The sequence below is a fragment of the Drosophila takahashii genome, chromosome 3R (assembly GCF_030179915.1).
Source record: "Drosophila takahashii strain IR98-3 E-12201 chromosome 3R, DtakHiC1v2, whole genome shotgun sequence".
In the NCBI taxonomy this organism is placed as follows: Eukaryota; Metazoa; Arthropoda; class Insecta; order Diptera; family Drosophilidae; genus Drosophila; species Drosophila takahashii.
The window spans coordinates 11,841,720-11,957,956 of NC_091681.1; the positions used below are offsets into that span (position 1 = coordinate 11,841,720).

Here is a 116,237-nt window from a genome sequence, read left to right on the forward strand (position 1 = left end):
TAAAAATATTTTTCTGAAATATATTTTTTAAGATGTTCCACAAAGTTGCGTACCAAATATTTAAATATCTGAAATAAACGTTAAGAGTTACCAAAGAAACCGATCCTTATATTTTAATCCTCTATCGAAAAAAAAAGTTTTGGTTGATTTTATAGTTGGGTGGGTGTCCAACTATCTAATACCCTGTTTTAAAATTTTAATACAAATAATTTGTGTACTTATGTTTGCCAGCACACAACAAAAGATTAAAAAAATAATAAAAAAGATAAATAAAGGTAACGCCAAACAATAACGATCATCCTATTATCACTGTGACGAATCGCATCTATAAAATAGATTTATTAAGCCAAATTTATATAATATTAATATTTTTCTAGGTGCCTTTTTTTGTGGATAAAATCCAACAAGAATAAAGCTAAAACTAATAAACTAATCGGCTTGCCACTGAACCCGTGCATTTGCTCACCCTTAGCCATTTAAAAGTCGGCATGGAAATTAATAAATATCTGATGCTGCAATCAGCATTAGACTTAAAAGGCTCAAACGTTACGAGGCGTTGGGTTGGATGCGAGTATCGACGGGGCCGCAGCAACAGGGGCATTAGCAATAAGCGGGAATGGCGAATATCTGGCGTATCCCGCTCCCGCACACACACACGAGCGCGCGTACCGCTTGGCTGCATGCAATCTAGAAACGATTCTAAACAAAAGGAATCCGCTTTCATAATTTCCCAATGGAACGCGCATTCTTTTTATTGCCACTAAGCGACCGAACAAACGACCGACCGACCCACCGATGTAGAAATAACAATGCAAACAGACTCGGCCCACGCACACATACAGATGCCCGGCCACACACAGATACACACCCACACACAGACAGTGATTCGAGGAGTCTCGGCTCAATTACAATTGCAATTGTTTGCCTGAATGCGTTTTGGATTCGCGCTGTGCCCCCCTCACCACACTTTGCCCACCCACCACCCACAAAATGCCGAGCCATTTTTATAAATGATGTTCGCAGCGGCTTTTCCGACTCTTTCACCACTGCCCCGCTTTCCACCACCCGGCATTTTCCAACCCCATCTTTATTATACGCCATTTTCACTCACTGCTCTGGCTGCGCTTTTAAGTACAATTGCATTCTTGTGCCACTTTACCTTGGTTGCGACTTTAATCAACGCTCGCAAGGCTGAGGCCTTGGCTGCTCGGAATAATGGCCATTTTGACTCTAATTGGGGAATAACTTTTACCGCGCTGAGTAGCTTAATTGAAGGGCGGGAAATATTAATAATGATATTCGAAATCTGTTGGGTTAGACGAAGTAAGCTTTGTTTATAGGTCAGAAAAGAAAATGTTGTTTTAAAGCAGACATATTTAATAAGAGATCGACTTTTATCGAATTAGTAGTATAGCTTATGTAAGCATGAGAAGGGCATTATCAGAACAATAATTTTCAAATTAATAAAAAAAATAAATAAATAAATAATAATAAATAATATTTGAATAAAAGTAAGAGTGTAGTTAATAAGCACATATTTTAAGCTTTAGCCAAGCTAAGCAAAAATTCAAAACACCAATTGCTGTAATATACATACACATCGTTGTCAATCGGCATGTAATTTATGCTAATGCAAAAAACCAGGCCAAAAACAGTCCGCTATCGCCCTGTCATTCACATTCGGCTATGCAAACATTGCGACCTAATAAATCAATAATGCGAAATTATGACAACCAGGCGTATGCGTAATGTGAGTGCTGATTAGAGGCAAGTGGAAAGGGTTGAGGATGAGTAGCCGCGGAATACCACACTCAAAAAAAAATTTTAGAAAATCGCCTATGGATTTGCTTTACTGGCGATTTTTTTCTATATTTCTGGAATATTTCTTGAATTTAATGAATTTTGATTAATTGGAAGAAAATTTTCTTTACCAGTAGAAAATTTTTTTATTTTAAAGAAAAAAATCGCCAGTGAAGCAAATCCATAGGCGATTTTCTAAAATTCAGGGCGATTCATTTTCTGAGTGCACTGATTATTGCAATACCAGACGAGAGAGAGAGGTTCAACGGCCCCTATCCGGAAAATGGGTAATGGGATATGGGATATGGGTGGTATAACCCAGATCTCGAGTATGTTGAGTCTAATAACTGTTCTGCCTCCACCGCAGTTATTAATAAGCAGAAGATGCAGCAGCATCAGCAGGAGGTTGCTAAGTCTTAGGCCTGGGCGTTTTTAATTTTCCACAACGCTGCGCAAAGAAATAGTTTCGGTTTCCTACGCCACGTTGTTATTCTTGTTCTTGTAGTCACTCAAGTGTCTCCCCGGGGAGCCATAAGTTTTTCCTTCTGCTTTTTTGGGTTATGCCGGCTATGGCGCGTTTATGAAGCGTTTGATGTTTGGACGGAATGGAAACCTCAGGCCCCAGCTCTGCATAGTTTTTTCCGCACTGGTTGTATATCGATGCTCAATCAAATTTATCTCTTTGTTGTTGTGCTTATCGATGCGGCAATTTAATATTAACTGGCTCGCTGATGCATTCAATTTTGGTTTGGTTTTCCCCATTTTTGTTTTCACTCCCGACCATTAATAAATATTAAATGGCGAACATGTGACAGGACCTCGGCAACCTTTGAATGCTCACTAAACCCAATTGGCTTGTTGTGTCCCATGTGCAAAGAGTGCATTAACCCCTTTTGCGGTTTCTTCTGATGTAGTAATCCCTTGCGGTCTGTGCGGTTTTCTATCCACATACTTCATCACAAAGACCCCAAAAGAGTCAATGGGGTTCGATGAATGTTTTCGCACACTCGGCGAAAAGAAAACTTCAGGTTTTCGCCTTGAAATCGAAGAGAAAGTTCATGTAGTAAAAACAGAAGATCAATGTTGTATTTCGTAAACCTTTTACATTAATTTATTGTTTATTCGATTCATTTTTGGTGATCTGTATGATATAGGTAGTTAAATGAAAGTCATGTTTGTTAGCACTAAAACTATATAGTAAAAATAAAAATACAAATTTAAAATCAGACTAATAATTTTTTGTGACTCACTTCGAATAATATTATTAAAATAATAAGATAAATAAGCGATACTTTTAAACCGTGACTATAATCAAATAGATTAAAATTGTACAATAATTTTATTAATAAAATATAACTTCAGGGATTCCGGACTCTCGCTCAGTGCAGTCGTATCAGATAATCTGCACTTCATCTTCAATTATTTTCGTAGCAATCTGCATAAAATGGTTTGCTTTCAAAGTTAACCACTGCGTAATGCAATTGTTGACCACTCACAAGTCCGTACATAATTGCTGTTCGATTCATTGAAATCCATTCAATGTCCTGGCGGGATGTCAGTGCGGTTTATCCGTTTATTCATAGGAATATTCCGGCAAATCGCTGCAGACCGTTGTGCTATCCCCGTGACAGGCAGACAGAAATGCCGCTGACATGGCCGGCCATTGTCTGGCCAGTGTCTAAAGGTCTAAGCAAACAGTGGCCGGAGTTTCGCCTTCTTTTTGCCGGCTGTCGCCTCTGTTGACATATTTTGTATACCCAACTGTCTGGCCGCGTCGGGGTTTCCGAGGGTTCCAGAGGAGTGATTAAAAAAGCCAAGCTATGGCGCTGAAAATAATACAAATGGGGGGCTGCTGGCGGAGAGGTTAAGCAACTCGCAGCTGGCTGACAGCTACCTGATCCTGCGTTCTCGCCCAAAAACACAGGTGTGCATTTCGTGTCGAGACAGCAATTTATTGAGTCCTGATAAGAGCTGTGTGTGTTGTGCCATCGGATGAAGGAAAAATAATTGGAAACAGTTTAAGCATAGAGCGGAGCATGTTGCTGTTGCGTTATTCCATTTGTTATCCCTTGAAAAAATAAGTTTGATGAGATACAGGGATTGATCCAAAATGAAACGATTTATTTGAGATGTGATGAATGTCAAAAGCATTTTAAATTAAAACTTGCACTAAAGGGAAAACGTAGTTATTTGTTTTTATACCCTTGCAGAGGGTATTATGATTTCAGTCAGAAGTTTGCAACGCAGTGAAGGAGACGTTTCCGACCCCATAAAGTATATATATTCTTGATCAGCATCACAAGACGTGTTGATCTAGCCATGTCCGTCTGTCCGTCTGTCCGTCTGTCTGTTTCTACGCAAACTAGTCTCTCAGTTTTTGAGCTATCGGGACGAAACTTTCGCAAAAGTCTTCTTTCTATTGCAGGTAGTATATATGTCGGAACCGACCGGATCGGACAACTATATCTTATAGCTCCCATAGGAAGGATCGGAAAAAAAACTTTAAAAAATTCTAGCTTCGGAGTTTTTTGAAATATTACCTTCTACTTTTGGGGATGTTATTTTTTAAATATTTCTGAATTTCGAATGAATTATTTAAAAAATCGCCATAGGAACGATCGGAAAATTAATGGAAAAGTAATAGGAAATAAATTCTAGCTTATTTGGTTTTTATTGTATTATCTTCTACTCTAGGATATGACTCTTTTTAAATATTTCCGAATTTCAATTTTAATTTGATCAAAATCGGACGACTATATCATATAGCTGCCATAGGAACGATCGGAAAATTAATGAGAAATATTAGAAAATTGAACATATTTGCGATTTGTTAATTAATAGGAATGATCTGCAAGGGTATATAAGCTTCGGTTGGCCGAAGCTAGCTTCCTTTCTTGTTTATATTCAGAGAATATACAATAAGAAATATAAATACTTTATAAATATTTATTATAATACTTGCAATTATGTTATATACAAGACTGTAAAAATAGCCAATTTAATAAATTTTTCTCACTTTTACCACTAAGTAAAATATTTATTCACCTATTTTGTTTAATACTATCTTATTTATCTACATTTAAACTTGCGACCCAGCAATAAAAAACGCTCTCAGCGAGATAAAGTGATAAATGCAAAATAAATGTTTTCCAGGGGAATTATTTATGGACACTTTTCGGAACTTCACCCGAATTGTCCCCTATTTGTTGGCTTGGCCGCACATCAGCCCTCCTTGCCAATTCCGTGTTGTTAACAACTTGGCAAGAAACAATTAAAGTACTTAAACGGTCCTGTAGCAAGGAGCGTCTAAATATTCAAAGAGCAACTTGTCATGCCAAAACCCCCGAAACCCCTTCCACAAATCCAATGCCCCATGCCCCCGACATCCTGTTTGTTTGCGGTGCACATGTGTTTTCTGTGCGTCTGCCTGTCTGCTTGTCACTTACTTTTGATTTCCTCCCCTTTGGTTGTTTTTCTTATTTTTCGCTGCTCATGTTTTCCCAAGCCAAAATTGTCTAGCTTTGATTTATGCCACACACATGCACTGCATACGCTTTTTGGGGGGCTCGGCTGTCAGGCGTCTCTTGATTTTTCTTCTGCCTCGCCAAAATAAAGGAGAATTCTTTTTTGACTCCCAGATCTGGCCGTTTTTTGTTGCGTAATCTGTTCTGTTCCGTTCTGTGTTAGAAATTAGATTTGCCATTGCCTTTGCCGTGCTTGCCTGTCTCTGAAAGACAAACAAATATCAACAGGAGTCGGGCCACTGCTGTCAGGGGAATTAAAAACGTGCGGAGAAAAAGGCTATAGGAAATTGTCGCTCCATGGGCGCAATAATTTCAAAACCTCCTGCAAATAGCTGTCATTTATTAAATAACGCGCATACGCAGCGATTTAGGCTTTAAATAATTAAAATCCTGGTCTGCACAACGAAAATCATTATAAAAAACATTAACAAGCCGGGCTGCGTTGCCCATTTAGGATGTGTTTGCTTTGGGCAAACAAATCATCGGTGCACAACAAAAACAATTTAAAGTTTGCGGCAAACAATTTGCGTGGCTATCAAGATTATGATGAAACAGGTGCAAAAAGAAATTGTTTGTTCATAACAGCCGGTTCACTTAGTAATTTGGTGAGTAATGGATTTCCATTTTCCACTAAAGCCGCTTTTACAGAGAAAAATCAGATACTACAAGCTTAGTAAGAATTCAAAGATGGAAAATATACAAAATGTTAAAAACCAATAATGTTAATTGAAAACATAAAACAATTTGGTACTTTAACTCTATCTCATGAAAAGCATGTAAATATCTAATTTAAATGAATTGATCTTATAAAAGCTTAAGGGATTCGTATGTTTTCTCTTCGTGCAGATACTTCGAAATATTATGCCAAATTTGAACTGAGAAACAACAATTAAAACATAACCGAAAGGATGACAGGCTGGGGGAACTTGAACAGCAATTAAATTACAAAAACAGCAGTTAGAACTGAACATAGGTTGGAGCATACACAACAAGTGTTAACTGCAGCAAATGTGCAGTACCTATTTTGCGAAATAAAAACAAAAACTAGAGCCCAGCATTGTTTTCAGAGCCCCCAGTGCAGCGATTTCGAAATGCTGCTCGACTTCATTACAATGGCAACGCATTAGGGCAAAATGGATGGCAAAAGAGGGGGCTGTTTTGGAGAAGGGCTTCGAGGGGAGCTTTAATGGTAAGAGGCTGCAAGCGTTTCGAGCAATTAGCGTGTGCCACAATCTCGGCAGAGGGCTAAAAGCAAGAGGTAAAAGCCAGCTAGATACAGACAATTTTAACAAAACGAATTGCCCCTCAGCCGGGTAATGGCTCTATGTACATTGGGGAAAGCTTATTCTTATGTATACGATTGAGGGTTCAAAATCGAGAGGAAAAAAATATTTGTATTGCAAGCAGAACAACAAGCTTCATTTAATAAGGAAAAGTTCGTACAGAGAAATTCTACCTTGAACTGGTCAAAATAGGTGCGAGTTTTATCTACCAAAAAATATAAATTCGATGAATTTTGAAGATGTTTGAGCAAACCAGTTACCAAATATTTCAAGACTCCAATTTAGCCTGGGTAAACCAAGTAATTTCGTGGCTCTTGCCAAACCGCACTTCCTTGTGGTTGCAACTTGCCGGGGGAAGTGAGAACTTGGCATTAACTTTTTCGGTTTATTAATTGCCAACATTTGAACTTTTATTCAATTTACGAGCTTGTACGCGGCAATTGCCTCTGTTTCAGCTGCATTGCCCCACACAATCAGCTAATACAAATGTAGAGTTGAGAGAATGTGCACAGAGGAAAAATTTAAGAAAGCTTGCCATTAATTTAGTATTAACTTAAACTAAAACTATTAAATTTTAGGAAAAGAAAAATTAAGGCAAATTAGACTTATTTTTGTAGCTGTACTATTGTTATTAATTCTGAAGCTTCTTCAAGGTTCAAGTTAAAAAAGTACAGGTGAATGCACTTTACAAGGAGAAACTACATACTGAAATTAATGAAAACTCCAATTAAATGTTAGTTTAAAGTTTTGTTAAAGTCTGAACAAAATAAAGACATTTGATGACATTTTGATTGAAGAAACAAAATGTTAGGATGTAAATCGAGGATGTTACGGATCTGCGAAAAATATTCTGTAGAATCTAGCTCTGATCGCTATACATTTTTTCTCTCTGTGTGCTGAAGGATGCAAGGCCAGCTCCAACTTGACTTGCACTCAAAGTAGGTGAGTGTGTGTGAGTGCGCTGCGCGAGTGTGTGTGGGTAAGCGCACAGGCACACATAAAACAATGGCGGGGCAGAAACTGAGCATCAGCCAACATGGCGTATTAGCAATGTGGCCCGAGTGAGGTCGTTGGCGCGCTATAAATACGTGTCATGTCTGCCTTCCTTTGGACTCCGTTCGCTGGCAACCCTTCTTCGACTGGGGAGGAAGATTTATGTAGAGCCACATACGCGGGTTATGCCGGGCTCATGATTTTAATTTCGCCGAGCCGAGGTTAATTGCCATTAAACTTAAAATGTTTTGCGGAAAGCAGCCCCGACCCGCAGGGCAGGCCTAACTACGTTTTATGATGAATTTGGGAATTGCTAAGATTTTATGCGCAGTTCGGGTCCCATAAAATTTTTTGGCTAGGCCAGCCCGATCAAACATTTACTCAAGCTGTTGGCTGAAAACCCTTTTACCCCTTCACTTCCTAGCACTCGAAAGTTACGGAATCGCAACACTGTTTTTGGCCCTGTACATTATTTTTGCATATTTGCTGCCATTTATTTGCAACAAGAGCAAGAACAAGAAGTGGGGCGCAAATAATAAAATAAAATGGTTAAATTATGCATAAATAGCGCGAAATGTTAAACAAAGTGGGGGCGTGGCGTGGCTACAACAGCTGACTTCTGCCGGCGGCAGTAAGCATCCTGCCACTCCCACTTGGCCACCCGTCGCCCCCATTTAACCCTCCCTGTGCCATAATTCTTGCGAGTCTGCGCCAACTGAATGCGTAATTAAAATGTTGCACAAAGCAAATGTTGCACTGCCAGGGTAACAAAAAAATGGCAAAAGGGGCCAAGGACAGTAATATAAGGAAATTATGACTTGGCATTACACAAACGCAATGCAGAACGTGTCCGAAATATGCAAAACACCGAAAAGGAATGTTTCGGAGCTCAGTGACAGAATGGAAGTTCTTAAACGAGAACCAGGACACTTTGAACATAAAAAAGAACCAGCTAAATTACCAATGCAATGTATTTATCCATACTTAAAATACACCTTATTTACTCATTATCTTAACTTTAACTTGAATTATTTGCTTATCTTATCCAAAGACTTGCTAATTCCCCTATCTCTAACATTGGGAAATGTATTAAATGTGTCGCTAGAAAAATAAATACATGCAAATTCGACGACACATTTTTTACCTAGCAATAAAAGAAAATAAGTCATTATTTTAAATTTATTGCTGTATTTAATGGTAATCCTTGCACTTTTTTATAATACATAATTTATTTTAGATTCGCTTGTGGTTGCGAGTCACATTAAATTGTATTAATTTGCACACCTGTCATCATTGGTTTCTATTGGATGACCCCTTTTTTTATAAATTATATTTTTATTCATGCATCGTGGCTTTTAAAAAGCGTATAGGGTGTATGTCAAACTTACCAAACAAAAGTGAACCAAATAATTCGCCACTAATTTGATTTTAAATGTTGAATGCACTAATACGAATTAAAAGAGACAAAGTGTCAGTTTTCATTTCGCAAAAGCCATAGCTAATCTAGCAGAATTTGGCTAGTTTATTTGTATTTTTTAAGCGCCATCAACAACCATTTTACTGGACTAAGGCACGCGGCATTTAACCGAATGCAGATAATTAATTTCATTGCACATTGAGCTGGTGCTAATTTAATAAAATAGTACAAAACGCGTTGGTGACTTTTTCCATTGACACATTAATTAATTTGATTGCCAATATAGTGCGGAAAATGCCAACAATTGAAATTCCGTTCATTATTAGAAACTAACTAAAAATTTGTGCAGGCTTATTGAACTGAAAAAAAAGAAAATTAGTTTTTCATTCACTGATTTTAAACAATCGAATATAATTAAAAAAGTTATAAATGGAATTGCCATTTTAGACCTTCATTTGATAACATTTTTACACATAAAGAAAATGAATCTGCAAAAATTTGGTTAAAAAATTAGTCAAGAAGGGTTTACCTTAAATGAGGACCAAATGTCGTTAGATATCCATATCAAATAAAAACACCTCTTAACGAGGTAAAAAACTAGTGACGACCGCACCTTCAACATACAAAAGTTCTGATATCAACATTTGTGACGAAAAATTATTACACTCGTCATTAAATAGACTTTCTAATATTTTCTCATTCGGCCCGCCCTAGCAAACTATTCCAGCATTTTTCCCTTCACAGGCATTTTCTATTGCAGCGTGCCGAATGAGAAAATATTAGAAAGTCTATTTAATGACGAGTGTAATAATTTTTCGTCACAAATGTTGATATCAGAACTTTTGTATGTTGAAGGTGCGGTCGTCACTAGTTTTTTACCTCGTTAAGAGGTGTTTTTATTTGATATCAGAAGTTTTTGTTTGTTTACATTTGCTCTCATAGGAGCTAATATATACATTTAAATTTAAATTGGTCAATCATAATTTTTAAACTATTGTATTTTAACAAATTAAGTTAAAAAGGCGTTGAAGTATTTTAAAATACCTTTTAAACGAGGTATAGCACATGTCTGTACCTTTAGTAGTGTAGAACTTACAAACTAAAGAAATTTAGCTATTTTTAGCTTTTTCCCGCTAAAGTAGCGGCTTTTTCCAAAAGTCGTAGAACAAAAGATTCCTATATGGAACTCTTAAGTGCAAATTTACTGATTCCATGACCCTAAAATACAGTTCGGATACCCTCCCACAAAATTCAATACTCAGGGAGCGTTAATTGTTCGAGCTGGCAAAAGTGGCTATTTTCGTATAAAAATAACTTTTAAACGTGACTTTTTACAGTAATGTGTTATATACCAAAATTTAAGGAATCTCAAGGGCTATACAGTTTAAAGTTGTAAGGAAAATCGTTAGAGCCGTTTTTGAGAAAATTAAAAAAAAGCTAAAAAAAAAGTTTAAACAAATTTTATTTTGTTCATATCTTTTTAACTATTACATTTACTCAAATTGCATATAGAAGGCGTTTATAGCATTTAAAAATACCTTTCAAACGAGATGCAGCACAAGTCTGTAGCTTTAGTAGTATAGAAGTTACGGCTTTCCGAATTTTAGCTATTTATAGCTGTTTTCCCGCTAAACTAGCTAGTTTTTCCAAAAGTGGTAGAACAAAAGTTTTTTATATCGATGTGATGAACGTCATATCAAATTTTCAGAACTTAAAAAACATATTTTGGACAAGTGGACAAACAGAATTAAATTTTCATTTTGGGAAGAAGAAGAAAATCTTATTTTGGCTATAACTTTTGAACGGAGCGTCGGATTTTGACAAATGACCCCTCATTCGACGGGTATTTTCAAAAGGAATACAACTAAAACATTGCGAGGGGGCATTTATCCCCACCGGCCCCAACAGCTCCAAATTTCGAAATTTTAACTTTTTCACTTTCCCCGCTCTCTCTCCCAAGCCAATTGATTTTCCTAAAGTCTTGGTATGCAATCCTTTAAGTTTTTGCAATACCTTTCGATAGGTGTATCATTCATTATGATCGGACCATCACAGTAGATTTTCATTTCGTGTATATATAGTAGTCGCCTTCGCACACTCTCCTGGTGCGCTTCGTCACTACATGGACTGCCGTCCATAGTGATATGTATATACCTGCAGTATTTTACTTAGACAAACGTTGTCTGACCAAGGATCATTTTGAAGAACTTAAAAAAAAATAAGTTTAATTTAAAGACAATAAATAAAGAATATTATTCTTTAATTTTTATAGTTATTTTTCCCACACTGTTCCGTTATCTAAAAATGTCCTAAAACACAACCCTTTATTGCTTGTACTTGGTTAAGCAACCCCTTAACACGCCCACAACAGACTATCCCAAATATAGTTTTCTATACCCGTAAACTTTATCTAGGGAAATGGAAAATAGCGAAAAGAAGAGAACGTTATGAAAATTAAAGGAATTACAAATACCCTTTTATATATGTTATAATAAATAAATGTACCCATTTAAATACATAATTTAACAATTTTCCTGTTCTGGTTATTATTTTATTCTTCATGAGTAAGAGCCAAACATGTTTTCATGTTTTGAGTATTTTCATAAAAATTCTAATATTTATATTGATTTTTTAGACAAAAAAATTATTTTCATGAAATTCAAAATGTTTTAAGTTTCCAAACAAATAAAATGTAAACTTGATACGCTGTATAATTTTATTTACTGAAAGCATGGCTTGGTTAAATTATTCCAATTCTAATTTTGGAAGCAGAACTCGGAAATCTGGGAGAAGCAAGCCTCAGGGAAAATTGAAGCATAAGCGAGAACAGGTGTGTTGTTATGTTACCCTTTGAAAGGGTATCGAAGGTGGGAAAAATGTTTACCATGGCACCTAAACAAACAGTGCATACTTTTGGACTCCCACTGTTGACACATGCAAGGCGTGCAATAATGCGAGCCACCGGGCGTGTTGTGGCCGTGTCAAAAGTATTTTGACTTGGAAAATTTAAATTTACCCCTATCCCTTAGCCAAAAACAAACTGACTTCGGCAGAAACAAAGTAAGAAAGCCATGAAAAGGGTTGTTATGCGGGGAAGCTGAGAAAGGTAAACACTGTTTGCCTGGCAACAAGTTTTTTATTGCTTACCAAATGAGCAAAAAGGGCGGCCTCCAAATATGGTAAACATCGCCGTGTTAAGTTTGCCAATTGGAACTTTTTATACGCCATACAAAGGCGGTCGGCAATAAAAATGCATTTTTTATTTGGCTTAGAGATTTATTCTTCCGAAAAAAGGGAGGGAGCACAAAACGCGAATTTCTATTTCTTTGCACTACGTGATTTGCAATTTTCCAATTTCCCAAGAGCCGAAAAATAAAGTTGCACCCCGTCCCTATCTCACCGACTCTGTTTCAGTTTGTGGTATATCAGGGCAAACACACACGCGGTTGTCCACACGGCAAATGTCGGCTGCCATTTGATTTTTCCTCAGCAATTTTATTTGCCAGTCGCGATGCGTATTTTATACATGACTACAGCGTATATTCACTAAGGAATAACGCTGGGGGAATTGTTTCGATCTTTAGCGATAGCAGAAAGATATTACATTTATTTTTAGAAGATGTAGCTTGAATTGATAATATCACGTATTTTTAAACTTAAGACAATGGTTACTTACAGCCGATATTGGTTATTTTCTGACGATAAATGGTTATGTGTAACACTTTTTGAGTTTAGTAATAACTATTACTATTTTTGTTTTAAGATACAATTTGTAACATTCAAATATATTTAAAATTTATATTTTATTTAATTATGTATATATTTTTAAGCCCTATTAAATATTTTTGTTTATTTTAAATTTTACGATAATATTTAATTTTTCCTATCCGCAAGCATTCCACAATCTATTTGGTAATATATTTTAGTCGAATTTCACTGTTGCTGCTGTCAGTGATTTGGTAGCATTTTGGCTTCGGTTTGTTTGCACTCCTGCATTTGTATTGCGTTTTATTTACGATTTCTAGCTGTCCCGGTTGTTGCTGGTGTTCGCGCATATCCCTGACGCGATATGCACTTCCTGGTCTGATACCTCAACTTTGTATTTCCGCCATTTCTTTCGGCTCTTCTCCAGGAGAAGGAGCTGAGGCCAAAGCCGTGGCCATATCTGCAGCTGGAGCACTGCGATTTCTATTTTAACGCTGCCAAGGCTGCGCTCGAGGCCAATAAATATTTTTTGGCGCACGCGATTTTTTGTCCTGCTTTTCTTGTTCCTTTTTATACCCGGTACTCGTAGCGGACAAAGGTATATTAAATCCGCTCAGATATATTTAACGAGCGGGAAAAATCAATTCGAAATATTTAGGTTATTAATATAATAGTATCTTGCCTTTATGAACTTTTGTACTTTCAAGACTTTCATGCAATTCTGAATTTACTCTATTTGCTTTGGGTAATAGCAAATATTTATTAACTCTTGGCTTTTACAAATTTTAATATAAAAATGGACTAACGTTAATGACTCAATACTTCTTACACTATGGACATTGCCGAAATAATCTTAATAAAAATTAATCCCAGAGTAACTCACGGTCCAAACTCTTAGAGGTTCCAAGTTTACTTTGCTTTTATTTTCCTTGCCTCGAGATGTTTCTGTTTCGGTTTTGGGTCTGGGCTTCGTCCTTCGTGTCCTGCTGCCATTGTCTGCCACACCATTTAATGTGTTTACTAGATAATCGAAATCATGGCAGTTTGCTGGTTTTATTTGTTGCATTAACACATTGCAATTGCAGACATGTGGGATGCCAAAGAAATTCGCTTTATTTGTCCTTAAGTTTGCCTTCTAATTAGAAGAGCAAATGCTCTCTATTACTCTTGAGCTTCCTCTATTTTTCCATTTTTGAGTGAGTCACACGAAAGTTGTGAAAATTATTAGCAAAGTTAATTTAAAGTCAAGAATAGAGCCTCCTTTAATTAATCTCGCTGCTCGTTACTGGCGGATGGAAGATAAAACCAGAAAACTTTCACAATTCGCACACGCACATAGCAGCTGATGTGATGTCAGGCGATAAACTTTCCAGGGCGGAGTTCAACTATTAATTACGTAACGGAAATGCAAATATTTCAGCCAATTTGTGCCCGCAACAAAACACAGTTACGTGCAACACTTGCCGGCTGATAATTAGCAAAAAGTTGCCACTAAAATAAAGTTAGAGCCAACTGTCTGATGACACCCTTTTCCCAGTGCAAACGTACCTGCGTCCTTGGATGGAAGGGGGCTTCCAAGGATCCTGCTCCTGCTGACAGGTGTTGCCAGCATTTTGCATATGTCTTCCTTCCAGTTCTGGCATCTGAGCTCCGGAAATTGCTGTCGGCACAACTTTCCTTTTTTCTTCACCCCGAAAGTGGCTGCTGCTGGGAGGAAAAACGATTTATAATTTAGCTAATTTGATACAAGATATTCGTCGGTGAGCGACTTTTTTCTGGATACCCATTTTAGCATGGCACTTTCCTCGATCCAAGGACGCCTTAACTTTTATCATACGGCAAATATTTGGCTTGCACTTTTATTGTTTGCCAAAGTTGGCCAAAGTACAAATGAATGGGGTAGACAAACTATTGAGCATTGTTTTACTTTTGTTCGAAAAAATGTTTGCTTGTTGCATTCGGAAAAGGGGAAGAATTTTTGTGTTGTTTACTTTTTGTAGCAACGATTTCGTAATGAGAAAAGTTTTTGGCATGGCAAAAATGTTGCCGTCTGGCGGGAGGGTTTTTGGGTTTTTTGGATTGCGATTTTACATTAAAATGGTTTATGGTATTTAAGACATATTCTGTTAGTATGCATACAAAATTGGTCAATACTTCAAATATAAACAAGAGAGAACGATATAGTCGGGTTGGTGTCCCGACTATTCAATACCCGTCACTCAGCTAAAGCGAGTGCGAACGCTGCACTCGGTTTGGTGTCCCGACTATCTCAGCTAAAGGAAATGCGAGGGAGATAGATATATAAACAATTTTGATTGCGTATCACTTTTTAAGTCTTCTACATTTCGATAGGTATAAATATACACAACAAAATTAAATTTCTACTTCTTGGAAATCTTTAAAGATGTGGGCGCAGGACACATTTTAAAATCGTAAGTGGGCGATTATGGGCGTTAGAAGAATATGTGGGGAAAATATTAACCTTCTAGCTTTTGTAGTTTCCGAGATCTCAGCGTTCATACGGACAGACAGACTTTTACTCTACGAGTAAAGGGTGTAAAAAAAAAACAAGAAAGGAAGCTCGCTTCGGCTAGCCGAAGCTTACATACCCTTGCAGATTTTTCCTATTAACTTACAAATCGAAAAATTTTAATTTTTCCTTCCATATGGCAGCTATATAATATAGTCGTGTATAGTAGGGTGTAAAAAAAACAAGAAAGGAAGCTCGCTTCGGCTAGCCGAAGCTTACATACCCTTGCAGATTTTTCCTATTAACTTACAAATCGAAAAATTTTAATTTTTCCTTCCATATGGCAGCTATATAATATAGTCGTCCGATTTTTGATTTTAATTCGAAATTCGAAAATATAAAAAAAAATCATATCCTACAGTAGAAGGAAATACAATAAAAACCAACGGAGTTATACATAGTTTCCATTTAATTTTAATTAAATATTTAATTCGAAATTCAGAAATATTTAAAATATAATATCCCCAAGAGTAGAAGGTAATATTTCAAAAACACCGAAGCTATAATTCGTTTTAACGTTTTTTTTCCGATTCATCCTATGGGAGCTATAAGATATAGTTGTCCGACTTGGTCGGTTCCGACTTATATACTACTTGCAATAGAAAGAAGACTTTTGGAAAAGTTTTAAGCCGATAGCTTCAAAACTGAGAGACTAGTTTGCGTAGAAACGGACAGACAGACGGACATGGCTAGATCGACTCGTCTAGGGTCTTAAAGAAAACAAATCGGTTTAATGAATGAAAAAGTGATGGAAAATACAAAAATATATATATATAATATATTATATTAGGTTAATTGAATTCTCATCGATGTCATATCGCGTTAAGTTCTTAAAAAAATAACCATTTTGGTTTAATAAACCAAAACGCACAATTGGGGTTCCAATATTAATACTAGTCTTCGTAATATTTTCTAATTTCGTTGTTTTTTTGTTCAAAACTTAAACTATTGAAAGCTTTGTCATTTTTTGTTCATTCCCTAAACAGAAATTAAAGTCAACATATATCAGTAGATGGCAATTCAACATAAGCTCCAAAATGGGACCACTTGGGAGCGACAAAAACGGCTCCTTTATCACGACTTGCTCAACTCCCATCTAGCTTTACTTTTCACAGACTCTCTGACATGTTGAATGCTGTTGCAACATGAACATGCTGGGTACGGCCATAAAACTCTTGTACCAATCCCAAAAGCCCACTCTCGAACAACCCCAAATATGTCATTACGCATACGCACTGTGGGCGGAAACTGGGCCGAGTTAAACAAATGCGAAAAAGTCGAGAGCCCGGGACTGAGATCGCCCAAAAAGCACACTGCGGCAATGCAAAAATTAATTTTCAGCCAACGGCCATGCAGCCAAAAATTTTCGACAGAAGCCGGCAACGCCTAATGTTAAGCAGGGCGTTGGGTTTTTTTCGGGGTTTTCGGAGTGGCGGGCCCAGGGTTTTTGGGCTTGGGTTTTCGGATGGTAATGTCGGTTCTCCCGACAGTTACAAGTGCTGGCTGCGACTTGCCAAAACAGCCATGGCCAGCGAGCCAAACAAGCCGCATTAATTAGTGGCCAAGGACATGGACATGGACATGGACACGGACGGAATCCTGGCTTCGTGCTCGCAGCTCCCTCATTTTACATTAACAATATTTTTTTCCGTCGGACTCTATCCCGCTGGCTCATGACAAATTGGACGTGCTCTCCCGAGTGTCCAAAGTGGCGAAGTTATTGCTACTCCAGTCGCCGGAGACCCCGCTTCCTTATCCTTTCGCATCCAACGCGGTGCATTTGTTTAGCGATATTGCCAGCCGGCAATGTCCCGCTGCAGATATGCATTGAGTGCATTAGTTGCATGTGTGTACACCCGGAAAAAAAGGATTGGTGGCAATAACTATTCTATTTTAGTTTAAACAAACCCAATTTAGAAAGCAAAATCTGTTTTGACCTTTTAACACTTGTTCAAGATTTGCTTTGCTTTTATATATAAACTTATATTGAATTTTAGCAATTCATAAAATTTTTTTAGAAGTAGTCCTTTTTTTGTAGTTTGCCAAAGGTTTTCTTTTAAATATATATTATGCGAATCTTAACCAAGTGTCATAAGGTCATAATCAAGTAGCATAAAATCAGTTTTATAAACGTGTCATAAATACCCTTTACTATATTTTATTCGGATGTGCTTAAATACACTATACAAATTTTATTTTTTCCAAAAAGATTTGTTTAATATTTTTAGTTTACCAAACAATATGGATCTTTTCTCGCAGTGCCTGATGAAGTGTTCACATCCAGATAGTTTGTGTGTGTGCGAACGCTCTGTATTTTGCGGCGACACTAAAAGCTATTTGTAAATTTCGCGGCTGCAATTATGTTTGCTGTGTCGTGTTGCCAACGCCGCCTCCCCTCCGCCGCCACCCACTTCGTCCACTTTGGGCGCACTTAGCACATATCTCTGGCCATCTCCCTCTGGCTCCACTTCCGGTTCCCTCGCACTTTTTTCTGGCCATGTGGCTTTGCTGGTTATTATTAGTTTGCTGTGGTTTTTTGGATGCGGCCGCTTCTGTCTTGCTGACCACATCGTGTATATATGCATGTAAACATGTAAATATTTACACCATCGTCCATAGCACTTTGCTCTCTGCAAGTGTTAGTGGGTCCCGACATTTTTAAAGCTTCGCCTGGAAATGGTCTGGCTTCATTTTTTTGGCACACTTTTCGAGTCACATTTACTTTTTTTCTTCTTATTATTGGCACGTTCACAGCTCAGATTTTTGTTGTTTCACATATTTCCATATTTCCATACTTTGATTAGTTTTGCGCATTATAAACAATCAAAGTGCGCCATTTTATATGCTTGAATTCATATTTGAATAAGCATTTATTTCGCTGAATAAATTACAATTCGTATGTCAGTTGTGCCTATCGGCTAGTGCTGAAAGTTATTTCCAAAATAGTTAACCAGAATTGCAGATATAACGAACAGCCATTGGTGAAATTATATTATGAAAATATTTCAATGTTGTTTCTGATGTGAAAACGTAATTTTAATGTGAATAGATGTCCTAAAATTACAGTAACAGTAAATTATACCTCATCTTTTTTTGAAACATACTGAAACCAGACGACTCACGTAAAAATAATGATTAAACTAACACCGCGCAAGAGAACACGACTACAGCTAAAATTTAAGGGAAACGTTAAATAATTTACCATTGTCTGTGTTAGCAGCTGCTGGGAGAACTTTACCTATAGGTTTACCTGAAATGTGCTAACAAATTATGTTCACACTTTAACGAAGGCCGAACTTCGACGCCTGGCCATATCGGCAGTCACTCGCCCACTATATCCCTCGCCTGGTTAGTGGGCCCCACAAATCATTCAGTGGCATGAATTATTGCTGGGGAGCTTAGAACGTGCTCACAGCGTTAAAGTGTCATTACTGGGCTTAATGAGTCAGCGGACTGCACAAAAAACGAGACAGAAACACATACACACAACGCTGGAATAAGATGCAAAAAATATGTGCAGAGAAGCCCGCAAAAAGAATAAAGAAGCCAAGGGCAACAGGATAGTAACAAATATGTAGCATGCAAACAGGGGCAAACTACATTGCTCTTTGTCTGCGTCTAATTTATGTTGCTAACGCTAATAAATAATACTTTTTCCTCCGACACTGTCGGTTTGCAATGAAGTAAGGAAAATGCTTCAGGATATCCTAATTATTAAGCTTTCTGAACATTATAAACTACAATTTCAATATTCCGCACATATTTTACAATTTATTTTCAGGTTAAAACACTAATATCATTAAAATAATATTTTTACTGTATTTGTCAAAATATATCCATATTATGAAAAAATTTTAATTTATATGTAATTCTGTAATTTTATTATAATTAAGACAATTTTTAATTAATTTACGAGAAGACCAAAAAACGGAATAATATTTTTATAACCACAGTATGCAAGAAACATTTTACTTATAACCCATTTTGTTTAAATTAAACAGGTTATTTTTTAAGTGACCACAATTTCAGCTGCTGATTAGCCACATCTTCATGTGTACGAGCGAACCTATTAACACTGATACGTCACGCTGCCTGTGGCTAAGTGCAGTATCAAGCATCTTGAGGCTGTGGAGCCAGGGGCACTATCGCCACATAAATTGCGGCACCCAAAATGCATAAACCAAGCATGTCGCGCAATCATTTTCAGCTGCCACGTGCCCCGGCATACATTTCGGGCACTTTATGGGGGCAGAGTGGAGTTTTGGCCTCATGCTACTTTGGCCAAAAGGGAACAAACAAATGGCCAGCGGCGGATGGGATGGGAGTGGCTGGAAAAATTTTAAAGCTGATTACTCAATAACTTTACTTGGGAGTGCATAAAATGCGGAGCATATCCTTCGAGTGCATAACTCCTTCGGCACTCCGTTCGCTGGAGAGCAGGAGCAGAGCTTTCAGCTGCCTGCAAGTCGCTTTATGTGCACTTAAATTGTGTTTGTTATTAAAGCCGGCGAGGATGCAGCTCCTCCGGAATCTGCTGCTGTTGTTTTCACTTGGACCAAATGAAATTTATGCTCAAATTGAGTTGCGTCCGTGTGCGTCGAAGTGTTTTGCAGGTAAAACGCAGTCAACGGCTCCCCCTTGGCAACCTTTTTCACGTAATTTGTGACACTTAAGTGAATAATTTATGCTTGCAACATAATTGAGTTGCACCTGCCTCCGTTTTCTGTCTTGACTACAACAGCAACCTTTCTTAGTGCCAAGCACTTAGAGGTCAGATGTGTACAAGAATGTATGAAAGACATTTGCGAGCGTGTACAAGTTGTGGACAACTTTCTATAAATATTTAAAATATTCGTATATCTACTTAGATAAATACTTTCTTATAAATGCTTTTAAAACTTTGAAAGTTAAATTTAAATTTTCTGACCGTATTTCAAATATGGAATTTTTAGTTTTGAAAAAATTTGCACTGTTTCTTGTGTTATAATGCATTGTAAATATCTTTCAAAATAGTTTTCAATAATTTAAAGTTAATATATCGTAAAAATTTAGAGCTATGAAATTTTTCAACACCCATTGTTTGATAGGAAAAATATACATAAACAGAGGGCATACTCAAAAATGCAAACTTCAGACTTACAAAAAGTACTCGCTATCAATCAACGTTAAACAAACGAAGTTTATAAATATTTACATACAATTTGATGTTATTTATTTATTTCATTTTCGGCTCAATTTCCATTGAAATTTAACACAATTTATTTTTCATCAGCATGAGTTATTCAATTTGGAAATTAGGAATAAACTTTTTGCGCCATGAGCTTCAAAGTCACTCCAACGAGCTCAAAATAGCAGATATAAAAATATTCATACAAAAAACCGTTGAGTTTGTGGAGATCCCCACCTAATGGCCAGAGATTCAAACAATGAAATCCCGCGTCCGCACATAAACCAGAATCTTTTATTACGTTCTTATTTTATTATTTAAATGTACAGTAAATTCAATTAGGCCGCAGTTAAAAACAACGGACGCGAAAAAAGGTGGAATACATGCACATAGCTGAAATTCAATTACAACCGCTAATGCCACTTGTATTGCCTGAAGCCCCGACCACAGACTGTTCAGCTCTAAATACCTGTAATCCGGCAAATTTAATTTGATAAAAGTTGAACTTCAATAAGCGCCAAAGTTGCCATGGTCGTCGCCCATTATAATTGTGGTCGTTGTGTGTGTGCTGACCACTTTTTGTTAAGCGGCCGCCGCAGTTCAGACCGCAAACAAATATGATCAGACATCCGACGAGTGACTGCGATAAGCAACAAGCAAAGGGGGAGAAAAACCCCTGCGACAAGTGGCAACACGGCGGATGAATATAGCTTATGCAGGCAAACACAGCCAGGAACGCACCTACACACTGACACAAGGGAATATTAAGCTAAAAAAACATTTATATGCGCTGCATACTTTTCTGCGGTGGCGGAAAAAATTCCTCGTCATTTGAACTGTTAACAAAAAACAAACGCCAAACTTTTAGTGCGAAAATATGTAGCGTCCGAAACAAATTAAATTAAGTGTCTACTTGGTGAAAATGCAGTTAAAAGCCTTGGTCAGGATAAGCATACTTTTTTCTATCACTTACACCATTATACCAGACTTTAAAAAATAAATTAAACATTCGGTGTCCAAAACTGAAAAAAGTTGAGGAATTGAAACCAAATAAACATACCATTTGTATTTTTTTATATTATATGCCAACAAGTATTAAAAATGTCGTTGCTATAAAATGCATTTTTATGTTGGTTTGCAAAACATACTGTCATTTTCAGTTTAGCAATTTGAACAAGCAATTTACAAACTGATTGAAAAACTGGCATTTAAGAAGTTTCAATATGATGAATTTTGTTTTAACTAATTGAAGAAATGCAACCCAATAGTCCAAGTGTCAGCATGTGTATTTTTGTTGCTTATTTTTAGAAAGTTCGCTTGAATTGGCTAAAGTAGGTTTTATTCAATCCCTTCGCTAAAAATGAAAACCTGACTTTATGCACAAATTCATTAAAATCAAATTGAAAAAATATTTAATCAAACGCCAGCGCCAGGAATAGAAAGAGGAATGTGTAAAACGAGAAATCGCATTCTCAAACAATTTTGTGCAACGGAAAAAATTCTAATTTATTGAGTTAACGCCCATTTTTACACCCTGTGCACATAAACGGGATCCAGGCGCTAACCCCTCCCGGAAAATCCCCCTTCAGGAACCCCCCATCCGTTGGTCACGCCCGGCCGCATGCCACAGCCATGACCATAACACAGTCTAATTCTGAACAAAAAAAATTTATATATAGGAAAAATTTAACGAAAAATTGCCCAACTCTCTGCGACTACCCCGCCGGTCAGCGAAATGAAATTTTCACGTTGCTGATGGGAACACGCATCCCGAACACACGGCGAACGAACCCCTTTTGCATTTACCACACAAACATTTTGGCCGTGATCCGGCAAAGCCCTACTGCCTAAAAAAAACGAATTAAAAACTTGCAAAAATTTTAATGGAATTTTTTTTTCATTCTTTCTACACTCCCACGCTCCCGGGTGTCATCCTGCCCCTCGTTGTTGGCGGTGGCATTGCGGAAATTGTTGTCCCCTTTGATTGTCAAGCGTCGGCTTACACACATAAATGTCACATCAGCACATAGCCTTCCAAGTGGGTGGAAGGGTTGGCCGTAGCTGCATGCTGATGGCTCTGCCCGGTGTTAGCCGTATAGATGAACGAAAAAATAAACGTTTATAAAACCGACAGGTTTGGTAAATCGCCGTCTCCAACTGACACTAAATTAAAGCTTTAAGCGGATCTTCGACACGAAAGTGCACATATTTTAAAATACATCTGAAATTAGGAAAGGCTGAGACGTATAATGAAAAAATTACAATGATCTACATTACATGTTGTTCTATGACGACGAAAAAATGTTGTCTTGCCATTTAAACTAACATTTATAAAATAATATTTGTACAATACATTTAATATCAATTGTTTTATTTATTTATAGACCCTGTAAGATCGAACCAATGATAACCCTAGAAACAGCATATTTCAAATTAAACAAATAACATCTCACACTTAAAATAACCATATCATATGTACAGAGTATTTACAAAAAATTAAGATCATCCAAATCTATGGAATTGAGACAGTTAAAGCTATAAAACCCTATTATTGATGCACTGCATCTACAGTTCATTCGGCGCGTAGAAACTGTTCCAAACTGATTCGATTTTCTTCAGTTCTGGAAGAGCTTTCACTTCGAACGGCTCCGTAATATTAAGGCACTTGAAATCCGTTTCGTTTTCGAGGGGAGCGAATTTAAGAGTCCTTATACTTTCGCAATTGGGATCACTGTTGGCGGCGAAACTCGTCCAAACGTCGACCATTCCTGTGATAACCTTATATTCCGGGGAGTCTGGCGCGGATTGGTGTGACAACATGCTGTGGAATATATAGCCTAGATCGTCGCCATGGCAGACACCTCGCATTTGATGGCCACAGAGGACAATCCTAATGGGATTGCACAATTTGGAATCGTGATCGAAGCGATATAGATAGGTGGGAGCACTGGACTGGCGGACTCGAGTCAGAGCCGCCCTATAAATAGGGTGCCAGAATTCGCGGTATGAGCACAGTTCCAGGAACTTCATCATGTTGGCCTGGTTGCAGGGTTCATCGCCGAAATACGCCTTCTTCAACTGCAGCCCGTAGTTTTCGCGCAGTTTGGGATCCAAGTTGGGGCTAAGATCGCTCGGCAGCATATTCTTGCAGTTCCCCACCTCATCTAGGGTGGCTGAACGCCTGGAAACCTCTGGAAAAAGATAGTTAATTATGCTGACTTGTGTCATATAGGGATTCACGCACCTGGATAGAAAAGCAGCCCCTCGAAGCTCGTGCCTCCGAACATCATGGGTATCCTGTGGCTCCAGCTGTTTTTCATCAGTTCATGGGGTTGTTTATCAATCACCGTGTGATCGGTGGTGTAGGGTTCGATAACGGGTCCAAAGGCAAACATAATGCGATGATGCTTCTCGTCATTGCTGAGGACCGGGCCGGAGGCCTTCACAATTTCCCCGCCATTCACCGACTTCAGAAACTCAAAGATGGCCTTCTCCTTGTTGTCACCCGTGTAACCCAGTTTCTGGGCCAGTCGGTAGGCCCAATCTTTCCTCGGCGGCCTCGTCCAGGGACACAGAACACTGCCCGACATGACGATCGCTTTGTGGATAAGTCCCTCGGTTTGTGGGCTTAGGGTAAGGAAGTGAGTGGAAGCTCCTCCGGCACTTTCGCCAAAGAGTGTGACATTGCTGGGATCACCGCCGAAGGCTTCGATATTTTGCTGCACCCATCGAAGGGCCAATAACTGATCCTTGAGACCGGCGTTTCCGGGCACATCTAGCTGAGGATCATCCAAGCTCAGGAAGCCCAAGGCTCCCAGTCGATAGGCCACAGTGACTATGACCACATCCTTCGACATAAAGAAGTCGGGACTGTACATATCGCGGGAGGCCTCTCCAACTTGGAACCCTCCTCCATAGATCCAAACCATCACGGGACGAAGTTTGTTCGGTTGCAACTTAAAGGAAAAAGTTAGTACTCAAAACTGATAAGCAACAATGGAATAATTCAAAACTTACATCTTTAACGTACACATTCAAGTAGAGACAGTCCTCTGAGCCCGCGTACTTTCGAAAAAAGGGGTGTGTTTGCAGGGGCTTCTCTGCCGCAGAAGTGCAGTCCAATTCCCGGTCCCATGGTTCCACTGGCTCGGGGGCCTTGAAACGGAGATCTCCCAACGGGGGCTTCGCGAAGGGTATCTTCTCGAAACTGAAGTAGCTCCCTCCCCAGATGGTGTTCCGCTTCACTCCGCGCACTGGTCCAAGCTTCGTCTTTATCACAGAATATATAGTGGTGGCCAACTTGCGCTGTTCATACTTGAAACTGAGCACCCTGTAAAGAAAATTATGGATTAATATTAAAGTTTAAAGATTTCATTGAGATATAATATTATAATTTAATAAAATGAAATGATAAATATAAAACCCTTGCAGAGGGTATTAAAATTTCAGTACGAAGTTTGCACCGCATTGAAGGAGACGTTTTTGACTCTATAAAGTATATATGTTCTTGATCAGCATCACTGGACGAGTCGATCTAGCCATGTCTGTCTGTCCGTCCTTCTGTTCGTCCGTCCGTCGGTCTTTCCGTCCGTCGGTCTGTCCGTTTGTCTGTCCTTCCGTCCGTTTCTACGTAGTTTTAAAGCTATCAGGCTGAAACTTTTTAAATACTTCCTAATTTCGAATTTAATTTTATCAAAATTACACGACTTTATACTATAGCTATACTATCGGAAAATGAATGGTTTTTATTGTACTTTCTTCTACTCTGGGAAAAGCCTTTTATTATATTTCAGAATTCCTAATTAAATTTTAAAACAATCGGTTTGGCTGCACCATACCTCATTCTAATAGGTAAAAAAAGTTGCTGATTAATAATGAAATAATTACTGGTTTTATGGGATCGTAAAAACCATATGAAGTGGCTTGCAAACTTCTTGGAAGTGTTATAATACCCACTGGCCTGTTTAAAGTGAGCCACTCTTCAAAATATTTATATAATAATGTCTGCGAATCTAATCCGGTCAGCGGCAGTCACGCATTGGGGACATGACCACAGTAAACACTCAACGGCGAGCACCAATAGCAAACTGCCGGCGAACCACTTTCAATGTCGTTGGAGGTCTTTGCTGCTTTGAAAGTCTGGCGAACTGTCAACGGCTTTTGACCAACCTCAACGCTTCACGTTTTGCATGCACGACCAGTCCGCTATTTTCTATAACTCTCCTTTGTTTTGTGCCTGAGATTGTTTGTTTCTCATTTTTATGGCTAATTTGTGGGTGGGCGTGAGGCGGTTTATTGCAGTTAATGGCCTATTTTTATCTGTTCACACTGCGCACCTTCGATTGAGGCCCAAGTCGTATATTTAACTGGCATTCTGCAAATGCACTGACATAGTTTGAATCAACATCATTGCACACGAATGCATACAAATCGGTAATTACCGCTGGAATCGAGAGAAAGGCGAGATCAGATTGTTCAGCAGATTGGATGGTACGTGACTGCTGTGGGTCTGTGAAAGCCACCATCCAATATTACGCCTTTCAACATTTCGATTATTAAAACATTTCTTGCCAGTGTATTTTGCCTCAGATGGCCTAACACCTGAAATACCCAGTAGCAGACTTAGCCGAGCGTAACAAATGAAGGTAATAAATTAAGACTAATTCGCTCACTTAACCTAAAGTTTAACACTCTTTTATGTGGAAAACTCATTCAAATTGCTGAACTTTTCATTCATCAAAAATAAACCTAATCTTATCAGCATTCGACAACCAATCAATACAGTAAGAAAAGGCGAACAAACATATGCACAAAAGTGCGACAAAGTTGTAGTACACTTTAAGTATTTAAAAGTCATGGGCCTAGGCAACAAAATATAAACGAATGGTATGACTAACAAAATAAACGAGACAGCTTTTAAATCAGTCAATGGAAAAACTGTAAATGTTTATGTACACTCATAAAAAAAATCGCCATTGATTCAAGAAATTCGCCATTGATTCAAGAAAATCGCCTATGATTTTCAGCCAACGGCGATTCGCCATTAATAATGGGAAATAATTTTCTTGAATTTACGGTTTCGCCTTTCTAAAAATCATTACCAATTTTTCTGAATTTTACGGCAAAAAACCCTAAAATTAAGAAAAATTTGCTTAAAAATAGAAAAATAAAAGTATATTTGTTTATAACTTTTTTTTTAATTTTGTCCGACTGATTTTTTATCACTTTTGCATTTAGGTTTGTTAACTAAGATGAAACCTTTCATGTTTTAATGACAATCATATCGTGACAATAGGGTACATTTTTATTTATTTATTTATTTAATTTAAATTCAAATTTATTATAAATGTTTATTAATTACAATGCATTTTAAGTACAGAAAAAACTTTTTGTAAACATATAAAAGACTTAAGGAAAAATTCTTACCTCGACCTGAACTCGGACTCGCGACCGCTCACACCATAGACAGACATCTTAACCACTCGGCCACGCGTGCTTCTTGCAATGCAATGGCTTAAGATGCCTAAAGTGTTAACGGTCGTATTATTGGTATACCAATTACAATTACTTTAATTAAATCTTGTTAACAACAGTTTTAACAATTTAAGGAATGGAAAACCAAAACAAAAGATTTTTTATACGAAAAAAAAAAACAATAACTATTAAAAAAAAAAATCAGACTCGTCCCTGCGTGAAGTCGAACCGCGGTTTCCGCGGCGACTTTTGTACACTTGTTTAGTGTCCGAACGCCTCTAACAGATAGGCCACCATACTAGAACACTAAAAAATTACACAACGTTCCTAAAAAATAGGTATTTATTCTCTAGAATCAAAGGCGATTTCGCCATTAACTCAAGAAAAAAGTCCGGAAAATATTGCCATTAATCCAAGAAAATATCGCCATTAATCCAAGAAAAAAATCAACTATTCTTCTTCTTATTCATTTTATAAAAAATTTTATGGCAAATTTCCATAAACTTAAGAAAATTTTTCTATAATCTAGAAAAATTTTCTTAATTCAATGGCAATTTGAAATCACGGGCGATTTTCTAAAATTAAGGGCGATTTTTTTTCTGAGTGTATTTATTCAGAAATTTATCTACCGGGCTCAGAAATGCCCAGCTATACGAAATCGGGGTTAAAGCTGTCGTGTCATGCTCATAGAGCAGAAATCATGGTATCACCTGAAAGTGAAATGAACCCTGTACCCGGGGAACTTATCAGTATAATTCCGCATGCGATTATATTGGCAAACAAACAATTAACTTGTCTCAGTGCTATAATATAGCGAACGTGTATCCATTAATATATGGGTTTAACTAGCAGGGAATATTAAAGCTGTTAACGAGTGCAAAAATAAACGATTACGAAGGTATAAGTAGCTTTATCTGTCATTTAAATTAAAACCAGAGTTATGAGTCGTAATAAAATTTAACTTAAGAACAATACGGCGAAGACTTCAAAGATGTATTTATATCTTTATATTCGTTTATCCTATTTTAATTTAGTGTTTATGTACAAGTGTAGGAGTCAGCCTAAAAAACTCCTAACTGACCTAACCCACTTCTTTGATTTCCTCAATTGAAAAGCCACATAGACAAATAGTGATAAATAAATATAGATACACGCAATTAACACGATTGTGTGTGGCTGTGCAATAATTTATGTTAAAAATACTAACTACCCGCAAAACTGCTAATAAACCTGTGAAAACGTGCAAAAAATAGTAAACACAAATCAAAATAACAAAAAAGACTAACGAATGCCGCAACAGTGGAAGCATCGCTGAATCATGGGCGAAAAACAAAAGGGGAAAACAAAAGCGAAGAAAACAAAACGGACAGAAATGAGCCAGAGAAGAAGCAGCATCATTAAGTTTATGCAAAACAACAGAAAACAAGCAACATTCAAACAAAAAAACCAACCCGCAGCAAAGTTTGCGCAACAATTTCACCAACGCAAGACACATAAATTGATGTGTGTACAGAGTACACAGTGAAAAAATCATTAATTAAAAGAAATGAAATCACTAGCCAATTCAAATATGTAAAAAGTCTTAAAATAAGTTTTAATATTGTTATTCATTTTACTACGGTAAAAGTATCTCTCGGTATCAAGACTTAATGTTTCAATTTGACATTCAGAAAATGTAACATAATTAAAAACTTTAATTTATTTTGGAAATAAATATTTACTTTAAATATATATAATTTTATTTTTTCGGACCATATTGATAAAATCGTATAGAAAATGTATGCTCTAAATTTTAAAATTAAAAAGTTATTAAAAATATTGTTTCAAATAAAATGTGATTTTTTTACATTTATTTTTATAATTTTCTTATTATTAACATGATATTATTACGGATTAATACGATGCCTTCTTTAAATATGGACTTATTTATGATAAACATTTTAAATTGAAATAAGCTGTTCTAAATAAAAATTTTAAAAATATCAAAAGCTTGCAGGGAAAACAAATTTCGAAAGGGAAAACGGCAACCAATTTCCCCAGTGCATATGTGTGCATTTGTATGCATGCTAGGCAGAAGTTATTGCAAAACCAAGACGCGAGACCTCAAAACACAGAAAACCGTTTAACGCTCCACGAGAAACTGAGACTGGGAAAACTCACTTAAAGGTCAGCTTCAGTATATCCATAAAGCGGGTTGCCATTTCGTATGACTTTTGGCGCACAACTTTTCATGAACACCCAAAACACACTGGTTACTTATGTTTAGCTATATACGCTTCGATAACGAGCGCCGATTCGGGGAAAGTGTCACAATAAACTCGAAGCTATCGAAGTTAATACGACCGGCTAGAAAAAAACGATCGGTGATCGGTGAACGGAACAAATAAAGCGCTCTTCAAGAGCGTGCTGCACCAACTGACCGATGCCTCGCGATTGGGGTCTTACCATGACGATGATAATCCCACTCACCGAACTCTCTCCCTCTCAATGTTTTCCAACTGCGGAAGCGTTTCTCACCTGAATCAGCTGTTTCGTGCATAGCTCTCTGCTCTTAAAAAATACCGGTTATATGGTTCCCCTTCCGATTTTTCTTTACTGTTATGATTCCGCTTTGTATACAAGTTACTTTACCGTATTACACTTTTATTGTCTCGCATAAAACTATGTAATAGAGAGAAGAAAGCGTTTCCGACCGCAAAGATACATAATTATAAGATTATTGATCAGAACTTTTATTTACCAATCGCAATCACCATCGTGCAATATGCAAGTGTAAAATAAGTTATTAAAATAGTTCTTGCATCTCATATCAAAACATTAGAATTTTTAGAAAGATTTTTCAAAATTATTAAATTTAGTACAGGGTATCTTATGCTTGAGCACATTTATTAAATAGATATCTCTCGTTGCTGGCAATACTGAAGCTGAGTTGAAGCTTTTATTTGAAAAGCTCTTCGTGCTAATACGAAATGCTGAATGTTGTGACACTATCCCACAAGTAATGATGATCAAGCTCTTAAATTCAATATTAAAGCCAAAAAACCAACGCCCCAAGCACACTTGGCTAAACCTTGAAAACGAACTTGGCTAATTTACCATTCCTAACTATTATTTAAGCTTTCTGAGCCCTCCTAATGAGATTGATGTAGAACTTCATTGCGAAAAACAATGATATTTCCCTTCTTACAAACTGATCTTAAACACAAGAAGTCGCATTAATCATAGGGGCAATGAAACGAACATTTCTCTAAAAAGTTAATCAAACTTATTATGGAGATTTTCATTTCGTAGGCTTTTCAATTGAAGTGAATAGTACGCTTAACCATACAAAATTATTCTCCTTTATTTTATTTATTTATTTGTTGCCATATAAATCCTTCCTTATTGCAATATTTTTTCATTTAAAAGTACATCAAATGAACATATGATATATGAAGAATTCAACCAACTGATAAAGGAATACTTTGCAAATACCTAAGAAATATTCTTCTAGAGATAAGAAAATGTGTGACAGTAGAATCATACTGATTATAAATACACCGTTAAGCCTTATAAAAAGGTAACCAAGCATTTTCCCAAAATAAGTTAAAAGCGAATAAAGTTCGAACTATTCACCGTTTTGCGCTGTGCAATCACAAACGAAGCTTAACTGTAATAGTGAGTGTGACAGTGAACTTGACTTTTTGGAACTAAACAAAGCCAGTGACATTTGTCAATAAAAAACTGTCCACGGTGCTGAAAGATAATTTATTTATTTACAAATGATTGGGCTTTATTGGGCTGTGTGTGTATGGGTTAAAAGTCGAAGTCATCTGATGCGGTGTAGTGCTCTTCACTTTCAGTTACAACTGTGTCGGCTTCGGCGGATGGTACATCATCACACAATGTATAGTGTATATTTGCAGCAATTAAATAAAAGCTGAAAGCAATTTTATCCATTTTATATAAGTGTTTAGTGTATGAAAAGACCTACCTGAGCAACAAGATAATTTTTAGTATGGCATCCATTTCGACCAGACGAGCAGAGAGTCCCAAATATAACTGATATTCAGATGCATGATCAGAAATAGGAAAACCATGTCAGCCAAGCGGGTTGGATTACACTAACTATTAGCACTTAGCAGCTGATTCACAGCTGTAGGCACAATCGCCGGCACTAAGTCGACCAGATCAAACAAATTTTGATTACTCTGCTTTGACATTCACTTTGAACAATATTATACAATTATTAGAGCTAATCACCGCAACAACCAAATGCGAGGAATAAAGGTTCCAATTAGCGAGATATTAGTCACGCTGTATTTGATCTCGCGATTTGTATTAGGTATTAAATTTTCGCATCAACGCATATGCGATAATTTATAGTAATTTTGTTGGTCTGATAACTCACATGAGGACCAGACTGAAATTTGTGACGCAGACCTAGACCTATGTTTCCGATGGGAAGTTTTATGGACGTGATAATGAAAATGCAGCCCCATGTTGAGTTTGCAGATTTCACTAGGGTTCAGCTGTCATACTTACTGTTGTATATAATCCCAGTTGGTAAAGACTCGCGGAACAGTTTTATTCGGGATGAGGCTAAAGTTTCTCAGACTTGTCAGAAATATCCAGTACCTTCTCATTTCGGTTGTGTGAATACAATGGCAAAGCACTTTCGTTATATTTTATTTCTTTGTTTCAAAATACAAAGGAATTTATTTTTTATTTTTTCATAAAATATGGATTTTTACATTTTCAAATTTCATAGTTAATTTGCATCACATGACTTTGAAGCTTTTCGACAATAAATTTGTGTTTCCAACAGACTCGGATACATAGAGAATTCGTAGGCAAACTAATTTAAACCAGCCGACTTAAATCGTTATCTTCTTGTAGACACTCATAAACGACTCCATATAAATAGTTTTTGTTTGGTTTCTTTTTCATATTCTAAAAATGATGTAAAACTTGGACAGGTTTTCTGCTTGTTCAAATATAACATTTTACCAAAAACAACCTATGCATACAAAAGGCTAAATATCTAAAAAGACTTAGGCTAAGAATATAAATAAATTGGTTACGGTTAACTAGTTGTCTCAGTTAAATATATAGTTGTTGAAACACAAATGGAAATTTCCTTGTTGTAAATGTGTGCGTACGTTAGGTAATGGAAGAAAAAAGAATGGAACTCTTAACTCAAGTTTGTGCTGAGGACTTATAACGATCTCGAATAAAGTGAATTGTATAAAATACGGTTGATATTAGTTGGCTTTTCAAAGATATCAGCGAGACTTAAAGGAACGTTAAATATAAGTTCTTAGCTCAGATTCCTTGGCTGTCTTGTTTAGTTTGGTTTAGTTGGTTTGGTAGTTTCTCATAGAAGGTACTTTAGTTGCGACTTGTTTCACACTCATAGGCTATGAGTCATTACTACATACAAACAGCCTTCTTAGACTACAGATTCGATCCGATAAGATATAGATAGAAACGGATGAACTTTAACACACATAGAATTCATCTCGACGACAAACTTAACAACAGTAAACTCTCTTGATCTCAGGTCTAAAGCTACGCTTTGCATTGTTTCAAACAGAGGCTTCAACGTAAAGCTTTCATAATCATAACTGGTAAGGGTGGGTTCACTTTATGGGGATGCCAAAAGCATTGAAACATTGTCACATAAGACAGTGGTTTTTATCGGGGATAAAATCCCTTAATCATAGAAAAACTAAGATTTGCTTGTAGAAAATATCTTAGAAGCAAAATATAAGACTCTTCTTTTCTTTGGGAATTACATACCAAGTAAAATTGTCCCCATAATAAATTCAACTCCCATACTACTTGGTCTCCAAATATGACCCACCCTTGTACAAGTAAAGCTACAGATCTAGTCTAGATGGATTTCTGTACATCCCTACAGCAGTTCGTCGCGTCGGAAGAAACTCTCCCAGACCATCAACTTCTTAAGATCGGGCACGTCGATCACCTTCAGCTCGTCGGAAATGTTAAGGCACTTCAACTGGTGTTTCTCGACGGCCGCCAGATCGACGGGCTGCCAGAGGTCCTGCTGCTCCGGATCGAAGTTGGGGTTTCCGCAGGCGGCGAAGTGCGTCCACAGTCCCACCAGCCGCTCGATGCACTTGTACTCGCGCGTGTGGTTCTTCAGCTTCCTCGCCAGCGAGTTGTAAAACAAGTAGGACAGGTCGTCGCCGTGGCAGGTGCCGCGCACCTTCTTGCCGCAGCTCAGGATGCGCAGGTGGTTGAAGTGCTTCGAGTCGAAGTCGAAGCGGTACAGGTACGTCGGCGCACTGCGGGCGTACTGCAGGCGGGACAATACTGTGCGGTAGATGGGGAACCAGAAGTACTCGTGGGAGACCATCTGAAAATTATGAAAAAAATGCAAGTTTTAGAAAAATATTTTATATTTACTAGACGCTTAACCTTACAGCAACATTAAAAAGTTTAATGTATGTATGTATTTGATTTCTAGTGATACGCATATAATTTATCATGTTGCATAAATAAACTCTTCTTTGCTACAATTTACGAAATTTATTTGTAAGCTAAATCTGTTCATGACTAATGAACAAATAACCGTAAGAACAAAATAAAAGAATAAATATTTCAGAAATGTTCACTCAAAGTACCCACACATATCATGCTTATCTTTAAAGTTGTAGTATGAATAACTTTATATACTCAGTGCACTACAAATTCCAGCTTTCTTTTGCAAAAGTCAGAGCATTAGTGTATGATTACGATGCCAAAGTATTTAGTTGAGACATCAGCAGTTAAAAATCTACATTAAATCGGTGCTTATCAGTAAAGAAATATTTTAATTGTATAAGTGCACTTATTTACATACAAAAAAATAATTATGACGCAAAATGGTACTGCCCATTAGTCAGCGACAAGATCACAAATCCTTGAACAGTTAAAAAAAAGTAATACTTGATGCTTGTCTTACTTTACTGATCAAATACATTTCCTAAATATTACCAAGGTGAACTCACCTGAAGGTATTCGTGCAGGGTGTCCAGACTCGGCGTCTTATCGCCGTAGTAGCACTGCTTCAGCTGATCGCCGTACTCCCGGCAGAGGGCGCTCTCCCTGTCCATGTTCAATTCGATGGGCACCACGAATCGACAGTCATCCAACTCGTTGAGACACTTGGGATTACACTTGGTCTCGGAGTACAACAGTAGGCCCTCGTTGGAAACGCCTCCGAGGATCAGTGGGATGTTGTTGCTCCAGGCGGTTCGCATCATTTCGATGGGTTTCGTGGGCACCACACAGTGGCTGGTCACATAGGGTTCGATCACGGGTCCAAATGAGAAGCCAATGCGCTCCTTCTTCTCCTCATCGATGCACAGTTCCCCGTTGGCTTTGATGATATCGGATCCCTTGGCATTGTTCAGGAACTCCCACACATCGCGCGTGTTATTTTCACCCGTATAGCCCGCCTGAACGGCCAATCGATATGGCCAATTTCTCTGGGGAGTCACGGCCCAGGGAGAAAGCGTGTTTCCCGACATACAGATGGCCTTGTGGAAGAGTCCGCGCGTCTGCTCCGTGATCATCATGTAGTGGACCGAGGCACTTCCCGCACTGTCTCCGAAAATGGTTATATTCGCGGAATCTCCTCCGAAACGGGAGCAATTGGCCTTGACCCATCGGAGGGCCAGCACTTGATCCTTGAGACCCGCATTGCCGGGAACATCGAGCTCGGGATCGTCCAGGCAGAGGAATCCTAAGATGATTTAAGTATACGTAAGTAAATTTTCGGTTTTTAAGTTTAAACCCAGTCTTACCTAGAGGTCCCAATCTGTAGTTGATAGAAATGACTACCACATCCTCACGCAGCAGATAATCTGGACTGTAACATTCGCGCGAGGCCTCGCCAAACTGAAAGCCTCCGCCATAGATCCAGACCATCACAGGCATTGGTTTGGTGGGATATAACTGCGGAATAATTACAGCAAATCATTATTAGGTATATCTAAATAAAAAGTTTAAACCATCAACTTTATATTTAAAAATCTATTGAAATAAAATATAGATTCCAATTTTAAGCTGGCCTTTACTCACATTCTTTGTGTAGACATTGAGGTAAAGACAGTCTTCGGAGCCATCGGTCATCTCGAACACGAAGTGCTTCTGGAGGGGCTTCGGTCCCTGGGAGGTGCAGCTCTTGACCTCCGTCCAGACCTCTGGGGGCTGTGGGGCCTTGTAGCGCAGCTCTCCCACCGGCGGCTTAGCGAACGGAATCCGCTCGAAACTGAAGTACGACTGGCCGTAGATGGACTTCCTCTTCACACCCTTGATGGGTCCGTAGGTGGTGCTGACGACAGTCTTTTCGCTGGTCCTGTAGCGACGTTGTTGGACCTTAAAGTCAACCATTCTGCAAGGAAAGAGAGAGAGAGAGAGACACCGGAATGAGCTTAAGGGATTTCACAAGATATGTTCCAATTTTCACCAATCGATCTGTGCCTAATCAGCGAAAAAGGGAATTTGCGGCCATTAATCAGGGACAATAAACGACGTCAGCTCCGCTGATATTGATGGGAGCGTCTTTTCCGTTTAGTGTTCTGCTGATAAGGTTAATTTTTTATCAGCTCGCGGCTGACGGGCCAGGTGTGCGCCATTTATCAGGCCCGCGACTTTCCACGATTCATATTAAATCTGTTTGCGATATTTTGCTATTCTCTCTGCCTTTGATTTTTTGTTTTCGGCTTATTTATTTTGAGTAGCGTTCAAACAAATTCTGACGCGCCCTGGTATCAAGAGATAAACAAACGCTAGCCAAACAAATTTTCGGGTAATTTTTCGAGTTGTGTAAGTCATTCAACTTGAGTGGCGGAATTCAAGGGTAAAGGCCATTGAAATTCAAAAGGGTACTAAGCTTATAGCCAGCCATCACAACTGGGTTATGTGCTTATAGATTCTGTACATTTTGTACTTAAAAGTGAAGCAGTTTTATTTCTGGGAACTATTAACCTAAAAAGCCTGAGGGGCCGTGATTTAACAAATAGGAATTATTTCGTGTTGCGTACAGGAATTCAAGGCAAAGGCCATTGAAATCCGAAAGTGTATTAAACCTTTGGCAAGGCATTCCACACTTTGGCAATTGTTTACAGATTTTGTATTTCAAAAATAGGATGAGGTGCTCTGTTTTTGAGGAAACTAATAACCTGAGTAGTCGAGGTGCAATTTTTAATTGTCTAAATATAGACATCAAGGTTGCCTGATAAGGTGTTCAAGACATTCATAGATTTAGTGCCCGAATAATAATTTCATCAGTGCGCAATTATGAAAATGTCTTCCCGCAGAGACCACCAATTACACTGTGCAGCATTTTTAGTGCTTTTTAAATTTACCTCGATGGATGCTATATTTTTGGATTCGTTACGAATTCCCAAGTTAAACTGCGTTTTCCAAAAAGTTCCCCGACGCAAGGATTCTTAGCAAAAGGACCTCAAAGTTCGAAAAATGCTGAAATTGGCCAACTTTGCGGAGCTCTCAGAGGCAAATGGATGCATGGTTTGATTCGATGTTAAAGTTTTTTAAAAGATACAGCCTTTATCTTTTAAACCCCATACTTAAAAAATTTTTAAGATTTTTTTTAGGGCAGAAACAAATTCTAGAAAACATAGTCAAAAAACATAAAAGTATACAGCTGCGGTCAAAATGGTAGTAGTGTTGCCGCCCTGTGTATTTAAAAGTTTGTTGTTGTAATTGATCTTTTCCTGGTAATATTGTATTGATTATAATTTTACTATTAGACTAATTGGATAAGAAAAAATTACAACATCAAACTTTTAAAAACACAAGGCGGCAACACTGCTACTATTTTGACCGCAGCTGTATGTTTTTCAGTTTTTTGACTATATTTTTTTAAATTTATTTCTGCCTTAAAAAAAATCCTTAAATTATTTTATGTATGGGGTTTGAAAGATAAAGGGTGTATCTTTTAAAAAACTTTAACTTCGAACCAAGCCATGCATCCATTTGCCTCTGAGAGCTCCGCAAAGTTGGTCAATTTCAGCATTTTTCGAACTTTGAGGTCCTTTTGCTAAGAATCCTTGCGTCGGGGAACTCTTTGGAAAACGCAGTTTAACTTGGGAATTCGTAACGAATCCAAAAATATAGCATTCATCGAGGTTCATTTTTGATGCTGCATAGTGTTATAGATCACCGTGAGGCGGCTTTTGTTTATCGGTTGCCATAAGGTTCAAGTCATGTACGCAAAATAAAACCGTTTCTGTCTTTATTTCCAATTTTCGATTGAATGATGCAAGGCAGAATAGTTTGTGAGCTCACCCGGCGCAAGGAACGTGTTTCAACTTTTAATTAATGCCTACGTAGGTCCGTATTTGTCATAAACAGAAAAAGCGTAGCTATATCTAAGAGATCTGTCCCACTCTTTGTTTTGTTTGCGCTGCCGTTGTTTGCAAATGTCATCAGCAGCTGAAGAAACCCCAAGGGCGGCGAAAATATATCAAAATTTATGTTTATTAATAGCCGGAACGAGCTGGTGCCCATTTTTCGGACGAGATGGAAGCCAAAGCACCAACGCATGATGTGAATAATACATCCGGAGCAATTTGGCTGTGACTATCTCAAAAGGCGTCCTTGAACTTAGCCATGGAAATTGTTATGGCGAAGGAGCGCTTAAGCTAATGGTCGGCACCTATAAAAAAGGAGGAAAGTCAATATAAATAATGTTTATGACGGGTCTGCCCTGGCTATAAAAACGGTGTCCTAATGCCGGTCTTGCGTGTAGAAAGGTCATTTCTCAATTGGAGGACCTCAAACGCACCCAAACGGGGCGGACTGACCACAGAGCCATTTGTAAAAAGCTGAAAGCTCATGGAGCCTACATATTTTACTTTGTTTGCAACAAAAAACAAACAAATAGCCAAGAATGCAGATACTAAAATTGGATGTTAATCCATTTAGTGATGCTTAAAATTTGATGTTCTGTTTCTGTTCCGTTGCTTCCGCTAAGAATGTATCTGCTAAACGATCTTGTGTGTCACATCTGATTTATGTGTTATTTTTGGCCACTGCAGCGATAAATTTAAAGCAAAATAAACAAGAAAATTTTGCTTACACTAAGATGGGAAATATTCAGCTGCTTATTAGCAACAAGTGACGACAGCAGACCCAAAAAAGCCACAAAGAAATTCCTCCAAATGAAAGACAAATAAACTTCACACAGTTCAACAAAATAAATTAAAAAATTGTATTAAATTGGTTCTTACAAATATTAAAGGTGCATACTTTTCAAAAAGTTTTTAAAATAAAAAAAAAATTTATTATTTTTTAAAATAAAAACAGACATAAATTTACCGAGGAAAACAAATACTAGACAAAATGTTTAAAATATATGCGAATAAAACAGGTGGAGCAACGAGTACTGGCAAACCTAGAATTTAGATCGTCTTATCAATAGAGTTCTAGGAATATTTTGAATACAGCTCCGAGTTTGTGTTGTGTTTTTATGCACCCAGGGGAGAGATAAGCCCGACTTATGTCACATATGATTCAATTATTTTTCCCATGCACACTCCGCAATCTTCCCGGCTGTGCGTTATCAGCTAGACGTAGGACAAATCCGGCACGCGATAGATGGAAATGTGAGACCACATAATCTAAGGCTACATCAAATATTGTCTCACCAACGGACTGACAGACAGTCATGGTCACGTTAATTTCTTGAAAAAGATGACAACACACGAAAATGATGATTAGTGTTCACATTAAAGTGGATACATTAAACAGCAAGAAATTAATTTCCGCCTGACAGTGGCCATAAAAAGTTGGCTTCTATTTCTAGACACTTTACATTGGACTTTCGATGACCTTGGCAAGGCTGCAAAAGCCCGATTTGCGGGCTGCAGAATGAAAGCTTCGGCGCCATGAATGAATCGGTTGGGAAGAAGGCCAAAAGCCTGCAGTAGGACAGAGCTTTTGGGGAAAGGGATGGTCTAGCTACAGGTCAAGGAGTCATCTGAAGGATGTGTGGGCTGGCAATTAAATGTAAACAAAATTTAAAAATGTCCAAGGATTCATGTTCATTTACTTAAAACTAAGGGGAATTAATTAGGTAAATTGATAACAAAAAATGAAAATATATAGCATATTTGGGGCAATCTGACAACTCAGCACTAATTTAATAAGTTTTTATTATAATATAATCAACATGTGTTGACTTTATTAACCCTAATAGAGTAAACATATTAAATGCACAGCTCAAAACGGTTTGCGTGTCTTAATTTAATGAAAAATGAGCTAAAATTTGAACTCATTCATCGAAAAATCCTTATAATACATATCACCGTATACATTTATCAGAATGCTTGCTCTTGTCGCGGCAATTCTTTCATTCTTTATTCATTTAAAAAAAACTGAGTTCGCCGTACAAAAGCTTTCAGTAAAATAAAAAATAATAGAGCAAAAGAAAATGCGGCAAAATTAAATGAAATTGACAACTCGACAAGTGTGTTGGTGTGTGTGGGCGGTAGATAGAAGGCGAGCACGAACGGCCAGCTACAGAATTTCACATACTACACAGGCGAATTTTTATGCCGCGGTTATACACGACGTATGCGCAATGTCAGAAGTAAAGCATACAGAACAAAAGAATGCTGAAAATTGCAGAAATCTTAAAACAATAAATGTCTCAAGACGGAAAGAGCAGTTGACCAAAGAGTACTCTTTGGGTTTTTCGTAATCACTACAGTCGTTAAAGGGAAGCAAAGTTTGGGAATTTCTATTTTAGTTCAAAATGTAATAATTCAGGGAATTTATTCTTTCCTATTTTTTTATTTCTTGAAAACCATTGAATGACCAAATTTTTTGTAGTGATGGCAAAAGTTTCTCAAAATACTAATCCAAAGAAAATTATATTACTATCTATATAATAGATATTTATAACTCATTTTGGTATATTTTGGTACCTTATTAAGTGTGTTATTATTTGTTTCCAAAATCTCTGACCAAGGAGCCAAGTATTTTCATTACTTTCGCTTTTGGTCTCCCGCCAAAATAATTGCGATGCGGATAAAGATGTTCAGGGCATCCATGTAAATGGCCAGGGCGTGATTAATGGGATCGTACAGCGAGCTACTGTACTGAGGATGCATTTCGGCCGACTTTACGATCCTTTGGGTGTCGTACAGTAGGAACCCGCTGAAAAGGATCAGTCCGCCGTACAGGGACATGCTGGCTAGCCCCGCGCCAACCGCAGTTGTGGGCGGCAGCCACATGGAGGCCAGCGAGGAGGCGAATACCACGCCCAGTCCGATGGCCAGGGGTCCGCCCATGTTCAGGAACTTCTCACTCGGTGCGCAAGCGGCCACCGTGGACAGGGCACCCACAATGCCGCCGGTGTAGAGAAGGGCCTTGGTCAGGATGGGTCCGCCCAGCAGGCACATGGGCGCCAGGACGGCCCCCAAAACGGCACAGTGGGCCAGCCAGGCCACCTGCTTGGCACCGAAGCCCGGCTGATAGTCCATGCCCTGGGCAACGGCCCCGCTGAGCATCACCAGTCCCAGGGTAACCAACGAGGCAATCCATCCGGAACGCATCATCAGCGACATCATGGCGTCCGACTGGAAAATGGCAACGGACGACGCTGCTGTTACGCCGCAGGAGGCTCCAAAATAGGCGTAGGTGGCATGGATGCGATCCCTCACATACTGGGGCCAGACCACCGAGTGATCGTAGATACTGGGCTGCTTCGAAAGACCCAGTCCGTAGTAACACAGACCGACGAGGCCCATCAGGGCCGCTCCCGCCGCAGCTCCCTTTCCCATGGAGTAGGCATTCTCGCTGGGAGGCCCCATCATGCGGTCCTTGAGAGAGGGTCCTCTGGTTCGACTCTCCAAGTGGGATCGGTCGCGGTCCCTCGACTCCCTGGAGTACTTCCTCATCCCAAGCTCCTGCATATCCCGCTTGGGCATCACTGATTTACCTTGAGCTAGAGTAGGCATCCTCCTAGGATTACCCGTGATCTGGGACTGAGCGGAGCTCCAAAGACGAGGACCTCCTGTCTGGCCCAAAAGGCGCAGCGATCGCCCTGGCAACACATGGGTTAAACGGGCCAAAAGCATTTCGAAAATCGATTTGGTTTATCTATGGTTTTTGTTTTTTTAATTGTTAACAGAAAGTCCGGTATAACATCAGTGAGATATGGACGATGAAGCCCTATGGGTTGTGTGTTTCAGATTGAACGGTTCTAATTGAACAATTTAGCAAAACAAATTTTGAGACAAGACTGGCCAAAGATTTATTTTGGAAAGGCAACTGGGTTGGAAGCTATAAGTTTTTACAACATTATTCACTATAAAGTTGTGTTTATTGGTTTTCGTATTTATTATTTTATTACCAGTTGTCAACTGACAATAAATATTATGACGAGGAAATAAGCAAAGCTCTTTACCGCTTATAACGAGATCAATCTCGCCAAAGCAAGATGGGAACATGAGAATTTCCAAAAGATATTTGTATACCTCAAAAATACATTTTTGCACGTGCCCAGACGCGCTAAGAATTCCCAGATTGTCTGTAATTGAAGGTTAATTGGCTGGCTAGCGATGAATTTGCTGTGCCAATTGATCAAACCAATGACTAAAATTGATTTCGAGCAATAAATAACCAATTGAAATTGACCAAATTTAAATTTCAAATACTTAAAGGCAAGCAGTTTATTGAATGCAAGTCGAAAATACATTGTTTGTAAATTGACAATTTATATGCGCCAAATTGATTGAATGTGCGCTGTGTGAATTTATTTCCACAAAAAACAGCGATTTAAATATGCAAATGAATGCGAAATTAAAACGAACAAAAAATGGTTTGTGATATGACGTCATTATACTTCAAAAATATACAAGAAATATCAATGGAAACAGTCAAATAAATGCAATTTACGTTTGGAAGAACGAAAAACAAGCAACAGTATCGCCCACCAAAATAAAGTGTGCAAACTTTTTGAATAATGGTCGAGCAATATCGGAGAGAAATTAAAAACCATATCAGGCCTGACATCCCATTCGTTACAATTCATCTTTGTGGCGATTGAAATTCAATGAAATCATCATGTGAAGGGGCCCGAAATGAAACCAGTTAGCCACCGAACCGAGCTGATCTCATTCAACACCATTCCTATTCTTTGCAAAACGTCAAACCGTTTTTTTTGCACACCAGCCCAAAATGTGAGTCAGCCCCTGATGGGTTTACTATGGTTTACACAATACTATAATTTACATACATCCCGCAGACATCTGGGAGCGGGCTTGCGGAGGAATTCTAGTTTGCTACCTAATTATTTGCGCAGTTTAAGTGTCGGCAAAAAGGCCCACAGACAAAAGAGAGAGCCAAAGACCCCAACCAAGCACAATCGACTCATATAATGACGGCTGCCCTGTGTCGGTATCTGTGTGCGCCAGTGCTAGAGTGTTTGTGGGTATCTATGTTTGCTCATATAAAGACAAACTACAATTTCATAGAATCAATAGAAGGGGAGTGGGTGAAACAGGGGAAAAGGAGCCATAAGGACTACCAAGAACTAGCTGCGTTATAGAATGTAGCTATATGTTGTACCTAGACCCATAGTCAGGTACATTATTAAGCTTTCAATTATATCCCTAGGCTAGCAGTAGGAATCTAATAGAATGAATTCACTTAATGATTTCATTGGAATAATAAAGTATAAATAAATTAAAATTTAAAGAAATCTAAACAAATATTTTAAATTAGATCTCTCAATTTATTTAATAAGTAATTAATTTTATTAATAACTATAACTCGTTATAGTATATTTATTACTTTAATACTTAATACCTGTATCAAATGATTTAAATAAAAATCTATTTGGCTCTTTCATTTATATAAATAATTCCTTTATAAAAAAAGAAGGTAAATAATTTACCATCTCTGCCCACCTATCTTCTGTTTTTTGTTGTTCGCTCGTACATAATTAAATGTGTATGCGTGTTTTCCACAAGGATAGGAAATCCCTGGGGTAGGACATTGTAAACAGCTGCTCAGCAATACCGAAGCAATTTCATTGCTCCCAGCTGCGTAAAATTCGTAATACAAAAAACAACTCATAAAAAATGGTGTTTACTGAGCATAAATATTCTGTCACAGGGATTGACGTAAAACCTTTTTGGCGTTCCAAGAAAATTTTGTTTGGATATGCGAAATGTCTTTATCGGTGATAGAGTTATTCGGAACTTACAGCTGACTTTAGTGTGTTTTTCTGTACATCAAGGCATAAATCATAAGTATGTCAGTTAAGATTTACACAAGGCTTTTATATAGCCCGTGGGTTTTGGAGGTGTGCAGTTTAATTATATAGTTTGCTTCAGTTGGGATGACACAATGCGCTGATGTCATGTGCCTTGTATAATTGGAATGATTTTCATTCGACTCTTAACAAGGCAAATTAAATGTTTTAAAAGGCTTTATAAACTAAATTGTATTGCCTAACCAAGTAAGGAACCCTCTACTAAAAGGTGCTTGTTGATTAATTGCAGGGGTTTTTATTGCTTTATCAAGTACTTGATTGTGTCCACTTACTTGAGTCCAATTTTGAACTGATCAAATGCAGCCATGGAAGACATGTTGTTATCTTTTCGCTGTGTCTTTTCGGCTGGAGTTCAATTAACAAATTAACAGCCGCCCTTTAAAAGCAGCCAAAATGTATATTTTTTGGGTCTTTGTAAATTATAAAAATCGTTCTTGGGTTTTGGTTTGTTTGCTTGAGTAAATATTTAAAAAATGTTTTTATAAAAATTGTTTTGTTTTTATGCCTAGTGCGAGTTGAGGAACTGCCAGCTGTTCGATGGCCTTGCAAGGACTGCGTATATCAACAAAACACGGAGCTTTTATGTCCTGCGCACAAACACACGCACACGCGTCGAAAACCACGCTGGAAAATGAAAACGCAGGATGCGAAAAGTTCCGGAATTAACGCTAAATCACATAACTTTTGCCCGAGTCGCGGAATTGAGTTTTGTAGATCGGATCGCTCACTATTGTTGCCCGGTGTCTATCTTGTATATAGTTTGTGGCTTTTGTGGGCGATGGATGGTATTTTATGGCTATGTATAGTCTGGCATTTGTTGCCGTTACGCGTCCGCTTGGCGTGAAGGCAGCTCGTCAACTGCCCGCCAAAGCACAAAAAGTTCTAAGCGTGTCGAAAAGCTTTCGAACGCATGCGAAACATAAAAGCGTTTCTACGTAGGCGATACGATACCGCGAGCCCTTATCAAATAATTCAGTAGTGCTATGCCGCATTACTCGGACTGGGGCGCACTTCTATGGCCCTGACTCACTGCCAATTACATGGCACAAAATATCTCGACTTTGTCCTGCCGCCAAATATCCACTTTATCACTGTCCCAGAGATAGCAGTGGTAATCGTATTTATTCGCACCGGGTAACAAGTTGTGATTTTGCTGATTCGACAATATTTTTTCGATTGGTTCTTTTTTGTTTGATGGGGGTGTCATGCGGTGGTAATCTTTATGGCCCACTCATGCTTTGATAAGAAAGCGTGGAATCAATTTCACGAATGAGTCATTTTTATTGTAGGGAACTTCTAGGAAGCTGTAATCGGGAAAGAATCAATCGGGGCTTTTATGGCTTATCAGGAATTGTTTGGAACCGTACTTCGGTTCGTAAGAAGCACCAAAATGTTGTCAAAGAATTAAAGGAAGTACGTCATAATTTGATTTCTTAAAATTATTAATCCGGCCTTTTATGGGTTATTTCAAAAAATTAGTTGATAAGAAACACGGAAGAGTTTCATAAGATTGGGAATACGTCATATTTGCTTTTCCTAAAATTAATAGTTCTTGAGGCTTATCAATGTTTAGTTCAGAGGAAAATACGAAATTTTGGTTTATCGTTTGGGAGAAACCACACAGTGCATTTTCAACATAAGTGAACCATCCAATATGTTTGTGCTTAGTTAATATCAGTAGAATTTTGTTAGTCATACATTTAATCATATTTTTAGAAACCTTGGGCGATTACTTCATCCTAATGGTCGCCCTTCCTCAAATTAAAATGTTCGCCAGGGAGCTCACATTTCCTCGAATAAAGTCATTCATTAGAAGCAAGTCACCCTCTTATTGTTTTTCTTGTTTTCACTAGAGGAAAAGTAAACAAAGCCGAGTAGCAAAAACAAAATAAAAGATGGCAGGATAAACACAGCTGACTGAAGGAACTTACTCCTGTTGCTGCAAAAAGCTGTTTTCCAGGTTAAAGTTAGCCCAGTTAGTTGGACAGCTTTTCGGTGGAAAGCTTTTAACTGATGAACTGATTTTGATTCGCATTATTGTGTTATTCGATTTGGTCTGGTCTGCCTCAAGTAATTGCCTCTAGTTATGGTCAGTTCTAGTTTTCAGTTTAGCTGGACACGCAACCGCCGCAGACTGGAATCAGCGAAGATTACACCTAATCAAATTATGGAATGGATTAAACGAGCATTTGTGTATTTGTTCACGGAGAAAAATATCTGATAGAGTTGCTAAATATATTTTTTGAACTTTTAAAAGGATGATAGTTTTTTAAATTAATGTGAAACTATTATTATAAAATATAACCAGACCAAAAGATTTTATTATTTTTAAAAGGAAAACCTTAACCTTTAATTTGTTGACTCAAAACAAATTCCAAAATACATTGTTGGATAAAATCCAAAGTAGTCCCGTGAAAAATGTACCCAGGTTTCCGGTAAAATAGGCTGTGGAATTCCTGTCCGCGAACAGAACATCCGTTTTTTGCACAGAGCGGAAGACTCTAATCTTTCCAGACATTTCTAAATCGAAATATTTGAGAAAATCAACATTATTGCAAACTGTAGAGTTAAGAATGATTGTACAAATGCCAGCATAAAATCTTTTAAAAGAGTAGTATTTTATTGTTTTCAGATTGGCATATGCGTACTTTTAAAAAAAGATAAAATATTTTTAACAGCTCTAAAAAATCAAGAACAGTTTTTTTAAATTAAAACTGATCCGGAACTATATAATTTTTGCCAGTGCATGCTTATATGAGCAGCCGACAGATTTGTTTATATTTATGATATGATAAATAAATAACCTTGGCCGGGGGGTAATATAAACTCTCGTGACTTTTGGCGCTTATGTTGCCATGCGCTTTCGCTAGTTGAGCTTTTCGAACAGAACACAACCAGCTTCTATATAGCTAGCTCGCTATATGGATTAAAATGCTCTCTCGTAAACCGAGAGATACATCTCTCTGGGAACGATCGCGTGCTCTGGGGTCGGCACGTTTTTTCGCTATATGTACGAATGGTTCTCTAATTCATTTAAATCAATTTAAATAAAGTTGTCGTTTTTTGTGCAACTCGGCAACGACTATTTCTGGCATTGTCAGGCCGTCACATTGTCGCACATTGTTAGATTTTAAATGATTTTAATTAAACCAAACTGATTTCAATCAGCAGCAACTAAAAAGTATTAATAATGAAAAAAGTTTGCAATTCCGAAAATTGTTTTCGGGGGTTTTCGGTGGCCATATGTTGCTTTCAGGTTTTCCTCCATCTATCTTGTTTATATTGTTTTGGCAAAGACACGGGAAAAAATTATCAAAAATCCAATCTGATATTTTTATTTTATCATTTAAAATGTTATATAGATTTAAAATACTTACACTTTTTTTAAATAATGAACTTCTCAAAAAACGTTTTTAATAATAAATAAACAAATAATTATATTTATAAAATATATTTTAATGCTATTAAAATATTTTTAATGTGAGGAAAGAATCTTAATTGAACACGTAATTTTATATAAACATTTTTTTTACAAAAAAATAACTATTAAAAGAAATAATTTGTTTCTGTGTGTTCTTAGAAATCATGTTTTATGGCTCACTGTTTTGAACAGGAATTTAGAGCAGTGAGTAAATGTTTTTTCCAAAAGTGCAAATTCCGATGAATAAAAATTAAATTTGTGGAAACCTCCTCACTGTCGCTTTCGTGTTTTCCCGCCACAAACTCGGCTAAGAAAATGTAAATGGAATATCAAATGTCCAGGAGCTGACTCGAAACAACGTGCCAGCTCAGCGGTTCAAGTCGCACATGATAATCATGAGCATTTCGCGCGGCGGCAACAATTGCCTCATGAATTTTTCAAAGGCGAATCAAATCAAAGTGGACCCTCTGCCACGCCCCCTCATCAGAGTCGCCCTTTCCGCCCCGGCGAAGTCATAATTTTCCGGCAGTTCGCGTGACTTTTCCATGCCATTTCGTGACTTGATTACAGCGCACGGTTAACATGCGCCCTTGTTTTTGTTTTCGTTGGGCAAGGATAATTGGGGAAGGTCCTACTCCGGGGTTTGAACATTTCCCCGAGCCATCAAAGCACCATTCCCGTTCTTCGGTTCTGCACGTGACACAAAACTATTGTCTGTGATTTTTAAAATTCGAACGAAAACTTCTGACACACTTAAGGGCAAAAGCAGCTCACACGTCTGGTTTGAATTGAGGGGACTGAATGAAATGGGATAGCCCTTTAAAAGGAATCGCCTTTAATGGGTATTGATACTGGCGGTTTCAAAGTGCTTTGTGACGACGTAAATAGAGAAATTTATTTTAATTTGCTAGGACTCAGATAGTAGAGAAGTTTATGTAATGTGGTTATATTTCAATCGTTTTAATCAAAATTGGAAATGTAGATTTTAATAGAAATTCAGCAATATTTAATGAAATTTCTTGTAAAAATCTAAAACATATTTAAGACAAATGGCTTTTCATTTGATTTCCATTACTTTCTGTAACAAACGCTTACATGATTAGTAAATTACTTATTGTAAATGTGTGCCCATTAAGACCAAAATAATCCCTTAAATCTTTACCAGCAAAATTTGGCCAACCAAAAACATTGCATACTTCGCGGCAGCCGCAAAAATTTCATCTCAACATTTTGGCATCCCCAAAAAGACGGCCCGACAAGCAAGTAAAACAAAAAGTAGCACCAAATTTGCTAAGCACTTGTAAATAATAATTACAATATTACAGCATAAATAACGAAAAATCCTGTTGTTGGGCAAAGGTCAGCGGAAGTCAACGAAACCGAGCTCAGTAAATTTGAAGCACGTGTAAGTTTTTAATTACAATTAATGGTTGGGTGGTTTGGGTGCCATGTGGAAGGATCAGAGGCTAACGTTTTCGCTGTGTACGTGTGTGCATTGTGTTTTTAGCGGCCTTTGAAGTTGCCATAGACACAAACACATAAGCACAACATGGCTTGATATAATTTTGAAATGGGTGGGGGCGAACAATGTACATACAGGTTTAAATATACATATACATATACTTGCGGACAGGTGTGCGGGCTTTTGGGTTTGTCACTTGACAGCTATCATCTGTATGCGTGTTTCGCTCGTTTGTGTGCAGGTGTTAATATTGTCATGTTTGAGCGTTTAAGCATTTTTAATATCATAACATGTTGCATACTTTATGGGCGGCTTTTGCATGGACTTAACCCATACAAACACACGCGTGATTCACTCACACACATATAAAACTTTTTTAAATAAAGTTCATTTGGATTGTTTTTTTAATTAAGGTCTTAATTAAAAAAATCTTACAACTTTAATACAGAAAAATTGAAAATAAAAATTCATTTTTCACTGGTTTTTACAATTTTATTTATTTTTACTTTTCCACGTTGTGTGTTCAATGTACAATAGTCAAATTAGAATTTATATAAAAAAAATAAATGTAATTTAATTTCTAATCTACAAATTTCTTTTAAAACAGATTAAAGGTGTCACTAAGAAGTTTCAAGATACAAAAAGACCAACTTGCTATGCTACAGAAATGTATTAATATTTACAGGAAATCAGTTTACGAATCTTTCGCTTGCCTAAAAAGCCCCTTAACATTTGAAACCAAAAGGCAGAAATAATCCCCCTTGGCCTTTGAAGCTTGTTGGCCAATTTTCAAGCTAACAAAATATTTACCCACTAGTGCTTGTGTTTATATTTTTTTGTATTTACCCTTACAGCTAAGCTTTAAAAAATCGCTATTTACATGTGTACATTAGATGTGCTTTTAGGGCCACTCCAGGGCCAGCTTAGGGGCTATATCTAAGGCTACGTATATATTGCTATGGATAAATGATATTGCGATGGGGAGTGCTGGACGCAGGCAGGTGGGTGGGTCTCTCAGAACAGGAGTTCCCTATCATAGATGCTGTCCCAAAGTCGCAGCTTCTCGGCCTCGGGCAACTCAATCACTTGCACATCGTGCGATATGTTCAGGCACTTGAACACCTTATCGTCCCGCGAAATGGGCAGCCACGCCCCCTGTGGCTCTTCCTTCTCATCCTGGGCGATCATCGGTATATTGGGATCCCCAGAAATGGCAAACTGAACGATCATGGAGACCAGGCGCTTTATCGTTTTGAACTCTGCCGTTCGGCGCTTCAGCTTCTTGGCCGCCGCATTGTAGAACAAGTACGACAGATCATCCGCGTGGCAAGTGCCGCGCACCTTGCGGCCACAGGTGATGATTCGCATGATGTTGAAGTGCTTCGAGTCGAAGTCGAATCGGTACAGGAACGTGGGGGCCAATGGAGCGTGATGAGCACGCGAGAGCAAAGTCCTCTGTATGCCGTGCCAGAAATATTTGTACGAGAAGAGCTATAAAGTGGAATATTGATTTAGCTTATCTTTTTCGTATTCATCATATTTTGCTAAACTTACATCACTGTACTCCAATATGGTCTTCCTCCCAGGAGTCCTATCGCCAAAGTACAGCTCCCGAACTTTCTTTCCAAAGGCTCTCCTTTGCTCCTCGTTTACGTGGGCGTCCAAGGGCGCCAGGTTCTCGCAGTCACCCAGTTGGCAAAGCAGCTCCGGCCACTTGTTCACCTCGGGAAACATCAGGAGGCCTTCGAAGGAATTGCCGCCGATTACCATGGGAATGCTGTTGCCCCAACAATCGCGCATCATCTCCAGCGGAGACTTGGGAATCACACAGTGTGGGGTCGCATAGGGTTCGATGGTGGGGCCAAAGCTGAACATCGTAAGACGCTGGTGTCTCTCCTCCATGGTTATAATTTCCTCGGCCATCTTTAGCATACTGCTGGCCTTGCATTTCTTCAGATGAGCAAATATCTCCCGATCTTTTGGCTCACCTGTGTATCCCGTGGCCTGAGCCAACCGATAGGGCCAATTTACATGGGTCGGGGTCTGAGCCCAGGGAGCCAAGGCCGCTCCCGACATAATAACAGTCTTGTGAAAAAGTCCTTTTGTCTGATCCGTCAGCATCATGTAATGGGTGGAGGCCCCCCCGGCGCTCTCACCAAAAACGGTTATATTCTCAGGATCGCCACCAAAGAACTGGCAATTCTTTTTCACCCACCGCAAAGCCATCACCTGATCCTTGAGTCCGGCATTCCCGGGAACGTCCAGCTCTTCGTCTCCGAGACTAAGAAATCCCAGGGCTCCGAGGCGATATGAAATAACCACCAGAACCACATGTTCCATCATAATGTAATCCGGACTGTAAAGATCCCGCGAGGCTTCACCCATTTGAAAACCTCCTCCATAAATCCATACCAGAACTGGCAAAGGTCGGTGGGGATGCAACTGAGGGGAAAACAATTAATAAAAATAAATTCCAAGAACACCAAACAATAACTTTAAAATTAGTGTAATAGTTCCTTATCGTTAGGCGCTTACATTCTTATCTATTGGTCGTAAATTTATAAAAACTTGGTTAATCAAAATGATAACAGGATTATATTTCATCATTTGGACTTTTGGTTTGCATCACATTGGTTATTGTATTTGGCAGAAAACTGAAAAATATCTGCCAACATCGTATGAGAAGACTGCACATCAGGTCTCATGCAGTTTAGTTATTCTATATTTTATTACTTTATTGCGAAAATATAAAATTTGTATTTAAACTTACAAATTGACAGTTTAAACATGTTTTTTAACTATTATCAAAGTTAATCCCATCTATCAAGCTTATTAATTTTTGGTATTTCTATTCTACATATTTGGTATTTGGTATTTATATTCGACTCACCTCCCTGGTGTAGACATTCAGGTACAGGCAGTCCTCGCTACCTTGCACCTGCTTCAGCACGATGTTCACCTGGCAGGGCTTGGAGCGGACCCGGGTGCACCGCTTGACCTCTGACCAGTGGTCCGGCTCCACGGGCGCCTTGAAGCGGAGATCGCCCACCGGCGGCTTCGCGAACGGGATGCCCTCGAAGCTGTAGTAGTTGTTGCCGTAGATCGACTGCCACTTCACCCCCTTCACCTTTCCGTAGACCGTGTCGGCGATGACCTTGTCATTGCTGCGCAGGCGCTGCTGGTTCGTCTTGAACTTGACGTAGCTGCAAGGAAAATGTACAAGAAAATTTAATTTAATAAAATAAAAGGCGGCAGAGTCAGAAACACTTTGCTGGCAAAGACACCTCTCGGAGTGTTTGGCTGTTCGCTTTGGATTTTGTTTGTAAACAAACGCTTGACGGCGAGATTCTAGTATTTTTTTGCGAATTTTCAATTAGCGCGTAAACAAAATGGAATATAAATAGCCAATAGTGAAAATAGAATAGGTGTGCGAAGTGATAAAGTGTTTGATGCCCTGTAGGTCAAATCAGCTATCTAAATTACATTGGTCATTGTAAAATTCAATTTTTCAACACATTTTAAAGATTAAAAAAAAAAAATAGATTGGATAAAATTAATTATAACATTTAATTTTTCATTTTTTATCACATCATATAATAATGTTATGCACAAGCAATCCATAATCAGAAAAAAATATTTAATGTTTTGTTACGCAAAAAATACACTTTTTGATATATATTTATTTGCCTAAAAATTAATCCTCAAAAATAGTTAAATTCCGAAAGAAGTGCAATTTTAAAAATGTTTTCCTGTTTTCAATATGGGTAATCAAAAGTATTAGTTAGCAAGAAGCATGTCCAGCAAATCGAAGCTCCCATTTTAAATTCTAATGGGTATCGATGGGGGCGCGGCCCATTTAAATTTCAAGTGCGTTTCCATTTGGGAACGTGCGCTCTAAACGACGCGTGAGCCGATCCACAACAGACCGCACTACGACGCGGCGGCAATAGCAGAACTCATAAATGTCTATGCCGTATAGTTAAATAAAATAAAGAAGACGAAATGCCCGGCCCAGACGAAAGTCAAGTACGATGATCACAAATCATGAGAGCAAACGGCTCTACGAGTAGTAAACAGAGGCACCGATTAATTAACAGCTGCCCAGCGTCTACTTCTGGCGATTTTGCAGCCGCAGCCTTCAGGAAATTCCAGTAGAGATCTTTTTCCGAGATGCAATCAGTGTGATCTATTAGAGATCAAGTGCTAATTACCAGTTGGCAGTCGAGGTCGGGCCCTAAGATCCAGTTGTTGAATAACACCTAATTCTAGCATGAGAACTTGTTTCGAGTTTGTCCTTAGGTTGAGACAAATATAACATAGTTTTACCTCAACATATGGCGAATTAAATAATTTGGTCTTGCATGAATTGCAAAATTTCAGAGAAGAAATAGTCTCTGAGTCAAAACGAACAGATTAAGGAAATCCAAATTCAATTCCATTTCAAACATAATTGCATATGTGTGTTTGTATTTTCTGTATTTTTTACAAAAATAAACTGTGCAACTGGCAACTCAAAATATTTACAAATTAAAATACGTATGAGAGGATGTGAAATGGAAATGAAAATGGAAAATTCCGGAAAATCAATCAATATTGCCATGCATCAAAGCTTTGCATGCAGGTCAATGGCATTTTGCTTGAGTGCATTCAGTATTCAATATTATTTTCTCCCAAAAAGAAAAATAAAGAAAGTATAATATTCCATATTCCCATCTATCAAATTCATGCATTCGTGTGTAAAGCGATGCAGAAAGTTATAAATGGCCGTTGATTTTTGATCAAACTCGTTTTATTTACCTTTTTCTTTAAATTTCTTTCCAAAAACAATTTAAGCTATTTGACAAAAAGGCGATGAAAAATATTTGCAGAAGTTTCTAGTTGAGTACTCATAATCGTCGGGATTGCTGACGTATGAAAAAAATTTGGGAATAAATATAAATACACAACTGCAATTCCTTGTCTAATTAAGTTCAAATTGATTTCAATTCTGAACACAATTTAATAGTGTAAAACGATATGGACATTCAGAGCACAAATTAAATTTGAAGTGTGGGAAGGAAATTTAGCCATTTAAGGCAAGCAATTACTGTAAACGAAATAAGCAAAAGTTTAAGTTTGTTGTTTAAAAGTCGAATAATTTGCATTCGTCCATTGAACTTCTTTGCTTCTTGTTTACCTTGCTTGACTTCTTCGTTTAACTTTTTAACTGCGATTTTTTCTCCGGCTTCTTTGCTTTTAGCAAAGTTTTTACGCTCAAGCTAAAACTTTTGTGCTGAATCTGCAACTTAGTGTAATTGCCTTGACATTTGCAAACGTGATTCTTGTTAAATTATTTTTCTAACTGTCACCAAAAAAGGTAATTATGTATGTGACCAAACAATAAGGTACCTTCGTTGATAGTTCAGCCCGCAAATGATTTATATCAGAGGATCGCAAAAAGTTGAGTAATCTTCCCACTGACGCACCATGTTAAGCCAGGGTAGTTTAAAATCTTATCAGTCTATATGCCGATACCGATAATTGATAATTGGCTCAAACAGAAGCAGCAACAATAACTTGGTCGTTATCAATTGTGTGTGGCTTGCTTCGACATAGTTCTCGTGAACTTTTTCGCACTCAAGAGCTCTGATTCTGATTTCCAAAACTGATGTGTAATGCCGAGGAGGTACAAGGTTCACACCAGATGTCTGCTGATCGCTTGGCGAATTTTATTAACAGACTTTAGGCGAGACTTCGTTTTGATGACGCTTTGATTTCGCTAACGCCAGTGCCGATGATGCGGATGCAGAAACGAGACCTTATCTCAACGACTCTATGACTATTAATAAGACCCAAATGGTGAACCGGATTCGGGTCTCTGCCACAGCAGCCTGTAATCTCCTGATAATAAATGAAGCTTGGCGGGCCGGACTTTTCTTATCAGGGCTTCTCAACTTGAACACCGTATGGTCACGGCAACGGGGCTGCTATGTGCAGTGCGAAAAAGTGTGAAACCCGCCAATTGACCTTATTGATTGACGGATTAACTAGACTCAACGCCGGCGGAATGTTTGTTGCCGAAATGCACCGAAAAAAGTTTGTTTGAATGTGTTAAAATATATTTGCAAAAGCGCAAATCAGATGTACATAACCAGTAACAAAATAAAAATACTTTAAATAGCTTATCATCTCGATCTTTTTAGCAAATAACACACCACATGTTTAATATGAACATGCCTTTTTGAGAACAATGAGTTATTTCATAAACTTTAATTAGCGCTCTAATGTAAAAACAAACACGTCATTTCAAAAAGTTTTAACACTCAATGTTTTCAGAAAAGTTTTTATCTTTAAGTTTCCTGTTTCCTGTTTTGAAATGTTAGAAATACTGATGACTATTAGCAAAAAAATATCTAGTGAAATAAATATTAAGCGTGACTTAAAGTGAATTGTGAGACTTACTTCAGTGCAATGCGCATCTGATCGGCCACGGCTATATCGAATGACATCTTGCTGTGGTCTCACACCGTCGGCCACAATCAATTCCCTTCCGGATATATTTGTCTATATATGCGAAACTATTAAATACACAAAACACAATTGGCAAGCTGTTCGAAATCCCAGTGAAAATAAACGCGAACGGCACACACGGAAAATCTATAAAATCGCGGCCGGACAACGGGGCGAATGCGTAACGGGAGTCGGTGTCAGCTGCCGGCCCTTAAACTTTTGCTTTGTAAATTTTGCGCTCCTGTTGGAATTATTTTAGATTCACTACACCCAATGTCACATCACTTGTTGCCGACACAGTAACTGCTCTGATTTAGCAGATGCGGAGTAATTGAAAAAAGGCACCGAATGGCGGGACGGGACGTTGCTGATTTCCAGCCTGAGAATCTAAGGCTGCCGTTGCGCTTTACTCAGGGTCCGCTCGGCAACTGAGCATTTAAAGTAAGCGCCGGCTAAGTTTAGTGCCCGCCGACGGTCGACTCGCACACACAAACGCAAACACAAGCGCTGGCAGCTTGTCGATGATGATTTTTCCACTCGTTTGCCCATTCCGCACTGGCCACGGGGTCGTATGAGTGATATTCTAGCTCTGGCTGTGCACTCAAATGCCTTGGGGCATTCGGTCTGCTCGAGTGGGTCCGCTTGCTGGTCGTTCTGGGCGCCGTTGTTTTGTTTAGGCGTTATCGTTTTTGTTGCTGCCGCTTTGTTTATTGTTTATAGCATGCGCTGCTATTCGGCTATCAGCCCCCCGCAATTGTTATTAATGTTATTGCTCTCGGTGCGCGGAGTTTGGGCATTCTTTGCCTGGTAATGTAAAAGGGATTACATCAAGTGTGGCTGAAATTACAAATCAATAAAAAGAACGCTAGTCAACAATTCCCATAAATAAATAAATATTTTCAAATACTTAATCTTTTTTTAAATTTTGGAAAGTTTACATAAAATACTATATTATTTTAAGGATTTTTAATTCTCATATTTGAAGCGATGTCATTTTTCAACTGTCTCTTTGTAAAGTATCATGTCAATCATGCCTATTTGCCATCAATTCCAAATTATAACTTAAAAACTGTAGGAAAAGTATACATTTTGAAATTAAGTACTTTAAGTGTTTTACTTATGCGTACGATTTATCCAAATTTGAGTATAAGTGAATTATTTTTTTAACAAAAGAAATAAATCAAATATTATTGATCTTACAAAAAGAACAATAAATGTATATTAAAAAGGTTACCTTACACTACCAAGTGTATTTATTTTCATTAACTTATACATTTATTTTGCCTTAGTGAATAATAAACCAGTTTTCCGCATTACTAAATAATTCCGGTAATTTTATTAAGTGCTGTTGAGCGCAATAATACTGCCCTTAGACATGACCATGATAAATGTATATTATGCAATTACCAAAGTAAATGGGAATATCATCGATGGCTCAAATGGTAGAACAAAGGTATTACACGAAATCGATATAGGAACATTGCTGACCATCAAAAATACTCCCAGCTAATTGAGATAGTTTCCCCCGAGAGGAAACACCCGTAACATATTGTTCGCGTAATTATAGAATATTATATCGCCTTACCGCGCAATTTCCCCCACTAAGCCACGCCAACTGACGTGCTTGAATCAAGTTTATTTCCATGTGATAAGTAAACTGATGACTTTTTTACTATGCATGGTAGAAACCGTATTTCATTTTTATATGACAAATTTCATTCACGACTTAATTGGTCAATTAAAGTCAGCGAGAGTAATTCCCTACAGTTGACGCCGCTTTGAACTTGTTTAGCGGCTAATTTACTCAGATCACCTCATCTCAACCATACCCATTAGGGCGGGTCGATTTGTATGGGGCCGAAAAAAGTGATGAATCGTATAGGGGGAACGTAATCTTTAAAGGATTCTAAGCCATATTGGCGAACATACTTATGGCTTAAAATGATGTTTGACCCCCCCCAAACGCGAATGAAAAATACAGCTTTTTTTGAGGAAAATATCATAGTAGTCAGCTCAGATGTATTATTAAATTTAAAATAAAAATTTGAAATTGATATTCAGTACTATAAATGTGCTGACTACTATGATATTTTTCTCAAAAAAACAGTATTTTTCATTCGCGTTTGGGGGGGGTCAAACATCATTTTAGACCATAAGTATGTTCGCCAAAATGGCTTAGAATCCTTTAAAGATTACGTTCCCCCTATACGATTTTTGGGGTCCCAAATCGACATGGGTATTACCCATGTTTCAATAAATTGCCTATTTTATATTCAGCTGCCAAAAGGATTGGTCGCTTGAGTAACCGACATTCAAGTATTATTCCCATAAGGCTTGGACACACTGCTTTGCTAACCTGTCCCTTCTTCCAGCTTTGGCCATAAATTAGGCAATAAGCAACTATTTCCGAGAAGTGCAAGGTAAAGATAAACAACTAGTTAGCCCTAAAAAAAACACTTCCGATAGAGCGTATATACCATGGCGACTCCTGGCCCTTTTCCGATAAGGAATGCCATAAGTATACCAGCTTTTAAGTAAAATGTAAGTTCCTATTTTTCTATATTTCATTAATTATAAAATATTTAAAGCATCTTAAATTTTATAGTTAAAAAAGGGGTTAAAGACCAGTTGAATTAAAGATAGAATAATTGAATTCTCGATCTCTTTTAAGATACAAGTAAGAATATTATTATACTTTATTACAAGTTACACATTGCAAGTTATTATACCACACATTTTCCCAGCTGATATCATTCAAGAAAAGGACAATGTCTGTGTGACAGGTGGGGATTCATGGCCTAAACTATATTTAATTTTGATCTACAAATAAAGTGAACTGCTGGCTGACCTTACTCCGGTCGCTTCTCCGCGTTCTTCTTGGTGAACTCCTCGGCGGTCTTCATGAACTTCTTGTGCTCCTTTACGAACTCCTCCGCCAGGTCAGAGCGGAGCGGATGCTCCGGTTCCGGGTCGTGGACGATGGCTATAAGGGCCTGGAGGACCTGCTCCGTGCGCGTTGTCGGCTTCCAGTTGTCGGTACTGATGATCGGCAGGCACACCTCTCCCTTCTCGTCCACATTCGGGTGGTAGATTTTCGTCTTGAAAAGGATCTTCGGGGGCATGAAGGGATACTGCGGCGGAAAGTTGATTTCGATGCGGAAGGCGCCCTTGTTGTATGGCGCCTTTTCCGGGACCAAAAGACCCGTCCACATCAGCAGGGACTCGTCGCTGCTCTCGATGTCCCGCAGAGTGCTCATCTTGGCCTCAATCAGATCGGAGAGCTCCCGGGTCAGACGACGAGTGGCAGCCATTCTATCAAGGGGATCGGAGATACTTTCCTTTGTTTTCCCTGCGTATCGAAAAAAAACGAAATAATTTATAAAAGTCTAAATAAAATAATTTCCCTATAGTTTAATTGCAAAATTGACAGCAATGTCGAAAGTTTCTGTCGGACTCTGTTTTACACAATGTGTAATACACATGAGTTATTCCATACACCACTTATATAAGGTTTTTAATATTACAAAAATATCCCTTTGATAAGATACAGATATGCCGACGCTTTATTTTTAACTTTAAATATAATCCAAACTTGAAGCAAAAATTTAATTTAAATTTGAATACAAATTTGGAGATATGCCAGCAGCAAAACTGCTTGCACGCCTGCCACCTAGAGACCTTGCCCAATTTATCACAGTCATCTTTCGTATTAATACAACGAAAACAACTTATCCAATTACGTATTGAAAGTAAAATTGTTGAACAAGCACATTATGGAATATATTTAATAAATCATTTGGTCGTATATACAATTTCTAGATAATTATTTAGCTGTACACTTGTTTGCCTTAGAACAATAAATCCTTGGTGTCATCATATAGGCTCTCCCAAACCTTTACTTTGGACCACTCGGGCAAATCGATGAACTTCAGGTCATCACTAATGTTGAGGCACTTGATGACCTCGTCGGACTTTCGAACAGGCTCAATGGTCAAAGTGTCCATTCCGTTGATCTTCTCGTTATAGGGACTTCCAGTGGCTGCAAACTGGGTCCAGATGCCCACAGTTCGCTCGATGTTCCGGTACTCGCGACTCTCTTTGGGCAATCGACGGGCCAGCAGACTTGTGAATTGATATGTTAAATCGTCTGCATGGCTCACTCCCTTGACACCACGTCCCATTCGCATAATGCGGTAAGGGAAGATGAGCTCTTCGGAGTCGAAATCAAATCGGTAGAAATATACAGGGGCTCCGGCGGCATGGGTGTGTCGGGAATGGACCACCCTCAGGGCCGGAAACACGAAGTAGTAAATCGAACAGAGCTGGAAAAGTATGAAATCTTTAAATTAAAGATCTTATCTTAAAAATGTTATATCCTTACATCCATGTAATTATCTGGGGTGCTTTCTGCCCCAGTGCGATGAGCATCGCGAATCTTAGCACTCCAAGAGTCCAGCTTTTCTTTGCTAGGTTGCGTGGCCAGCAATTCCCTGGGAATAAACGGAGTACCAGCATCCACCTCCTTCACAACCTGTGGCAACATCTTGATCTCTGCGAATTATAATTAATATTTTATTATATTTCTTTTAAAGCTTTAACTTATTAACCACTCACCCGGCATCCACAGCAGTCCCTCGTAGGAAGTGTTTCCTATCATCATGGAGATGGAGTTGCTCCAGGCGGTCTTCATCAGCTCCTTGGGCGGCTTGGGTATCACGCACTCGGGCGTCGAGAATGGTTCCAGAGAAGGCCCAAAGGCAAACATAATCTTGTTCATGCGATCCTCCAGGGTCAGCACATTCTCCTCGACCCGTATGAGATCTTTAGCCTTCACGTTCTGCAGGAACTCCAACACATCCTTGTCGTTGTCCTCGCCCTTGTAGCCGACCAGCTTGGCTATCCTGTAGGGGTTATGGGTAATATCGCCGTTGTAGGCCCAAGGACAAATGGCACTGCCCGACTGCAAAATACCGCGATGAAATAGTCCCTGGGTCTGCTCGGTTATCATCATGTAATGAGTCGATGCTCCTCCTGCACTTTCTCCGAAAACGGTGATGCAGTTGGGATCTCCCCCGAAACTGGCGCAGTTATTCTTGATCCACTTGAGAGCCAACACCTGATCTTTGAGGCCAGCGTTTCCGGGTACATTTAGCTCTGGGGACTTTAGACTCATAAAACCTATATTGAAACGGAAACAGTTAGTAATAATATGTGTTATAAGGACATGAACCTTACCCAAAGCACCAAGACGATATTGTATAGTGACGAGAACCACATCTTCCTTCACGAAGTAGTCCGGACCATACCATTCCCGATTGGCCTCGCCAATAATAAAGCCACCTCCATGGATCCAAACCATAACCGGTCGGGGTTTATCGGGCTTGACCTTAAATGGTAGAATAGTACATAAATTTTAGCAGTTATATTAGAAAATATTTGAGAAATTATTGCTTAAGTTCTCTTAATAAAAGAATTAAGGGATTACAAAAGCTTTTAGAGCTTTCAAACTAGCTTTCCTAAATTTTGATCTTTATCTTTAAACTTTGTTCCATAATCGTATCTTTAGAGATTAGATATAACTTTAGATATACCTAAAAATATCATAATTTTGTATGTTTCTTTCTATCTTTCTTTTTATCTTGCTTTCAGTTGATCTTGATCGACCCAAAACTTTATTTTCTTTTTATCCCTTTGTAAACCTTTAAGGCCAATTCGACCCCTTATTTCATATTAGGTTTGAAAATTATATTTATGCTTTTGTCATACTCACATTGTTGGTGTAAACATTCAAATAAAGACAGTCCTCGGAGCCCTCGACCTTATCGAAGACGAATTGCACCTGCACGGCCTTATCCTTGGGCTGGCTGCAGTCTCTTACTCCCTCCCAGGGGGTGGGCCTCTGTGGAGCCTTGAATCGCAACTCCCCCACCGGCGGCTGGGCGTAGGGGATTCCCTCGAAGCTGAAGTAGGGCACATCGTAAAGCGACAGTCGCTTGACTCCCCGCACTTTTCCATACTCCGTCTCGGCAACAACTGTTTCGTTGGTGGACTGACGATACTGCTGGACTTTATGCTCGATGGTTCTGCAATTGCACGATGGTACATATAATTAGCATAACAATATTGGCCTCAACTAGCACCCGGATAATTTGATATTTTTGTCACAAAGTCAATTATTTTAATTCATTCTCAAAGCCACATGCCAGAGGGCAGACTGCATTCATTGCATTAAATTTAAATTGTTTTGCTGCTGTTCATCACATCGCATCCACCAGCCCATCCCAACACTTCACAATCCATTTCTCAGCTGCATGGAAACACTTGGAAAAATTAGGGTTTTGAAAAATATATTTTCACGGTCAGTCATGCATTATTTTTGTAAGTGCTTATGCGCCTAGGAATTTTAAAATTTACAGTCCTTGAAGAAAAATGTTTAGTAATTTTTTTAATTATTTTAAAAAATCAAAGTTTTACTGCAATTTGATTATTTTATAAATTGATTCCTGACAAATTTAAGGACAGATAAGTTGCTTTTGCTTAGTGTACACGTAGCCATAGTGGCCCGCTCAGCCTGGACACCAGGTTTAGGTGGTTCAGTCGACTGTGTGGTCCACCTGCTAACCAGGCACGTCTGTCAGTGATAAATTAACACAGTCCAGTGACCAGTGGAGCAGTACTCAAAAATTAAAGCCCAGGACTGCCCTTAAATCATTTGTAGTTTAAGCTTTAAACACAGGCTACCCCTTGCACTGCTGTAGATGAACATCAAAATGTAGTCATAATCTTGTGAATATACAGTAAGCATGGTCAATTGTTCTGTCTTATCACCAGTTGTCAGTTTCTTATCACAGACCAAGCTCTTAAGTATAATTAATTATTTTATTTCACTTTAAAAATAAATGCCTTTAATCAGAAAGGTCCAGAGCATCGTACATACTCATACCCTATTGACGTTTGAAAATACACTTAAATATAATATTACTAGCTGGGCATTAATTGAGTTGTATGTATTTATTCTATAAAATATTAATCACGAAGATAATGTGAAAAATTGCTGATAATTATTCTGAGCCCTACACAGACTTTTAATTGCATTACAGTGAGGCAACAAAATGAAATCACACCTATTTAGCTGTCATCGTGATAAAATTTTAATTTGCCAATTATAGGCAATACATTTAAAGCGAAATGCCGTGAAACGAGCTGAAACTGAAACTATTTTTACCAATCGGCTTCATTATCAAGGTTAATGCGTGATAAGAACCGGACCAGAGTTTAAATGACTTTGAAAATAAAATAATTATCATTGGATCCACAACAAGCCGAAATCAATATTTAATTATTGTTATCATCTATTGACATGCTACTCGTTTTTAAAATTTAAAGGTGCAGCAATCATTATAGAATTTACAGATGTTTACATCACAAGACAAATAAACCCCTTGTTAAACTTAAAAGGTGCACCAATCATTATAGATCTTAGAGATTTTACCATCTTGAAAATATGCGGTCAGTTACCGAACAAAACAAAGTATCTCAATTAATTGCTTACATCAAATGGTTTTGATATATCGATTAAATGGCAAGTCATAAAGTTTCGGGTATATGGGATAATAGATATAAAATATCTCTTACGTTATACTGATTAGGCTATAAAAACGAATTTATGAATGAAATCGATTAATTAACATTAAGTGACAGTTTTATTACCTCAACCAAAAACTTTTTCGTAAGTAGTACGTAAAAACTTTTACAGTTATTGGTTTTGATTGGCCAAAATGAACAAGTCTTTGTAAATAATAAAAGGTAATCCCATTGTAATTTCGCAATATGGTTTAATAAAATACAATTTTAGCTGCTTTCATCAATGATATTTGATGACCATACCCTACCTATAATCATCACGATTGCGTAATTCCTTAAAATCTAATCTCTCGGCTGCAAAGCTGCCTCAATTAGAACGCTAAAAATTAATAATTCCTACCATCCACAAAATTAGTCATGCCTGACAGTGAAGAACAGAAATTACTACAAAAAAGGCAAAAAAGAGCTGAACAAACAAAAAACCCGAAACACGAACCGCTACAATTGACAGAGCTTACCAACCACAACAAAGGCACCCACAACAACAATAATCGAAAGTATAGAAAGAACACTCTCCGACATTAATAAGCGATAATTTAATAAATAATTCCCGGCATTAAGGTCAACGGCGAAACTTACTTGAGGCGCCAGCGCAGGCGCTCCACAAAGCCGAGGTTCTTGTTCATATCGAATAGACTAGTTCGCCAGGCACCGCGATCCGATCGATTCACTTTGTGTATTATACACAGATATGGCCACGAGCTGCGTACTGTATCGCGCCAGCGCCAAACCGAAACTGAAATTAAAAACACACTTTTTCACATCGAATTCCAGCGGCGGAGCGTCCAGCAAAAAGCGCGCAAAATAGGCGAAAACAAGGCAAAAAAAAAGTTATAGAAAAAATATACTACATTAACACAAATATCAGAATACAAATTACTCAAAAAAGAAGAGTGTCGAGAGCGGTAGAGAGAGAATAAAATATACGAAATGAATACAACAAATTGAATTTCAAGTGCGGAGCCGAGATAAACAGAATAACTGATATAGCAACAACCGATCATCGGGCGTGGGCTGTCGGGTGGAAACTTGGGCGGGGGGCGTGGCAACACCTCCTAGCGAATGCATAATTAATCAACACTGCAAAAAACGAATCTCTTTATAGCCCGATTTAACAAAACTTGACCAATTATTTAAATCTCTTGGTTGGGTATCTTCGAGATAGAAAAGTATCTTATGGTGTCTTAGAGTATTTACCTTTGCCCAACCAAGCACACCACTCACTAGCCGATCTATCTTAAGTATCTGAAACTATTAGCTATCTTAAATCTACTTGTCACTAAATCAAGGGGAAAAAGGGGTGGGCCGCCCACTGAGTGGGTCAACAACATTTTGATCGCGCCGGCAAAACTACTGTAAACAAACAAACTGATGCGTTTTGTTTTTGTTTACACGGTCACCAAGCTTTCGAATGGAGTGGGGCGTTGGCACAAAGCTTTCGATCTGCTTTAACGCAGAAAAGCTAGACAGTGGGCCAAATTGCCGTTTAGTCCTTCAAATTATTTTACTTTAAATATTAAGTAATAAATTAAATTAAATAAATTAGCACATTTTACTCGTTACTTCAGACCAGCAATGGTAGTTACTGTTGTGATATTTATAAATAACTTTCTTGTTATAATAAAGAAAATATTAAAATTTAAAAGTTGAATACCAATTTATTGAAGGCAGTATACAAAATCTAATAAAAAACTCCATTTAATAAATAATTATAAAAATAATAATAAAATAAACTTTTGAGTCGTCCAAGTGGCCTGTACTAATTCGCTTTACTATATAATCGATTCCACACTTCCAGACCCTCCTTTTCGACTTGTGTTGCGCACTCCACCTCCTGGCCAATGTTCAATACCTTGAAGGGGGACTTCGTGGAGACGGGTAACCACTGATCCGGTCCCGTCTCCGGGCAGTTGGGATTGCCGGTCCTGGCAAAGGTCGTCAATATGCCCATCATTCGCTGGATGGTCAGGTATTCCGCCGAATCCAGCGGCTGCTTCTTTTGGGCCTGCTTGTGGAAAACGTAGCCCAAGTCGTCCGCATGACAGACACCGCGTTTGATGTCATCACCGCAAAGCTGGTTTCGCATCAGGTTCAACTTTGGCGAATCGAAGTCGAACCGGTATAGATAGGTGGGTGCTTGGGCGTGGGATAATCTGGAGAGGACCACCCGGTGGATGCCGTGCCAGAAGAGCTTGTAGCTGAAGAGCTGGTGGATCGAGATGGATTAAATCAGTTCGCTTTATCATTATCATTTAACATTTTAATAAGCATATTAAAAGAATTATGTAGTTCCTTTGAAACGAACTTTTAAAAGAAACAAAACTAAATATAGGTATAAATAATGTCATTGTGTCTATTTAAGCCCTGAGAATATCAACAGAATTTATTCAAGTAAAATATCAATTAACTAGTAAGAGAAATAGACAACAAAATTAATTATTTCATAAAAAGAATTATGTAGTTCCTTTGAAACGAACTTTCAAAAGAAACAAAACTAAATATAGGTATAAATAATGTCTTTGTGATTTTCTGTCTATTTCAGCCCTGGGAATATCAACAGAATTTACTCAAGTTAAATATCAATTAACTAGTAAGTGAAATAGACATGCAAAATTAATTATTTCTTAAGTTTACTCACGTCTAGAATCTGTGTGATATTACACTTGGTGATTCCTCGGGGTCCGTAGTGATGTTTCACCAGAGCATCGGAAGCGGTGATGCGCTCTTCGACGCTCATCGAGTGATATAGCTCGTGGGGCAGGACCATCGCCGGTTCCTCTTTAAGCAGATCCAGCATGTAACCATTATCCAGCTGGCAAAAGGGGTAGCACACCAGTCCCTCAAAGGAAGTCCCGCCCAGGAGCAGGGGCACTTGGCAGGACCACGCTTCCTTCATTAGCTGCTGAAAGGGCGATTGAATGAGGCCTCCGACGACGGGAACAAAGGGGTTGAGAAAGCCAAAGCAACGATCGCGGGCTGAGATGAATTCGTGACCCATCAGCTTTTCTGCATTCACGCTACGCAGAAAGTTCAGCATGGAGGCCTCTTCCACTGGTCCTTCATATCCGGCTGCCATGGCCAGGCGGCAGAATGAACTCTTTTTTTCGGGAGCGTCCACCCAGGGACTAAGAATCGATCCGGACATCATAACGGCCTTGTGGAAGAGACCCTTCGCCTGCGGCAGGCACATCATAAAGTGCACCGAGGCAGCCCCAGCACTCTCACCAAAAAGCGTAATATTCTGCGGGTCTCCGTTAAAGTTGCGAATGTGCTGGCGAACCCATTGAAGAGCTAGCAACTGATCCTGGAGTCCAGCATTACCCGGCACATTCGACTCGCTACTCGGCATGCTAAGGAATCCCAGTGAGCAGAGGCGATAGTTGAAGAGCACGTACACAACATCCTTGCTCATCAGATAGTCCGGTCCGTACTTGCTCCTTATAGCTCCGCCCGTGCGAAATCCTCCGCCGTATATATACACCATAACAGGAAGGGGTGGCTTCGATTCATCAAACTAGGGGGTCATTGTATTAAATTTACGAAGAATCAAGAAAGAAAACTTAAATAATATTAAAGATACAATATTTTAAAATCACTGTCAGATGCCTTTCGAGAAAAGGGGTTTTATAAAAATATTTAAAAAAAAAAATAAAAACAAAAAACTTTTAAATTAATTTGTGATAATACTTGCTTATAATTTAAATCACAACAAATTGTGATGGTTCCGATTTTAGATCGGAATTAATTTATTTTGTCAATACCATTTCAATAGATGGCTTGTGGTAAAAGGTTTATGTAATTTAATTGGTTAATAGAGTGACAGGTATCTGATAGTCGATGGACTCGAGTAAAGCAATTCTTGATACTTAATCAGTGATCCCATTTATCCCTCCTTGAGATAAACTGCTTAACAGACTTAAAATGTGTTTTCTAAAATAAAGCATGGAATTCGTCATCGTAAAAGCTAAGTTTGTTTTGAACTTGATAAGCAGTCACTATCTCGCTAAAGTTTGGTCTTCATAAAGATTTCCTCACAGTCAAAGTTGTGCTTTACTCGAGATCGGAGATGTCGTTCGAATAGTAAGAGCAATTTTTCATCCCGATATATATATTAACAAATAATTTGTATAATATTTGCAGTGGTGAAACTTCCCCGGTGGTGCAGACCACACATGGAAAAGTGCGGGGAACACTTCTAAAGGGACTCTATGATGATCAATTTTACGCCTTTGATGGCATCCCATATGCCGCTCCTCCGCTAGGACCACTGCGCTTCAAAGAGCCAAATGATTTTGAGCCATGGCGAGGTATTCGAGATTGTTCAAAGCCGCTAAGCAAGTGCCTGCAAGTGAGCTCACCATCAAACTTGGTAGAGGGCTCCGAGGATTGCCTTTACTTGAATATATCAGCAAAAACGGTGAGTTTTGATCATGTTATTGTTGAATACTTTTAATAACCAAAACCATTCTCGATTGTATTAGCTGCACAGCGAAAGGCCCTTGCCTTTAATGGTCTATATCCATGGTGGTATATTTATTCGCGGGGATTCCTCGAGACGAGCCTGGGGTCCGGACTACTTTATGCGAGAAGATGTCATTCACGTGAGCATCGGGCATCGTTTGGGACCTTTAGGTGAGTAGTAACTTGCTCGAGACCTTTTTGCTGATATTTGCAATTAAACTCGTCTTTAAATTTGAATTACAGGCTTCCTCAGCTTTGCGGATCCTTCGCTGAAAATTCCTGGCAATGCTGGCCTCAAGGATATAATTATGGCTCTCCGTTGGATAAAGGCGAATGCAGGCAACTTTAATGGTGACCCCGAAAGAATCACTTTATTTGGCCACAGTTCTGGCAGCATGATGGTTCAAATGCTGTTGGCCAGCCCAAGAACCGAAGGACTTTTTCACAAAGCCATTCTTATGGCGGGCTTTTCCATGGAACTGAATCGTCTCCCCCATTTGGAATATCGCCTGGCGAAACACTTGGGATACGAGGGAGAGAATGTAGATAGCCAGGTTCTGGAGTTCCTCCTGAAGGCAGATCCGAAACTGCTTGTCTCTGCGGACCTTTTCACTCCCGAAGAGAAGGGTCACGATCTTATGTTATTTAAACCCAGCATTGAGAGCTATGCGACCCCTAATGCTGTTCTCCTGGCGGATCCCAAAGAACTGCAGCGGAACACCTGGAGCAATCGCATTCCTATCATTTTGGGAGCCAATAAAGATGAGGGACTCCTTTCCGTGGTCGGCTTAAAAACCGATCCAAAAGTCTTGCAGAATTTCCAGGAATATCCGGAGCGGGTGCTTCCACCTTCCCTTAAGTATGGCTCCGATTCAGCCCAGAAACGCGAGATGGGACTTAAATTGTTGGAGTACTTCTGCAAGGCGCATGGTGAACAACTCAAAGTGGAGCACTTCGATGTCATAACAGAGATCTTCACCCACAACACTTTCCATTCGCTAGACCGATTGATCCAAGCCCGATTGGCATACTGCCAGGCACCGACTTATTTTTACCGCTTCGATTTCGATTCACCGGACTTCAACTTATACCGGGTTCGATTCTTAGGAAAGGAGCAGCGCGGAGTTACTCATGTGGACGAGCTGGGCTATATCTATGTACTACCGGCCACTTTTAAGTTAGACAAATCAAGAGCGGAATTCTCCACGATTTGGCGAATGGTATCAATGTTTGTGCACTTTGCAGCCACCTCGGATCCCAACTCTCCGCTTACAAAGCCTCTTGTGGATTGGAAACCTGTGGGTTCTGGAGCTCGAAAGGTTCTTAGTATCAGCGAGGAACTGAAGTTCATTCCTTTTTCCATGCCAAAACTTAAGTTTCACGATAATTTGTTTGACCAGGCTGGAGTAGCTCTGTTTTAGATGGGATGACCAAAAGCAAAACCTAATCTACGCAAAAGTAAATAAACTTTCGGCTTTTATAGTTGACGAGATCAGGGGATCTTATCTTTCAAAATACCCCCACTTTTTTCCTAGTTAATCAATTTTTAACCTACGTTTTTTCATCAAAATGTTTTTCAAAACAATTAAATGTGGGATTTGGTTTCGAATGGCGAAAGATTACTTACGTGCTTGGTGTACACGTTTAGGTACAGGCAATCCTCGCTGCCGATGACCTTGCCCGTCCGCCTATCCATTTGCAGGGGAATTGACCTTTCCTGCCGGGCATCCAGCTCCGAGTTCCAGGCATCCGCTGGTTGAGAGGCCACAAATCGGAGTTTCCCAAGTGGAGGCTTGGCAAAGGGAATCCCCTCGAAGCTGTAGAACACATCACCATAAATACCACTCTGCCGACGACCCCTCACACTTCCCACTGACAGCTCGACAACCTTGGAATCGGAATCACCAGGTGAGGGGCAGGTGATTCGCCTGATGCCATGGCCACAAAACGGTTTAAGGAATCGAAAAGGTTTGATCAGACATCGACTACTCGGCTGGTAGAGTTTCCACATGTCATAATCGAGTACTTTTATTTGAGCTTTGACGAACGGTAGACTCGATCCGGGCTATAGGCTAAAAGCAGTTCCCGGGTCTAGTGAGGCCGATAAATGAAACTTTTTTGATTGCCAACTGAGTGGAACAACAATAGGTATATAATTCCGCAACAAAAATTTTGAACAATAACATCACACAGGATTAAAAGTTAATATATTGGAGTCTATAGCGCCTCGATGGGCAACTCCTGGTGCTCACAATCGCGACAACGACATCCTTGGCGATGTTCCGCCTCTAGAAGATCTAGAATCTGCTCATTATCACACACTTTATACAGCATGCTGCTCTCATTCGACTCCTGACTTTCATATTGTGACTCTGTTGGATATTCTTCCTCGACGTACTCCGTCTTTTCATCCGTAGTTTCGGGTGCATCCTTTTGCTTCTGATTACACATACGAAATTTCCGGACTTGGACCTCAATTATTGGCTTGTACCACTCGTACAGTTTTGGTAAGGAAAAAATACAAACGTGTCCTGAAAAAAATAACAAATATAAATTATTATTAGTTGCATGATATATGTAAATACTAGTTTTTTTTAGTCTGATTTAAGATTAATTAAAAAACAATCCACCTACCAATTAGAATCAAAGTCAATCCGTTGCAACAATCGCCCAACAAGTTAATACCACAGAGCAAAACAAGGAACTTCCATGTATCCTCCCACTTCTCCACCAGAAACAATCCCATCATACGGTTTAAGATAGAATTCACATATATAACTGCAATCCCGGCCAGTCGAATTGTGTCCTCCCGGGGAATTTCAATTTTTACATCAGGATACAGACGGGAGATCTGATCATTGCTTCCACCCTTCTTCCAGGCCCTGAAGAACTGCATTACCAGGCGATGACCAATGGCCGCCAGGAGTACAGTGATCCCTGCCATGCTGACCACACTGATCACCGAGTGGGTCATAACGTCCAGTAGCAGGAGCAGAATGCCCGTAAAGACGATCAGTGTCACTCGGAAGTTGCGCCACAGCAACAGGTCCTTCAGCTTCAAAAACAGCTGGCTCGAGTCCTCATCATTACTTGAAGTTTTCGAATTCATATTTTCGATTTTCCTATCTTCGTTTACGGATACTGACGATGATCTAAAAGTTTTAGATTTCAGAATTGAGTGCTTTATCAAGGGCCAACCAGATAGTCAGGAAATAAAACTTGAAAATCAGCTCTTAGTTAATTTTCTAAAGTTGTCAAGCACATACGAACATATTGAACCCAGTTTACTTTTTACTTTGGAAATTATTTTATTATTATTACCATTTATCTGTTTTAGATTACTACATTAAAATAATAATAGTCAAAATAAATAGGATTCCAAGTTCTGACGATTCCAAAAACATTTTAAACTTTTGTTAAAGGCTATGCCCTTATTGATTGACCATGACTGACCAAATTGAATACAATGTAAATAACGACTATATTCAGACCCCTCATACAGCCATATTTATTATTTTAAAAGTATACCTATTTCGCGCGCACCCAATCGATAAGTGCGCAGAGTGGATCGATAACTGCGCAGTTCTGCACAATACAGAAAAAATTAAGAGCAAAAAAATACTAAACGAAAAGCAGGCGGTGGCTCTCGGTGTGAAAACATTGCACCCACCCCTCTTCCACAAGATTAATACACATAATACTTAAGATTAACCTTCGTATATTTCCTGAATAAATAATTTTCGTTGAGTGGATAATATTTTAAGTATCGCAGAATATTTTTGAAGCACATAATTGTTCTGTTGAACAAGTTTAAAGTAAGTTATTGTTGGAAAAGATTCCAATATATTAAAAATTTTTGTTCATGAGAACTTCCCAACTAAAATGTCTTTATGAAAAACAAATAAACGAACAGAATATCCAGAATATATATAATTTTTATAGATTTTTTAATGTTTGGGTATTTTTAAAAGATTTTTGGTATTGTTCCACGCCACGGTCACACTTAATCTACCAAACAAGCGTGCTTGTGCTGCGAAATTTTACTGATCTTTAAATTGGGTAAATACCGCCAATACAATCGCATCTGAGTCCTCTTGTCGATGGTAAAACAATCTTGGCCAAGCGCTAGCAATGTTCAGTAGAAAACAACAACGAAACCGAGCCGAATCCAAACAAACAAATCAAAAATCGGCCTGACAGGGGTTTCCGTGCCAGCAGAGCAAAATCGATTGGTAAAGCGCGCTTATATTATCTAATATCCGAACAAATTGTGAAGTTTATTTTTGTGAAACCCAGAGCTACGTGCGATATACGTCTGTTGTAGATCCATTCTCGGGCATTCCAACGTATACGCTCGCAGAGTCAGACCCCAAAATCGTAGCTCTACACTTTTTCCGTTGATTTTTCGTAGTCGCGTGTGAGAAACTGTAACTAGAAACCAGAAACTAGAACCCAGGAACAGAAACAGAAACCGGTAAAAATCAATATGCGTGAATGCATCTCTATCCACGTGGGCCAGGCGGGAGTCCAGATAGGTAACGCCTGCTGGGAGCTCTACTGCCTGGAGCACGGCATCCAGCCCGATGGCCAGATGCCCTCCGACAAGACGGTGGGCGGGGGCGATGACTCGTTCAACACGTTCTTCAGCGAGACCGGAGCGGGAAAGCATGTGCCCCGCGCCGTGTTCGTCGACCTGGAGCCCACTGTGGTGGACGAGGTGCGCACCGGTACCTACCGCCAGCTGTTCCACCCCGAGCAGCTGATCACCGGCAAGGAGGACGCGGCCAACAACTACGCCCGCGGGCACTACACCATCGGCAAGGAGATCGTCGACCTGGTCCTGGACAGGATCCGCAAGCTGGCCGACCAGTGCACCGGGCTGCAGGGCTTCCTCATCTTCCACTCGTTCGGCGGAGGCACCGGCTCTGGCTTCACCTCGCTGCTGATGGAGCGCCTCTCCGTGGACTACGGCAAGAAGTCCAAGCTGGAGTTCGCCGTCTACCCCGCGCCCCAGGTGTCCACCGCCGTAGTGGAGCCCTACAACTCCATCCTGACCACGCACACCACCCTGGAGCACTCGGACTGCGCCTTCATGGTCGACAACGAGGCGATCTACGACATTTGCCGACGCAACCTGGACATCGAGCGGCCCACGTACACCAACCTGAACCGCTTGATTGGCCAGATAGTGTCCTCGATCACCGCCTCCCTGCGCTTCGACGGAGCCCTCAACGTGGACCTCACCGAGTTCCAGACCAACCTGGTGCCCTATCCGCGCATCCACTTCCCGCTGGTCACCTACGCCCCGGTCATCTCGGCCGAGAAGGCCTACCACGAGCAGCTCTCGGTGGCCGAGATCACCAACGCCTGCTTCGAGCCGGCCAACCAGATGGTCAAGGTGGATCCCCGGCACGGCAAGTACATGGCCTGCTGCATGCTGTACCGCGGCGATGTGGTGCCCAAGGACGTGAACGCCGCCATTGCCACCATCAAGACCAAGCGCACCATCCAGTTCGTGGACTGGTGCCCCACCGGCTTCAAGGTGGGCATCAACTACCAGCCGCCCACGGTGGTGCCCGGCGGAGACCTGGCCAAGGTGCAGCGCGCCGTGTGCATGCTGTCCAACACCACGGCCATCGCCGAGGCCTGGGCACGTCTGGATCACAAGTTCGATCTGATGTACGCCAAGCGAGCCTTCGTCCACTGGTATGTGGGCGAGGGCATGGAGGAGGGCGAGTTCTCCGAGGCCCGCGAGGATCTGGCTGCCCTGGAGAAGGACTACGAGGAGGTCGGCATGGACTCCGGTGACGGCGAGGGCGAGGGTGCTGAGGAGTACTAGAGTGGATTGGCGGATCCCTCAAAACGCTGTTTATTTTCACACGCTCCCACTCGCATGCATAAATTCTCTGCGATACTGTAAAGCGAACAAACAAGAAAATAAAGAAAAACACCAAAACACACATGTAGTATTTTCATTATCCATTAGAATAGTCGACCTAAATCAGTAATAACTTACAAAATAATTTTAAAATCGAATTAAAAAAGTCGCTAATTCATTTCTTTTAAACGCAAAAATATTTGTATTACCTAAACCACATTTACTATCTTGAAAATATGTTATTTAATCTACACTTTCATTTAAATGTAAGCTGCTCTTTTGTAGGTTGCTTAAATACCTTTATTAACTTAAGTTATTCGTAATTTTACAGTCCTACAGAACAGCAGGAAACTATCGCTCATAAAGGTCACTTCTTTGGGATCATGGACGCCGCTACCTAGGAAAGCGCTACCTGGTTTGACGGTAAATCCTTATAGTTTGCTGTTGGAAACGGATTCCGAGAAGGGATTAAATATGGCAGTTCCTTAAAATATGGAGATTATGGTAAGGCTTTCCCCAGGTTTTCTTCAGAAAGACACGTGCGCATTTAACCCAAATGATGCTGTTCGAGATGTATCTAACCCACGTGACAAGTCATGTGACCCTGTTTATACCCGATGTATTAAAATGGTATCAAGATTGTTTTATACTTAAAACTTCCTAGTTTAATTCAAATCGATTTTAACTTAGAGATGTTTGATTTTAAAATCCATTGTCTATCGTTTTTTATTCCAAAAGAAAAGCAATTTTTCGAAATTTCATTTTACGCAGGCTTTGAACAAAGCAACTAATCAATTAATTTGTTGTTTTAGTCATCGCCCCTGTTCAGAGTTATGAAACTAAGTATGTTTTAAAATTTATTTCTATAAGTTTTCCAGACGGCTTCTATACCTACATGAAGAGGTTGATGTTCAATGTTTTTATATATTGCCCAAGGTTTTTATATTTTTCATCATACGAAGTTATTTAAAACCGTGAACATCATATAGTGTTTATTTTTTATACCCTTGCAGAGGGTATTATAATTTTGGTCAGAAGTTTGTAACGCAGTGAAGGAGACGTTTCCGACCCCATAAAGTATATATATTCTTGATCAGGATCAATAGGGGAGTCGATATAGCCATGTCCGTCTGTCCGTCTGTCCGTCTGTCCGTCTGTCCGTCTGTCCGTCTGTCCGTCTGACCGTCTGTCCGTCTGTCCGTCTGTCCGTCTGTATGTCTGTTTCAATACCGTTTGCGAGCTCAGTTTAAAAGCTAGCGCCTTGAAACTTTCACAGTCGTCCTAAAACATGTGTACGCAGATCAAGTTTGAAAGCCGACCCGATCGGACGTCTATATCCTATAGCTCCCATAGGAACAATCGGATATAGCTTTCACAAAAATGAAGATATTTCGCTCAGTGTAAGAGCTATTGGCATGAATCTTTCTAAATCGTGCGTACCTTGATCAGGGTAAAAGCGCGTGCCGATCGGACGTCTATATCTTATAGCTCCCATAGGAACAATAGGGTGAAATCGGTCAAAATTTGACGTTTTTCAGGATATTTCGCGCAAAATATTAGCTATTCCCATGAAACTTTCCAAATCGTATTTTTTTGTGCGTACCTTCATTAGGGTAAACGCGCGTGCCGATCGGGCGTCTATATCCTATAGCTCCCATAGGAACAATAGGGTGAAAAATTTTAAAATTTTATTTTTTCAATTATAAAATATTTTGTTGTTTATTAATTCATGTTGCTAGTCTAGTCAAGTTTTAATTCGTAAAATCTGCAAGGGTATTAAAACTTCGGCTTGCCGAAGTTAGCTTCCGTCCTCGTTTTTATATATTATTACACAAAGTTCCTTTTTTTCGATAGTACAGCGCTGTCCTCCTCGATTCTCATAATTTTTGACCATGAACTTTTTTGAAGGTATAGGTGCTCTCCTCCTCGATTCTCATAAAAGCGTTGTGTATGGGCCATGCATTTAAAACCTGAAGGAATTGTCTCATTTTTTACCATCATAATTGAACTCTTTTTTAAATGATCTCGGAAGCTATAAGAGCTAGAGCCTTGTACTTTTAGATTTAGATTCCATTGTTTTCTATTCAGCGCAAGTTTGTTATGCGTATGTGCCACGCCCACTCCAACGCCCACACTCGCTATAAGATTTTGTTATGCGTACGTGCCACGCCCACTCTAAAGCCCACATTCGCTATAGGAGCTAGACTGTTTGCGTTTTAGATTTAGTTTCCTTTGCTTTCTATTCAGCGCAAGTTTATTATGCGTGTGTGCCACGCCAACTCTACAGCGCTGTCCTCCTCGTGCGTACCTTGATCAGGGTAAAAGCGCGTGCCGATCGAACGTCTATATCTCATACTTTTCATATTAACAATAGTTAAATGCTGTGCAAATATCCCTTTTTTTCTATTTTTACATGACATTTTTGCAGTACTAAAGCTGCTGACATGAAAATATGCAAATCTTATTTATTTATGTATACGTTGCTCAGGGTAATAGTTCTTGCTAATCAGACAACTGTATACTAAAGCTGCCGTTTAATAATTAAATTGGTTACATGTAGGAAATATTTTTTTTATATATTATTAAGTTAAGTTTTTATACCCTTGCAGAGGGTATTATAATTTTGGTCAGAAGTTTGTAACGCAGTGAAGGAGACGTTTCCGACCCCATAAAGTATATATATTCTTGATCAGGATCAATAGGGGAGTCGATATAGCCATGTCCGTCTGTCCGTCTGTCCGTCTGTCCGTCTGTCCGTCTGTCCGTCTGACCGTCTGTCCGTCTGTCCGTCTGTCCGTCTGTATGTCTGTTTCAATACCGTTTGCGAGCTCAGTTTAAAAGCTAGCGCCTTGAAACTTTCACAGTCGTCCTAAAACATGTGTACGCAGATCAAGTTTGAAAGCCGACCCGATCGGACGTCTATATCCTATAGCTCCCATAGGAACAATCGGATATAGCTTTCACAAAATGAAGATATTTCGCTCAGTGTAAGAGCTATTGACATGAATCTTTCCAAATCTTATTTTTTTGTGCGTACCTTGATCAGGGTAAAAGCGCGTGCCGATCGGACGTCTATATCTTATAGCTCCCATAGGAACAATAGGGTGAAATCGGTCAAAATTTTACGTTTTTCAGGATATTTCGCGCAAAATATAAGCTATTCCCATGAAACTTTCCAAATCGTATTTTTTTGTGCGTACCTTCATTAGGGTAAACCCGCGTGCCGATCGGGCGTCTATATCCTATAGCTCCCATAGGAACAATAGGGTGAAAAATTTAAAAATTTTATTTTTTTATACCCTTGCAGAGGGTATTATAATTTTGGTCAGAAGTTTGTAACGCAGTGAAGGAGACGTTTCCGACCCCATAAAGTATATATATTCTTGATCAGGATCAATAGGGGAGTCGATATAGCCATGTCCGTCTGTCCGTCTGTCCGTCTGTCCGTCTGTCCGTCTGTATGTCTGTTTCAATACCGTTTGCGAGCTCAGTTTAAAAGCTAGCGCCTTGAAACTTTCACAGTCGTCCTAAAACATGTGTACGCAGATCAAGTTTGAAAGCCGACCCGATCGGACGTCTATATCCTATAGCTCCCATAGGAACAATCGGATATAGCTTTCACAAAAATGAAGATATTTCGCTCAGTGTAAGAGCTATTGGCATGAATCTTTCCAAATCGTATTTTTTTGTGCGTACCTTGATCAGGGTAAAAGCGCGTGCCGATCGGACGTCTATATCCTATAGCTCCCATAGGAACAATCGGATATAGCTTTCACAAAAATGAAGATATTTCGCTCAGTGTAAGAGCTATTGGCATGAATCTTTCCAAATCGTATTTTTTTGTGCGTACCTTGATCAGGGTAAAAGCGCGTGCCGATCGGACGTCTATATCTTATAGCTCCCATAGGAACAATCGGATATCGATTTCACAAAATGAAGATATTTCGCTCAGTGTAAAAGCTATTGACAAGAATCTTTCCAAATCGTATTTTTTTGTGCGTACCTTGATCAGGGTAAAAGCGCGTGCCGATCGGACGTCTATATCTTATAGCTCCCATAGGAACAATAGGGTGAAATCGGTCAAAATTTGTCGTTTTTCAGGATATTTCGCGTTGAATATAAGCTATTCCCATGAAACTTTCCAAATCGTATTTTTTTGTGCGTACCTTGATCAGGGTAAAAGCGCGTGCCGATCGAACGTCTATATCTCATACTTTTCATATTAACAATAGTTAAATGCTGTGCAAATATCCCTTTTTTTCTATTTTTACATGACATTTTTGCAGTACTAAAGCTGCTGACATGAAAATATGCAAATCTTATTTATTTATGTATACGTTGCTCAGGGTAATAGTTCTTGCTAATCAGAAAACTGTATACTAAAGCTGCCGTTTAATAATTAAATTGGTTACATGTAGGAAATATTTTTTTTATATATTATTAAGTTAAGTTTTTTTTATATATTATTACACAAAGTTCCTTTTTTTCGATAGTACAGCGCTGTCCTCCTCGATTCTCATAATTTTTGACCATGAACTTTTTTGAAGGTATAGGTGCTCTCCTCCTCGATTCTCATAAAAGCGTTGTGTATGGGCCATGCATTTAAAACCTGAAGGAATTGTCTCATTTTTTACCATCATAATTGAACTCTTTTTTAAATGATCTCGGAAGCTATAAGAGCTAGAGCCTTGTACTTTTAGATTTAGATTCCATTGTTTTCTATTCAGCGCAAGTTTGTTATGCGTATGTGCCACGCCCACTCCAACGCCCACACTCGCTATAAGATTTTGTTATGCGTACGTGCCACGCCCACTCTAAAGCCCACATTCGCTATAGGAGCTAGACTGTTTGCGTTTTAGATTTAGTTTCCTTTGCTTTCTATTCAGCGCAAGTTTATTATGCGTGTGTGCCACGCCAACTCTACAGCGCTGTCCTCCTCGTGCGTACCTTGATCAGGGTAAAAGCGCGTGCCGATCGAACGTCTATATCTCATACTTTTCATATTAACAATAGTTAAATGCTGTGCAAATATCCCTTTTTTTCTATTTTTACATGACATTTTTGCAGTACTAAAGCTGCTGACATGAAAATATGCAAATCTTATTTATTTATGTATACGTTGCTCAGGGTAATAGTTCTTGCTAATCAGACAACTGTATACTAAAGCTGCCGTTTAATAATTAAATTGGTTACATGTAGGAAATATTTTTTTTATATATTATTAAGTTAAGTTTTTATACCCTTGCAGAGGGTATTATAATTTTGGTCAGAAGTTTGTAACGCAGTGAAGGAGACGTTTCCGACCCCATAAAGTATATATATTCTTGATCAGGATCAATAGGGGAGTCGATATAGCCATGTCCGTCTGTCCGTCTGTCCGTCTGTCCGTCTGTCCGTCTGACCGTCTGTCCGTCTGTCCGTCTGTCCGTCTGTATGTCTGTTTCAATACCGTTTGCGAGCTCAGTTTAAAAGCTAGCGCCTTGAAACTTTCACATTCGTCCTAAAACATGTGTACGCAGATCAAGTTTGAAAGCCGACCCGATCGGACGTCTATATCCTATAGCTCCCATAGGAACAATCGGATATAGCTTTCACAAAATGAAGATATTTCGCTCAGTGTAAGAGCTATTGACATGAATCTTTCCAAATCTTATTTTTTTGTGCGTACCTTGATCAGGGTAAAAGCGCGTGCCGATCGGACGTCTATATCTTATAGCTCCCATAGGAACAATAGGGTGAAATCGGTCAAAATTTTACGTTTTTCAGGATATTTCGCGCAAAATATAAGCTATTCCCATGAAACTTTCCAAATCGTATTTTTTTGTGCGTACCTTCATTAGGGTAAACCCGCGTGCCGATCGGGCGTCTATATCCTATAGCTCCCATAGGAACAATAGGGTGAAAAATTTAAAAATTTTATTTTTTTTAATTATAAAATATTTTGTTGTTTATTAATTCATGTTGCTAGTCTAGTCAAATTTTAATTCGTAAAATCTGCAAGGGTATTAAAACTTCGGCTTGCCGAAGTTAGCTTCCGTCCTCGTTTAATTATAAAATATTTTGTTGTTTATTAATTCATGTTGCTAGTCTAGTCAAGTTTTAATTCGTAAAATCTGCAAGGGTATTAAAACTTCGGCTTGCCGAAGTTAGCTTCCGTCCTCGTTAAACTTTAGATTAACTGATCTGGCTTGTAAATGCCATCCCAAATTTGAAGTTTTTCATACTCGGGCAAATCAATTATTTTTACTTCATTACTGATATTAAGAACTCGCTGTGGATCGTCCTTCGTTGATGGTTTCCAGTCTAAGTGGCCAATTTCCGGGCAGTTTGGATTTGAGGTAGCTGCGAACGCCGTCCAAATTCCAATCATCCTTTCGATGGTGCGATATTCGGCAGATGACTTTTCTAGTTTCCAGGATCCCGAGTTACGGAATAAATAGCTGAGGTCATCGGCATGGGCCACACCAGTTTTTATGTTGTCCCCACAGAATTTAAACCGATAAAAGTTGAAGTTCGGAGAATCAAAGTCAAAGCGGTAGTAATATGTGGGTGCCTTTGAATAGGCGAGTCTTGCGTTCAAAGTGCGATTAAAGCCATGCCAAAAGATTTTGTAGGAATAAAACTAGAAAAAAGAAAATTGTAATGAAACATGTCATAAAATAAAGTTGTTATTAAATATACAAACATCCCCTTACTTATAATTTCTAAATTATATTACTCACATCAAGAATATTCATGAAGAGTTCTGAACTGGGTGGGGCATTTCCGAAGTAGGCTTTGATCAGACGCTGACCATACTCCAGATTCTCCTGCTCGCTGTTGACCTCACGGACCTCCAGAGGCACCATTCTCGCCGGATCCTGACTTAGGCTATCCAATGCCTTGAGATTGGCAGACACCGCTGGATACATGAAAAGACCCTCGAATGAAGTTCCCCCCAACATGGTGGGTAAATTGTTGGACCACGCATCCCGGGCCATTTCCACTGGTGGTTTGGGAACCACACAATCCTCTCCCACATATGACTCCACTGTGGGTCCAAAGGCAAAGATCACACCATTCCTCCTATGTTCGGGTGTTATCAGATTGTAGTTCACTAGATCTCTGGCAGGAACACCCTGAAGGTGCTCCAGCACTTTGTCGTCCACATTTTCGCCAGTGAAGCCATATTGCTGAGCCAGGCGGAAGGCAAAGTCCTCACTTGGGTTATCGGCCCAATAGTTGTGCACCGTACCCGACATGGGAATGGCCTTGTGGAACAGCCCCTTGGTCTGCTCCGTGCACATCATAAAGTGGGTGGAACAACCACCAGCACTTTCTCCGAAAACCGTAATATTATTAGAATCGCCATTGAAGTTGGAAATGTTCTGCTTGACCCACTTGAGAGCCAGCACCTGATCCTTAAGGCCGGCGTTTCCTGGAACCTTTAGGCTGGGATCTTTCAAGGAGAGAAATCCTGTAATAGCCAAAACATCCAGCGATTTTATAAGTAAGACTTCGAAAATACTTTTAACTTTCTAAAACTTTAGATACAACTTAACATTTTCTTCAGTTAACAAAACTACAGTTAAAAAATTTTAGAGAATGATGTAATTATTATTAAAAAACTGTAGGTTTCTAATGGAAACTTTTAATCAACATTTTGAAATGTGATTAGCATCTCTGATAATAAAACTAGATTTTCAGCACCTGATCCTTAAGGCCGGCGTTTCCTGGAACCTTTAGGCTGGGATCTTTCAAGGAGAGAAATCCTGTAATAGCCAAAAATCCAACGATTTTATAAGTAAGACTTCGAAAATTCTTTGAACTTTCTAAAACTTTAGATACATTTAACTTAACATTTTCTTCAGTTAACAAAACTACAGTTAAAAAATTTTAGAAAATGATGTAATTATTAATAAAAAACTGTAGGTTTCTAATGGAAACTTTCGATCAACATTTTGAAATGTGATTAGCATCTCTGATAATAAAACTAGATTTTCAGCGAAAAGATAAAGATAGATAAGACAGAAAACATTGAAGACAGGATACCGACTATCAATTTCTGCTGACTCACCCAAACAATCAACGCGATAGTTGAGCGTTACCAGGACCACATCTTTGGCCATAAAATAGTCCGGACCGTACAATTCACGGGTGGCCTCGCCAATGGTGAAGGCCCCGCCATAAATGTATACCATTACCGGCAATGGCTTGTCACTCTTCAACTGCAAAAATAAATTAGCTATCAGTTATTATAATCGATGGGGTAAACGATCAGCAGTTTTGGGATATCTTTAAGTAGGTAGGTAGGTATTTTGATTTAAGAACTGTAACCTCATACAAAGGCTATAAAAAAAGGTTTTTATAAAAAAATTAAACCTAAGAACTGGTTTTCTTTATACCAAATAGCATTTCTGGCCCTCTTTACCTTTGTTTAGTACTCTATTAATCACCAGTTTACTTACCTGCTTGGAATATACATTCAGATACAGACAGTCCTCAGTGCCTTCGATAACTCCAGTCATTAAACTCTTCTGGGTTGGCTTCTCGGCGTACTGGGTGCAATCCAAAACTCCGCTCCATGGATCTGCTGGCACTGGGGCCTTGAATCTTAGTTCTCCCAGTGGAGGCTTTGCAAAGGGAATCTTCTCGAAGCTAAAGTAGGTGTCATCGTAGAGACTGAGGCGTTTAACGCCCTTAATTTGACCCAGGGGCAGAGTAAGTTCGCAGGTTTCCAAGCTGTATTAACCGAATTAAATAAAAACAAGTCTTTGGGTTTTCAAAACAAAAGAACTAACCTCTCCGACATCGTTTGGCAGTCGTCCGCTTCAGCGCGTATCTTCTGTCGAATGAATTGAAAGCAGTGAATTTGCAAAGTAAGAGCCGAAGCAACGCAAAAAGTTCAAGCCCCCACAGAGGGGGCTGTAAAAACATGTATAGTGATCGAGCTTTTTGTACCTGTGGTATAAATTGCGGCGACACCTTATCATCTAATCGTGTGAATTGTCAAAGGCTTTTGCACAAAGCAACAAAAAATACTTATTTTGAACCAAAAGCAAAGTTCAATAAAAAAACGGCGATAAGCTTCGTGTGAACTTTTTATGTTCCTTACTAAAAAAAATACATAAACTTGCATACATAATACAAATTACACATTGTTTTATCTGTTACTCTACGAGTATGGTATATTATGTTCGTTAGAATGAACGTTACACGTAGAATAAATCGTTTCAAACCATAAAAAGTACATATTCTTGATCAGGATCCCGCGCATGGACAATCTATCCATGTCGGTCTATCTGAGCAAGAATCTATTAACTTTAAAAGCTAAACAGTTGGATTTATAATCAAAGAAATGAAAGAAATTCCAAAAATTTTAAAGGTTTAATAAACAAAATAAAACCTTCATCAAATTTTAAATGAAAAAATACTTTAAATGCAGTTCTGAAAGTTTTACCAAGTGTATAAAAACTCATTAATACGATTTAAATCAGATGGTATTTCTTAAAATAAAGGCACGCCAGCCATTTCGAATAGCCGATCGAAGAACTTTAACTTCGGCATTTCTGGCTGAGGGATACACTTTAATTCCTCGCTGATGTTGAGGACCATTCGCTTCCCAAATCGAGCGACGGGTTTCCATTCCACCAGGGGCGTAGTGAGAGGTCCATTGGGATCCGAGGTGGCGGCGAATTGCACAAACATGGCCATCATACGCCCGATGGCGGTGAACTCAGGTCGGGATTTGTCCAATTTGAAGGTGGCCGGAATAACGAAAATGTATCCCAGCTCGTCCACGTGACCGACTCCTCGCTGCTCCTTTCCCATAAAGCGAATCCGGTAGAAGTTGAAGTCGGGCGAATCGAAATCGAAGCGGTACAGATAGGTGGGCGCCTGGCCATAGGTCAATCTGGACTGAATTAGTCGGTCCATGGCATGAACCATGGAGTGGGTGAAGAGGTCCACGAATGCTTTTGCGTGACTCGCAGTCAGCTCGTGTCCATGTGCCTGGCAGAAGTGATGGATCAGCTCCTGGCCCAACTGACGCCGCTGGCCGGGATCACAGCGACTCCTCAGAGTCCAAGGCAACGCGCACTCCGGATTGTGCTGGAACTCCTTCAGCCATTTAGGGTTCAGTTTCACGAAGTGCATGCTACTTAAGCCCTCGCCACTGTTGGCGCCCAAGATAATGGGGATGCGATTGCTCCACGACGTTCGCTGGAGGTCAACGGGCTCCGCCAGGAGAACAGCATTCGGAGTGGGGTAGTTCTCTATGTTGGGCCGGAAGGTCATGCCTTGACCCTTCTCTGCGCCGGTTAAGAAGTCCGCTGAGACGAGTAGTTGTGGATCCGCCTTCAAAAGGAACTCCAAAACCTGGCTGTCTACATTCTCCCCTTCGTAGCCCAAATGCTTGGCCAGGCGGTATTCCAGTTGGGGCAGGCGATTCACCTCCATGGAAAAACCCGCTAAAAGTATGGCCTTGTGGAAGAGTCCTTCTGTTCGGGGACTGGCCAAAAGAAGCTGAACGGTCAAGCTGCCGGAGCTGTGGCCAAAGATAGTAATTCTATCGGGATCACCATTGAAGTTGGCAGCATTAGCCTTGATCCACTGGAGAGCCAGGATTACGTCCTTGAGCCCAGCATTGCCAGGAATTTCAAGAGAAGGATCATCAAAGCTCAGAAAACCTGGAAGAGGATAAGCTTTGGTATGCTTCTAATATTTAACTGGAATTATTAAAGCTCACCTAAAGGTCCCAGACGATGCCCAATGCTTACATACATAACGTTTTCATTCATGAAATAGTCGGGACCCCATGCTTTCCTCGATGAGTCGCCGCCCTTGAAACCACCTCCGTGAATATAGACCATCACGGGAATTGGCTCGCCGATCAGCTAATAAATACAAAATGTAATCTTAATTAGTTTTCATTTGGTTATAAACACAATTGTAATACAAACATAACTTACAGTTTTCACAGAGATGTTCAAATAAAGACAATCCTCGGAGCCCTCCACCAACTTGGTATAGGAGCTCACTTGGAGGCACTTGTCCAACGGCTTGGAGCAATCTCGAACCCCATGCCATGGCTTAAGATCATGCGGCTCCTTAAAGCGCAGAGTTCCAAGGGGAGGAACTGCATATGGGATGCCATCAAAAGCGTAGAACTGATTATCATAGAGACCGTTTAGGCGAGTTCCCTGCACTTTTCCATGCGTCGTCTGCACCACCGGCGAGTTTTCATTGCTAAAGTAAATATAAAATGATTAAAAGAATGGGCGTTGGTTTTGGAATAATTCTCCTACTGGTCGTCCGACATCTCCAGTCACCAGCGGTCTCAAGCGTAAACTGGCTTCTCTCGTTAATAAGCACTGAAAACCACTATCGATAGCCGAGGCTTATCAACCTTAAAATACTCGGATCGTTTTCGTATCTCAAACAATGGTAAATTTGCTGGACATAAACAAGGTGACGGAAACCAAAATGAAAAGTGGGCTATCTTAATGGGCTTTTAAAATAATTTCGGGAATAGATAAGCTCTTACATGGATTTATTAAATCTTTTATATTTCTCTTAGATTTGGCGGGTAATTATCACTCTTTAAGTTATTATTGCCAGTATTTTTATTGATCTTGTGTCTGTACAAAATTCAAATTGTATTCGTACCATTAGTAATTTCAAATTTTTGTAACAAAGGAAATTTTATAGTTATAAAAATGTATGTGTTTATTCGGTCTTCAACATTAAAAATCAAACAATTATTTAAAGCTATTTTAAAATGCAGATAAAAATGTCAAATGCGACACAGACAGAATCATTCAAATGGCGTTCCTTTTTACTTTAAAGTTAAATCAATTGATCCGGCTTGTAGATGCCATCCCAAATTTTAAGTTTTTCGTACTCGGGCAATTTAATTATCTGAACATCATTACTGATATTAAAAACTAGCTCTGGATCATCCTTTGTTGATGGTTTCCAGTCTAAATTCCCAATTTCCGGGCAGTTCGGATTGGAGGTAGCAGCGAACGCCGTCCAAATTCCAATCATCCTTTCGATGGTGCGATATTCGGCAGATGACTTTTCTAGTTTCCAGGATCCTGAGTTACGGAATAAATAGCTGAGTTCATCCGCATGGGACACACCAGTTTTGATGTTATCCCCACAGAATTTAAGCCGATAAAAGTTGAAGTTCGGAGAATCGAAGTCAAAGCGGTAGTAATATGTGGGTGCCTTTGAGTAGGCGAGTCTTGAGTTCAAAGTGCGATTGTAGCCATGCCAATAAGTATTGTAGGAATAATACTAGAGAAAAGAACGGTAGAATTAAGAAAGAACATTATATGGGTTTAATTTTAAATTATTAATTTGATTTAAAGAGTTTACAGAAATAGAATTAAAATCTCCTCTTTTTTTCCAAATACATATTTGTTAGTTTGGCTGGCCAACTCCTAATTACTTAATATATTAAAAACCTTTTACAACCAGTTTTTTTACTCACATCTAGGATATTCATAAAGAGTTTTGAACTGGGTGGGGCATCTCCAAAGTGGGCTTTGATCAAACGCTGTCCGTACTCCAGATTCTCCTGCTCACTGTTGACCTCACGGACCTCCAGAGGCACCATTCTCGCCGGATCCTGACTTAGGCTATCCAATGCCTTGAGATTGGCAGATACCTCTGGATACATGAAGAGACCCTCGAATGAAGTTCCCCCCAACATGGTGGGAAAATTGTTGGACCACGCATCCCGGGCCATTTCCACTGGTGGTTTGGGAACCACACAATCCTCGCCCACATATGACTCCACAGTGGGTCCAAAGGTAAAGAGCATTCCGTTCCTCCTATGTTCGGGTGTTATCAGATTGTGGTTCACTAGATCTCTGGCAGGAACACCCTGAAGGTGCTCCAGCACCTTGGCGTCGATATTGTCGCCAGTGAAACCATACTGCTGAGCCAGGCGGAAAGCAAAGTCCTCTCTTGGGTTATCGGACCAATAGTTGTGCACCGTACCGGACATTAGAATGGCCTTGTGGAACAGTCCCTTGGTCTGCTCCGTGCACATCATAAAGTGGGTAGAAACACCGCCGGCGCTATTTCCAAACACCGTAATATTATTGGAATCCCCGTTGAAGTGGGAAATGTTCTCCTTGACCCACTTAAGAGCCAGGACCTGATCCTTAAGGCCGGCATTTCCAGGAACCTTCAGGCTGCGGTCCTTGAGTAAAAGAAATCCTGAAAAGAAACATGATTACTTATTGGAAACGTCTGCCTCTCTGCCCGTATAAACGCTGAGATCTCAGATACTATAAGAGCTAGAAGGTCGAAATTTTCTATTCATATTCTAGGGATTTTGAAAATATGTCTACCCAGGTAAAGTTTTAAAAGGGCACTAGTCGGACGTCTATATCTTGTAGCTTCCATAAGAACGATCGGATAAATTGCAAAATGACATGAAATTTTCCAAACCGTATTTTTCATTGACCTATATCCTAGAGCTCCCATAGGGTCAAATGGGTGCAATTGAATAAAATTTTATGTTTCTCAAGATATTTTTTTAAAATATTAATCATAGAGATTTTGTATCAAAATGTTCACACCTGACAATACAATTTGATTTCAAATTAAAATATCGTCAACATAAAGAGCATCAATTTCGGCATAAAGAGCCAGACACCGGATCCTTAACTTCCTCCTGAAAATATCCACTATCTGCTGACTTACCCAAGCAATCCACGCGATAGTTGAAAACTACCAGGACCACATCTTTGGCCATAAAATAGTCCGGACCGTATAATTCACGGGTTGCCTCGCCCACGGTAAAGGCCCCGCCATAAATGTATACCATTACCGGCAATGGCTTGTCACTCTTCAACTGCAAAGATAGATTCAAAGGTATTTTGATTCCATTTAACTTTAAAATATAAATTTAAACAAATTGAGTATGTCAAAAATAGCCATATAGATAAATAGGTACATGAGATTTGAAAAAAAATTTAAAATACACATTTTTGTTCCCCTATTAATACATTAATGTCTATACTAAGACTTAAGGCCAGGACTTCGTGATTCTGGGGCCCAGAATCTGGGCTCTCTTTAGGTATTGTGTTGGCGTTTATATACTATACTAAAATTAAGTGTACACTTGGCATATTTACCTGCTTAGAATATACATTCAAATACAGACAGTCCTCAGTGCCTTCGATAACTCCAGTCATTAAATTCCTCTGGGTTGGCTTCTCGGCGTACTGGGTGCAATCCAAAACTCCGCTCCATGGATCTGCTGGCTCTGGGGCCTTGAATCTCAGTTCGCCCAGTGGAGGCTTCGCAAAGGGAATCTTCTCGAAGCTAAAGTAGGTGTCATCGTAGAGACTGAGGCGTTTAACGCCCTTAATTTTGCCCAGGGGCAGAGTTAGTTCGCAGGTTTCCAATCTGTATTCACCGAAATCAATATAAACCATTTTTTGGGTTTCCAATTTTAAAACACTAACCTCTCCGACATATTTTTTCAGTCAACCGTTTGCAGTGCCTATCGTCTGTCGAATGAATTAACCAGAAAGGAAGCTACCTTCGGCCAGCCGAAGCTTATATACCCTTGTAGATAAAAGAATACTCACTCGGTGCAGTTCCAGGGATTCCAGATTCAGCGTTTCGATTTATTTCAATTTTGTTTTAAGTAGTCAAGAATCAAAACGCCTACTTCCTACAAAGTTACAATGAATTTTCTTATATTTGTTTGGGAGCCTTAAGATATAGTGGTCCGATCCGGCTGGCTCCGACATATGTACTACCTGCAATAGAAAGAAGACCTTCGGGAAAGGTTTATCGCGATAGCTTTAAAACTGAGAGACTAGTTCGCATAGAAACGGACAGACGGACAGACGGACAGACGGACAGACGGACATGGCTAGATAGACTCGGCTATTGGTGCTGATCAAGAATATATATACTTTATGTGGTCGGAAACGTCTCCTTCACTACGTTGCAAACATCTGACTGAAATTATAATACCCTCTACAAGGGTATAAAAACAATGGATTTGGCAAAGTCAGATAGAATAAGACGTTTGCCAGCGGATAAGTTTATTCTATGTACAATGTACATATCACTATGGACGGCAGTCCATGTAGTGACGAAGCGCACCAGGAGAGTGTGCGAAGGCGACTACTGTTATATAGCCGCAAAATTGAAAATCTGCTGTGATAGTCCGATCGTAATGAGTAATACACCAATCGAAAGGTATTGCAAAAACTTAAAGGATTGCATACCAAGACTTTAAGAAAACCAATTGGATTGGGAGAGAGAGCGGTGAAAGTGAAAAAGTGCAAATTTCGAAATTTGGAGCTGTTGGGGCCGGTGGGGATAAATGCCCCCTCGCAATGTTTTAGTTGTGTTCCTATTGAAAATACCCGTTCAAAAGTTATAGCCAAAATAAGATTTTCTTCTTCTTCCCAAAATGAAAATTTAATTCTGTTTGTCAGTTTGTCCACTTGTCCACTTGTCCACTTGTCCAAAATATGTTTTTTAAGTTCTGAAAATTTGATATGACGTTCATCACATCGATATAAAAAACTTTTGTTTTACCACTTTTGGAAAAACCCGCTAGTTTAGCGGGAAAACAGCTATAAATAGCTCAAATTCGGAAAGCCGTAACTTCTATAATACTAAAGCTACAGACTTGTGCTGCATTATTTTTAAATGCTATAAACGCCTTCTATATGCAATTTGTGTAAATGTAATAGTTAAAATGATATGAACAAAAGAAAATTTGTTTAAACTTTTTTTTTAGCTTTTTTTTTAATTTTCTCAAAAACGGCTCTAACGATTTTCCTTACAACTTTAAACTGTATAGCCCTTGAGATTCCTTAAATTTTGGTATATAACACATTACTGTAAAAAGTCACGTTTAAAAGTTATTTTTATACGAAAATAGCCACTTTTGCAAGCTCGAACAATTAAGGCTCCCTGAGTATTGAATTTTGTGTGAGGGTATCCGAACTGTATTTTAGGGTCATGGAATCGGTAAATTTGCACTTAAGAGTTCCATATAGGAATCTTTTGTTCTACGACTTTTGGAAAAAGCCGCTACTTTAGCGGGAAAAAGCTAAAAATAGCTACATTTCGTTAGTTTGTAAGTTCTACACTACTAAAGGTACAGACATGTGCTATACCTCGTTTAAAAGGTATTTTGAAATACTTCAACGCCTTTTTAACTTAATTTGTTAAAATACAATAGTTTAAAAATTATGATTGACCAATTTAAATTTAAATGTATATATTAGCTCCTATGAGAGCAAATGTAAACAAACAAAAACTTCTGATATCAAGTAAAAACACCTCTTAACGAGGTAAAAAACTAGTGACGACCGCACCTTCAACATACAAAAGTTCTGATATCAACATTTGTGACGAAAAATTATTACACTCGTCATTAAATAGACTTTCTAATATTTACTCATTCGGCACGCTGCAATAGAAAATGCCTGTGAAGGGAAAAAGGCTGGAATAGTTTGCTAGGGCGGGCAATCCAAAACTCCGCTCCATGGATCTGCTGGCTCTGGGGCCTTGAATCTCAGTTCGCCCAGTGGAGGCTTCGCAAAGGGAATCTTCTCGAAGCTAAAGTAGGTGTCATCGTAGAGACTGAGGCGTTTAACGCCCTTAATTTTGCCCAGGGGCAGAGTTAGTTCGCAGGTTTCCAATCTGTATTCACCGAAATCATTATAAACCATTTTTTGGGTTTCCAATTTTAAAACACTAACCTCTCCGACATAGTTTTTCAGTCGACCGTTTGCAGTGCCTATCGTCTGTCGAATGAATTAAAAACAACGGATTTGGTAAAGTCAGATAAAATAAGACGTTTGCCAGCGGATAAGTTTATTCTATGTACAATGTACATAGATGAATAGTGTCCGAGTTTGAGAGTTCACCCAAAATTCTTGTAAATCATGTGTTTGCTGACAACCAAAAAGGAAACAAACCAATTGCAGGAAAATAGGATTACAAATTGTTTAATTAACAGTTACGTACGCCCTCTCCATAATATTTTTGAAGAAGAAAGATTAGCACATATTACAACAAAGAATCTGTGGCGGAACGGGGGCACAATGGCTAGGTTACTCTGACCGCTAAGTATAATCAGAGATTAATAGAATTTGGCGATTTACGTGAAGAAACCAAAACATTCGGCCGTTGGCCGGGATCACAGTGACATTGTTGGGCTTTAATTAAATATTTAATTTAACCTATGGGAGTACAAGGAAATGTGATTTTCAAAAGTATTTTCCACTAATAAAGTTGTTCTGGAATATCACAGCGGATTTTACTTCGCTTCGTCACTACTATAGTAGCATAAAACGGGGTTTTATATTAAGCACACTTTATTTATTCGACCGTTCTCTTTTAGTTCTTATTCGCAATTGCCCGATTTTTCAAAGCGTCGGTTTTAACTTTAGATAACGCGAAGTTGGCTGCGATCAGCACTGATATTTAACATTTTGCAGAGTTGCCAGATTGGCAACTATCTAATAGCTGATTATTTTAAATACCAACGACTATTAAACATCTAACCGTTACTTTCGAATACTACTTATACATATTTACATAATGGTGTTATACACTCTAAAACATATCCATAACCGTGTATACTCGTACATACTAATGATATAGTCAGTGACTTATCCTACTACACTACGTGCACTGGTTGATTTCTGAAATGGAATATTTCCCATTATATATTTTAAATTATTTATTTAAAAATGCGTCATAACTCTTTGGAAAACCCTCTAACTAAGCAGCAAATAATTAAAATTAAAAATTTTCCAAAAATTATATTTTAAAACACTGCGAATTTCGCTACAAGAATTTCATATACTTTTGACTAATCCGATGATTGACAGACACTTTCCCAGACCCTTAGCTTCTGCAACTCAGGCAGCTCTATAAGCCTAATGTTCTCTGAGATGTTGAGGCACTCCAATACGGAGTTGCTGCTTAGGGGTTTCCATTCCTTGGCCCGAGGAAGCTGATCCTTGATATGCTTGCAGTTGGGATTCGAGGTCCTTGCGAAGCTCGTCACCATGTCAATCATACGCTCGATGGTCACGAACTCGGGAGTGTGCTTGTCCAGCTTCCAGGAGAAGTCACCGTACCACAGATAGGAGTGATCGTCGACGTGGGCCACGCCCCGCAACTTGTCGCCGCAATACTTCAATCGCTGGTGATTGAACGTGGGCGAGTCGAAGTCGAAGCGGTACAAATATGTAGGCGCCCTGGAGCTGCTAAGGCGGGACTTCAGCGTTTTCAGGATGGGATGCCAGAAGACCTTGTAGCTGGCGTACTGAAGAAAATTATTAAACAGAAAAATAAACCAATCAAAAAATATATTTTTAAAGTGGAACACATAATCTAAATTAAAAAGAAAACAAGGGACTCTGTGATTATCTTCTACACCCAGAAAAAAAAGACCGAAAAAATCTAAGACCGAATTTCTTACATTACTACCGTTTTGTTCTTTTATTTTTTTTAAGACCATATTCTTAAATTGATACCAAAGGGTATTGATTTAAGACCAGTAAATTTAGATTTAAGTTGAACTTATGCACGCGCGCGAAGCACGGTGCGATGGCCCAGTTGGTAAGGCGTCTGCCTCTGATGCGAGAGGACCCCGGTTCAAAAACCGGATAAGTCAAAGTAAGTAAAAAGTTTTTCAAATGTATTTCAATTAATATTTCCTTAATAACTTTAAGAACAAAAATGTATTTAAAAAGTTAAGTTGTTAATTTACTAATTAAAAAAAAAAAAAAGTTGTGTTGTGAGCGGGAATTGAACCTCGTACCCCCTTCCATGGCAGAATGCTTACAGGAGCATTCAAAGAAGTTTATTTTTGTACTAAAAATAAATTTAAATTTAAGTACATTTTGTTCTTAGAGTAAGAACAGCGGTCTTAAAAATCCGTTCTTAAAATAATACCATAAATTCTTATAATGATACCAAACGGTATAAAGCTATTTTTGAGACTCAAACAGACACGTTTTCAGACACAATCAGAACAATTTTTTCCCTGAGTGTAGAAATTATTAAAACATAGTATACATTCATACAAATCACATGGTATTTAAATAGTAGGAAATATAAAAATAGATTTCAAAAATAATTATCAATATTTTAATGCAAGTGGATAAGTTACAAATGTAATAAAACGTCGGTTTATAAAGATAAACTTCAAATAAGGGACGTAGAATGAATACTACTTTAATAAATAAATATCTTTACCCCATCTCACCTCGCAATAAGCCTTTAAGGATTCCGGCGACATGGACGAGGGGTCGCTTCCGCCGAAGTGGGTCTCCTGCAGTCGCTGGCCCAGATGTCGAGCCAGTGCATGGGGCAGATTCCGCTTCACATCCAGTGGCAGCATGTGCTCCGGCTCCTTCTTCAGGCTGGTCAGCAGGTACGGGGCCATTTGCACACGGGCGTACATCAGCAGTCCCTCGAAGGAAGTGCCGCTCATCAGCACCGGAATCCTGTTTCCCCAGGCCTTGTCCAGCAGATCCTGCGGATGCTTGGGCAGCACACAGTGCTCCGTATTATAGGGCTCCACCATGGGCCCAAACTGGAAGACGCAGTCGTCCAGGTGCTCCGCTTCGCTGAGTAGGTATGGTCGAACGAGTTTCTCCCCCGGTAAACTCTGTAGGTAGTTTAAAACCATGGCATCGGTCACATGCTCGGCACTATCCATTCCCAAATTGGCAGCCAGCCGGTGGGGCAGATTCTTGATGGGACAGAGGGCCCAGGAGCAGAGCACATTGCCCGACTGCATGATGGCCTTTTGGAACAGACCCTCTGCCTTGGGATTCAGCATTAAATAATGGACCGAGGCTGCTCCAGCACTTTCCCCGAAGGCGGTCACGTTATTGGGATCCCCATTGAAGTTCGCCGCGTTCTTTTTGATCCATTGCAACGCCAGGAGCTGATCCTTGAGGCCAGCATTTCCGGGCACTCCGACAGCGGGATCGTTTAGGCTCAGGAATCCCAGGGGACCCACGCGATAGGAAACCGTCACCACCACCACATCGCGCATCATAAAATAATCTGGACTATGCAGTTCCTTGGTGGGATCGCCTTTCTCAAAACCACCGCCAAAGAAATAGACAATCAGCGGCAGTGGACTTGCCGAGTTAAGCTATAAACGGAAAATTCATTAATTAGGAGAAATAATTTATAAAAATACGTTTTTGACCGATGATTACGTTCTTTGGTCAAAGACGACCTAATGGCAATGTAGTCTCAAATTTATTAGGTATACCTACATTTGTATGTAAGAATATGTTTATTTAATACGCATAAATTAATAATCACCTTAAAGTTAGTATACTCTTCCTATAGTCGAGCTTCAAAAACTGTTACTACAAAACTTCACCAAAATTAAATATTACTTAATAAAATAATACACCCCTGTCCCGAAGGAACTTTTCCGCTTTTCCTGTTTCCTAAAATAAACAATTTTTTCACAATTTTAAAATATTTTTTTTCCTTTAAATAAATAACAGTAATTTTTTAAGTGTATTATTTAGTGTTTTTTACCATCTACAGAGTTTAAAAACTTTAAAATATTAAGTTAAGAATAAGATCTAAAAAACATTGGGGGCCTGGCCACTGGTTTTTCGCGGTACCTATTTTTTGTTGGGTGCACAGAGTTTTTCTCTGTCCATGGAGGTTCTTGCTATAAAAGTTAGTTATCATTAAAAACATAAAGTCCGCTGCTCAGTTAATTCTTATCTGAACAAATCTTCTATAGCTGGGTATAGCTTTAAAACTGATATACAACTTTGCACTACGACAAGCACAGTAACATGACTCAGCTCATGACTATAATCGTATATATATGGGTATACTTATCTAAATAAATAAAATTTCCATTACTTGGTCCCCATTCGGTGGGAAAATTGAGTATACATACAGTTGCTTTCAATAAAAACCCGTAAATTAGTCACTTCTTTTAAGTTACAAATGTCTTCTAACTCAATTTACGGGCTTCATACTCATTTGTTGTCGTGTTATAACATTAGAAATAGCTTTCAACTCAACTATGTAATCCCTATTGCCACTGAAACTTTACTGGACTTAAAGAGTACTTAGAGAGACGATAGTGATACCTCCTTAGCGTAGACATTCAGGTGCAGGCAATCCTCGACGCCCTCCAGCTGCTTTGTGTAGTGGTTGAACTGTAGAGGTTTTTGGCCTTTTTCCGTACAATCCAGTGGTTCAGTCCAGGGCTCCACGGGCAGCGGTGCCATAAACCGGAGCGGACCCACTGGTGGCTTCGCATACGGAATCCGCTCGAAACTGACGTACTCGTCGCCGTAAACACCTGTGCACAGTTTTCCGCGCACCGGTCCGCTGCTCGTATTTACCTGCAAGCTGCGATATCCAATAGAATTAAATTCACGACGGAGTATTCTCGGATTTGGCGACCTCACCTCTCCATATTCGACGGTCAAATGCTAGTTCCACACTCGGCACTATTTATCTAGCGATGGAAAAGCATTTATGGCCCTTTTTATCGCGCAAAAACAAAAAATAAAAACCACAAATATTCGGAGACAGCTGATTTTCAGATTGCTTTGGTAGCTTTTCTGTGCCTCTGTGTGCGCTCAATGTTAAGGCTAATAGTTGTTGTTAGGGGGCTATTGTTATTATTATTATCAGCTGACTTTTGAGATTACAGAAAGAGAGAATTCTCAGTGATCTCCACAAAAAAGCTCTTTACTTAACAGAAATGATTTGTTTACAGTCACAGTCGCAGTCCATATCAATGCGTACAATAAATTATTATGTTGTTATAGATGCATCTCTTAGATATCCCAGTAGTAAAGTACTGAATAAAAAAAGTTTCTTTTATTCAGGGTTTAATATTGTTTCCAATATTTACTTTTACTTAGTAGTTTAATGTTTAAATATTTGATTAATTTGACTTACTTTAAGTTGGTACATTTACTGATTTTTATTAAAATACTACTATTCAGATATTTTGTTAACATTTGGTACGAAGAACAAAGCCACTGTGCTTTTGATGTATTTTCTAAATAAAGAAAAGCTTTTTAATGTTGTGAGATAAGAGCAATATTGGACGCGAATCTATTTTTATAAATCATTTCGCAAATTGCTATGGCAAAAAAGGGGTTTGCGGGTGAAGGATGTATGAAAACGCAGAAGCAGAGGAACAATCTCGGACTTTATGTTGCGGGTCACGCGTCTAGCCTCCATTATAAAACAAGAGAGATCGCTATAGTCGGGTTTGTGCTCCGACTATTTAATTCCCGTCACTCGGCTAAAGGAGTGCGAGGCAGATGGATATATAAACTTTTTTTGATTTCGCATAACTTTGGGCGTAAGAGGGGGCGTGGCGCTCGGCTGAAATAAACTTCCGCTGCGTAGGAAGCCCAAGAATATGTGTGGAAAATCTCAACCTTCTAGTTTCCGAGATCTCAGAGTTCATACGGACAGACAGACAGACAGACACACAGACAGACGGACGGACAGACAGACGGACATGGCTAGATCGAATCGGCTAGTGACCCTGATAAAAAATATATATACTTTATAGGGTCGGAAACGCTTCCTTCTAGCTGTTACATACTTTTGCACGAATACAATATACCCTTTTACTCTACGAGTAACGGGTATGAATACTTACTATAAATATCCTTTTATGGGAAGTCTAACTTAAATCTCTCTAGAAATATAATTATAATATTAGGAATATTTATATATTTGCATCTTCTTATTTTTAAATTTAATTATTTAAAAAGTAGAGAATTTTTTATCAAACTCAACTTATTTAAAAAGTTTTGTTTAAAATATATACCTATGTAAGTTTTGAAATTTTAAAATAATAATATAAAATAAACGAAGTTTTTGAAGAATAATATTCATAGACACTATATATACAAATATTTTAAAAAAGGTACTTTAATTTATGCGAATGGAATTTTGACAATTTTTTAATATTCTGTTTCGTTTTAAAATTTTGTTTTGTTTGATGTTAGGCGTAATTTGTTGACCGGAGGTGTTCGACACTAAAATTGATAGTACTTGGGAAAACTCGTAGAAATGCATTGGGGTAGTACATTTAAGAGCTCTGTCGGCATTGCTCCTTATTTTAGTTGACGCCGGCAAGCATTTGTGTCCAGTCGCTCAGTAAACGTTGATCAACCCAATAATCCAGAAAATACATCGGAAAAAGTTCTTTCAATTTCACCACTCGAGGTTTAACAACATCAGAATACCACGAAGAAAATAAACCTAACGAAAAAATAATGGAAGTGCAAGTGGGGTGGTCCAAGTTGCTCAAAATGGGCGCTCAGTGAGTACATTAGAGTAAATACAAGGGGGTCCAAAAGTACAGGGCCAAGGTCATGATTCGAGAATCGTTACCTTCGGACCAAGCGTGCTAGCACTGCCAGCGGTTATCATCCCTAATCGCTTATCGCAAGAGACAGACAATCTCCGTAACCCCCGATTTCCCCCAATCTTTTCTACAGGTTGGTGGGCCACAAGTTCCAGCAGTACCGCCTGTCCACAGGTCACACCGTGATATTGGACACCAATTATGGACGGGTTCAAGGTCTTCAAAGAAAGACGGTCTACGATGAGGAACTGTACTTTGCCTTCGAGGGCATACCATATGCCAAGCCGCCGGTGGGTGACCTCAGATTCAGGGCTCCTCAGCCTCCGGAACCCTGGCAAGGAGTGCTCAATTGTACCACCAGTCGATCGAAGCCCCTTCAGAGGCACATGCTATCGGGGATCGTGGAAGGCAGCGAGGATTGTCTGCACCTAAATGTTTATGTGAAAACCCTGAAGTCAGAGAAACCGCTGCCCGTAATCGTGTGGATCTATGGAGGGGGATTCCAGAAGGGCGAGGCCTCCAGGGATATTTACAGTCCTGACTACTTCATGAAGGAGCCGGTGGTGTTCGTCTCCATCAACTACAGGCTGGGAGCGCTGGGTAAGTTTCAAGGCTAAAAAGTAAACAATCGAAATTATTCCAACTGATAAGTAAATATTATGAAAAACGAAATTTGTAGGATTCCTCAGCCTGAAGGATCCGAAGTTGGATGTTCCCGGAAACGCTGGCCTCAAGGACCAAGTGATGGCACTCCGCTGGATCAGCCAAAACATCGCTCACTTCAACGGCGACCCAAACAACATCACACTAATGGGTGAAAGTGCAGGATCGGCTTCCGTTCACGTAATGATGACCACGGAGCAAACACGCGGTCTCTTCCACAAGGCTATCCTGCAATCAGGATGTGCGCTGAGTGAATGGGTGGAAAGTCCAGATCACAATTGGGCCTTTCGGCTGGCTCAGAAAATGGGCTATAAGGGTGAAGAGACGGACGCCGATGTTCTGACTTTCCTGAGTAAAATTTCGGGCCGTAAAATAGCGAACAGCGACCAGGATGTGATCACGACAGACGAGATTCGAAGCTTCCTCCTCTTTGCCTTTGGCCCAGTGGTGGAGCCCTATGAAAGTGATCACTGTGTGGTGCCCAAGAGGCATAAGGAACTCCTATCCGAGGCCTGGGGCAATGACTTACCCATCATCTTGGGAGGCAACTCTTTCGAGGGCTTGTTCGCCTACCAGCTGCTTAGAGGTGATCCTTGGGTCATGAAGAACTTCCACAACATTCTGCCAAGGGATGTGAGCGAGGCCAGCAATCAGGACGAGCAGGATCTACTGGTTCGACGTATCAAGAAACACTACCTTAACAATGAGGTGCAGGAATCGATGGATATATTTCAGGCACTGAATATATTCTCTCATCGCCAGGTGTGGCACGATGTGCATCGCTTTGTTCGAGCTCGTCAGACCTACGCCCCCACCACGCCCACCTATCTATACCGTTTCGATTTCGACTCCCCGCACTTTAATCAATTCCGGCGATTGGTTTGCGGCGATCGTATTCGCGGAGTCGCCCATGGCGATGACTTATCATATCTCTTCTACAATGTAATAGCCACAAAGCAGAAGAAATCTTCCATGGAGTACCAAACCATAAAGCGGATGGTGGGCATGTGGACATCGTTTGCCTCCAGTGGGAATCCGAACTGTCCGGAACTGGGAACTGCCAAATGGGATCCCATCCGGGTGATGGAAAACGACGTAGAGCAATGTTTCAATATCAGCCATGAGCTAGAAATGCGCGAGCTGCCAGAGGCCGATTCACTGGCCGTTTGGGACACCTTCTATTTCAAGGAGAATCTCTTTTAGTCCAGAACTCTGAATATTTTTTAACTGCCATTATTATTTCTATGAATAATTTTTTTTTTTCGTCTAGCTATTTACGTTTTAAAAATTAAATGCCTTTTATAAATATTCTGTAAATTGTTCTAATTGTAAATGGTAATTTCTCTAATTTTGTAAATAAAATTTGTATGCATTCTTCAAATCTTTAAAAAAAATCCTAAAATTATTTTAAATTTGGGTTTCCGAAAGATAAAGAGTGTATCTTTTAAAAAACAAACCATAAATCTGGTTGCCTGTGATACATCCGGAGAGTTGGCTAATTTCATTTTTTGTTTCATTTCATTTTTTGAACTTCGAGGTCCTTGTGCTAAGAATCCTTGCGTCGGGGAACTTTTTGGGAATTTGTAACGAATTCAACAATATAGCATTAATCGAGGTAAATTTAAAGAGCATTAATTTTGTTGCACAGTGTTATTATTGGCTTAACCGTTGCTGTATATGATTGTGAACAAGATTATTGGGTGAATTCAAGCGCTGCCGGCGTCTCTCCTGATTTAAGGTGCTACACCGAAATATTTGCGATCAGTCTCACGGGAAACTTCGATCGGTCCAATATTTGCGCGAACGCCTTTAAAATTGTGAATATCATAGAACATCATTAGAAACACAGGAGCCCTGGAAAAAACATAAACCTACAAAATTATGGAAGTGCAAGTAGGATGGCCAAAGTTGGTCAAGATGGGCGCCCAGTAAGTACATTTATATGGGGCCAAGGTCATGATTCGGGAAGTGATACCTTCGGACCTGGCGCGACCCACTACCAGCGGTTATCTTTCCTAATCGCTTATCGCAATCTGTCTGGCTCAGTAACCCCAGATTTCACCCAATCTCTTCTACAGGTTGGTGGGCCACAAATTTCAACAGTTCCGCCTGTCCACAGGTCACACCGTGGTATTGGACACCAAATACGGACAGGTTCGCGGACTACAAAGGAAGACGGTGTATGATAAGGAACTGTACTTCGCATTCGAGGGCATACCATATGCCAAACCGCCGGTGGGTGACCTCAGATTCAGGGCTCCTCAGCCTCCGGAACCCTGGCAAGGAGTGCTCAATTGTACAACCAGTCGATCGAAGCCCCTGCAGAGGAACATGCTTTTGGGGATCGTGGAAGGCAGCGAGGATTGTCTGCACTTAAATGTTTATGTGAAAACCCTGAAGTCAGAGAAACCGCTACCTGTGATCGTGTGGATCTATGGAGGGGGGTTCCAGAAGGGCGAAGCCTCCAGGGATATTTACAGCCCTGATTACTTCATGAAGCAGCCGGTGGTGTTAGTCGCCATTAACTACAGGTTGGCAGCACTGGGTAAGTTTTCAGTTGCTAATTAAAATTTAAATGAATAAAAAAAAATTTATTAGGAAACATATTTAGTCGAGAAATAGTTCAATTGCATTTTTATTAGCGTATTAATCGCTTACAATTACACATTCACATTTAGCTGTAGAAGGAAGCGCATTTAATGACAAATACGTATTTTCCAACTGATACGTATAATCTTTATCAACATTAGGGGAATTCTCATTCATTGAAAAATTAGTATAATAGAGCAGAGGTCTGTATCTTGGTACACCTTTTGTTTTTATACTGCCATTTCGACATTCGCTTATGAAACTTAACGCATTAGGTAAATATTGTATTCAGATTTTCATCTAAACCTACTTATGCACTTAGCCGCTCAAAAAGTTAATAAGGGCGTAGCGCAGGTATGCAATAGCAATAGCTTTTTTGAAGTCCACAATGGCCTTAAATCTCTTTTTTAAGCAATGTAGTACATGTTTCCTTAAATTTTAGAATTTGGAAAGCATAGTGGTACTAAAAACGACAACAAAAATATAAATAACAGGTAGTTAAAACAAAATGGTATTACTATTTTTATACCCTTGCAGAGGGTATTATGATTTCAGTCACAAGTTTGCAACGCAGTGAAGGAGACGTTTCCGACCCCATAAAGTATATATATTCTTGATCAGCATCACAAGACGAGTCGATCTAGCCATGTCCGTCTGTCCGTCTGTCTGTTTCTACGCAAACTAGTCTCTCAGTTTTTGAGCTATCGGGACAAAACTTTCGCAAAAGTCTTCTTTCTATTGCAGGTAGTATATATGTCGGAGCCGACCGGATCGGACAACTATATCTTATAGCTCCCATAGGAACAATCGGAAAAAAAAACTTTAAACAAGAAAGGAAGCTAGCTTCGGCAAACCGAAGCTTATATACCCTTGCAGATCTTTCTATTAATTTACAAATCGTAAAAATGTTAAATTTCTTATTATTTCACATTAATTTTCCGATCGTTTCTATCACAGCTATATGATATAGTAGTTCGATTTTTTAAAAATTAAAATCGAAATTCGGAAATATTTCAAAATAGTCATATCCCAGAGAAGAAGGGAATGTAATAAAAACCAACAAAGATATAATTTTTTCCCATTAATTTCCATTTAATTTTTCGACCGTTCCTATGGCAGCTATATGATATAGTGATCCGATTTAAAAAACAAAAAAACCGAAATTTAGAAATATATAGAAAAATATATTCCCAAGAGTATAAGGTAAAATTTAAAAAAACACCGGAGCTAGAATTTTTTCACGTTTTTTTTTTTTGATCCTTCCTATGGGAGCTATAAGGTATAGTTGTCCGATCCGGTTGGTTCCGACATATATACTACCTGCAATAGAAATACGAGTTCTACGAAAGTTTCATCCCGATAGCTTTAAAACTGAGAGACTAGTTTGCGTAGAAACGGACGGACAGACGGACAGACGGACGGACATACGGACAGACGGACGGACAGACGGACAGACGGACAGACGGACATGGCTAGATCGACTCGTCTTGTGATGCTGATCAAGAATATATATACTTTATGGGGTCGGAAATGTCTCCTTCACTGCGTTGCAAACTTCTGACTGAAATCATAATACCCTCTGCAAGGGTATAAAAATTCTAGCTTCGGTGTTTTTGAAATATTACCTTCTACTTTTGGGGATGTTATTTTTTAAATATTTCTGAATTTCGAATTAATTATTTAAAAAATCGGACTACTATATCATATAGCTGCCATAGGAACGATCGGAAAATTAATGGAAAAGTAATAGGAAATAAATTCTAGCTTCTTTGGTTTTTATTGTATTATCTTCTACTCTAAGATATGACTCTTTTTAAATATTTCCGAATTTCAATTTTAACTAAATCAAAATCGGACGACTATATCATATAGCTGCCATAGAAACGATCGGAAAATTAATGGAAAAGTAATAGGAAATAAATTCTAGCTTTTTTGGTTTTTATTGTATTATCTTCTACTCTTGGATATGACTCTTTTTAAATATTTCCGAATTTCAATTTTAATTTAATCAAAATCGGACGACTATATCATATAGCTGCCATAGGAACGATCGGAATATTAATGAGAAATATTAGAAAATTGAACATTTTTGCGATTTGTTAATTAATAGGAATGATCTGCAAGGGTATATAAGCTTCGGCTGGCCGAAGCTAGCTTCCTTTCTTGTTAAGCTTAAGGAAACTTAATTTATGTTACAATTTTGTTTACCTCTTAAATGTTTGTCCCCTATTTAGGTTTTCTTAGCCTCAAGGATCCCAAGCTGGATGTTCCCGGAAATGCGGGCCTAAAGGACCAAGTGATGGCACTCCGATGGATCAGCCAAAACATCGCCCACTTCAACGGCGACCCCAACAATATTACTTTGATGGGAGAAAGTGCAGGATCGGCTTCCGTTCACGTAATGATGACCACGGAGCAAACACGTGGTCTCTTCCACAAGGCTATCCTGCAATCGGGATGTGCGCTGAGTGAATGGGTGGAAAGTCCGGATCACAATTGGGCCTTTCGGCTGGCTCAGAACTTGGGCTATAGGGGCACGGATAAGGAGGCGGATGTATTACGATTTCTCATCAAAACTTCCGCTCGTCAGATAGCGGCCGTTGACCAGGACGTCATCACCAAGGATGAAATTCGGAACTTCCTGCTTTTCGCCTTTGGACCGGTGGTGGAACCCTATGAGACCGATCACTGTGTGGTGCCCAGGAGGCATAAGGAGCTGTTATCCGAGGCCTGGGGCAACGATATACCAGTTATTATGGGCGGAAATTCCTTTGAGGGACTGTTTTCTTACCAAGTACTGAAAAATGATCCTTGGGGCCTGAAAAATTTTCACAACATCCTGCCACGGGAGGTGAGAGAAGCCAGTTGTCTGGAGGAGCAGGATCTACTGGTTCGACGTCTGAAAAAGCTGTACTTCAACAACGAGATGCAGGAATCGATGGAGATGTTTCAGGCCTTAAATATATTTTCCCATCGCCAAATTTGGCACGACATGCATCGCTTGGTTCTCGCCCGTCAGAAGTACGCTCCCGAATCGCCCACCTATCTGTACCGTTTCGATTTCGACTCCCCGCACTTTAACCAATTCCGGCGACTGGTTTGCGGCGATCATATACGCGGAGTGGCCCATGCCGATGAACTATCGTATCTCTTCTACAACATCATAGCCTCGAAGCAGGAGAAAACGTCGATGGAGTACCAGACCATAGAGCGGATGGTGGGCATGTGGACATCGTTTGCCTCGAGTGGGAATCCTAACTGTCCGGAACTGGGAACTGCAAAGTGGGAGCCCGTAATTCTGAAAGAAACCGGTGTAGAAAAGTGCTTTAACATAAGCAATGAAGTGGATATGAGAGAATTGCCGGAGGCGAAGTCCCTGGCAGTGTGGGATTCTTTCTATCCAAAAGATGGCCTCTTCTAATCCTTATACCAAATCTCTGTAAACATGTGTGTATTGTATACAGTGCAATTATATTTATGTAGATTTTTACGTTGTTAGTATCCTTTTTATTATTTTAAAAACATCAAAAAAATACAAACTTTCTTTGAATAAAATTTTTTATACCCTTGTAGAGGGTATTATAATTTCAGTCAGATGTTTGCAACGCAGTGAAGGAGACGTTTCCGACCACATAAAGTATATATATTCTTGATCAGGACCAATAGCCGAGTCTATCTAGCCATGTCCGTCTGTCCGTCTGTCTGTCTGTCCGTCTGTCCGTCTGTCCGTTTCTATGCGATCTAGTCTCTCAGTTTTAAAGCTATCGCGATGAAACTTTCCCGAAAGTCTTCTTTCTATTGCAGGTAGTACATTTGTCGGAGCGAGCCGGATCGGACCACTATATCTTAAGGCTCCCATAGGAATATTCATAAAAATATAAGAAAATTCATTGTAACTTTGTAGGAAGTAGGCGTTTTGATTCTTTACTACTTATGTATAAACAAAATTAAAATAGAAACGCTGAATCTGGAATCCCTGGAACTTTACCGAGTGAGCATTACTTTATCTGCAAGGGTATATAAGCTTCGGCTGGCCGAAGTTAGCTTCCTTTCTTGTTTTAGTTTAGGTTCCAATTGTTTGTTGTTCAACTTAAACTTGATGCAAGCCTTTTTATATTGTGCACAATCAAGCCAAATTTTGCTACCTCTACGACTCGTATAAAATACAAATGAATTTACTTTTAAATTTTGTGTTATAGATAACGGTGAACATTGCTTGTAGGTCGTGAATATTTTTAATTACCAAATATATAAATAGAAATTAGAGATTAGGACATTATTTGTAGAGTCTTCCAAAATACATTTTATAAATGAAATCCAAATTCTCAAAGCTTATCTGTACCGGAAAAATAAATTTAATTCTATAAGTTGTTATTTTGAAAACTTTTTAATTACCCAATATAAAAGAAAATGTATTGATCTTTGTTTATATGGGAAAATAATACCATTTATCATTTAGACGTGTTATTGATGTCTCACACATACTTTTATATAATATTCGTAAGTCCAAAAACGAAACTAATTTTTTTATGTTAAAAATTAATTTTTATTAATTTTCCTGAATTTGCTTATGTAGTTACCAGTGCGCACTTTATCTCTCATTGTAGACAGAAAACATCATCGAGTCACTGCGGGGTCAAGTTTGAGGTGACTAGATGGAAAGTTACCTGGTAAAGGCGAATTGTTTTCGCGATGTGATTAATGCGAGCACCCAAACCAGTTTTATTAAGACAGTAAGAGCTTCATTAAATATATGAAAAACTTATGTCTCCCATAAAACTGAATTAATTTAATAAGTAATTTTTTTAAATTCCTAATTATATTTTAAATTTAAATATATTATTTTTGAAATAGTTTGTGTTTTAATAAAGAACTACCAATTATTACTATTTCTATTGCTATCAATTATTATCATTTCCGCCTTGAAAAATATTTCTTCATTAATTTTTCCTGGATTTCAGCTACCAAACATTTTTTGGAATTATTGCTTTAAATCAAATGAATTTCTAAAATCCTAAATGGTTCCAGTTTTATTTACAAAATATACAAAGTTCCACCTATTTAGTACAAGTCGCGTTTATCGTAAAGTCTATCCCAAATCCGATTCTGCCTTGACTCTGGCAGCACAATGAACTCCAGTTGCTTGCCGATGTTGAGACACATCTGCGGGCCTCCTTCATCCAGAGCTTCCCATGTGGTCGGACTGATCTGTGAACAATTGGGATTATCGTTTCGGGCAAATGCCACCCACATGCCCACCAATCTCTGTATGGTTTGGTACTCCATGGAGGATTTCTCCAGTTTGTTGGCCAAAATGTGGTAGAAGAGGTAGGAAACGTCATCGGCATGACTGACGCCGCGAACGTGCTTGCCGCACATCGTCTGCCGGAAGTGATTGAAATGGGGCGAATCTACATCGAAGCGGTACAGAAAGGTGGGTGTTGTGGGGGCGTGGCTGAGGCGAGCCAGCACAGTGCGGTGGATGCCATGCCAGAAGTGTTTTACCGACAGAATTTGCAGGCACTCATTGAACTCCATGCGACCGCGAGTTGCGTCCTCGAAATTATCCACCTTAAACTGACGCAGCAGATCCTTGAGCTGGGATTGGGAACTCTTCTCCCTGATCTCTCGCGGAATCAACGCCTCAAAGGCACTCAGCATGTGCTCCTCATCGTGCAGGGTGGCCTGGTAGGAGAATAGGCCCTCAAAGGAGTTTCCTCCCAGGATCAATGGCAGGTCATTGCCCCAAGCCGCAGGCAGCATCTCCCTGTAAGAACGGGGTAGAATGCAATCCCTGGTTATATACGGTTCCACCACGGGCGTAAAGGGAAACAGAACGTAATCCCGCCGTTCTTCCAGGGAGACGAGGGAAACGGTGTGGGCGGCCATTTCGGAGGCGGAAGCCTTTTGGAGGAATCGGAACACCTCCTTCTCGTTCTCACTTCCCGAGTAGCCCAACTGGCAGGCCAGGCGGTACGCCCACCGGCCACTCGGCTCGTTGGCCCACTCGCAGAACATCGACCCCGACTGCATTATGGCCTTGTGAAATAATCCCCGGGTCTGCTCCGTGGTCATCATCATGTGAACGGAGGCTGCTCCCGCACTCTCACCCATCAGTGTTATGTTCTGGGAGTCCCCGTTGAATTGGGCTATGTTCTGACTGATCCAGCGGAGGGCCATCACTTGATCCTTGAGGCCAGCATTCCCGGGCACATCCAGGTCACGATCCGAGAGGCTGAGGAAACCTGAAATAATTCAAGTAAATAAATAAATGTTTAATACGGAAAAATGATACACGTTTCCAGAAAAGTATATAAATAAGTATAATTAATTTATGCTTTAAGTAGTTTACAAAAACTAAAAAATGACAAATAATTACAATTACAAGTGAAAACCTTTAACAATAAATATTTTAACGTTATTTGTAGTGTATTACTTTGTAAATAAATTGATTTAGAATTAGCAATATATTCATAGAAATGTTTTCTGGTTTGTTACAGTTACATCGCATGTGACTACATAGGCATTATTTTAATTGATCGTTAACGTAATATTAATAACAGGTGAGTGTTGTTCTCTATCCAATTTAATGGCAGCTAAAACGACAGTAATAGTAATGCTAATGATTTTATGACTATAGAAGTGGCAGTAGTGGGCAATTAAACTACACAGTCTGTGAATTATTTCCGATTGAAATTGAGTTTGCATGGCGTGGAGAATGCAACTTGTAATTTGTATGGTACAGACTTCCCTGCTGGTGGATGGGGTCCAAGTTCAGGGTGGTCAATGATGATAAAGAAAGTAAACATTTGGTAATAAGAATAGTTAATATCATAAATCACAATTTTATTTTTTAATTTTAACTTCATGCCTAAGTCACTTAGCTCAAAATTAGCTTTCAACTATTCCTCAATCTGAGTTACCTAAATTTATATTTCTCACGTGTCATATCACGCGATCCACACTTTAAATGGTTATTTATAGCACTCATTTTAAAACATTTGTCAGCTAGAAATAAGCTCCATCCACTTACCCAATGCACCCACTCGGTAATTAAATGTGACAACCACCACGTCTTGCTGCATAAAGTAGTCTGGACTGTAGAAATCTCGACCAGCTTCGCCGATCGTGAATCCGCCGCCATATATCCACACGATCACGGGCAGCGGCTTATCCGTCTTTAGACGTTTGGAATACACGTTCAAGTACAGGCAATCCTCGCTGCCTTCGACAATGCTGAGAACGAAGTGCTTCTGCATGGGCTTGGCCCTCGGATAGGTGCAATCCCTGATTCCCAACCAGGGGCGCGGTGGCTGGGGGGCTCGAAACCGCAATTCCCCCACCGGCGGCTGTGCAAAGGGGATTCCCTCGAAGGCGAAGTACAGTTCATCGTCGTAGAGCGTTCTGCGGCGGAGTCCTCGCACCTGTCCGTCCCTGGTGCAGACCACCTTCGTTTGCTTCGTGGCCAGGCGGTACTGGACGATCTTGTGGCCAATGAGCCTGTTGAAAAAGAAAATCCATTTTAAAACTCGTTTTTAAATTTAAATAATTCAAATATTTTTCTAAATTAAAATATGACATGACCGATTTCGTATTCCAATTGTTTTTATAAACTGTTAATTACAACTATTATTAAACCATTAAAAGTTTAAATAATCATAATTTTGGTTTTGGCATGCCAGGGGTTAAGGTTTTTGAGAGAGGGGGATATACTTGAGTTTAATAATAAGCTTTTCTTATCTTATCTGAGCAAGAGCGGAACAATCAATTGAGTACAGTAAAAGCTTCTTTAAAGGCTCCTATATTGACAAATTTTTTGTAAACAAACACGACGCGTTTAAAAATATTAAATAAAGTTTATTGAGTAACGAAATAATAAAAGTACACGGCTTTCAATTTAAGAAATTAATTACACAGGTATACAGCCAAAAATGTCCACGCACCATTTCTAATTTTCCATGATAATTGGGTGACCCTGAGTAAAAGTCCCATATTAACTTATGTCCCATTACCGTGCGTCCCATTACTTAGCGGTATAGCTAAGAATACAAAAAGCCGATGTTCGCCGACATTTCGAATTATGTGGTCGGTAAAAATGAAGTCTGTACGGAAAAAGTTCAAAATGACAGCACTGCCTAACACTAATCTGTAGTCGAACAGTTAAATATTTGTGATTACGCCGAGGCTCAATAAACCTTATCAATACGTGATTAAAGTTTGTTTTCCCTGCAACATTAGAATTTAATTGAGTAAAATTGAAGAATGAAACAGTACGAAGGTAGTCTCTCCATAGGGCTTTTACTGTAATTGACCTACTTGGTGCCCATTTTCAGCAGATCGCCCACTCCCACTCGGATCTCCATGGCCAGCGACGCCAATTATTTTCACTACTACTATGGATGTAGTAAATTCAAGGGTCAGATTGAACGGTATAATTCGAGATGGGGAACGATAGTGATAGTAACACTTCCGCAGGCCGCGATCGACGAGGAACAACTGAACCGAGAACCGTACAATTTGATCTATCAGTTCGACTGCCAGTAAACCCACAGCAGCCTCAATTCAGTTGCGGCTATAATCACGACCGCCGCTTATCGCAATGTGAGTTGCTGTCGCTGCACCGAAACATATGGCGGAGAATATAGAAGTCGAATATCACGACTGATAAGCGGAGAGGGCCGACTACTCACTCACTACAGACAGCTGTTTCGTGTCTTCTCAGTAATTGCTTTTAAATGATTAATCTGTTTGCTCTCGCAAAGGTTATAAAGGTGGACTTTATGTCAACTGCGAGCGGGCTTAAACCTGCCAAATATCATTAACGAACGGGGTTATAGATCATGCAATTTCCACAGTAATGGTTTTTGAAAAGAGTTGCAAAAAATGGGGTAATTTTAGAGCTATTATGGTTAACATTCAAATTAAAACTGCGCGCGCAGCTAACATGAACTGCTTTTATTACTCGCTCGCTGTTAACGCATCAATAACATTCTGATGTGATTCTAGAAATATTTAGTATTTTTTTAAGAACCATTTTATGGAGAACAACAAAAATGTTTCTTTTTAAATAAAATTTGGAAAAATATTAAGGATAATTATGTAAACTTTTTCTAGTATAAAAATGGCTTTTTTAAAATCTACAAATTTCTAGAAATTTATAATTTTCTTACAGTACACTGCAGCGGTATCATTAATAGTGAGCTTGATTTCCATATATAGCCTGGTCAATCTGACAGCCGGCCTCATAACTGTGAGTACTTTGAATAGTTGCACATCCGTAAGATACATTTAACGTAGGCTTTTTCTGAGTTAAATAAAACAAGAAAGGAAGCTAGCTTCGGCCAGCCGAAGCTTATATACCCTTGCAGATCATTCCTATTAATTAACAAATCGCAAAAATGTTCAATTTTCTAATATTTCTCATTAATTTTCCGATCGTTCCTATGGCAGCTATATGATATAGTCGTCCGATTTTGATCAAATTAAAATTGAAATTCGGAAATATTTAAAAAGAGTCATATCCTAGAGTAGAAGATAATACAATAAAAACCAAAGAAGCTTGAATTTATTTCCTATTACTTTTCCATTAATTTTCTGATCGTTCCTATGGCAGCTATATGATATAGTAGTCCGATTTTTTAAATAATTAATTCGAAATTCAGAAATATTTAAAAAATAACATCCCCAAAAGTAGAAGGTAATATTTCAAAAAACACCGAAGCTAGAATTTTTTAAAGTTTTTTTTTTCCGATTGTTCCTATGGGAGCTATAAGATATAGTTGTCCGATCCGGTCGGCTCCTACATATATACTACCTGCAATAGAAAGAAGACTTTTGCGAAAGTTTCGTCCCGATAGCTCAAAAACTGAGAGACTAGTTTGCGTAGAAACAGACAGACGGACAGATGGACAGACGGACAGACGGACAGACGGACAGACGGACGGACAGACGGACATGGCTAGATCGACTCGTCTTGTGATGCTGATCAAGAATATATATACTTTATGGGGTCGGAAACGTCTCCTTCACTGCGTTGCAAACTTTTGACTGAAATCATAATACCCTCTGCAAGGGTATAAAAATAATTAAGTTGTAAGCAGACTTTAACTATAGTTACATGCCTACACTGGTAAAAAAAAAACGCATAGTGAAATCAAATATTTTTTTAGTTTTTTTTTCCTACTTTTCATAGTTAAATCAAATAAATAAATCATTGATTTTAATAAAAAGCATACACTCATAGAAATTTTCCGGTAAAATCGCCCTAAAAACAAGGAAAATCGCCCTAAAACGGGGGTCAATGGCGACTAGGCAACAAAATTAGGGCAAATTGCCCTAAAAATACGGGTGAATTTGTCACACATTTAGGGCGATTTTTCGTAGATCTAGGGCGATTTTTCTATTTTCAAAGCTAATTGCCCTAAAAATAGGAAATGAGACCCTTACACTAAAGGCAGTTCCCTTTAAATCCACGGCGATTTTTCTGGACTTATAGGCGAATTGCCCTGGAAATCGGAAAAAATACCTTTAAACTAAAGACAGATTTTCATAAATCTAGGGTGTTTTTCTGGATTTTAGGGCAAATTGCCCTAGAAATATGAAAAAATATTCTGAACCTAAAGGCAGATTTTTATAAATTTAGGGCGTTTTTCTGGATTTATAGGCGAATTGCCCTAAAAAAAGCAAAGTGCTCCCCAAAATTTCCCGGCTTTTTTTCATAAATAAAAATACGATTTCATTATATTTTTTTTGTTTTTTTTATATTTTTGTTTGTTGTTATTTACACAATTTCTACTTATATACATTTACATACTTTTCTACTTATTCTTATTGCTAAAAGAATTACATCGATCTTAAAAATAATGTTTTGGCTTAATGTATTTTTTCGTCCTTAGGTTTTGTGCTTCCGCCGGAGGGAATTTTAGGTCTTTTAAGGTTTATTACAATAAGTACTGATTATCAAATTTTACTTCTAATTGAATGCATAGAAATAATACTTTTTTTTGGAATGAACAGATTGTTTCTTTAAAATAGTTACAGTTTTAAGGTTTTATAATCCTTCAAGAGTTCGGATAAAGCTTTACCTTTCTTATCAGACTCTAAATGAATTTCATAAAACATTTTTTGGATAAATGTCGTGGTTTAAAACAAAAAATATTTTGAAGCACACATCAATACTTTTCAATAAGGTTGGCATTCTATAAATAAACCTCTGATAGGTAAACTGGAAATTCACCAAGGTCAAAAAGGGCTTGTTCCCACGTTGCAGCTGAATGGTTGCAGTTTCGGCTTTCCGGATTAGCAATTTTCCGTCAATGCCTTTAGATGTGTTTGCAGTTCCCCAACAGTAGCCTTCCAAACCAAGAAACGGCTTCGCGGGTCCGCAATGGTGTGCTTCGCGTTCTTGCTCCCGCCGTCCTTTTTTGTCATTGCTGTCGCACCAACACTGAATGGATCGCAAGCCAAATTAAAGTTGATTGTATCTCTATTAAATAAAAACAGTCTATTTATTGAATGAGAAAAGAAAAAGAGAAAAAGCACATACCTTCAGCGTGGCTTTCCAAAGATTTGAGCAGTTTTATTCCCTTACTTTCGCTTTTAAAAAGTGCGAAAAGTGGTTTGCGGAAGCTGGATCTCAAAGACGTTCTCAATCTAAAACAAGAAATAAAATTGTTAGAAATTAATATAAAAATGCACTACTAACAGTCAGAATTTTCATTTAGCCTGCGATTGCGTTTGCTGCTACTTCTGGAAAAAAGAAGCAACAAAAGCAAATTTCGGTTACTGACGAAATGACGCAATAGAAATTTGGGGGTTATTTTGGCATATGCACTTGTGAATGCGGTTTGTCCGGTGCATAAATACAGATTTCTGGTAAATATATACATCTGTATACATGTTTATATTCTGTTGCATCATTTTTTTACCTCAAGCATTATTTACATATACACATACATATATGTATACTCTTATTAATGTTCTTACTTTGTTCTGCCACACTTCCAAAACTCTACATCTGGACCGCTGCTTCCAGTCAAATCTTTTTAAGTTTCAGCTGCATTTTCCTCTGTTACAGATATGTAAATTCAATTAGTTATTAATATCCAAATTGCACAATTATATATGTATGTACTCACCAGAAAACAGAGAAAGAATCGCCTCCCAAGTCCTTTAATAGCGTTTACATTTTTCACTTTTTCACAAACACGTCTTTCGCCGCCAAGCGCCCGAAAAATTATGACAAAGTCTAGACAATGCAACTCTTTCTACCCCCACCCTTGCCACTGCAACGGACGAAAAGTAGCAAAGAAGAAGAAAAAGGGTGGACTTCTCTAAAGTCAAATGCGCTCAGCATCTAATATACACACACATTCACTTGTTTTGACCTGTCAACCACACACACATACACACATGTATTACATATGTATCCATTAATTGCGTCTTAAAATTTCGTTTGACTCTTCCTTGTTTTTAGGGCAATTTCAGAACATTTTTTTTGCTATTTTGTTCAACGTTTTAAGGCGATTTCGCCCTAAAAATAAGGAATTACTTTTGGAGTCGACTCATGAAAATTCGCCCTAAAAAACAGGGCAAATTGGCCTTTTTGGAAAAACTAACCCTAAAAAATATTTTCCATGGCGATTTTTCGTAACTTTAGGGCTAGCCACCCGTATAATAAGAAAATTTTTCGTAGTTTTAGGGCGACCTCGGTTTTAGGGCGACTTTTCTAGTATTTAGGTAAAAATTTCTATGAGTGTATTTAAACCTTCGTTCAAATATAAAAATAATTAAATCGAAGGGAATTATATTTGAAACGATAATACTGATGTTGAAACCCAAAGTCGCAATAGTAGTTTTTATAATTATAAATAGTAAGTTATATACATAGTTTAATCAATGTCTTTTTATGATCCGATTAAATACTTTCACAACTTATCCGGAATATAAACGATTTATTTTGAATAAAAAGATTATTTGACACAATTATTTTGAAAGTCAAGATTCAAGATTCAATTAAATTTCCATAAAATGTATAAGTGAAAAGTAGCATTTTTATACCCGTTACTCGTAGAGTAAAAGGGTATATTGTATTCGTGCAAAAGTATGTAACAGGGAGAAGGAAGCGTTTCCGACCCCATAAAGTATATATATTCTTGATCAGGATCACTAGCCGAGTCGATCTAGCCATGTCCGTCTGTCCGTCTGTCCGTCTGTCTGTCCGTCTGTCCGTCTGTCTGTCTGTATGAACGCTGAGATCTCAGAAACTATAAAAGCTAGAAGATTGGCATTTTGCATGCAGATTTTAGGAGTTTCTACGCAGCGCAAGTTTGTTTCAAAATGGTGCCACGCCCCCTCTAACGCCCACAATCGCTTATATACGATTTTAAAAATTTTAATATTTTGGAAAAGTAAAAATGCAGTTTTATTGTGTTTATCAATACCTATCGAAATGTAGAAGAAATTTTTCAAATCGGACCATTCGTTAAAAAGTTATGCGTGATCAACGTTTTCTATCTCTATCTCCATCTCCCTCGCACTCCCTTTACCTGAGTAACGGGTATCTGATAGTCGGGGCATCCGACTATAACGTTCCCTCTTGTTAGTTTTAAAAAGTTATATGTGTTGAGGATCGTGTTAACTTTACATTTAAGTTGAACTTATCCACTCGCGCGTAACATGGTGCGATGGATCAATGGGTAAGGCATCTACTTCTGATGCGAGAGGACCCCGGTTCGAAAACCGTCTGAGGCAGAGTGAGTAAAAAGTTTTTAAGAAGCATATTTCACATTTCCTTAACATTTCTAAAAGCAATATTGTATTAAAAAAATTTCAAGAGTACTAATTACAAAAAAAAAAAAAAAATAAGTTGTGGTGTCAGCGGGACTTGAACTTGGTACCCCCGAGCACAAAATAATATCAGAACTTTGCCCTTGACCCCTGAGCCATGCCCGTATAATTTCCTATTGAGGCAGAATGCTCCTTTTAAGTTCATAATAATACTAATTAATAAAAAAAAAAAAATAAGTTGTGGTGTCAGCGGGACTTGAACTTGGTACCCCCGAGCACAAAATAATATCAGAACTTTGCCCTTGACCCCTGAGCCATGCCCGTATAATTTCCTATTGAGGCAGAATGCTCCTTTTAAGTTCATAATAATACTAATTAATAAAAAAAAAAAAATAAGTTGTGGTGTCAGCGGGACTTGAACCTGGTACCCCCGAGCACAAAATAGTATCAGAACCTTGCCCTTGACACCTAAGCCATGCCCGTATAATTTCCTACTGAGGCAGAATGCTCCTTATATTTTAGGCGCATTCTCGAAAAAAAAACAAATTTTTAAATTATAATTCAAAGATTCTGGGTGAAGAAAAGAGTCAAATCAAATACAACAATCTTTGAATTTACTATAAAAATATTTAAAACATTATTAACTATGCGCCATATAAGATTTTACTATTTTCATGTTAGGATCTATTTCGCTGGGAAAAATAACACAGGAACACAAAATTAAACTTTGTGAAATTTCCACGAACCATTTCAAGTTTTCCATGATATTTGGGTGCTCCTGAGTAAATCTCCCATACAAAATTATTTTCCATCACCTACAGGTTCCGCGGTATAGCTAAGAATACAAAAAACCGGTGTTGGTCGACATTTTGAATTACGTGGCCTATATAATTGGACTAACCTTTATTATTTTCGGTAGGACCTACTCTCAATACATCACGGCATTCCTAAAAAATAGTCCCCATTGTGAACCATTGCCCATGTCTTTGGAATTCGACGCCAAAGTTGAAAATCCCAAAATTGTAGAGATTTTTCTGATGTAAAAACAATTCTGAGGATTAAATCTTGAATGGAAGTAATTTTAACTATTCATTGTATCTATTGTTCATTGTATGCTTTAATTTCGGTTTAAAGCGTTTTCATGAGGACATTTTATTGGATTTCTTATACTAATAAAACCGATTTTTTTATTTCATTATCTACTCCTAAATGTTGTCAAATTTTGAATAAGTCATGGCAACCTCTAGAACTAAGAAACTAAAATACGTTCACTGAACATACATAGAAAAATGTAAATGTTTACTCCCATTCTGTAGGATGCCTTGACTTTTTTAAAATTTGACAACATTTAGGAGTAGATAATGAAATAAAAAAATCGGTTTTATTAGTATAAGAAATCCAATAAAATGTCCTCATGAAAACGCTTTAAACCGAAATTAAAGCATACAATGAACAATAGATACAATGAATAGTTAAAATTACTTCCATTCAAGATTTAATCCTCAGAATTGTTTTTACATCAGAAAAATCTCTACAATTTTGGGATTTTCAACTTTGGCGTCGAATTCCAAAGACATGGGCAATGGTTCACAATGGGGACTATTTTTTAGGAATGCCGTGATGTATTGAGAGTAGGTCCTACCGAAAATAATAAAGGTTAGTCCAATTATATAGGCCAAGTAATTCAAAATGTCGACCAACATCGGTTTTTTGTATTCTTAGCTATACCGCGGAACCTGTAGGTGATGGAAAATAATTTTGTATGGGACTTTTACTCAGGAGCACCCAATTATCATGGAAAACTTGAAATGGTTCGTGGAAATTTTTGGCTGTGTACCTGTGTAATTGAAACAATGGTAAAATAGTGACATTTACCATTTTTTTTTACCAGTGTATTTACAATTTAATTAATTTGGAATGTCAGACGTAAATGTTTACACTATTGTTTGTTTGTTTGTTTACGTGGTCTTCAGTTTCTTTTTTGTTAGAAAAATGCAACATCATAACAGTAACGTGATAAAGTGCGAAAATGATTTTCAACGTCGCATTCAGAAAGTTTTGAGTTCTCCCTTGTAATTGGTGCACACAAAACATTGGGCTATAAAATTAAACTTTTTAGGTAAGATATTTCATCTCTTTTTGCTATACAATTATAGTCTCTACATCTCGTTGAAAATATAGTAAGTTACCAATATAATTAAAAATGTTAGCTAAACACAAAACATGATTAATAATTTAAAAAAAAAATCTAAAAAATTTTAGATTATTTAGATATATTTAACTTGCGAAACATTTTTCATTTACATCATTCTTGGTATTTTTCGCCAAATGTTACTGATTTACAAATTGGGTTAAGAAACTTTTTTAAATGATGCTCGATTGTAGTGAACTTTGTCGACTTCTTGGGCAAATCTGTTTTTTTACATTTCCAATCAATGCCAAGAATGTATGTGCAAGAATACTCAAAGAAGCTTTGAACAACTGAAATGAAATCAAAACGCTCCAACTTTTACCTTAAGAAATTTTAACGAACACCTAAAACTTTTAGGCTAAAAGTTATAAAATTTGCATATGCATTTCAAAATTTTCCTCAATAAACAAGATGAAATTCCATGGAAAAAGTTTATTTACGCGTAAACGATTTTGATTAATAAGGCAGGCCCAAGAAAGGAAAAGCGACGGACGGCGGCGTCAACTAATTAAAAAATTGTCATAAATCCCAAGAGTTTAACCCATTTACAGTCGACTGGCCTGCTGAGAAATGGCCAAGAAAGGGATTGCTCGTATAACTTGAGCAGCTACTTAATTACACTTGCGCGCACTTTAATTTCCAGTTAAAAAATGCTTACCGAAAATCGTAAGCGACGGCAAAGAAATGTTAATTTTTTCCCATTCCATGGACCAAGGAAGGGCTGCCAAGTCAGGACGAGCCGAAACATTGTAAATTATAGGCTTAAGCCGAGAGATGTGGAAAAGGATGGGAAGTCAGGCTCCGCGAGCTGGTTACATGGAGGAGCTTATTAAATTATACAGAGGTCTTCGGTTGGTAGTAGGACCGGGTTGCGGTCTTAAATTTCCAGAATTCTAATCTCGATTTAAGCCAGTGCGAGCAGCTCCGACGGTATCAAGTGAATTCAATGTCAAAAGGGTTAATTGAAAGTGCCGCAGCAGCTGTCAGCCCAAAATGGAAAGTGGAAAAAACTGTCGGGGAGGCTTTGCCTGGGCTACCTCCTTCTAGGCACACATGGCAGATATGCAGCAGTAAT

General features: G+C 39.0%; 18 protein-coding genes and 2 long non-coding RNA genes across 26 annotated transcripts; 5 read left to right on the forward strand and 15 right to left on the reverse strand.

The window, feature by feature from the left end:
* Positions 1-22,773: 22,773 nt before the first annotated feature.
* On the reverse strand, positions 22,774-31,549 carry alpha-Est10 (alpha-Esterase-10). Of its 2 annotated transcripts, none has more exons than XM_017157653.3 (4): positions 31,418-31,549; positions 24,437-24,749; positions 23,664-24,375; positions 22,774-23,610 (listed from the first exon to the last, which is right to left on the reverse strand). In XM_017157653.3, exons 1-4 carry the CDS (start codon positions 31,516-31,518, stop codon positions 22,985-22,987), a joined length of 1,752 nt encoding a protein of 583 aa, XP_017013142.3. In that variant the 5' UTR covers positions 31,519-31,549; the 3' UTR covers positions 22,774-22,984. The 2 variants fall into 2 exon arrangements, with proteins under 2 accessions (XP_017013142.3, XP_017013141.3); XM_017157652.3 differs by lacking the exon at positions 31,418-31,549 and adding an exon at positions 29,054-29,312.
* Positions 30,622-30,953, reverse strand: LOC108068227 (uncharacterized). The gene is made up of 2 exons (XM_017157655.3): positions 30,867-30,953; positions 30,622-30,812 (listed from the first exon to the last, which is right to left on the reverse strand). Exons 1-2 carry the CDS (start codon positions 30,899-30,901, stop codon positions 30,689-30,691), a joined length of 159 nt encoding a protein of 52 aa, XP_017013144.1. The 5' UTR covers positions 30,902-30,953; the 3' UTR covers positions 30,622-30,688.
* A 1,240-nt stretch (positions 31,550-32,789) lies between the features above and the next one.
* Positions 32,790-44,038, reverse strand: alpha-Est9 (alpha-Esterase-9). The gene is made up of 5 exons (XM_017157651.3): positions 43,466-44,038; positions 34,964-35,276; positions 34,687-34,837; positions 33,889-34,625; positions 32,790-33,254 (listed from the first exon to the last, which is right to left on the reverse strand). Exons 1-5 carry the CDS (start codon positions 43,507-43,509, stop codon positions 32,790-32,792), a joined length of 1,710 nt encoding a protein of 569 aa, XP_017013140.2. The 5' UTR covers positions 43,510-44,038.
* On the reverse strand, positions 39,765-41,178 carry Mics1 (Mitochondrial morphology and cristae structure 1). The gene has a single exon (XM_017157654.3). It carries the CDS (start codon positions 40,990-40,992, stop codon positions 39,898-39,900), a length of 1,095 nt encoding a protein of 364 aa, XP_017013143.2. The 5' UTR covers positions 40,993-41,178; the 3' UTR covers positions 39,765-39,897.
* A 4,527-nt stretch (positions 44,039-48,565) lies between the features above and the next one.
* Positions 48,566-54,980, reverse strand: alpha-Est8 (alpha-Esterase-8). The gene is made up of 4 exons (XM_017157704.3): positions 54,518-54,980; positions 50,967-51,279; positions 49,631-50,518; positions 48,566-49,567 (listed from the first exon to the last, which is right to left on the reverse strand). Exons 1-4 carry the CDS (start codon positions 54,562-54,564, stop codon positions 49,091-49,093), a joined length of 1,725 nt encoding a protein of 574 aa, XP_017013193.2. The 5' UTR covers positions 54,565-54,980; the 3' UTR covers positions 48,566-49,090.
* Positions 54,981-57,338: 2,358 nt separating this feature from the next.
* Ubc84D (Ubiquitin conjugating enzyme 84D) lies at positions 57,339-58,025 on the reverse strand. Its single transcript, XM_017157648.3, has one exon. The coding sequence runs from the start codon at positions 57,874-57,876 to the stop codon at positions 57,415-57,417; it is 462 nt and encodes a 153-aa protein (XP_017013137.2). The 5' UTR covers positions 57,877-58,025; the 3' UTR covers positions 57,339-57,414.
* Positions 58,026-58,320: 295 nt separating this feature from the next.
* Positions 58,321-62,928, reverse strand: alpha-Est7 (alpha-Esterase-7). Its single transcript, XM_017157643.3, has 6 exons — positions 62,789-62,928; positions 60,336-60,648; positions 59,801-59,951; positions 59,180-59,743; positions 58,947-59,116; positions 58,321-58,887 (listed from the first exon to the last, which is right to left on the reverse strand). Exons 1-6 carry the CDS (start codon positions 62,833-62,835, stop codon positions 58,414-58,416), a joined length of 1,719 nt encoding a protein of 572 aa, XP_017013132.3. The 5' UTR covers positions 62,836-62,928; the 3' UTR covers positions 58,321-58,413.
* A 963-nt stretch (positions 62,929-63,891) lies between these two features.
* Positions 63,892-68,688, reverse strand: alpha-Est6 (alpha-Esterase-6). Of its 2 annotated transcripts, XM_070217602.1 has the most exons (4): positions 68,548-68,688; positions 68,298-68,487; positions 64,848-65,723; positions 63,892-64,415 (listed from the first exon to the last, which is right to left on the reverse strand). In XM_070217602.1, exons 1-4 carry the CDS (start codon positions 68,679-68,681, stop codon positions 63,969-63,971), a joined length of 1,647 nt encoding a protein of 548 aa, XP_070073703.1. In that variant the 5' UTR covers positions 68,682-68,688; the 3' UTR covers positions 63,892-63,968. The 2 variants fall into 2 exon arrangements, with proteins under 2 accessions (XP_070073703.1, XP_070073702.1); XM_070217601.1 differs by having other exon boundaries at positions 68,298-68,688.
* Positions 66,260-68,162, forward strand: LOC108068189 (esterase B1-like). The gene is made up of 4 exons (XM_044396327.2): positions 66,260-66,289; positions 66,350-66,626; positions 66,691-66,841; positions 66,914-68,162. Exons 1-4 carry the CDS (start codon positions 66,276-66,278, stop codon positions 68,089-68,091), a joined length of 1,620 nt encoding a protein of 539 aa, XP_044252262.1. The 5' UTR covers positions 66,260-66,275; the 3' UTR covers positions 68,092-68,162.
* Positions 68,689-68,796: 108 nt separating the features above from the next.
* Rtnl2 lies at positions 68,797-69,861 on the reverse strand. Its single transcript, XM_017157647.3, has 2 exons — positions 69,305-69,861; positions 68,797-69,201 (listed from the first exon to the last, which is right to left on the reverse strand). The coding sequence occupies exons 1-2, from the start codon at positions 69,777-69,779 to the stop codon at positions 68,888-68,890; spliced, it is 789 nt and encodes a 262-aa protein (XP_017013136.2). The 5' UTR covers positions 69,780-69,861; the 3' UTR covers positions 68,797-68,887.
* A 786-nt stretch (positions 69,862-70,647) lies between these two features.
* Positions 70,648-73,256, forward strand: LOC138913585 (uncharacterized). The gene is made up of 2 exons (XR_011419371.1): positions 70,648-70,902; positions 72,880-73,256. It is a non-coding gene; the product is annotated as an uncharacterized lncRNA (long non-coding RNA).
* Positions 70,898-72,618, forward strand: alphaTub84D (alpha-Tubulin at 84D). The gene has a single exon (XM_017157646.3). The coding sequence runs from the start codon at positions 71,157-71,159 to the stop codon at positions 72,507-72,509; it is 1,353 nt and encodes a 450-aa protein (XP_017013135.1). The 5' UTR covers positions 70,898-71,156; the 3' UTR covers positions 72,510-72,618.
* Positions 73,257-78,717: 5,461 nt separating the features above from the next.
* LOC108068194 (uncharacterized) lies at positions 78,718-84,062 on the reverse strand. The gene is made up of 9 exons (XM_044396293.2): positions 83,834-84,062; positions 83,498-83,774; positions 83,275-83,422; positions 82,038-83,215; positions 81,329-81,372; positions 80,996-81,269; positions 80,605-80,755; positions 79,271-80,004; positions 78,718-79,170 (listed from the first exon to the last, which is right to left on the reverse strand). The coding sequence occupies exons 1-9, from the start codon at positions 83,845-83,847 to the stop codon at positions 78,718-78,720; spliced, it is 3,273 nt and encodes a 1,090-aa protein (XP_044252228.2). The 5' UTR covers positions 83,848-84,062.
* Positions 84,063-84,227: 165 nt separating this feature from the next.
* LOC108068195 (esterase B1) lies at positions 84,228-87,039 on the reverse strand. The gene is made up of 5 exons (XM_070217604.1): positions 87,014-87,039; positions 86,681-86,954; positions 86,247-86,397; positions 85,024-85,757; positions 84,228-84,827 (listed from the first exon to the last, which is right to left on the reverse strand). Exons 1-5 carry the CDS (start codon positions 87,022-87,024, stop codon positions 84,375-84,377), a joined length of 1,623 nt encoding a protein of 540 aa, XP_070073705.1. The 5' UTR covers positions 87,025-87,039; the 3' UTR covers positions 84,228-84,374.
* A 1,957-nt stretch (positions 87,040-88,996) lies between these two features.
* Positions 88,997-90,186, reverse strand: LOC123003527 (esterase B1-like). 5 transcript variants are annotated; one of them, XM_070217608.1, is made up of 3 exons: positions 89,899-90,186; positions 89,282-89,326; positions 88,997-89,222 (listed from the first exon to the last, which is right to left on the reverse strand). In XM_070217608.1, exons 2-3 carry the CDS (start codon positions 89,290-89,292, stop codon positions 89,036-89,038), a joined length of 198 nt encoding a protein of 65 aa, XP_070073709.1. In that variant the 5' UTR covers positions 89,293-89,326; positions 89,899-90,186; the 3' UTR covers positions 88,997-89,035. The 5 variants fall into 5 exon arrangements, with proteins under 5 accessions (XP_070073709.1, XP_070073707.1, XP_070073706.1 ...); XM_070217606.1 differs by having other exon boundaries at positions 89,846-90,186; XM_070217605.1 differs by having other exon boundaries at positions 89,765-90,186.
* A 137-nt stretch (positions 90,187-90,323) lies between these two features.
* On the reverse strand, positions 90,324-94,202 carry LOC138913584 (esterase B1-like). The gene is made up of 4 exons (XM_070217603.1): positions 94,001-94,202; positions 93,677-93,941; positions 91,804-92,703; positions 90,324-90,858 (listed from the first exon to the last, which is right to left on the reverse strand). The coding sequence occupies exons 1-4, from the start codon at positions 94,006-94,008 to the stop codon at positions 90,400-90,402; spliced, it is 1,632 nt and encodes a 543-aa protein (XP_070073704.1). The 5' UTR covers positions 94,009-94,202; the 3' UTR covers positions 90,324-90,399.
* Positions 94,203-95,679: 1,477 nt separating this feature from the next.
* Positions 95,680-97,885, forward strand: LOC108068218 (esterase B1-like). The gene is made up of 3 exons (XM_017157645.3): positions 95,680-95,886; positions 96,065-96,531; positions 96,611-97,885. Exons 1-3 carry the CDS (start codon positions 95,840-95,842, stop codon positions 97,795-97,797), a joined length of 1,701 nt encoding a protein of 566 aa, XP_017013134.2. The 5' UTR covers positions 95,680-95,839; the 3' UTR covers positions 97,798-97,885.
* A 475-nt stretch (positions 97,886-98,360) lies between these two features.
* LOC108068238 (esterase B1) lies at positions 98,361-102,738 on the forward strand. Its single transcript, XM_017157688.3, has 3 exons — positions 98,361-98,522; positions 98,673-99,139; positions 101,418-102,738. Exons 1-3 carry the CDS (start codon positions 98,476-98,478, stop codon positions 102,602-102,604), a joined length of 1,701 nt encoding a protein of 566 aa, XP_017013177.3. The 5' UTR covers positions 98,361-98,475; the 3' UTR covers positions 102,605-102,738.
* Positions 102,739-104,186: 1,448 nt separating this feature from the next.
* On the reverse strand, positions 104,187-107,725 carry alpha-Est1 (alpha-Esterase-1). Its single transcript, XM_017157689.3, has 3 exons — positions 107,500-107,725; positions 106,217-106,683; positions 104,187-105,428 (listed from the first exon to the last, which is right to left on the reverse strand). Exons 1-3 carry the CDS (start codon positions 107,544-107,546, stop codon positions 104,245-104,247), a joined length of 1,698 nt encoding a protein of 565 aa, XP_017013178.2. The 5' UTR covers positions 107,547-107,725; the 3' UTR covers positions 104,187-104,244.
* Positions 107,726-110,432: 2,707 nt separating this feature from the next.
* Positions 110,433-111,451, reverse strand: LOC108065274 (uncharacterized). Its single transcript, XR_006412074.2, has 4 exons — positions 111,321-111,451; positions 111,169-111,250; positions 110,729-110,835; positions 110,433-110,668 (listed from the first exon to the last, which is right to left on the reverse strand). It is a non-coding gene; the product is annotated as an uncharacterized lncRNA (long non-coding RNA).
* Between the last annotated feature and the right edge of the window lie 4,786 nt (positions 111,452-116,237).

Bases quoted from the DNA above. Each gene is read 5' to 3' on its own strand.
- LOC108068227 (XM_017157655.3), bottom strand. From the start codon at position 30,901: ATGGATGCCATACTAAAAATTATCTTGTTGCTCAG. The intron at 30,813-30,866 runs GTAGGTCTTTTC...AATTGCTTTCAG, and splicing joins AAAATTATCTTGTTGCTCAG to CTTTTATTTAATTGCTGCAA.
- alpha-Est10 (XM_017157653.3), bottom strand. From the start codon at position 31,518: ATGAGAAGGTACTGGATATTTCTGACAAGTCTGAGAAACTTTAGCCTC. The intron at 24,376-24,436 runs GTAAGTTTTGAA...TTTTCCTTTAAG, and splicing joins TGAATGTGTACGTTAAAGAT to TTGCAACCGAACAAACTTCG. The intron at 23,611-23,663 runs GTGCGTGAATCC...ATCTTTTTCCAG, and splicing joins GGGGCTGCTTTTCTATCCAG to AGGTTTCCAGGCGTTCAGCC.
- Mics1 (XM_017157654.3), bottom strand. From the start codon at position 40,992: ATGCTTTTGGCCCGTTTAACCCATGTGTTGCCAGGGCGATCGCTGCGC.
- alpha-Est9 (XM_017157651.3), bottom strand. From the start codon at position 43,509: ATGTCTTCCATGGCTGCATTTGATCAGTTCAAAATTGGACTCAA. The intron at 35,277-43,465 runs GTAAGTGGACAC...CTTTCCTTGCAG, and splicing joins CAGTTCAAAATTGGACTCAA to AATGGTTGACTTTAAGGTCC. The intron at 34,838-34,963 runs GTGAGTAAAGGC...ATTATTCCGCAG, and splicing joins TCAATGTCTACACAAAGAAT to TTATATCCCACCAAACCAAT.
- alpha-Est8 (XM_017157704.3), bottom strand. From the start codon at position 54,564: ATGTCATTCGATATAGCCGTGGCCGATCAGATGCGCATTGCACTGAA. The intron at 51,280-54,517 runs GTAAGTCTCACA...TTTTCCTTGCAG, and splicing joins CAGATGCGCATTGCACTGAA to CTACGTCAAGTTCAAGACGA. The intron at 49,568-49,630 runs GTAAGTTTAGCA...TCCACTTTATAG, and splicing joins CCATATTGGAGTACAGTGAT to CTCTTCTCGTACAAATATTT.
- Ubc84D (XM_017157648.3), bottom strand. From the start codon at position 57,876: ATGGCTGCCACTCGTCGTCTGACCCGGGAGCTCTCCGATCTGATTGAG.
- alpha-Est7 (XM_017157643.3), bottom strand. From the start codon at position 62,835: ATGAACAAGAACCTCGGCTTTGTGGAGCGCCTGCGCTGGCGCCTCAA. The intron at 60,649-62,788 runs GTAAGTTTCGCC...GTGCAATTGCAG, and splicing joins CGCCTGCGCTGGCGCCTCAA to AACCATCGAGCATAAAGTCC. The intron at 58,888-58,946 runs GTAAGGATATAA...ATACTTTTCCAG, and splicing joins CCCCAGATAATTACATGGAT to CTCTGTTCGATTTACTACTT.
- LOC108068189 (XM_044396327.2), top strand. The intron at 66,627-66,690 runs GTGAGTTTTGAT...CGATTGTATTAG, and splicing joins TGAATATATCAGCAAAAACG to CTGCACAGCGAAAGGCCCTT. The intron at 66,842-66,913 runs GTGAGTAGTAAC...TTTGAATTACAG, and splicing joins GCATCGTTTGGGACCTTTAG to GCTTCCTCAGCTTTGCGGAT.
- alpha-Est6 (XM_070217601.1), bottom strand. From the start codon at position 68,681: ATGTGGAAACTCTACCAGCCGAGTAGTCGATGTCTGATCAAACCTTTT. The intron at 65,724-68,297 runs GTAAGTAATCTT...ATGACCCCCTAG, and splicing joins TAAACGTGTACACCAAGCAC to TTTGATGAATCGAAGCCACC. The intron at 64,416-64,847 runs GTGAGTAAACTT...TCGATCCACCAG, and splicing joins ATATCACACAGATTCTAGAC to CTCTTCAGCTACAAGCTCTT.
- Rtnl2 (XM_017157647.3), bottom strand. From the start codon at position 69,779: ATGAATTCGAAAACTTCAAGTAATGATGAGGACTCGAGCCAGCTGTTT. The intron at 69,202-69,304 runs GTAGGTGGATTG...TATTTTTTTCAG, and splicing joins ATTGACTTTGATTCTAATTG to GACACGTTTGTATTTTTTCC.
- alphaTub84D (XM_017157646.3), top strand. From the start codon at position 71,157: ATGCGTGAATGCATCTCTATCCACGTGGGCCAGGCGGGAGTCCAGATA.
- LOC108068194 (XM_044396293.2), bottom strand. The intron at 80,005-80,604 runs GTGAGTCAGCAG...TGGCTATTACAG, and splicing joins CTATCGCGTTGATTGTTTGG to GATTTCTCTCCTTGAAAGAT. The intron at 79,171-79,270 runs GTGAGTAATATA...TCTTTTTTCTAG, and splicing joins TCTTCATGAATATTCTTGAT to TTTTATTCCTACAAAATCTT.
- LOC108068195 (XM_070217604.1), bottom strand. The intron at 86,398-86,680 runs GTAAATATGCCA...CTATCTTTGCAG, and splicing joins TGAATGTATATTCTAAGCAG to TTGAAGAGTGACAAGCCATT. The intron at 85,758-86,246 runs GTAAGTCAGCAG...GTTTCTTTTCAG, and splicing joins CTATCGCGTGGATTGCTTGG to GATTTCTTTTACTCAAGGAC.
- LOC138913584 (XM_070217603.1), bottom strand. The intron at 92,704-93,676 runs GTATCACTATCG...TTCCGTTTATAG, and splicing joins TGAATGTCTACGCTAAGGAG to CTTAACTCGGCAAGTCCACT. The intron at 90,859-91,803 runs GTGAGATGGGGT...AATTTTCTTCAG, and splicing joins CCTTAAAGGCTTATTGCGAG to TACGCCAGCTACAAGGTCTT.
- LOC108068218 (XM_017157645.3), top strand. From the start codon at position 95,840: ATGGAAGTGCAAGTGGGGTGGTCCAAGTTGCTCAAAATGGGCGCTCA. The intron at 95,887-96,064 runs GTGAGTACATTA...TCTTTTCTACAG, and splicing joins TTGCTCAAAATGGGCGCTCA to GTTGGTGGGCCACAAGTTCC. The intron at 96,532-96,610 runs GTAAGTTTCAAG...CGAAATTTGTAG, and splicing joins CTACAGGCTGGGAGCGCTGG to GATTCCTCAGCCTGAAGGAT.
- LOC108068238 (XM_017157688.3), top strand. From the start codon at position 98,476: ATGGAAGTGCAAGTAGGATGGCCAAAGTTGGTCAAGATGGGCGCCCA. The intron at 98,523-98,672 runs GTAAGTACATTT...TCTCTTCTACAG, and splicing joins TTGGTCAAGATGGGCGCCCA to GTTGGTGGGCCACAAATTTC. The intron at 99,140-101,417 runs GTAAGTTTTCAG...TCCCCTATTTAG, and splicing joins CTACAGGTTGGCAGCACTGG to GTTTTCTTAGCCTCAAGGAT.
- alpha-Est1 (XM_017157689.3), bottom strand. From the start codon at position 107,546: ATGGAGATCCGAGTGGGAGTGGGCGATCTGCTGAAAATGGGCACCAA. The intron at 106,684-107,499 runs GTAGGTCAATTA...CTTTTTCAACAG, and splicing joins CTGCTGAAAATGGGCACCAA to GCTCATTGGCCACAAGATCG. The intron at 105,429-106,216 runs GTAAGTGGATGG...GAATTATTTCAG, and splicing joins TTACCGAGTGGGTGCATTGG to GTTTCCTCAGCCTCTCGGAT.